General features: G+C 36.7%; 13 protein-coding genes and 1 long non-coding RNA gene across 32 annotated transcripts; 6 read left to right on the forward strand and 8 right to left on the reverse strand.

Moving 5' to 3' along the window:
- Window positions 1–1126: 1126 nt before the first annotated feature.
- On the reverse strand, window positions 1127–5229 carry LOC113724916 (dihydrofolate synthetase-like). Its single transcript, XM_027247810.2, has 10 exons — window positions 4800–5229; window positions 4274–4371; window positions 4006–4156; window positions 3749–3811; window positions 3347–3508; window positions 2464–2655; window positions 2200–2299; window positions 1838–1969; window positions 1616–1747; window positions 1127–1524 (listed from the first exon to the last, which is right to left on the reverse strand). Exons 1-10 carry the CDS (start codon window positions 5088–5090, stop codon window positions 1181–1183), a joined length of 1665 nt encoding a protein of 554 aa, XP_027103611.1. The 5' UTR covers window positions 5091–5229; the 3' UTR covers window positions 1127–1180.
- Window positions 5230–8294: 3065 nt separating this feature from the next.
- On the forward strand, window positions 8295–11744 carry LOC113724917 (uncharacterized). 2 transcript variants are annotated; one of them, XM_072073346.1, is made up of 3 exons: window positions 8295–8446; window positions 8627–10649; window positions 11340–11744. In XM_072073346.1, the coding sequence occupies exons 2-3, from the start codon at window positions 8923–8925 to the stop codon at window positions 11530–11532; spliced, it is 1920 nt and encodes a 639-aa protein (XP_071929447.1). In that variant the 5' UTR covers window positions 8295–8446; window positions 8627–8922; the 3' UTR covers window positions 11533–11744. The 2 variants fall into 2 exon arrangements, with proteins under 2 accessions (XP_071929447.1, XP_071929448.1); XM_072073347.1 differs by having other exon boundaries at window positions 8320–8424.
- Window positions 11745–14512: 2768 nt separating this feature from the next.
- On the forward strand, window positions 14513–15544 carry LOC113724918 (uncharacterized). The gene is made up of 2 exons (XR_003457236.2): window positions 14513–14871; window positions 14997–15544. It is a non-coding gene; the product is annotated as an uncharacterized lncRNA (long non-coding RNA).
- A 1360-nt stretch (window positions 15545–16904) lies between these two features.
- On the reverse strand, window positions 16905–22836 carry LOC113724919 (mitochondrial carrier protein MTM1). Of its 5 annotated transcripts, none has more exons than XM_027247816.2 (11): window positions 22603–22836; window positions 21716–22013; window positions 21136–21225; window positions 20488–20616; window positions 20215–20274; window positions 19928–20098; window positions 19592–19691; window positions 19057–19148; window positions 18798–18947; window positions 18009–18067; window positions 16905–17544 (listed from the first exon to the last, which is right to left on the reverse strand). In XM_027247816.2, exons 2-11 carry the CDS (start codon window positions 21932–21934, stop codon window positions 17409–17411), a joined length of 1206 nt encoding a protein of 401 aa, XP_027103617.1. In that variant the 5' UTR covers window positions 21935–22013; window positions 22603–22836; the 3' UTR covers window positions 16905–17408. The 5 variants fall into 5 exon arrangements, with proteins under 5 accessions (XP_027103617.1, XP_071929450.1, XP_027103616.1 ...); XM_072073349.1 differs by having other exon boundaries at window positions 21716–22029; XM_027247815.2 differs by having other exon boundaries at window positions 22599–22836.
- Window positions 22837–28226: 5390 nt separating this feature from the next.
- Window positions 28227–31431, forward strand: LOC113724920 (plastid division protein PDV1). Its single transcript, XM_027247817.2, has 2 exons — window positions 28227–28970; window positions 30573–31431. Exons 1-2 carry the CDS (start codon window positions 28590–28592, stop codon window positions 31086–31088), a joined length of 897 nt encoding a protein of 298 aa, XP_027103618.1. The 5' UTR covers window positions 28227–28589; the 3' UTR covers window positions 31089–31431.
- A 10227-nt stretch (window positions 31432–41658) lies between these two features.
- Window positions 41659–44103, reverse strand: LOC113724921 (ethylene-responsive transcription factor CRF4). The gene has a single exon (XM_027247818.2). The coding sequence runs from the start codon at window positions 43175–43177 to the stop codon at window positions 42005–42007; it is 1173 nt and encodes a 390-aa protein (XP_027103619.1). The 5' UTR covers window positions 43178–44103; the 3' UTR covers window positions 41659–42004.
- Window positions 44104–57172: 13069 nt separating this feature from the next.
- On the forward strand, window positions 57173–59942 carry LOC113728271 (potassium transporter 26). Its single transcript, XM_027252823.2, has 6 exons — window positions 57173–57316; window positions 57492–57960; window positions 58104–58154; window positions 58239–58552; window positions 58655–59024; window positions 59122–59942. The coding sequence occupies exons 1-6, from the start codon at window positions 57173–57175 to the stop codon at window positions 59940–59942; spliced, it is 2169 nt and encodes a 722-aa protein (XP_027108624.1).
- A 2248-nt stretch (window positions 59943–62190) lies between these two features.
- On the forward strand, window positions 62191–65814 carry LOC113728272 (potassium transporter 26-like). Its single transcript, XM_027252824.2, has 7 exons — window positions 62191–62466; window positions 62661–63129; window positions 63379–63429; window positions 63527–63787; window positions 63941–63993; window positions 64294–64663; window positions 64815–65814. Exons 1-7 carry the CDS (start codon window positions 62281–62283, stop codon window positions 65633–65635), a joined length of 2211 nt encoding a protein of 736 aa, XP_027108625.1. The 5' UTR covers window positions 62191–62280; the 3' UTR covers window positions 65636–65814.
- Window positions 65815–68913: 3099 nt separating this feature from the next.
- LOC113724922 (uncharacterized) lies at window positions 68914–71588 on the reverse strand. Of its 2 annotated transcripts, none has more exons than XM_027247820.2 (4): window positions 71247–71588; window positions 70085–70298; window positions 69469–69527; window positions 68914–69362 (listed from the first exon to the last, which is right to left on the reverse strand). In XM_027247820.2, exons 1-4 carry the CDS (start codon window positions 71440–71442, stop codon window positions 69331–69333), a joined length of 501 nt encoding a protein of 166 aa, XP_027103621.1. In that variant the 5' UTR covers window positions 71443–71588; the 3' UTR covers window positions 68914–69330. The 2 variants fall into 2 exon arrangements, with proteins under 2 accessions (XP_027103621.1, XP_027103620.1); XM_027247819.2 differs by having other exon boundaries at window positions 70085–70403; window positions 71247–71586.
- A 1400-nt stretch (window positions 71589–72988) lies between these two features.
- LOC113724924 (probable inactive receptor kinase At4g23740) lies at window positions 72989–76491 on the reverse strand. Of its 3 annotated transcripts, none has more exons than XM_027247821.2 (3): window positions 76257–76491; window positions 74548–75913; window positions 72989–73884 (listed from the first exon to the last, which is right to left on the reverse strand). In XM_027247821.2, exons 2-3 carry the CDS (start codon window positions 75767–75769, stop codon window positions 73214–73216), a joined length of 1893 nt encoding a protein of 630 aa, XP_027103622.1. In that variant the 5' UTR covers window positions 75770–75913; window positions 76257–76491; the 3' UTR covers window positions 72989–73213. The 3 variants fall into 3 exon arrangements, with proteins under 3 accessions (XP_027103622.1, XP_027103623.1, XP_027103624.1); XM_027247822.2 differs by having other exon boundaries at window positions 74548–75916; XM_027247823.2 differs by having other exon boundaries at window positions 74548–75842; window positions 76257–76479.
- A 4073-nt stretch (window positions 76492–80564) lies between these two features.
- LOC113724925 (uncharacterized) lies at window positions 80565–85574 on the forward strand. 9 transcript variants are annotated; one of them, XM_027247826.2, is made up of 4 exons: window positions 80565–80717; window positions 81649–81684; window positions 81824–83650; window positions 84996–85574. In XM_027247826.2, the coding sequence occupies exons 3-4, from the start codon at window positions 81955–81957 to the stop codon at window positions 85397–85399; spliced, it is 2100 nt and encodes a 699-aa protein (XP_027103627.1). In that variant the 5' UTR covers window positions 80565–80717; window positions 81649–81684; window positions 81824–81954; the 3' UTR covers window positions 85400–85574. The 9 variants fall into 9 exon arrangements, with proteins under 9 accessions (XP_027103627.1, XP_071929452.1, XP_027103629.1 ...); XM_072073351.1 differs by having other exon boundaries at window positions 81944–83650; XM_027247828.2 differs by having other exon boundaries at window positions 82019–83650.
- A 612-nt stretch (window positions 85575–86186) lies between these two features.
- LOC113724926 (uncharacterized) lies at window positions 86187–88389 on the reverse strand. Of its 2 annotated transcripts, XM_072073353.1 has the most exons (6): window positions 88137–88389; window positions 87861–88045; window positions 87703–87755; window positions 87171–87335; window positions 86807–86908; window positions 86187–86491 (listed from the first exon to the last, which is right to left on the reverse strand). In XM_072073353.1, the coding sequence occupies exons 2-6, from the start codon at window positions 88003–88005 to the stop codon at window positions 86357–86359; spliced, it is 600 nt and encodes a 199-aa protein (XP_071929454.1). In that variant the 5' UTR covers window positions 88006–88045; window positions 88137–88389; the 3' UTR covers window positions 86187–86356. The 2 variants fall into 2 exon arrangements, with proteins under 2 accessions (XP_071929454.1, XP_027103633.1); XM_027247832.2 differs by having other exon boundaries at window positions 87861–88389.
- Window positions 88390–89050: 661 nt separating this feature from the next.
- Window positions 89051–92593, reverse strand: LOC140036061 (uncharacterized). The gene has a single exon (XM_072077339.1). It carries the CDS (start codon window positions 92591–92593, stop codon window positions 89051–89053), a length of 3543 nt encoding a protein of 1180 aa, XP_071933440.1.
- A 6167-nt stretch (window positions 92594–98760) lies between these two features.
- On the reverse strand, window positions 98761–103513 carry LOC113724927 (hydroxyproline O-galactosyltransferase HPGT1). 2 transcript variants are annotated; one of them, XM_027247835.2, is made up of 12 exons: window positions 103262–103513; window positions 102859–102922; window positions 102583–102632; window positions 102316–102506; window positions 101225–101288; window positions 101044–101116; window positions 100674–100797; window positions 100192–100279; window positions 100011–100061; window positions 99223–99294; window positions 99039–99151; window positions 98761–98934 (listed from the first exon to the last, which is right to left on the reverse strand). In XM_027247835.2, exons 1-12 carry the CDS (start codon window positions 103375–103377, stop codon window positions 98912–98914), a joined length of 1029 nt encoding a protein of 342 aa, XP_027103636.1. In that variant the 5' UTR covers window positions 103378–103513; the 3' UTR covers window positions 98761–98911. The 2 variants fall into 2 exon arrangements, with proteins under 2 accessions (XP_027103636.1, XP_071929455.1); XM_072073354.1 differs by having other exon boundaries at window positions 98832–98934; window positions 99039–99074.
- Between the last annotated feature and the right edge of the window lie 6751 nt (window positions 103514–110264).

The raw sequence follows: 110264 nt of genomic DNA on the forward strand, positions 1-110264 counted from the left end.
AGTTGGGTTTTGTTTCAAATTATATTCTTGTATAGGATTTTCCTCTCAGAATAAAGAACAGGTTTCTCTTTGTGGACGTAGGTTCAATAGTGGAGTCAAGTCGAATCACGTTAAATATTGCGTGTCGTTTATCTTTCATGCTTGTGACTTGTTTGTCATTAAATCGTTAAATACTTGATATCTTAATAGTTGTTTATTCCGCGCTTGGATCCTAACACTGCCAACTCCTTTAGTTCCCTGAGCAGTAGAAATACATGGCAGATCAGTTAGCATTAACGAACAACCATTCCTTGCATATTTGCATCGTGGAATTTGTAGAAGTCACCGAGGACCCACCATCAATTGGTTTGATTGCCAAATCGATTTGATGTCCCATTTTTGGAGGTCAAGTCCCAATCCTGACGCATAACGGTTGGGAGGTGGCTGTGGATGTTGGCCCTTTTGGGTCCTGGTGCAGCGCCCCGGCCCTCCCTTTCGTTATTCCTCCGTTTTTCTTCATTATTCAAGGCACCAAATAAATTCAGATATTATTGGTTAGCACATCCGAAGCCCGACCATGCTGCTTCCGGCAGTTAAATTTTTGGCCCTCTTAAAACACTTTCGACAGAAAGGAAAGGTTTTCGGGAAAAGCTGTGAATGGGGGGATGGTCTTGAAAACTATGCATGACTCTGCTTGAACGTAGTTGCAGGCCTGCAATGCCATATTTTGTTACCATTTGCAATTGTTTTTTCTAAACGCAATCAATGGCGTCTTCTAATTTCACATGTACCTGTATTAATAAAAAAAAAGAAAAAAGAGAACGCGAATCTGGAAGGGTAGAGTGTTACCGTTCTTCTTGAAAAAAAAAAGAATCAAAAGTAAAATCAGTAGGATAATTTGCATTTTTTTAAAAAAAAATTTTTTTTTTTTTTTTTTTTGTTGATAGCGACTAAAGAGGAAGAGAGGTGGTTGGCAAATGTAAATTTAAGCCAACTGCATATGTTTCTTATTTTAGGAATTTCTGAAACTTTATGGTCCCCAAGGAAAGGAAAAGATTCTCTTTTTTTTTTTTTTTTTTTTTTTTGGTGTTCGCTCTATAATTTGTTTCGTTTTTTCTGTGAAAACAAAAACGTTTGGCAAGAAAGATACAGAAAACACAAAGTCAGTTAGTTATTCAAGATTCATGACAAATAAAAGTCTTTATCCCTGTCGAGAGCCCAACAGGGCTGCTACAACATGCAGAGATCCAGTAACTACGATGACTCCAGTTTGACATCCGGAACCAGGCCCAAGCATCTGACCTCCAGCTTTGATAGAGGCCATTAAGGATCCCTCAGCAAATAATATGGGCTGGCGTTCTGATCTCTCAGCGTGATTAAGATTTAGGTCCTTAACTTCAGGTTCATTAACGTAATCCCCAATATCAATTCCCAGCTCCCTTGATGCTTGGGTCCAAGAGCCTCGTAATGAGGATGCTGATGTTGCTCGAGATTTTTCTCCAGCAATGCTGGCTTCAGCAAAAAACACAGCCTCCAGATATCTAGCTGCGAAGTAGAAGACAGAAAAGGCATATATGAGGGGAAGCACATCCAGCTGTTGAGCGGTTAGTTTTCCCTATTCCAGATGTAGTCAAACCTGAAAGCAGTTCTTTTGCAAAACCCAAATGATCTTTGTCATTTGCCATGGCAACAACTAGAACTAATCTTGCTTTCGGAAATGCCATCTCGATGGTGTTGGCTAAAGCTCTAGCAGATTCCTTGGTGTGAGCTGAAAACGATACCATCATCATAATTTAAAAATCATAACAGCTTTACAAAGAAATATTTGCAAAATAAAGTGAAGACTTCGCAAACCAACCTCCATCGAGCAGTATGGTTGCTCCTGATAGTCCTAACCTCTCAGCTTCATTTTGTGTCAAAATTTGGCTTCTTCCAATCAAAAATGCATTTTCTAGACCAGCACGAATCGATTCATCTGATAATTCCCATCCTAGAATGATTGGAAAAATGAGCATATGCAATCATGAAAAGCCTGTAAGAAATGAGATAATACTGCCTAAAGAATCAGCTTGCGACATTGCTACACTTGAAATACTCAAATTTTAAATCTTAGAATGGGCATGATCCTATTATGTTTTCTATTAGAAGCTCTAAAGTCTCAATGATTATGTTACTTTTGAAACAAGTGGGATCATTTCAATTACATTCATTATTTCTCACCTTGACCACGAAGACATAGTGCGGCACAAGTGGCAGTTGCAGCATTTTTAAGTTGGTGATGACCAAGCATGGATAGCTTAACATTGAATAATTCAATAAACTGCACAATTGGAGCAATGAGCAGATAAAATGCACAATTACCACGAAGAAGTAGATCAGATGCTAGAGCACAATGATTGATGAGTCACATAAAGCAGCTAAGGAAAGGCAAGTGAGACTTAAAAACGAGTAATCAAATGAATGCAAAATTAGTAACTTATATACCAACTGAAGATCTTTCTCAATCTGAAGCACCAAGTCACAATATTGGAAAGGTCTGCCGCGCATTCTGTCAAGGCTTTTGAGAGTACTTCTATTTCCAGTATCAGATGCTGACACAACAGGAGAAGACTTGGAGCATGCTTTATCACGAAGAATACGCTCAATATGTGGAAGGAATGGCCCACCTAGAACCAACTGAGATTTCCCCATAATCAGAACTCAGGTGTCATAACTAATCGCGATGCAAAAGGTAACAGGAAAACATATTCAAGCAAGTACAACACTAACTTACGATTGGAAAACCATAACTGAGATTTCCCCATAATCAGAACTCAGGTGTCATAACTAACCGTGATGCAAAAGGTAACACGAAAACATATTCAAGCAAGCACAACACTAACTTATGATCGAAAACCAGAAGGCAAAAGTTTATAATGGACAGGAAAAAGTTTCCTCTATCATACTACAGTTACTATGAAAGTATAAACCACCTTAGAAAAACAATGTTCACCGAACAACTGATCTTGTATTGAAAATTTACAACCAAACAAGGAAAAAAGAACATCTCTTACAATATGTTAGGCAACTCAGGTTGCAGTTAGAAACTATTTAGGTGGTCTATCCACATAATGAGTCCCTGTTCTTAACTATCTGCTATAGATTTTACCTTACTCTTCTTAAACCAAAACACAAACTTTACAAGCTTCAAAACAGCAATGCAGTGCTTCCATTACAAGAAACCACTTACTCCACAACAAATGCTTAACCAAAGAATATTGTGAGAATGGTATAGTCACCTAATGCAACTCAAGTTCACGAGTGTAAATCTGGTAAAGTCCACTGCTAAACTAGCATACAGAAGGAATGTGTAGAAGAACCACCTAACTGGTCGCCCATCTTTAATAATTCCTGATTTTGCAACTGCAATACTTTCCAAGGAACCTCCAAGTGCATCCAGATGTTCCTCACCAATTGATGTTATGATTGAAGCAGCAAGAGCAGACCTTGGAATTACATTAGTTGCATCACGTGCTCCACCTAGTCCCGCCTATGTGATAGATGAAAGGGGGGAAAAAAGTTAATACCAGTTCAAACAAGAGCCAGAAGCATTTTATTTGAAGATCACTTTGAAGAAGAGACAGGTGGAAAGGGAAATTAACAACCTGTGAAATGGTTAAGATTTCCAATAAACAATTCCGAAATAGAGATAGTATTTGGGACAAAAAGAAAGAGGCATGGAAAAAAAGTAAAGACTCCAAAACATAGGAGTCAAAATAAAGTCAGATACCTCAATAACTGCAATATCAACACTCTCTCGAGCAAATAGGCTGTATGCCACAGCAGTGAGAACCTGACCAAAAGACAGAATAAACACACAGCCAACAGAAATTGGAGTACACGACACAGAAACTCATGGAAAGATCAAGACTGAAATATAAACTCAGGCACCAACTTCAAAATTGCCTAACTGCTCGAATGCCTAAAAAGACATAATCACTCTTCAAATGGTCAACTAAAAGAAAGGTGTTGTACACAAGCTCATACTTCAAAATGACTAAGACAACCATTTTCAAGTTCTATTGCTTTGTCAAGAACCATCCTCAAACTTTGGAAATGATGATTCAATGCCTTTGCAGATATAGGGTCTCCTGATGCACCCAGTGTTATGCGTTCCCTGATAGTTCGTATATGTGGACTGTTCAAAGAAACAATGACTCGTCAAACCCAGAATTCTGAGAGACAGAATGGATATCTGTTCATCTTAATCAGAATGCTAACGTTAGGAAGAAGGGGAAAAAGGGATGAACCGCACCTAGTATAGCAACCGACTGAATACCCTTGTGCCCGTAAAATGCTGGAGAGGAATGCAGCCGTTGACCCTTTTCCCTTTGTCCCAGCAACGTGAACAGCCTGTTTTACATATCAAGCCAATCAAAATTCTAGCATGGTACAAATGGGTGGACGTTCAAAAGGTGCTGTAAGGAAAAATTGCGAGTGCAAAGAAACAAGTATCCTCCGCAAAAGCTAAAAACTACTAACACAGAGTATCCGTAGTCCATCAAAGTATCCAATCAGCAGATGTAAAGCTTGCAAAGGCAGAATTTTTCGCATTCGCCAATAATTTCAAGAATTTCAAAAAGAAACAAATCAAAACGTCGTATATTTTGATAATGATAGAGCATTACGGAATATAATTTGGGGGGTTTTTTTTTGTATACCAAATTATATTGATACCTAAACAAAGCAAAAAGAGCGGATAACAGAAGCTAGCAGCTGTTCAGCAAGAAAAAGAGTTCAAGGAATTAAAAGAAGGATGGTAAAGGGAGGAGAAAACAGACCTTAAAATTGCACTGAGGATTACCCAGAAGTTGCATTAGCCGCCTCATCCTTCCAAGATCGAACCCATCATCAGAGTCAGTTCCTGCGCCTTTAGGGACACCAGCCTTTTCATAGTTCTTGAGGTTGTCAATAAAATCTATAAACTCCTTCAGTTCTGGTTCATCTGAGAAAATACACATGGGTTGCGTCTGATCTAAATTGTAGGAATGCTTGAGAAATTTAACGGCTGGAGAAGCTGGGATTTGTCTGTGAATTGTGCTTAATCTATGAAATAACCCAACAGATTTCATCTTCTTTGTTCAGCTTGCTTCGTGTTCTAGTGCTCTTTGCTCCAGGCTTTTCTCTTCTTCTTCTTCTTTTTTTTTTTTTAAAGAGTTATTTTTAGGGCTTTAAGGAGTAACGATCTGAACCCAAATACTACTACACAAGCTAAAAGGAAGCCCCGCAGCCCTCAGGTAATCTCCTTTCAAAAAACGTTTGGATTCTTGTTTTTGGGCTTGTTTTTTAAAACTGTTTTTCACAATCCAAATGCTACAGTAAATGTATATTTCAAAAACAACTCCAAAAACACATATCCAAACAATATATCAAAAACAACTCCAAATACATATTTAATATGTTTATTTCAATTTATATATTTCAATTATGTATAGGATATATATATATATTATATTAATTTAAATATATTTATTTATACATATTATAAATATTTTATTTTATATAAAATATATTTTTATATATTTATATAAATATTATATATTATATATATTATAAATGTGTTATTATACATTTATATAAATGTTATATAAATGTGTTATTATACATTTATATAAATGTTATATATTATATATATTTAATATATACATAATATATATTATATATATTGAACATTTATAAAAATGTACATTTAAACATAATATATATTTATGTATATTTATAATATACACTTATATTATGTATTATATATAATATAATACATTTATACATTTATATTAATATACATAATATTAATTATAAATTTATACATAATATTAATAAATTTATACATTTATATTAATTACATTAATACATTTATGCATAGAATTAATATATATTTATAATATATTAATTTATACATTTATATAATATTCATTTATAATTTATACACATTTATAATAATATACATTTATACATTTATAAATATATTTATATTATGTATTATATATAATACAATACACTTATAATACATTTATATTTTTATTTATAAATATAATATATAATAAATAAATATAATACACTTATTTATTTATATATAATATATAAATTTATTTATAAATATAATACACTTATTTATTTATACATAATATTTAAATATATTTATTTATAAATATTTATAATTGTATTATAAATGCATAAATGTATATAAATAATTGACTATAAAATTATAAATTATAAATTATAACACATTTATAAATATATTTATGTTATGTATTATATATAATATAATACACTTATAATACATTTATATATTTATTTATAAATATAATATATAATAAATAAATAAATATAATACACTTATTTATTTATATATATAATACACTTACTTATTTATAATAATATATAAATATATTTATTCATAAATATCTAAATATATTTATTTATAAATATTTATAATTGTATTATAAATGCATAAACGTATATAAATATAAAAACATAAAAATTATAAATTATAAATTATAATATACATTTATATAATATTCATTTATAATTTATATATTTATAGTAATATACATTTAAACATTTATATATAAATATATGAATATATTTATTTATAAAAGTATAAATATATTTATTTATAAATATTTAAATATATTTATTTATAAATATTTATAAATGTATTATAAATGCATAAATGTATATAAATATAAAAATATAAAATTTATAATTTATAATTTATACATTTATATAATATTTATTTATAATTTATACATTTATACATTTATAAATATATTTATATTATGTATTATATATAATATAATACATTTATATATTTTTATATAAATATATTTATTTATAAATATTTATAAATGTATAATTGTATATTGTTATAAAAATTTAAAAATTATACATTATAAAAATACTCGAAAATATGTTTTAAAAATACATCTAAAAATAATCCATAAAACATCTACTGTAAAAGTTTTTTATATAATTTTTGAAAAACAACCCCAAAAACAACTAATCCAAACGGACTTGTATTTGAAAAACGAAATGCTACAGTCCTGTTTTTGAAAAACAACCCAAAAAACAGCTAATCCAAACGGACCCAAGAACTTCTTAGTATCTAAGCTAGGAAAAAACACTTGCTTGCTATGATTATACGGAGGAAAATGTTATTCGCACTCACTCTCATTTTTATTAATTATAGTACTCTTATTATTATTTTAATTATATAATTTTTATTTATAGATTATATGATAAAATAAATAAAAATTATTAATTATACTCTCACTGTTGTTTTGATTATATAATTTTTATTTATAAATTATATGATAAAATAAATGATAGAATATAAATAATAAAAAATACAATGGAAATAACATTTTTCGTATACAAAACCAACAATTAATTAAAAAAAATTGTAATCGGTTAATCATGGTACTTGAGTTTTGCGCATAAAAGAAATGACATGTGTATAACTAGTTATCTCGTTTTTTCTATCTTAATTAAATAACCAACAAATTTCCAAAAGTTTGGAAATACTTTAAACCAACTAAGTGCACTTTTTTTGTGTGTGTTTTGGGTGTTTTTTTTGGGGGGGGGGGGGGGACTGTGCGTTTAAAAATCATAAAAATAAACTTGCACACCCTATTATGTATTTTGAAAAAAAAAACACTCAAAAGGTGTGAAAAGAAACTAAACAAGGTCATGATTTAAAAAAAAATTGTGAATAACCTACTAAATCGAGTGTGCTTTAATAGGAGTTAATTTGAGATATTATTTGCAAAAATTACTATTGCATTTTTTATAATATGATATATGTTACAAAATATATTTGTAATACAAATAAATAATTTTCTTTATATATAAATGCTATCCAAACACTTGCCAACTTTTGAATAAGACGAATCAAATCTATTCCAATTTTTGCCGTTTTTTCTCCTGTTGAGTCAAACTTTTCTACTTGTAAAATATGAGAAAATCGTACATGAATATTCTACCAGGTATTCAAGAAATATTTTGTATTTGTATAGTAAATTATTTGAGATAATTTTGTAAAAAAATATTGTAATATTTTTTTGATGTGATGCATGTGAGATAAAAAAATGATTGAAAAATATATTGATAATACAAACAAATTAGTATATTTAAATAAAATGAAAATAATATATAACACACTGACGCGTTCACTTTTAGATTACGTTCAAAATTTAATCAATACAAAGGGTTTTTTTTTTTTTCTTTTTTGATTGGGGTACTGAATTTCAACTGATAGCCAATATTTTTGTCGCCAACTGGTGTGGATTATTCTAGTAAAACATTTTACTCTTGGTGATAATTGAAATTCCCACTTTCACTTTTGCAATTTAGCCCTAGCAATTATTCCCCGCTGCTGCTCCTCCAGGCCTCCCCCTCCCTTACCCTGTAAGTAATTCAGTCTTCTAAGGTACGCCTTTTTTTTTTATGCTTTTTTTTTTTTTTGTTTTTCAAAGTTTATCTGTTTTCTTGCCAATAAATTCGTTCCTAATGCGCAAGTTGCTGCCTGGCTTTTAGTATGAAACTGTAATATGAGTTACAGAGATAGAAACAGAATTGACTGGGAAAACGATTTTAAACACTAATGCAGAAGCAAACTTCGGACTAGCTTGCCCTTCTCCGGCCGTCCGCCCCCTCCCCTGTATGTCTCCTTTTTTTTTTTTTTATCTGTCTTGGACGGGTTCTTGGTTTTAATATCTTATTCTACTTAGTAGGGCATGTTTGCTTGTGGGTTCCATGTGCTTGGATTTTCAGTCAAAGGGTTTTTAGTTTTGTGTACGAACTAGAGTAAGTAGTAGTTTTTTGGAAACCAGGGTCTGGTCCTGAAAGTAGTTACTAATAGACAACAACGTATCAAAAGGAGGTTGTGATCCAGACATAAAGAAGATGATGCATATAGGCGAAATACTACCCACGGCTGATGCTGGGGTTAAATTAGAAGTAATGGAAAACAAAGAAAACAATCATGGTACTTCGTCTGTAAAGAGAGAATTAGAGTGCTGCAGTAACTGTTGGGGATGGGAAAAGAAGTTCAAGCAGGCAGAAGAGAGGCTCGTGGCGTTGATGTCCCAGTTTGAGAAGAAGATAAGTGAGCTTGAATCTCTGGAGGGAAAGCACAGTGCACTACAACTCGAAAAGCTTGTGACAGAAGATGAGGTTCAATCTTTGAGGAAAAGAAACCTAGAGCTTGAGGAGAAAGTTGCTTGTTCCTCGAATGGTAAGAGGTCTATGGATGGAGTGGAAAAGGGGGTAGAAGGTTTTGTTGATTTAATGGAAGATGCAGGGGCTGACAAGGTTGTGGATTTGATGATTGAGAATCAGGTTTTGCTCTGTGAGAAGAAGAAGGCTGAAAGTGAGGTTGAAGTTTGGAAAGTAAAGTGCAGAGAATTGGAGTCCCAGGTATTGGAGTTGGAAGAGCGTTTGACCTCTGTAGAAGGGGAAGGTAACTTGAATGGAACAGCCAAAGTAGGCATGGCATCACCTGGAGCATGCATGGAAGAGATTACTGGAGCAAAAGGGTTTCCAGGTGGAGTCAATGGTGCTGCCACTCCTGGAGCTGATGCATTTTGTACAAATTTAACACATGTAGACGAAGGAAAGAGAGGCATTCCTTTTGAAAATCGCATGGGATCTGGTAGTCGAGCAAGGAAGCAGTTAGTTTTTGGAGACGAAGGGAGCCCCAGTAAGAAGATCGCTCCTACAACACCAGGTGGTGTTAGACCTTCTTCCCTTAGTATTATTGACATCAGTGACAGTGAGGCTGAAGAAAATGTCTCTTATTTGAGTACTCTTGATTTGCACACAAGTAAAAAGGCCTGCGAATCAACTGATTATGGAGGAGCGATTACTCTGGATAAAAAGCAGTTTCCTTGTACAAAGAATTTGGCTAGTGCTATTGACCAAACTAATGATGATGATGTGTCTTGCCAAGTTGGAATTGCCCCCTTTATGTCAACTTCTAAAAGGAAAAGAGCTGCCAAAATAGTTGCTAGTGACAGCGAAACTGATACGGATGATTGCTTGCCTATTAGTAGGCTAAGGACAAATTCTAGGATGGCTACCGCTTCCCCAGACAAAGAGGGAGAACCTGCAGTTAGGCGGCGCTTGGTGACGTTGAGAAATTTGAAAGAGAAAGGCACTTCAAAGAAAAGCTCGCCTAGAATTTCAAAGAGAATCCGGACTGAGCGACTTTGTGGAATACCAACAAATATGATTTCTTCAGATGATGAAGAAGAAGTGAATGAGTCAGACGGTGAAGAAGATGACTTTATTGTACATGACTCTGAGTCAGAAGGAGGCAGTGCTTCTAAAGATCCTAAAGATGATGACAACTGTGATGGTTTATTGTCTGGTGGTGATTTTTCTGGTGAATCAGATGATGCATCTGATGACAGTCTTGACTACAAAGCTATCATAGCCACCATTGGAAGGCACAAAGATCATAAAGTGAAGTGGGAATTCCAGGCAGATATGCAAGCTGCTTTTGGTAAGGACATTCAGCTCTGTATGAAGGCTGTCTGTGCTCTTTATCGCCAGCAAACCACTGAGGAAAAGTTTCATAAAGCAACAATAGTGCGTAATGAAAGAGGATTTAACCAGTGTGATGCACGCAGGTATGCAATATGTCAATCTCAAGATATGAATTGCTCATGCTTTAGAAATTTTTCACTCTCAATGTGCACAATTTTTGTTCCTAATGTACATTACAGACGTGCGAATGTAAATGTACATAATGTGTTTGCTGTTATATATACACACCCGGGCAGATACAGAGCTTGCATTCGGGTGTTAAATTGTACAAAGATAGTAAGTTGGGGAGCCACCTGATAGATAATATATATTGGTCATCTTTTCATCCTGGGAGGGTGCAGGTGTTGAGACATTTAGCTGTCTATGTATCTATCTAGGAAAGTTTGTTATGAATCTTAAAATGAATCTATTGCATGTATTTGGTTTCTGGTTCTTGAGTGTGCTTCTTTTGCATGCTGGCATGTATTTGCAAAGTAAATTTTTTGCAATAAAAGGTTCTTATATATTTTGTGCTTATTAGTAGTCACTGTGCTAAGGTCTACCAAAAGAAACAAGCTAGAGCCCCTGCCATAAGGAGTGCTTCTTACTGATTGAAAATGTAAATGCTGATGTGTTCTCGTCGTCTTTGCTAAAATTTCTAATTGCCTTGAATTTGATGCTACAGGATCCCTTGAGATCTACAGCACGTCAATATTGAGTTATATAGTTTATTTGATGAATGAAGAAGAATGATAGGTTGTATAGATTGCAATAAGCTGTTTATGACTTTGTAGGGGTACGTCATTGGGTGAATTTCTTACTGACGGGGATCCACAAGGTGACCTGGTGAAATCTGTAGAAGAATTGGAAGCACGTGATCCAAAATGGCTCGAACTATGTAGAACGCTGGCAACACATTATGCTAAACAATTGTATGAGATATATCAGAGCAACGAGGATCCTCTTTGGACGGCCTTAAACGGCTGAGATAAAGGCGTTTAAAGTTGTGCATAAGCATCAAATGTTTTAGACGATAGGGAATTGGAGGCAAAACTACTTTTTGAGGTATCCTGTGTCTGAGCCTTGTTGCTTGTCAGCTGTTTGTAAATGTTTTATCCTGTTCGTTTTGCATATGTTCTGCAGATTCTCATGGTTTGCTGCATGTGAATAGACTAGAAAGTGTTTTTTCTCTTCTCTGACGTATTATCTTGATGAGTCACAGAATACCCTGACTGTAGTACGTAGTACTAACTGCAGAAAATGTACTATCGGCCACTGGGGATCTAAAAACTTTTAGTTCTTTTTGGCAACTTTTTGCATCTCTGGCAGCTGATTCCTGAACTAATATACATGGGTGACGAATCTTATATCTGCAACATGGATAGGTGGAGGCATTCTAGGCATGACCTTTGTTACTTTACCATTACGCCTTTGTGTTCCCTTAGCTTCATTTGCACTTTTACTCGAGGAATAATTGCCCTTGTGCCAATAACCATCTCCCCAAGGATATAGATTTCCAGGAGAGGTTCGGTTGGTCACTTCTACATCTATGAGCGATGCTCCGGTTCGCATTCATATTTCACCCCTTGAGTGGACTGTCATGGACCTTGTAAGAAGGCATACCTATATTATCCAGAGTGTTTTTAATTCTATTTCTACTATCCTTCCTTGCACATTCACTGAAGGGTACAGACCTTTAGTACTTGCCGTATGAGCTCTAACGTATTGTGGTTTCTCTGTAGATCGGTTGGGTATCAAGATTTGGTGTGCCTTTAGGTAATTGAGCTTCAATGTTTAGCTATTTAATCTTTACTGCCTAGTTTAGGAGATGAGATTTGAGCAGAAAAGAAAAGAAGGGAAGAGAAAGGTAGCATCTCCCACGTTTGACAGTTTTAAGTGAAATAGAAAGGAAGAGAATCTAACAGATTTGGAAGGAAGAAGAGGCAGCTACAGTTTTAAAAAAATTTTCGGCCCAAATCGGGCAGAAATCAAAGGAAAGGCTGCAAAAAATTTTTAAATTACCCATTCTATCCTTAAAAAACTATTGAATAAATATTTATTGATCAATGTGTTCAAAATCACCTCCTTTCTTTCATAAACTCCCAAATAATATTAAAATCTCTTCTCTTCTTTTCTTATTCTTTCTTTTCTCTGGCAACTTAACCTTTCTCTTCTTTTCTTTTCTATCCCCAACTCACAAACTAGCTACACAGGTTTGCTTGCATCGACATCTAACTGTCTAAGAAATGCTTTGTTGATTTGCTAGTCAAAGACGTTAGGCTTCCTCTCTGGCCGCGCCACAATTATCGTTGGCGGCTGTATGACAGTGATAAACACCTATCACACCCAACCCCCACCCCTTCCCCCCCTGAAAAAAAAAAAAAGATAGTGATTGATTCCAAGCTGACAAGTAAGGGGTTCAAAATAGATGATTCGGATATATTTGAGCGGGACATAATTGGATAATCGATATAATAGGCTCAATCTATTTATGTCCATTTAAATAAATGGGGATAAATAGATCTCATTTATATCGATTTATGAGTTACTAAAAATTTCACTTTTTTTTTTGTATTTTATTGTTATTAGACAGGTAAGAAATTCAAATTTATTTGCTTAACATTCACTAAAAGTTTAGTTTAAATGCATAATTGGGTATAAATGGGTGAACCGAGTGAATCCACTATCCACCAATTAAATGGGTTTAATTGGCTACCTCTTTAGACCCATTAAAAATTAATGGATGAATTTTAACAAGTTATTAATTAGTGGGCGAATTTGGACGGATCAACATAGTTGAATTGTAATTGATACCTCCATTTTGACATGTCAATTCAACTTTGGGTGGGAAATAGAGGAGGTGGGGAGGGTTTAAAAATAAAAAAAAAAAATCAACAATGGCTGTAATTGATACCTTCATTTTGGTTTAGGATCATGAACTGCATGGCAGTTGTTGGAAGAAGGATCTAAATGTATATGGGTATATGACCCAATTTTTCACTTGTCTGCTAATAGAAGCGTTGTTTTTGGACGAGCAAGGACTTACTTAAGCCCAGGATTTTTTTTTTACGGCCATTGTTTCTATCTATTATTATCTAAAAATAATCTAAGTTATTAATGATTAGACGAAATTAAGAAATAACTTGTCACGTGCAAAATTATAATAGAAACGCACTCTCTTGCACAATTTTATTTGTTTGTATCGTAAGCACATTTTTCAACTACTTTTTTTTTATCTCACATAAATCAGATCAAACAAATGTTGTCATGTCTTTTTAAAATATTATCTCAAATAATCTCCTATCTAAACACACTCAATGCTTTGTGTGGACTGGTGATCTTTCAGTCTCCTCGGCACATTTGAGTAAATTTGGTTCCATGGTTTTGATAGTATTCAAATTCACCCCTCCAAAATATATGCATTCTTCTTCTGATTTTGGAATCCTTCACCTCGTTTTGCATTTTTGGGCCGGCGGCTAAACAAAAACAATATGATATGATACAAACCTCTAAAGAAAGAAGTGGTAGCGTTTTCAAATTTTGGTAAGAATAATAAATATTTTATAATTGGGACAGCAATAATATTCTTGAAAGCTTAAACCTAATTAATTACTCGGTTAAAAACAGAAGGTTCCAAAAAGTGGGAAAAAAAAAAAGGACAAAGAAAGGAAAACATGACAGAGTGGCACTCAATAACAACGCAGCATCAAGTGCTGTAATTCAAAGCTCCACCCAAATTTTGTAAAAAAAAAAAAAAAAAAAAAAGGAAAAAAATTCAAATAACGGTCACATGGGAAAGTGCGGTCCAGTGCACGCACTGCAATTGCGGGTGGGGGGCGTGGGTCCCACAACGGGAATGGAAGGGTGATGGACATCGTTATGCGTTATGCAGATTGGGGGGCTGGCCGCCTTCCTCTCTCAGCCTCTGCGCTGTCTTATATATACTTTGGGGAATCTCATTCGGCTGAAGTAATTGAAGCCGTAAATCCCTTGAAGGCAACATATAGCCATATACATTGTTCCTGTCACCGCTTTCTTGTCTCCCATACTCTGCGGCTGCGGCTCCTCCTCCTCCTCCCTCAACCAAAGGCGCAGCCGCTGTTCGCAGAGGAACGGGTGTAGGAAATCCAATATTCTTCTGTTCGCATCGCAGAGGAACGGAAACCAATATTCTTTCGGAGACAAAACTAACCTACCCAACAATGGAGGTGGTGTCAAGGGCTTCAATTGCATTGGTGGCTGTCATCTGCCTCGTCTTAGCCACTGCTTTCCCCACCGCCGCTGCCATGGCTAATGCCCCTGCTCCTGCTCCCACCAGCAGCGACGGTACAGATTCTTTAACCCCATCCAACATTTTACTCACCTTTAATCCCTCCTCAGCAACACTAGTAATATATTCAATAAATGTATTAATGGTTTTTTTTTAAAAAAAAAATTTTTAATTTTGGCAGGTACGGCGATAGATCAGGGGATAGCCTACGTCCTGATGCTGCTGGCATTAGCGTTGACATACATCATTCACTAAATGATCTTTGACGTGCTTCTTCATCAATTATCATCTTTATCACGGCCTTCATTCAAAATCACTTGTACAAAATCTGAAGGAAGGGGAAAGGCAAATGGAAGAAGCAAACATCCAATTTTCAACCAAATTCAACATTGATTTTTGATGGCACATTAGACAGAAGAGGCAACATTTATTCAAAAATATGGACTCGGTTGATAATTTTTATTTTATTTTGTTTATCCTTCATCATTTTCCAGAGTAGCCAGATTTTTTTTTATCGGGTTTTTGGTCTGTATAGTTTCTTCGTAGTTTTCTTTTCTTTTTCTTTTTTTATTTGATTTCTGGGATTGTTTTTTTTTTTTTTCCAATTTTTATCGGGTCTTTCAATTTTTTGTTTAATTAGAAGAGTATGTTTACTTTTTTTTTTTTCCTCTTTTGTTAGGGATCGGCAGTAGTACGGACCTTTTATTTATTCATTATTATTTTTCCATTTTTTTGGGTTTTGTGGCCAAGAAGAAGCGTTGGAGGAAATATGAACATTCCCATGTTGAGCTAAGAAGAGAAAAAGGATTCAGACTTTGTCAGACAAATTTGCAGATATCTTCAAGCCAAAGAGTACATATATTTTGATTCCAAAAAGAAGAAAATTTGTTGCACAGAAGCTATGTCGAATATTTCACTAAACGGTTGATGATTTAGCTAAATTCTTCTGCCTCTGCTTCTCAGCTGGCTTTAAAATTTTGGTCAAACAACAAAAGATAAATGAAGGGAACCGTACAAATTTTCTTCTTCCATCGCACGACAAATTCGGTCATGTACCAAGAGCACATTATTACAACAATGTCGCTAATAAATAGTTTGGCCAGTCACCGAAAAATTAATGGGGAAAAAAAAAAAAAAAAACCTAGCCCGCTACTTTCTTTACCCTTCTCTTACCACACATGAGAAACAAATAATTTTCATTACTCTTCCGCCTATTTGATGCGCTGGTTATTAGGTGATGGATTTTAGCAGTATTCTTTAATTCCATAGATGTTCATATTGCTCTCATGGTTGATGTATTGTGTTCGAAATTTAAGTTAGGTTGCCAACCATTCACCATTTTATTAAAGAGTAAATGTTATATGTATTGATAATATGTACACAATCGTTAGACGAATGTTATATCAGTAAAACTTACTGCTAGTTTAGATTACAATTTTCCAAAGAAAAATTACTACATTTTCTGTAGACATAACATATTTTTTAATTATCTTTTTATCTCATGTTATATCAAATCGTTACAGTATTTTTTTCTATAAAAAACCCCCAAAAAAATGCAATCCAAACAAAGTCTTAGATTTGAAATTCAAATTCAATATACGTAATATTCATTTAAACCTAATAATGCATGCAACGTTCATAGAATATTAATCATCTATTAAATGAATTAATCTTTCATAGAATATTAATCATCTATTAAATGAATTAATCTTTCCTACAATAATAGTATATATACACTGTTAATGTAGGATGAATGACAACTGTATAAAATTTGAATTTGAAATTTAATTTTTGCATATATATCATGGTTCCAATGATAATAGTATACGTACTGTTACTTAGTGCATATAAAATTTACTCTTATTAAATATTACTAGTCTATTTAAGTTGCAAGCATGCTATCCACAACTCAATGGGCTGGAAGGAGACCCAAAAAATCCTCTATCCCGAACCATATTCGTTTTGGCTCTTGCTTGCAATCCCCAACCAATCAGTAAGCATTTTCCTTTTGGCACACTGACTGGAAGCGTTCTTGATCCGCAGATGGACCTTTCACTTAGCAGAATTTTGTTGAATAGCCTCTCCCATATGAAGGGTCAATAGCATCCAACTGTATTGATAGATGCTTTTATGCTTTAGTTCAATTTCAAGTAGGGTCGAGGCGGGGAATTGGGAACTCCCCACGTCTCATAATGGAATCCAACTAATCCCTCCATTACATAGTAAACTTCCACAGCTCAATTAGTTGGAACAAATAAAAAAAAATTTCCCAAGCCCAGATCCCCATTGAAGACGCAAGACAGAAAAATATGTTTCCTGCTACTAACTGAGATGTTTATCCCAAGAGAAACCTGCTAACCGGCCAAAATTTTTTTTTTTACAAAATATCATATCAGTTCCTAAACCACCCAAGAAGGTAGAAACATAACCGAGGAGATAAATTATTTGTGGCATTCGCAGGTTGGACGATCCAACATATCACCAAAACTGCCTGTAACGTCTTAGGGAGTTAGCTTCAAATAAGTCAGCAACTACGCTCTTTCAACAGTGGAGAACCAACCTTCAAATGATAAATAGGATTGTTCTCCGCATGTTACACTTCAGTGGCATACTGTCGATGAAAAACATACTTAACGACTTCATAGAATGAAACCACAATTCCAACTGAAGGGCCAGCACGAGCAACACGAGGACCCACACCAGTAAACAGTCCTTTTATTCCCCAATCTCTGTGCGATCAAATTTGCAAATTCAGACTCCGAAACGTCAGAAGCGAAATATGAAACAGATTTTGGCAGGAAGATGGTCCAACAGATATTTCTACTGAGACAACCAATTCTGCTGATTCCCTAAATTTTCATAGTTCTACAGATGCAACATAATTGACTTTTACATAGTCCAGCAAATTCCCAAACCCAACTTCTTGCAGACAGCAATCAAGAAGATTAAATGGGTTAAAAAAAAATCCATATAAGAAGAAGATAACAAACAACAGACCGCAGAAAAGTTGAAATCTGTGAATCATGCTCTAGGGAAATCGAGCTTCTGGTTTCTTTAAACTGAAGCATCTATTCTATCTGTCTTAAAAAAATGCAACATGCCTAAATGGATTTGCATTTGATCTAAACAGGGATAATGTCATGAGCTACGTGTAGCAACGAAAAAAAAAAAATCAAAAGTCAGAAGACGCTACCTCCAAACCTCCAGCAGTGTTTGTCTAGTGGTCATCCTTAGTGCCCTGACAGGATCCTTCTGTGTACACAACAGGTGCAAGGACAAAATGAGTATTTATTATTGGCCTAAGAATTTAGAGAATAGAATTAGATAACAATGAACTTAAACTTCATTCTCAATGATTTTTCTCAAAGAGCATATATTCATTCAACAGGTATAGACAGGCACTACCATCAGAAAACAGCCTGAATCGTACCTAAAAAACCACACATATTCCTACAGCTTGATGATCAATCAACTAAGTGGGTCATGATACTGTGAGCATTCTAAAAACTTGTCCCTCTGAAGCTAAGAGTGAATTTTCTTTTAAACTAGTTTCAAAGGTGCCCTCCTGACACACGATAGAATCAGGTCCACAACTCAACTCTTCTTTCTTAGACATTTTATATCGGAAAGGATGCTTAGCCATCCACCCATTTTGATGCACTATAGATAGTAAAAGAGCGCATGCCAAGTTCATGTGACACCACATAAAAGTAATGCGGTCCAATTATATTTACTACAATGGATCATACAGTAAAACATGTTATACGCTTGTGATAAGTGAATAAAATTGCTGACGAAGAGCATATTTACCACTTCCTGTCAGTAAATTTTTATCATCATTTGGAATTTTCATTTATGTTCGGGATAGTCCAAACAAAAATAAATGTTAAAAGATGGATTCAAGTGGTACAATGATTTATCTGAAATAAGCCGTCAAAATTCCAATTATGTAGAATAATCATTCTTTTTTTCTTTTCCATACCTCAATTTGTCTTCGTGTTTTTGCAACATCAAGAGGACATGTAGCACCAGCAGCAAGGCTTCCGGCAACAAAACCAGCAGAAAAGTTTGCCCCAAGGACACTCACAACATTAGCATCATCTTGCATCAAACCAAGAAGCCTCCTCCTTACCTACCCAAGTGTCATTTTCAAATTTAGCACCTCGTATCATAGCAAATGAGTTGTTATAAGAACCAGTATCAGTAAAGAGTCAGAAGAAACCAAGAAAACAGAATCTCACCGGCTCAAGTGTTGACCAGCAGATTGCGGAAAAAGGAACATCACGTGCAATCTGAGCACCAAGGCCAGTCCACAACACACGGTAGCTTTGTACTGTAAGAGTTTATAATACATTGAGAAGAACAAGACTACAAAAGCTTGTAACTGATAGAATAAGCAGAAGGATTAGTTATCATTGAGAAAGAAATAGGATGAACTTGTATAAGTGCTAGTCCAAAGCTTTGAAAATAAATTTACAAATTCATAAAAACTTTCTAAGGGTGTTACAAAGTAATCCAACTCTCCAACATTTTTTTTTTGCTCAACAAAAATGAATATCGATTGCAGAAACAGAAGCAGCGCATTCTCTGAAGAAGTCAGACACATACAACAAATGAAGGATAATTAATTCTTAGGGAAAATTCAAAAAGCAAAATATGACTGACACAGCTTACATGGATGAAAGTTAACACCTTAAAAATAGACATGCAGCTCAAACATCATGAAATAGGCATGAATCCCTCCTGAACAATCTGAAGAAGCACAATTCTACTTACAGCTCTGGTTATTAGGAGTGCTCTTGACGTTGGAGGTAAGCTCAATTAAAGTCTTCCAAATTCCTGGAGGCTTCTTGGTAATGTGGGTATCCTTGAATGCCTGAACTGACAAAAGGAAAACATGGAGACACTTCTTGCAAAGTAGGGAAGTAACAACTAAGAAAACAGGAAACTTAAGAATATTGAGCCTGTATATAGCAGTCCAAAGCCCTACAATCCAATTCTAGGTATATCTCTTCGTTGTACACTCAATACCATTCAATCCTCCAATTACAGAAAACACTCTCCAGATTAAACAAAAGAAAACCAAATATTAGCTAATATGACTAATCATACCTGCATCCGCGTTTTAGCAAGTTCGATAGGATAACAACTTATGCAAGCCAATGACCGTGCTAATGAACCTGCTACTAACGGTGCATATAATGTAAGGCTTGGAGCATTCTGCAAAGTGAATTCCTCTAACTGATTGCGGAAAATATCATAGCAAGGAAGATAGATCCCAACCTGTTGAAAACATTGATGCAGTCACGTTTATTAGAAACAAAACTGCAAAGATGTTCATGCTGAACCCAAAAAAAAAAGGGTATACAAGCATCTAAACTGAGCTGCAAACCACTTACTGTTGGTACAGCCAACGCTAATCCTGCATTTGTTCCTCTCCATAGCCTGGCAATTCCTTCCTGCAAGAGAAATCTACATTAGATCTAAAGGATTATAGAACAGAAATGACAAACAAGAGGACGAGTACTTTTCTGGAACATGAAGCTATATCATGTCCTCATAGATGCTCTGCACCAACCCGAACCTCTCAGTTCTACCAATTAACCATTGTAGACAGATTCAATCATCACATACAGCCATCTCTCCAGACATCAAACAAAGGGAAAACTAACCTGTCGGATTATTTTATAAAACACATCCAAGGTCCCTTTATAGTGGAAGCAATCAGGTGGGCATATTGATACCGTACCATGTACACCAGCACGAGTGCATGAAGGAGAACATCTTAAATCTGCAAACATCTGAAGAAACAAATCTGAGCAAACTAAGACAAGCGAAAAGAACAGAATTGACAAGACAAAACCAAAAAGAAAGCTAGGAAAGCAAAGAAATTTCAATCAAACATGTTAAACCAGTTACTAGTATTAAGTCAGGAATCCATCAATTTAAATAAAGATTATGCCAAACAGCAAGATGACCTGTAATGACATACATGCTTATACTTTCTGTGGACTCGAGTACAAAAAGCAAAAGGAAAAATAAATTCCAGTTACATGGTGACTTGGAAAGGAGGAAACAACAAATTTGAGAAATAAGGAAAAAGAAAGCAGTTAATTCTTTTTTATTTTTATAATGATAAAGTTCCTTATAAGTACAATCTCCCCTCTCCAAAACACTCACATAAAAATTAAATAATAAAAAAAAAACTCTTGTGAACAAAAAGTTAATCCAGAAATCTACAATTATTTCTCTGAAGTTCAGATTACTAAGGAATAAAAGGCCAACACAAGGCATAACCAAGAGAGGGGTACAAAAGTCACCATGTTTGGTCCAAACACTGCCATGCGACTTGTAAGGTTACTTAGTGGATGTGAGTATGGAACCCCGGCCGCCTGTGCTTGCAATCTTGTCTGAAAATATGATTGAACAACAGTGAGTAAACAAAATGCATGAAAACATAAACAAACAAGCACTCAAAGATAAGGAAAAATTACTCAACTACTACACATTATACTTTCAACCACACATCCTAAATATATATAAAAAGGCAAAAAAGTTAGAATGCAACGGATTTACCAAAATCTATAACATAAAATGAAGACAAAATGTAAAATTACACTATTCAACATGACCGCCTCATCAAACAGAATTCATTTCCTGTAGCCTCAAAGCTACATTGACTTAAACACTAAGCAAAAAGTCAATTCTACTAAAGAACTGTAAAAAAATAATAATAATAAATAAATAAATAAATAAATCCCACAATCATAGATTACAGCGTTTGCTGATTATAGCACAAATTACAGAAATATAAATTAGATAACACCCCGTGACTGGGTTCTCCGTGACCAAATGACTTATGCAGCTATTAAAAGAGTATAACATGCAAAGAACTGGTACCTTGGCAACATCAAGAGGGTTGACAAGAATAGCCGAGAAAACAGCAGCTCCTGCAGCAGAGAATGCTCTCTCAAAGAAGTCCAATTTGCCATCAGAGATAGTCGTGGAATGTTGCAGTTGATGTTCCTGAGGCTGAAATGCTTCGATGTCAACTATGCTTGAGGACTGCGCTGCAGTATTCAACCATAGATTCTGGCTCTGCTTCAATTCGTCTACCATCTCCTATCTCTCCCTTCCCCTCTCCCTCCTATATCTCTAACCAAATAATCTTTAATCCTCAAGTCAAAGATTGATCAACCTGAAATAACAAAAATCTAAACTTTTTTATTTCTCAGCTGAACAAATTAGACTATAATATAAGGACAACAATGCCTAATTTTGAACAATCCCGCCTCCCAATCAAACCCTCTGTATAAAAGAGGCGATCTTCTGGTCCTAGAAATATTGCTTGATTTTGGCCAAAAAAAAAAAAAAACTAAAAATTTGGCGAGCCCTTCTGGAAAGACAATCGTGCAGCTGACTAATACAATATGCTCTACATCATCGAGTTTCGAGTTCTAAACCAAAAAATAAAACTAAAATGCAACAAAATGATTTAAAGCTTAACCCATTTATAATTCATTCAAAGAGTTGTTAATATGTCACGGGCTGTTTATAATTCATCATTTTGTAAACTGAATCATGAACAATCTTTTAAAAAGAAATTACACCTTTATTCTGAAGCAAAAAGATGCAGTAACATGCCCTAAAAAAAGGCAGGGATTTACCACCCAAAAAAAAAAAAAAGAATAGACATAAACGAAAAAAGAAAAAAAAAAGATGTGAAACCCTCCGACCCTGACTATGATGAAGTGCTAGTGTGAAGGTACGACGAACACCTTACGTACTAAAGCGAAGTGGAAGGACTTCCAACTTCCAAGTTGCTTGGAGAAGAGGATACAGCGAGAGACAAGTCTTTTTCCGCCCACGAGAGCGAGAGAAAACTGCTACAGCCTCTACAGAATCCAGAGAGAGACCGAGAGCGGGGCAAATACCTATCTCAACTTAGGGCTGCGTTTGGGCCACCTGTATTTTTCTAGCCTATAAATCGACTTTACATTTCTCCAGAGCCACGTTGTATGGTATGGTGTAGGCGAATTATAAACCACGCCTTCCTGGTCAAGCACTTCGGACTCCGGAGGCAGGAGTAGAGATACTTTTTTTTTTAATTAGATTTAATTAAGAGTATAAACGCTGTGTCAACTTGAAAAAAAAAAAAAAAAAATCTCTCATCTTGTGAGGAAAAGATAATTTAATATTAAAGAGAACTTTCAGGAACTTTTAAGAATTTTTATCAGTTAATCCATAATACAGTCTTATGTTACTTTGTATAAAATTTCTCACGTTTTCACTTGGCTTAGTTTTGGTCCTAAAATACATCTATTTTCCACTTTCCATATGAATGCAATGATGTCACACCATATCCATTAAGAGATTATACGAAATGCCAACAAGTTTTGCAAAATATCTTCTCATGATTTATATATAGAGTAAACTTTATATACATCAACTGTGCATATATTATCATCATTTGATTTATGACATGTGTACAAAAATTGAATTTCAAATTTAAATTTTACATAGTTGTCATTCATCAAACGCTGATAGTGTATACACTGTCAGTATAAAAAAATTAATCATATATATATATATATATATATATATATATATCAGCGTACCAAATCTTATTTGAAAAGAAAATTTGAAAATGCACAAAGAAATTAAATCACTTTATCTTGGAAACTTACATACAACAAGCTACACAAAGAGAATGATAGGTTAGTTATATCAAAACCATCGAAAAAGCTAATATTTAAAGTGTAGGGATTGAAAGTAATAAGGCTCCCAAAACATTGAAATAACTAATTTAACTTTCAAAAAATACTTGAAATTGCAATAGGCCGAATGGTCAGGCTTAACACCATCTATGACTTAAATCGTATGATCAGAAAGGTTTGGTACTTTTCTACAGTATTTTTTAAGCATTGAAATTTAGATTTTTAAGTCTGTCTAGAATTATGTCATCGTTTACCTTATTAGTTTGTCATTAGTTAATTTATAGGATCAACTTAAATGTTTAGATTAACTAGAGTTTTGGAGCAAAAGGGGTAGAAATTATTGGAGGGAAAATCAGTGGTAAAAGTGTTTTTGCCCTTTCTTTGTTCAGAGACTATAATACTTTTAATATTTGTTCGTGCGTTTCGCAAGATAATGCTTCCCGTCAAATTTAACTGCTAGATTTGACAGAAGAGTCACGAATATTTTATTTTATTAGATTGAGAGTCAAAACTTTATTGTTAATTGTTAGAGGTCTAAAACTTTACCTGATAAAGAGTTGGAGGGTCATTGAGACTATTTTCCCTTTAATTTTTTATTTGATGTAACAACATGAAAAACTAATTTTTAATAATAGAAAAATAACCATGAAAAAGATTAAGGATAACTATATATTAAACTTCGTAAGAATAGAAGATTGAGTAAAAACGGAATCCATAAATTTCATTCCCTAACGAGTACTCATATTTACATGAAAGTAAAGTAATAAGCTGTTGCATTTAACTTGTATTACACATGGTAGTTGTCTGTTGTAGCAGCAGCAGCAGCAGCAGTAGTAGTAGTAGTAGTAGTAGTAGTAGTAGCTTTCCTTGCATTGTCTTTGTTATCTTACAGATAGGTTGAGAACTGCAAAATTGCTAGATATGTTATTAGATTAAAATCTCAGTTTTAATTTGTTCAAATCATTATCTGCCTTCTCCCAGAACAAAACCTTCAATTTCGCAAAAAGATATTATGAATTAGACAATGAACAAAGAAACTTGACTATTGCAACTTCCTGCAGACTTTAAGCAAACATAAGAGAAATATCCCCAGCTTAAAAATGAGAAGCATAAGATTATCCAGATAGAAAAAAAATGTATTTTAACAGGAAGAAATAATACATAAAAGTGCTTGTGCTTAACAATATATGACATTGGATAGTACTATTTAATTCTTGTACACAATAAAATGATACTAAGAATAGAATCAAATCATACGGGTGAAAATCAAGACTCACAAGCTACTACTACCAACAAACAAATAATAGTACAATTTAAAAAGAAATAATCATCAAATACGACAAAGAAAGTTTGGAATTCATTGTTCAACACTAAAGAAGCTAGAATTTGAAACCTTATATAAAACGTGTTTAGCACCAACATAAAGCATGAGTCTTCATATTTTATCATTTTCAGGAAACTCTTTTCCTGGACAAATATTACATAAAAAATGCATTTATGAAGTCATAAAGGCAGAAGAATAAACTATATTGTTGTTTAAATGTCTATAGGAACTTTCATCTCCAAACAGAAAATTAAGAAAAATAACTGAACAGAAAGATAATTATGAGAAAATTGTGTGCATGACAATGATTTAACAATCTAAACAGACAATCTAAAGTAATAGGAGCTCCACCAAGTTTCCAAAAGTTAGGAGAATTTCAATTGTACTTAAAGGTCTACGGGACAACATGATCCCAACGTTTAGAATTTGATCATCAGTGCAAAAATTGCAACTAAGGGGGAGAGGACTTTAGCCAACTACTTGTTTGACTATTGGAGATAGATTTACTTGGAATTTCAATTCTTATTGGTAGTTATTTTTTATTGGTTTCAACCTTCCAATCATCCATATTCAAGTCAAGTACTTTGATGAATAGCTTAAGCAAACATACAAACGAATACATGAAAGAATAAACTTCGATGCAAACTCAAATAATTAGGACAAAGTATTAACTACCAATTCAAAATGACTCGGAATCTAACTATCACCAAAATCAATTGCATAAATGAATCACCTTATTACCAAAGCAAACAATTAGATAAGAAATCATACCATTCAAACAATTCAATTGCAGTAGAAAAATCAATTATAGTATAAACCACACCATAATGCATCAATTGCAGTAGTTTTTTTGGCTTACCTTGTTCAAATACTCCATGCAAAAACTTTTTTCTCATAGTTGTTCCAAACATATTCCAACAAAATCACACTGTTTAAATTGTACATAGCAACCAAATTTGTGGGAAGCAATAATATTAACATTAAATTACGCTAACAGAGTATCTAATTTCAAAATAGAAGCTTTAGCTCACAATAAAAACTATGATTTTACAAAGCAAATCATACAATAAAAAAAATAATAATAACTCACCTCAAACTAAACCACCAAAAATAATTTCAGCATAAAATCATATTGAAATCTAGAGTACAATGATAGTACAAATAAGTATTTATTGAAAGATGAAAGGAACATAATGGAAAAATGTGAAGGAGAGGACATTTGAAGAATTGAATATGAAACTGATGCTTGGTCATAAATTCCTTAATAAACGCTTTAATTGAAATGAAAATGGCATTTGAATGTCTTCAAGTTATAATAGTAAAGCAATGGTAATAATCGATACTACTTATAATTTAACTAACACAAGTCAATCAATGCCTCTATAAGGACATTTAAGTAATTACACCAATAAAGAAACTATTATGGATTATACCAATTGTAAAAAAAACAACCACATAATCACACATTCCCAAAATACCCAAACCTTTGAACAAATCACAATAACATTTCAGTAAATATAAAAATACACATGCTTTCTTAAGTAGTACCTAACCTTATAACTACACTCAAAATAACCTTACAATCCTAATATGCCCATACTCTTACGATTGAAATTCAAAGCCATTCTTTGATGTAAATTCATTCTTATACAGGATACGGATTTCTCATATGAATTCTTAAATTACCGTTTAGCACTTTGTATTAATTTTCTAAAATAAATGGTCTGACTTTATTACAATAAAAGTAAAAAATGAAAATAATTGAGGGGAGGCTTCCAAAATCTAATAAACTATCCCTCGTGCATTTATTCCATTGTCAGTAGTAGTTTGTGGTGTGGACAATGCCATTGTCTAGAGCTTTCCCTGCCGTATCAGGCGTGACCAAAAGCGTCTATGAGGCCGCCCCGTGGCTGACTCCGAACGAGAAGCATAAACTGATTTATCCTTTTTGCATGGCCGAAATTTCGGTCCCTTGTTTGCGGATTATTAGGTTCAAATTTTTAATGGGTCTTAATCTTTAGGATCCTAGAAATAATTTGATGTAATTTAATTGTAACTTTGTCTGGGTCTCCTCGTGGAGAAAATAGAGCAGAAAATTTGGAGTTTTGAATTTCTCATTTGATCCTTTGATTTATGTTTATGTGATGACTTTTTTTTTTGGTTTGACTTGAAGCTTATAACACGTTTGAAATAATTTGAGAGCTTGATTGATATCGAAAATCAAGTTTTAAATTTTGTCGAAATAACTTTTCAATGAGTTAGATCCAAAAAATCTGCAAAACCCAATGGAAAGGTGAAGGGATCCAGAATTCGGCCAAAATTCAGTCAGAAAAAAAGTTGATTAAGAACCAAAAGCGAGCGTTTTATGTTTATTAATGATTATAATAACTCATTTTAATTTTGAGAGATTAAAATTTTGCATATGTAATGCACGAGGGACAATTGGTGTAATTTTCCCTCCTTGTTTTACTGTACATTTGCTTTTGCTGCAGTTATCGCTCCGTGCTTTTCCAGTTACCGTCCGACAACAGTGCACCATGAAAATTTAGGGACCGACCTGGCCAACTTGTGAAATTCCAAAGTGCTCTGTAACAGATTCCCGCCAATTTGGCGGGCGTCACCGTACGCCAAGCATGCATCGCATGTTGCGCAACCGCCAACTTTTAGGAAAATTTAAAGTATTAATTGCAAGATGACCCCTTAGACTATGGGCATTTGAAGATTATGCCCCCTATCTATGAATTACCCCGTTTGTTGAATATTTTTCATTCTCCGATACAAAATAAAATGCTATTGGCAAAAGATCGTCAAAGGGTGTGATTGTCTTAGTATATTGGGTAAATTGTGATTTCACCCATCAACTATATGTGTGCTAAGCACCTTACACCCAAAATATTGATCTCTTCATATCGTTATCTTGAATTTTCAATTTTTCACACTTTAGTCTGATTACCCGAGCTTAATCAGTTTAAGGCATTGGGTAAGAAATTTTTCCTTCTCAATGCTTTGGCCTACTACCTAAAATACACTCAAGAGGCATGGTTTCTCAAAACCTCCTTCGTCATCCGAATTGAAAAAAGAACGATTGATCGGACTGAGCAATTTACGATAGGAGCTCAGGTCATTGAACTAGAGCACAAAAACTTGGACGTTCAAGCAGCTAAGTGCTGAAATTGATGACTTGGGCTACAAAGTGCTAAGTGCACACAGTTGAGTGGTGCAAAATACAGTGATCGTAAGTTTTGGGCACTTGGCTTTGGCATTTGGAAACTGAAGGTGGCTAAGTTGTAATTGTTCAAACTGATTACACAGGTTAGACTAGCGGATTAAGTGATAAATGAAGGACATGCCTAGCCACCCAACCCAAAATTTAAATGATTAATTTATTGTGGGTGATTTGGGAGTTGTGAGTCTTGAGTTGAGAGAGAGAGAGAGAGAGTGGAAAGAAAGAAGGGAAAAACGTAAGAGGCCCCCCACCGTCATTGCTCATCATCATAGACTGCGACTGCACCCCAGAAAAAAGAGGAAGAAAAAAAAAGAAAAGAAAAAGAGAAGGCCAGAACCCTAAAGACACTGGATTTTCTTTCCTCCCTTCCCCAACCCAGAAGCTAGGAATCGAACGAGGTTTACTGCTAGTAGTGATAGTATCTAGGGACAATTACAGACACGACTACTAGATAAGTTCTAGGACCGTAAACTGCTGGTTGTATTTTTTTTTTGGGGTCTTTTTTCAATGAAATGGGAGATGGAAGTGGAAGAGATCGAAGCGGTGCTAGAGAAAATCTGGGACTTGCACGACAAGCTCAGCGATGCCATTCACTCTATTTCCCGAGCCCACTTCCTCAGTTCCATCAGGTCCCACAACCGCAAATCCAACGACGACGCCGCCTCCTTCCAATTCCACCACAGAAAGAAAACCACTCCTGATGCTTCTTCTGCTAACGGAGAGCATAACTCTGACAATAATCGAACCACTGGATTCGTTTACATTAAGGATTATAATCTTGGGATGGGGGTCGATGCTGATGACGCCGCGGCGCTTCAGGAAGCCAAAAGCCTAAATGCTATCCGCACCGCCCTTGAGAACCTTGAGGACCAGCTCGAGTTTTTCCACGTAGGTCCTAGATTTTTCAATCTCCATTTCTTTTATTTTTAACTACCATACGATGATTTTGTTTTTTTTTTTTTCAAAACAACTCCTCTTAATTTGGCCTTTGAGATAAGAATCGAAAAGCAAGCTTCTTGCTGTTGTCATTGCTTACGGTGAATAGGTTGATTTATTCGGAAAGAGCTAGATTACAAATATTCTACATAACAGGAAATTTCGTTACTATCGTGCTATTGTAAATTTCCCCTTGATGAAGCTATTTTAGGTTATAATTACGTATTAATCTCTTTGGAAATCTGGAATGTATCGCTGTTTTGTGCTGTGGATGTTAGCTAAATCTCAGACTTGGTTGCTCCTTTGAGATAAGAAGAGGAGTGGGGTTTGGTTTATTTTCGAACTTGGGCGTTTAGGATATTATTACTTACCTGGCCCTTACTGGGGAGTGAGCAGCTGAGGAGGCGAATACGCACAAAAAAGAATACGTGGACTTAATAATTGCTACATTTTGCAGCAATATGCTTCCTTGTTTTGCTGCTAGCTTCATTCGATCGGTGAGTCAATTGACTTGTACAGATATAGTTGCTGTGTGTGCTAGAGCATTTTAGTTTCTGCCCAATGATGTTTAGAAGAGTGAATCATTTGAACTCTTCGCATGGAACCAGCCTTTCGAAAAGGCCTGTTATAAATTTTACCAATTATACCATCTTTTATGTATCACATTGTGAAAAATCACCTGGGGATGACCATCTGATTCAGTTGGCGTAGTTTAGCTCTCAAGAGTCTGGGTAGATAACCTAGAAGCTGTATGCATTATTGGTTAAGTGAGGAAAAGCTTTGGTGTTTTGATTCTTGAGGTTGGAGTCCTATCTTCATATGCTACACCAATGATAATTAAATTCTACCTTGGTGCTGCGACGTTGATTGAAAAACAGAAACTGTGCTTTTGGTGCTGTCTGATTGTAGAATTCTGTGCTTACCATGGTTGTGCTTTTATAGAAAACAAATTGTTCCTCTGTTTTGGTGATGGGGTGATGGGTTGTTTCAAGATTTTTTATAATGCAAAGTAACAGGCTTGCTTTGGAGAGAGACGAGGCTATTGTTTGTAACAAGATGTTTTGGTTCTCAGATTTGTGAATGCAAATTGGGTCTCAAATTCTGGAACTTCGTTGTTATAGCTGAGAGCTCCATTATGCGGAGAAATCAAGAATATGCTTTTAGAAATTCTTTGGACAGATGGATCTTGTGATACCGGGCCTTCTTAAGAATCTCTCTGTTCTTCTATTCCCTAAAACTGTTTGTCGTTTTCTCATTATAACGTCTTACATCCTGGTTGATTTCCTTGTAGCTTTTATTCTCACGGTGCTGGATATAATTGTGCCATTGTTTGTAAGTAATCATTACTATTGGGTATTAAAAAGAATTTAGAATTCCAGTTGGCGAGGGGCAATTCTTTTCGGTAGACATGGAAGCAGTTTTATTTAGTTAAAAAACATATTGTCTTGAGAGAGTATCATCCTTGCTTCTGAGGAACTTTTGGCTGACCTTCATGGATCGTTGCATGAAAAACTTGTCATTTTAGAATGGTTGTGTTGTTGTTCTGTTTTGCAGACCGTACAAGCACACCAACGGGCAGAGAGAGATGCTGCCCTTGCTCGCTTAGAGCAAAGCCGCGTTGTTCTTGCAATGAGATTGGCTGAACACCAGGGCAAGAAGTATAAAGTCATTGAGGAGGCACGAGCTCTGGTGGGAGATGTCTGCAATGCTAGCTGCTTTGTTTCACCTGAAAATACACCGGTGGCATCTCCCACTGGTGAGAAATTTGCATCACCGAAAGGGGATAGGTCAAACGCATTCGTCAAGGTCTTTCTGTCTGGTTTTAGGTTTGTTAAAAAATCTCTAAAGCTGGATCAGGTGGGTGGGATTCTAGGAAATGCAGCTCTGGTGGCAATGAGCATGCTTGCATTAATGCATCTGCATCAAGTAGGCCTCAAGGACAAATACATTGTGGAGTTCCCACAAAGGCAGGAAGATCTGTACAACAGAAACATGACCAGAGTTTCTCGACAAGAGGGTTCCCGTAGTGGTCGTTCAACCCAATTGGATGTATTGTTGGCGAGGGGCTAAATGAATGGCGGGGGGTTGGACTTAGTTGATAATTGTGAATCTTTTAGGCGTGCAACACGGAAATATAGATGTTACGGGAGAGTCAGTAGGATATATCTTGCGCTTGGTTTGCTTAGCAGTCCAAAATGTCGCGGCTCCAGCCTTTTTTATTTTTTATTTTTGCCTGCTGAATTTTGGTCGTTGCGTTCCTTCTAAATTGTCCATTGATTGTATACGGTATAGCTTTGCGTTCCTAAATATGTCTGTGATATAAATACTATCCCTGAAGGTTGTAATGGTTGGACGCTATATGTATTTATGTTGGCGACTGAGAGTACGCTCCTGGAGACTGTCTTTGTGATGATATTTGCCTCGACTAACCAATTACTTCTATTCGGTTCTCGTGGGGCGAGAGGTTAGGGGTTTAAAATTTTTTTTCCATCAAAAAGTTGTCATTTATGACTTCCCTTATATTCATACGAATGTCTCTTGCATTTGAATGATTTGACGGCAGTTTAGTTTCTGTCGGATCTTGATAGCTCTGTTGGATCACTCTCTTAGTATAGGTTAGAGTTCCTGATGGATCACCTTTTTAGTATAGATTAGAGTAGGAGTAAGTGTAGATGATAATAACAAACAAAAAAAAAAATTATATATATATATATATATATATTTGCTTCGATTTTGTACAATCCAGAAACGTGTATATGTATACGGTTGTTGGGGGGCTCATGCGTGCATAAGCTGTATAGTCAGAGATATATAGAAAAGAGGACTAGCTGACGTCACCAGCCTAAGTGAATGTGAACCCGGATGCGTGCGGCCAGACTTGTCGCAGTGTCCTAAATCTGTCCCTGGAAAAGGTCCAAGGCCCATTGACAGCGCTTTGTGCGGCGAGGCTAGTAGCAGTGTACTAAATCTGTCCCTGGAAAAGGTCCAAGGCCCATTAACAGCTCTTTGGGGCAGCTGGGCCGTTGTCTTTTTCTTTGATAAATAAAGATGCTTTAAAATAAAGTCAAGTCAACAGAGTGCAAATTAAGGTACAGTCATTCGTGGTGGGGTGGTAACCCCCTTTACAGTCATCTGGGCCGTTGTCTTTAAATGTCACGTGTTAAGCTATGAATTGTGAAGCAGCAGTAATGGGTAAATTTGCGATGAAACTTTTCTGAAGCGGAGATTTTTCTTTTTCTTAATTGAATCTCGGCCATTGAATCTCAGCTACTGATTTGTTAAAGCTAATCTGGCCATTGAATATTGAAATAGAAATTTCCAAATTTGGGTTGCTCTGTTAGTGTTGATTACTGTATTATCTAATAGCAGCTGCTAATTGCAGATGGCCAATGCAGAAAGAAAAGTGTCGTTGGAAAATTCCGAGCAGAAGTCTCCTTTTGACTCGCAGAAGGAATGTTGAAATAATCATAATAAAAAGCAGGCTTTGTTCATGGAAAGGGGGCGGGTTACGTTTTCCATTTTTCCCCGTTGCTGGTTGGGGCATCATCTCATCTGTGATGTGGACACAGACCGAGACGACGCTCGATCGACGGCCACACCACACATTCGCCTTAGAAATATAAAAAAAGAAACGAGAATTTGGGGTGGGGACCAGAAAAAGGCCAGCTGGCTGTCCCTTTCTGATTTCGCTCCTGCTTTTCTTTTTCCCCGTCTTCTTCGACGAATTCTAGTCTAAAGTCGAACGATGCGATGCGAGATGTTGGTGCGTTTTCTTCTTCTCCGAGCGCAGTAATTATTAATACTTGTATTCTAATACAGTCAAATCAATAAGAAGCAAATTTGCCATGAACTTTCTCTTTCTTTTTTAATAATACTTCAGTCAAATCAATAAGAAGCTTATTCTTTGCTGGAAAGAACTTACAGCACGGTGGCAAGTTTCTGCGTCAAAATATTACGAAATGCTTTGCACGACGACACACGGCCAAGTTGTGATGCCGTCTTAAATCAAGCTTTCCAGTGGAAACACGACGGTCCATCTTCCCACTTCTTTTTTTTTTTTTTAGGAGAATCATCATGCTACAACAGAGTGGTGTGTGTGATGTTGCAAAATGTTCTAGTCAAGAAGTCAACAGGTATGCAGCGCCACACCAAGTAAAAATTAAAATAAAACCAGTAAAAATAGTTGCGGATATTTTCAATGTGAAATGCCAGTTGTTAGTTACCCCTGGAGGCACCCTTTCCTTCATCTTTTTTTTTTCTTCTCTTTGGGTATAAATCTCAAGTATTCACATCAGCTTCATGACCTGTTCGAATCGAATCGATCTGATCTCCTGCAACAAAAATTCTCCCAACGTTATCCTTCTTATTTTCACGAGCTTCCACTCGAATTCGAAACCTCGCGGTGATGAAGGGGACGCAAGCCCTTTCCCTTGTTGATCTTTCCGTCATGTTTCAAACCGATGGATGAGGCGAAGCACGATAGGAGATGGATGGGTCCAGTCCACTACCATGACTAGGTGGCGCCTCGCACCTGATGGGCCATACATACTAAGAAGGCTTTCGACGTTTTAACCACTCAGCCGAAGATGACAGCAAAATCTCACCGGTGGTGGTCATCCTCCACGTATGAATTGTAGACAGGCATCTGCATTTGTCGACCCGTGAATCTCAAAACCACTAAAATCATCATTCATACCTCTCTCTTCACACGTAGTAAATACCAAGACAAGACAAACACAGCAGATTTAAGCACTGGGACAATAACCTGTAAGAACACAACACGATAAAGTTCCTTAATAAATTTAAAGTAATTGTATTTTTAAGCGAAAAATAAAATTAATTTATTTTAATTATTTCTAAATTGCACACGCGCCTTTAAACGCTAATTTCTATCAATCATCATTTAGGCGTCAAATGTTGTTGCAAGGGCAAAAATTTCAGGTGGAATAATCTATAATTTGCACTGACCGTGCCTTCGGCGGGAGAGAAAGAGGCGACAGCCGGCTGGAAAAAGGCCAAAAACCGCAAACAATAAATATCGGTCAAATTTGGAATAGTGACGATCGAGGCAGCGAGGAACGCTAATAGTAGTAATGGAGGGGCGGAAACTGGAAAGTGTGGTTGGCGTCGGTCGTTTACGTCTGAAATGGTCGGCCATTAATGCAATGATGGTCGGTCGTTTACGTCTGATTTTGCCGAAAGAAACATCATTGCCGTTAGTTTAGCATGATTTGATGGCGTTGTAGGTTAAAACTAATTCTTGAGTCAAAAATGATATATGTACTACTCTTCGCCAAGGACCTTTTTCGTCTCATCTTGGATTTTCTTTCTTTTTTTTTTTTGGCGGTGTAAATCCAAGAAATATTAAATTAAACTTAATTCAAAGATACAACAGTTCTGGGGAAACCGTATATTCCTGTATTCTTTTTTTTTTTTTTAACGGCAACAATTATATTTCTGTAAGCTATTGTATCTTAATATAAGGGGAGCCGGGAGGGGAGTCTAGAGAGACTGTGTATAAGGAAGGGTTTAGTAGGTATAAGAACCTATTAGACTAAAGAGATATTATGACATCTCTTTTAAATTTTTTTCATTACAAGTAAGATTCGAACTCCTAACCTAGGATCCAAAGAGGGACCTTAGTCCTTTTTTTGTGTTCATTACAAGTAAGACTCGAACTCCTAACCTACGATCCAAAGAGGGACCTTAGTCCTTTTTTGGTGGCCACAGAATCAAAGCTCATTGGCTTGCATCCCTGCAGTCTTGTTCCCAAATTGGGCGAGGACAATTAGCAAAAGTACAAATGCGAGCTACACGGCAGGAGACTGAGGCTCCATGTTTTGGTAGCGAATCAGCACACTCACTTGCTTCCCGAAAGGCACGTTTGACAGAAATTCCTTGGAACCTAGAGAGAAGGATCCTGAAATCGGATGGAAAAGCATCGAAGGAACTTTCAGATTGAATAACGTGTTAGAGTTCTTATCTTGGATGATGTACTGATATTTCCATTTTGCTCTTATATTTAGAACAAAAAAAAAAAAAAAAGGAAGCAACAGGCATGTTTATGTTGGGACTATATCAAGTGGAACGGATGAGTGTGATAAGATAAAGAGTAAGACATTGTGTAGCAAAAAGGTCTAAAAAAAAATTAGGTTAGAATCCGAAATGGTTGTGTTGAAATGCTTTTTTTTTTGTTAATTATACTTGTGTATTAATTAAATATTTGTGATCTTGATGTCAGTAAACATTTATTATGCTAAGAAATTCTCGCTCTAGCGACTAATATTGAGGTTTCAAGAATTAAAGGTTCTGAATTCGAATTCCCTTACTCTTATGTGTAAAATTTTTTGCATATGATAGGAAAGATTTACCCTTTTTCTTTAAACAGTTGATTAAGTTTTTGATATATGAGCCCCCCCCCCCCCCTTTTTTTTTTGTCAGATTTAGAAACTTAAACGGGTCTTCGAGTTGATACCTGTATCACGATAAATGCTTCGAGCAAGATAGGGGGACTCGATCCTCTCCAAGGAAAAAGAAGAAGAAGAAGAATCAATAAATAAGAGGATGGAATAAATTGAAATAAATGAGCAGCATATGTGTGTGTACTTGCATGTTAACTACCAAGAAGAAGCAGAATCTATGAGAAATGGACGTAAGATTGTGGCATGGGGACCTCTAGGCCTTTGGCGGTTGGGGGAGGATGATGTGTTGAAGTGCAAGTGGGGACCGAAACCAAATAGATGACTGGGATTGAATTGTCATTGTTGTTCATTTAATTGCATTACGATCGAACACACTTCATGAGGGGGTGCTCCTGTTTCCTTTAATTTTTTTTTTTTTTTTTAGCAGACTTTGTAAAGTCGGCTCTGAGCATCACAATTCATATCAAGTGTTCATGTTCAACGGTGGTTCAGATCTCTCTTTTCTACGTCCTATTTCTTTCAACACCAAGACCAATATATCAATCTACACGGCCAACTCCTGTGGCCTTCCTTTCATCCACATGATTTCACTCCCAGGGGGATGGAGGATCTGCCAAGAAGTGTGTTCATCTTCTTGCTGCATAAATGCTCTCTACAATACCTTAATTATCCCTACGCTGCAAAGTTTTGCACCTGCTTATCTTTTCCATTGAGCTGTAAAATAGGGAGTAAAAATTCTGTCAAGGATTTTCTTCTGCTGCCAATGCACCGAGTCGTTCAAGCAGTACAAGGCCTGCAGAGCATAAAAAACTGTTTTAAAGAAATTTGAGTTAAACATATGAAAAATTAAAAACGAGTTACAATGGCGCAGAAAATCCACTTCCCAATTCATTGATATGCAACCAACTTCCTTTAGAGGAGTTGACCACCACCTTTAGCGTGGGATGGGAGGAGGTCAATGGTTCAAACTTTGCCTCCCATCAAAAAGTTATCACTTAATGTGACTTTACTTAGATCTACGTGGGTGCTTTGTATACTCTTATGGTCCGATGGTGGTTTAGTTTCCATACAGCCTGCGTAGGCAGGGCATGTTACCATCAGTTATTCACATGATTAAGGAAGAGATACCGAGTTTAGATGGGACCAAAAAGTTGCTCTAATTACTACTTGTAACTAGCAAGCGTCCTAGGAAAAGTGTTGTTGTTGTCCTCCTCTTGAGCTCTCGTAATTCAAGATTTCTTCTCTGCCAAATTAAAGTAGTGCGCTGCTGTGATTATTATAGCCAGCTTGCATAACCTATACCGGGCAAATTAATTAAGGGTAAAACATAGTACTACTAGTATACAGATACTCTTGGAGACCTTGCCTGTATCGTTCATACTTGTAATTTTACCGGGCAATGGGTAAAAATTATGAAAGCCAGCTCACGTGAAAGAAGATCAGAAGGACATGATGACGACAATTAACCATATACGGCAGGGCAAACAGGCTTTAGAAACTAGCTAATAGTATAATCAGAAAATCAGCACAATCATACCGTGATGATTTTGCACAGTGGCGGTGTCTTGGTAGCAGCCCAACAGCTGGGGCACTTCCCTGTGTGAGGATTGGTCCTCTTGTTACGTCCATGATTTCCCCTTTGCCTAATCAGTTTTAATTGTGAGATGATGGCCCAGGCCAGGCCATGGCCTGCTCCGACACTGTAATCTTTAACCTTTTCCGGCTCTATGACCCGTAAGATGCCGACGTCTGTTAACTTGCCCACCATTCGCAAGGACGCATATAGACAGATAATGGTCAGAATTTTTTTGGAAAAAAAATTACTACAAAGATGACACTAGGATTTCAGTTTACGGCTACTATCTACTGAGAAGTTTGCAAAGCTGCTGCACAAATGGTTTTCGTGTCAGGGGGTGCCTGCAAAGCATGTCCCCTGACCGATACGGTGGAGGATATTGACGTTTAAGAGAAATCTTCGGGCAAGATGGATATTTGATTTTCGAGGATTTGTCTTTTGTTGTAATAAAATAATAAGGGTGCGGTGGTGCATCAACAGGTTTTCTGAGATGGGGATTGGGATGTTCTCGTCTTCTTCCACGGTGGGATTTCCGTCTTGTTACCAAACTATCTAGCCACGATCGATGATCCGTCAAGTGACTTGAATCTTGTCCCTCTCAATCTTTTCTTTTTTTCTCCTCAAAAATCAATACAAACATCAAAAATCTTAAGCCTCCATTTCATTTCCCTCCCATTCCCTCGAAGCAAACAGTGACTTAATGTCAGAGTCATACTACTAATTTGACCAACTGCCTATTTCCAGCCAATTTCAAAGGCAGATCTAACCAAAAAGCTAGAGGACCTCAAATCATAATTATTTTTTCCAGACAAGATCTTAATTAAGATTATTCTACACCAAATACATTTACCCAAAAATATATCAAATAAATTTTTTTTTTTTTGAATCCTACCCTTCTTGCTTACTCTACTTATCACACACCACCCCTACCTCACTCCTCATCTCCCTTCCTTTCCCACCATCGCTCCTCTTCTTTTCTCTTCTATCTTTTTCCTATCCCTACCTTTTTCTCTTGTCCCTTTCCCCTCCCTCCTCATTCTCTCTCCATTGATCAAATCAAAACTTGATACCCACCATCACCACCTTATCCTTCCTCTTCCATCTCCTTTTTTTCCCCTTCATCCCTCATTTCTCTTTCTTTCTTCTTTCCCCTCCCTCCTTTCCCTTTCCCCTCCCTACTAGAAACCCCGTCTCCCTCCTTTTTCCCTTTTTTGGTCATGACCAAAAGGAACAAGTGATGAATTTTGCAACCCAAAATGTCATCGTATAAAGGGGAAAAAATGGAAGTACAATCACTCAATCTTGCAACAGGTGAAATAATCGAATAAAATTAAACCAAAAAAAAGGTAAACGAATCTCTCAACCAATTGTCCAACCTTCAAAAAATTAATCTTTGACTCTTTGTTTCCAGTGCAACCTTTAGTAGAAGCGGTACTTGTGGTCCTTTTGAGGCCTCAGGAATAATGCGAATATCTAGCGTAACAAAAACCGGAGGAGGAGCACCAACATGGAACGAAGAAAAATATCAGATGTCAGTCCGAGGGGCTCTCCGCATAATAATAATAATAATAATAATAATAGGAAAATGTGATTACGGAAAACGACATAATTTTTCGACGAAAAACAGCAATCCAAACAAGACTGAGCGTGGCAAAAACTACGAATCCCTGCAAAATCTTGCCAGATCCCTACACTCAACGTTCTATCCAGCAGTGAAAAGGAGATGAAGGGCACAAGGAGATGATGAGGCGATTTAGCTTATCACTATTTCCAATTCTGAATAAATTGGCAGAGATATACCAAAGAGGACTGAAATTGCAGGTTTTATAATTCGATCGAACTACAGACAGAAAATTATTCTACCCCAACGGGTATCAACTTTTTCCAAGGCTTTTGTGGCGTTTACATACTGCTCGGTACTCGCGCGCACATAAAAGAAGTAGATCAAAATTCACAATTTATCAGATGAATCGTCTCCAACCAGCTGTAATGAAAATCCCTCTTGGTCCCATTAACTAGGAAGACGACGGGAGTTAGAGATTCGCTGAATAAGTTGAGGAGTTTGAAAGGGCACAAAAAAGCAGATCGTCATACAAAAGAATTGCAAGAATTCTGAAGATTTGTCTCAACTTATATTTGAGCAACTACGACGTATGTATGACTTGTGTATTTTTCTGAATCGTTATGCTCATTTGGTCCCAAATCTAGACCGATAATAGCACGCCCCCGGTACTCTTTCTTCAGAGATCCTGAGAAGGAAGCCACTTCCGGAAGTTGAGACAGCGCTAGAAAGAACGCAAGAAGTATCCTACCGCTAGGCTGTCCAGTTGCTTGCCAACCAATTGATTTGCACCGCCATAAAATTTTTCCACTCCCAACATAATGATGATGATATAGCAAAAGGTGGCTGTCCGCTCTGATTTGACATGGACGTGCATGTTCAACGATTTAGCCTCTGCAATCTTTGCTGCCTAAGGTTACTGAATCAGCCGTCCGATCCTACCCAGAGTGGTACAGTAGAGGACAATCGAATGTTGGATGTCCAAAAATCATCTGAAAATTCCAGGGTCAAATATTTACATTTACTTGTAGCTTAATTGCCTAATTGACACAATACCTATAGGCAGTCGCGGATTTAAGGTGAGAGCACCACCACTGCCCCCTTAAATTTCTATACTATTCATAGGATTTTAATGTAATTTTAAGTGTGCTTCCGGAATTTTGTTATGAAAAAAATGAAAGAATTGCTTGATCCTCTAAGTTGGTTCGTAAACTAACATTCTAAAAGAATATGTGGGTCACGAAATTTCATTTAAAATAAGTTAAAATATTTTTTTTTTCATTTCAACTTATTAGTGAATATTTTTTTTGCTTAAAAAACTAGAAAATGAATAGATTAAAATTTTTAGTGTTGCTTTTACCCTGACTGAAAATTTTTTCTGACTCCGCTGCTTCCTACAGGCAACAAACGGGAGAGAGACAAAGCCTAGTTCTGTCTGACTGTCAGCTACTTCCTCCTTGCTTGTTATGGTATATTATGTATGCTTCAGAGCATTTGCAGCAAGGAACCAGAATGCATAAATTCCAAAGTTTCCAATCCATTGTAGACTGTTGAGGCTGTTGATCTCCTGCAACAATTTCTATTCAAACGGGTGCATTGTTACAGAAATGATCTGGACGCATCACATTAGATCATACCCGTAAAACACATACAGAAAGAACAAATGAACAGAAGAAACACGCTACTTTTGGAAACTTTGCTTAGTTTAGACATCAAATCTATCAGTGGTGTCTGACTTCTACCAGAAAATGGAAAAGTTAATAGCGGCTGACAATGACAAATAAGAGTTGCTTTCCAATTCTAGCGCAAGGTGATGCTGATAGGGGTGACAACTAATTAAAGGATTTATTTCATTCCTTAGGAGTGTCACTGGCCGAACACTTTGTTACTAAATCCCACATGAGTGACTTCATAACTTCCTTAATTTTTTTTCCTCGGAGAAAATTTGATTTAGCGAACTAACCACTTATGAACCTGAAAACAAAACAGAAAAGCTAAGGGATTAAGGTTGGGAGGGAGTTATATATAATTTGTAGCACCTTTTTCTGAACTACTTCCTTCGTCCTATTTTGACAGTTCTGATTTTTTTTTTATACATTTAAGAAAAAATAGTTAACTTTGTTGGAAAAATAAATTTACTTTGTTATTTTTCTAAAATACCCTTAAATTAAATAAAGTACAACTTTATATTAATTATTCATGAAATTTTGAATTAATGATTTATGGGAAATTGAATTGATGATACAGAAAAAATCAATCCTCATTCATATATCAATATGTTTTGAAAAATGTAAATGTTTTAAATGAGATAGGTTATATCCAATAACAATCTATATTAAATAAGTTAGTTTATGCTAATAACAACCTATACTGAATAAGGGTATTTCAAAAAAAATTAAAATATAAGTACATTCTTTAATTAGACAGTGGACTATAATTTGAAATAGATAAAAAAAAAAATAGGACTATAAAAGTAGGAAGGAGTAATTATATATATTTTTTCTTGTAAAAGGTGACTAACTAGTAGAGATTTAAGTTCAAACCAGGGACGAATGGTGAGTGCCTGACTAAATGCAAACAGTTAATGCCGGCTGTAAAAATGATAAAAGCACTAGCTAGCAATAGCAGCATCCCTCTTTCATATCTTCTCCCTTTTTCACTGCTAACTCAAACGTCCATCAAACTTTATTGCTTTGAATAATTGCCGCAATCCGCACAAGCCCTTTTCAGCACAAGTGGGGGACGGCCGTAGTCCTTACACGACGCCATACTTCTTTCTCCTGCTAAATCCTGATTTAGCGTTGCCAAATCTCTCTCTAGTTTTTACACAACTCAAAATGGATTTCACAACTTTGACTTTCACACGGCCAAGGCCAAAATCCAACGCCAACCCCTCCCCCCAGGGGGGGGTGGGTGGTTGGTGCTCGGTCAAATGGACAACCGCGATTTGCGCCTGCCCGTGTGGGCAAAAAGAATGCCACAATAATGTCTCAAACCATACCAAATAAGATCAGATCTCAATTGAATTAACACGTTAATTAGTAATTAGAGATTCCGTCCATGAAATTAAACAACGAAAAATGAGAAATAATTCACTATCAGATTGATTTTATTTAGCCGCAATATATAGTTTTTTACACTCCTGGAAAGACCTATTATTACTCATAAATAATACTACAAAATCTCAACCAACTTCCTAGATAGTAAAAAATCTCCACTCTGTTTCTAATGAAGATCCCCCCCCCCCCCAAAAAAAACAACCACTATACTTTGAAATTATTTTGGAAACTAATAAATAGAATTAAGATTTTTTTTTTGTTAAAAAAAAACACGGTCCGATGATCGCCTATGACAAAATTTGCCACGAAAGATGGCATGCCGGCGAAAAAAAGCTTGATACTGGTGGGTGTGGGCAAGCATCTGGTGATCATACTGCCAGGAGAGCATCTGCGCTAGCAAAATCGTTCATGTCTTGGAAATAATCATCCACATTCAGCTCCACTGAACCAAAATCCTGAAACGAATCATTAAACTCTCCGAATCCAGCGCCCGCTGTTGCCGTGTCATCAAGGAAACCCGGCAGCAGGTCATCATCGAATGACACGTCCAATCCCAGGTCAAACGTATCATTCGAAAAACTTGGGGGAACGGTGTCGTCAAAGGTTATCTGCTCCGGAGATTGGAAATTGAAGAAATTGTCTAGGAAAGGAACGTCCATGGGCATATATTCGTTCGAGTAATCCGGTATCATATCCCTCGTTTCACCCTGGCACTCCTCAGCTACTTCCGGGACCGGTTCTTGCCACGGCTCACCGTCCGTCTCCTCCTGAACCGTTTGCTCGTCCGTACAATCAGCAGGAACCGGGCCTTCCACACCTTCGGACCGGCATTCCGGTTCAGCTTCCTCGCTAGACTGACTGCTTCTGAACCTGAGAACAGAAGTAGGAGAAGACAGATTGTGGGACTCCTCGCCGGACTCGTAGCAGGAGGTGGACGCCACGTTGACTTGGGGCTTTTCCTTGGCCGGAGGAGTGACGAAGTTGGTTAAAGCGTCCGGACCACGGAGCTTAATGGCGGCGTTGTCGTAAACCATGGCAGCCTCCTCGGCAGTGTCGAAAGTGCCCAGCCAGAGCCTGGCACGTGTGGAGGGGTCTCTGATTTCCGCAGCCCATTTACCCCAAGGCCTCTGCCTTACGCCGCGGAACTTCCGTACAGCACCTCCCGCAGCGGGGACTGGCGGCTCCTTGGCCTTCATCGGCCTCTGCTTAGCCTGGAGTGCCTCTGCAGTCTTCTTCTTGGGATGATGACGAGGAGCGAGGGCGTTGCTGCTGGCGCTGATAACATTATTGCTGTTTTGTTGGCAAACTGCAGCAGTTTCGATTTTGATTTCACTAATGTACCGCTTCACACGTAGCCTTCCGAAAAGCTCGTCTTCATCGCTGGAGGAGTCTGTAGCGTCCGGGTCGGTAACGGATATCCGAACCGTCCTGGGAACAATGGAGCTACGCTCAGAGGATTTTTTGGGCTTAAGGGCGAGTTTTTTGGTGAGGCTTCGGTGCTCGGTGTATTTTACCGGACATAAAAAACCGCGAACCACCATTTTCTTTCTTTTTCCTTTTCTTTTCTCCCCTACCCCCCAGACTTTCGAGTGTTGGATTCTTACCAGAGTAGTTGCAGTCGCTCTACTATTCGAATTGAAGACGACATAAAAGAGTAAGGGAAAGTCTATTGGGAGTGTAAAAAAGAAAAAGCCAGAGGAATAGAGAGCGTGAAGATAAAGGAAGATTGCTTTGAAGTGGCCAACACACACATATATATCACTCTACAACTACAAAGGAAGGATAAAGAGGGGAGGAACCGTCAAAGAGGAGAACCAAAAACAGATGAGAGAATCGAAGACATGTTGCTGATGCCACGCCACCAAAAAAAAAAATCTGACAAAAAGAATGCCTACGTTAAAAGATGGGTTTTGAACACACCCAGAAAGCAGCAGCACACGAGAGCTAGCGAGATACTCCAGAGCTTTTGAGAAAGCGAATGAACCTAAGAAAGAAGGCTAAAAAGCCAAAGAGAGAAAGAAGAAGAGCAATTTCTGAGGCTTAAAAACTTGAACAGGGGACTTGAATATTTTTAGGCACCCAAACGAGGAAACTGCAGTGCTATTCTTTCCATCTATTTCTGTCGTTGAGGGAAAAAGCAAACGTATACTCTCTCTCTCTCTCAATCTTTAGATTCTCCCGTCCTAAGAATCTCAGTTACTTTCTTCCTTGAAACTCTTTCCAAGAAAACAAACTCAGAAACTTTCAGTTGAGCAAAGCAAAGCAAAACAGCCAAACTCAAGTGGAAGGACGAGAAGCAGACGAAGAAGAAGAAGAAGAAGAACAGTCCGGAGCGTTCACAAGAGATATAGGACAGAGAAATATGGAAGAGAGGCAGAGGTATGTTTCGGTTGGCTGCAATGGAGACCAGAACACTGAAATCGCTGTTTTATAGGATCCCTCCAGCCGAAATTGGAAACCCCGAAATACGCATCTTTTTCAATTACTACTACTCCTATAGTAGTAGTCTTCTCTTCCTTTCTGCCTTTTACCACATTATTTTATGTGTTCTCATTAGGCAATAAAAAAGTGACGCAATCTTTTTTCTTTTTTTTTTATCTTTTCTCTCTCTCTCTCTAAATAAAAATTTCTGGCTGTCAATTTAGGAAACTCTATATTAATCTTTAATGATTTAATCGGGCTAGTCGCCGGCGTCGGCGATTGGTGGCCCAAAGATTCCGGCCACTGGCCACGGCTCCCAGCGTCATTTGGCGGTCTGCGATTTGGACACGTAATTCAAGTGGCCCCCGTTGATAGACGTTGGCCCAATGAGTGAACATCAAGTGGTGCTGAATCAGCACACGATTTCTTTTTCCCCTTCTCGAATTACGTGTGGCCGGTCACGTGAGGCCCAGGATGCTCGGCCCACTTAAAATATGTCGGTCAAATTATAAAGCCAATTACAGCAACTCACTGCTTTGACCAATTGTACAGAGACTCACTCAGCGCTACTACGACTACTGCCACACTAGTACTAGTAGTGCTGCCTTACTTCTTGACGATTTTTTTTTTTTTTTTAACTTTTGTGGTAACTTCTTGATGATCAATCGGCTAATAATTTCGGTCCCTCCCTTTGATGCCCTAATTACCGCGATTCGACGCCTAATGGGCGTTCGGACAAAAGAGGTTGGTCAGGGTATTGTGGTAATTGCACATCTTCGTTTTGGAAATCTCTTCTGTTTTCTTTCTATATATATATATATATATTTTTTTTTTTTTTACCTTCTAAATTTTGCTGTACCAGAATATTATTTATTAGCAGTACAGTAGTATTTGTTTATGAGATTTTAAAATTTACTTTTTTTACAGCTGCAAATAACGTGGCGGGCAACCTAGGATGTGCCGCCATTTATAATTCGGTAATGTACGGCTCTCTGGGGTTAACCTTTCTCTCGAATTCCTACTCTCGAGACAGGCAACACCACGCGACCTTATGTAATGTGTCTGGGACTCTCTCCCGGGCACTGACATGGTGAAATACACGCGAGAGGGACGGGAGTAATTAAAATTATCTTGCGGTGTACGGCCAGACCCAGCTATCATTTATCACAACTTGGCCACCCCTGCTCTGGTGAAATTGTTGCCCAACAACGATGATCTTTTTACCGCACGTATCGCACATGATTACTGTCGAGACACTTTGTGGTTGGTCCGATTCAGTGCGGTGATCCTCCTCTGGTGTACTGGTGGACACTCATTTGTGAAGCGGAATTATTCAAGCTTCGTAACTAGCAGCAGTAATTGCCTAAGTTGGGGGATTCATTCACCAAGTCACCCAGCTATGTTCGGAATTCTTCAAATTGGATGGAAGATTATTTGGATAAAATTTTTTTTACACCCTTTCTTTCTAAAGTAATGTGATATATGTAACACAGAAAAAAGAAGTTTGATGTAATATACGTAAAATAAAAATATAATTAAATAATTTAAAAAACATGTTTATATATTGTTTTAAAAAATCTCAGGCACTCATTCCCTGCTTTTGCATTAAATGAAATTTAAAGAGTGACTGAGATTTTTGGATAAAAAGAGTTGACCGGTAATAATTGTTGAAAATATGAAAACAAAGTTTGGATCTGAGTTCGAGTGTTTGGAATCCTCAACTGCTACTTGCATAATTGCGGAAAAACAGTTGAAAAGGGCGAATATTTGAAATCCTAAAGTTTGTTTTGGCGACCTTGATGAAATAGAGTTTTCTTTCTGAGCTTTTTGCTTCCGGTCTTTTTGTCTCTGCTCTGCGTGCATGCTCTCTCATTTTTCAAGAAAGAAAAAAAAAAAAAAAAAACGTTATGCTCCTTGCATCTATCTCACTTTTAGGTTACGTTGAAACTTCGGATGATATTTTTTGTTCGCATCATTACGCAGTCAATAACTTGTTCTTCAGCCATCTTTGGCTTTGTCAAATTCCCCAAAAGGATTAATTAAACTGTTTAGAACTTACTTTGCATTATGTTCAGTTATTGAATTACTAATGGTTTAAAATGCGCGCATGTTGAAAATTTATTGACGCGGGACTAAATCTCAGGGAAGATAGGAACATCTAGTCCATTTGTCATTGATGATTCGGTATCCGAGTACTGAAATGCTCGCACAAAGAATGATGACATGGCGATTTTGTAGGTAGATATATATAATACTACTAGTTCCTTTGGAAACTTGAACGTTAAGTTTCTTAAAAACATCAGAAATGATGGGTGTTTGTTTAACTCAGAATTCGTTCAAGTACGTGCAGTATTTGATAAACCAAAAAAATTGTCCAGCCAGTTTGTAATCAGCTGTTTTGACCTTAATCAGAAGTGGCCCTTTTTCCCGGAAGTGTATGTGTGCTTCATGTTGCTTTTCAGTTTTTTCACAGAACGATGCTAAGAGAAAAGGTTCAGCATCCACAAATATGAAGCGGAGCAAAGGAAAGAATTGTGGCTGGCCAGTCATGCGTACGTACTTAGCACGTAATATCATTCTGATATATGAAAGCCCTCACATCACATGCAAAAGAAAGAAAGAAAGAAAGAAAGAAAAGTTTCACAATTTTCGGAGTAAGGAATGCTCGGTGGTCGATATTTGTGTTATTGCAAGAGAAGGAAAAACAGACACGAATATGTTCACGTACCATTCGAGAAATGGCAGGCCTTAATTATGCAGGATCTATCTTCTTCGGATAAACGTAAAATGCTAATTAATTAATTACTGAACATCGATCGATCGATCGATCGATGGAATGGGAGGCTTAGGAAGTCAATGTGCGGATCCCATATATGTGTTTAGAGAGAATTGTGTGTAATTTGGATTTGCAAAGACAATCAATCAAAAAGGGGAGGAGGTCTCTTGAAGTTTGGCCCCCAAAGGAGCTAGCCAGGCGAACCACATCACATGACAATCGACAAACAAGGAAACGATACATCGAGTTCGACAATATGCGCGCGCGCCTTGGGTCTAAGTTGGAGTGACATGCGCAAGCAGCAGTAAATTAAAACAATTTTTATTTTTTTTTTATCTTTCTACTGACGATCGATCGACGTCCTCCTTGGCTTCTTTCTCAAACTTGGATTGGATGTTGTCTTTTGGTTGTAAGCATCCGCAAAAACTAGTTTTATGGAGCGCGCGGGAGGTCAATGATCCAAATGCGCGCAGCATCAAGCCCAAGAAAATATTGCTAACGATATTAATTCTTTAATCTCCATCGTCATTCTCCCCCTTAATCACCATTTAGCTTAATACTAGACCTTCTTGATTCAAGTGATAACCAGCGTAAATGTCTCAATGGACTGTGCAGTACAGCACTGCCTCCATGCATGCACGTACTTACAGACAGCAGACATTAGGCATGCACCTTCATTAATTTGTATGTATATATATATATGTTCTTCCTCTCCTGCAGTACTGCAGGTTAATTTACTCAATCTCTGCTGTTGTTGGTCGACTACGGGTTTGATTAGATCGATAGATGTCCGACTCGTACAGGTTAATCAAGAAAGTAATACATGTGGATGTATACAATATTGATAGGGTAATCAATGAATTTGAGCGTAAATATACAGCTACAGCAACGAGTATCTATAGAAGGGGCCAATGGATCAGGGAAGGCGTCAGTTAAAAAATGATCGGCGGGAAGAAGTCAGTCGGTGCATGGGACTGTGAACTCAACCATGCTAAAATAACGGAATGGCTCACCAATGAAGGAAGCCTCGATTCCTCCTGGTCATGGATCAGTTGATCCCGACACACATAAATTCTCGAGAGAGAAATGCAGCGTAAAGAATTTTAAAAAGGAGGGCTTCCAGTAGTCACCAACCAAACCATACCGGTCTGATGCTTTACCACTACCGTGGACGGTGGTGGCTTTGATTTCAGCAAAGGGACGACGACACAACAACAGACACGATACTTTATTTAGCACGGATTTCCATGTTAAGTAAGTGATCCTTCGATGAGGATGGTAATGAAACAATTAGTAGTAACGGTGTCAAAGAAAAAATTCTTAAAAAAAAAAACGATAATATCCAATCAATTGAAAAAATATTTTGCTATCTCAAACAAACAAATGGTGCACATTTCACAAGCGTCTTTCAGAAGCAACAGATGTTGGTTTGATTGTATTAAATTTATCTCCTCGCTCTATATATATATATATATATATATATATATATATATATATATATGAAAGAAGCTAGTTTATTCAAACTGCACAAATAAATCTGCAAGTGAAGATGAATAAATCTGCAGAAGAAGCAAATAGAAACCCAATAATTACTAGTACAAGATACTGCACATTAGTTAATTAAGGTACCAAAAATATATTCCACATTATCAAATCAAACACGGGCTATGAATTCCCTGCTGGCGCAAGTGTTTCTAAACCTTCATCTAAGTAAAAGGATATTTAGACACTAATTATATACGGTTATTCTGTTCTTTAAATCAAACTGGGATTCACACTTATGTGAGGACTTTAATGGCATCGCTCACACGGGCTATGATTTTGAGAGTGACACACAAGTAGAAAATTTTGAAATGTTAACATTCAAACTATTGACATTTTAGTAAACCGTGTGCATATCTATAAAATAGGGAAGCGTCGGATTGGATGGTAAAGTCGAAGGTATTATAGGTAGGAGATCCTGAATTCAACATTTTCCCCTAAAAAAAAAAAAAAGAAGAAGAAAACAAAATCAAACTAGGGTTCACACTTATGTAAGGACTTTAGTGGCATCCCACAGGTTATAATCTTGAGAGTCACGCAGAGGTAGAAAATTAAGTTTGAATTTTTAACATTGATATTTTAGTAAACCGTGTGATCAATATCTATGAAATAGGGGAGAACTGCCTAAAATTTAGAAAGAAAAATAAAGATATCAAGCAAGTATTCTTTTTCTTTTTCTTTTTTTTTTCTGAAGGAGCTATTGTGTGAGTAATTTTATCACATACAATTCTCAGTGCATGTGAGTTTGCTAGTTTCCTTTACGCAACAAACCAAAACGTTAACTCGAAGCAGGCATGCTTAGTGCGAACATTCTCCAACTCGAACGAAATTTGATTAACAAATAGTTCCTTTTTTGGTTCTGTAACGTTTGCCAAGACATGTTTCTTTGGGACTACGGTCAACTGCTATATATATATATATATATGACTGTAATTAATTCCATATAGTTTTTAATCGTTCGGAAAATCTGAAGAATATTTACCACACAAAGAAAATTCATTGCAGAAGAGGAATAACCAGCTTCATTTTTTTTTCTACACTCTCCAAGTTACAAATAACCAGCTCATCGTCTAATTAACAACAAACAAGCATAATTTGTTGGATGTGAAACATTATAATGGGCGACTAAACAATAAAATTAACCAGAGACTAATTTAAAAAATCACTAAAAAAAAAAAAAAAAAACTTGTCTCAAATAATTAACATATTATTGTTGAACTTTGAATTGGAAACACTTTATTTTAATGGAGCTTGGAGGTTGATTTGATATGTGTAAGCAAGGGAAAAATGTCAGTAATTCAAAAAGCTTAATTCTCATTTCGATATATTGTAACAAAAAGTTCCTTCGTTAAAGAAATTAATCTAAAACTGCTTAACGAATCTACTATAAACTTAAAGCAAATAAAAGAGGGAGTAGGATTAAAGCTGAGGAGCATATCATCATCGTCCCTGAACGTGAAGTGCTTTTTTTGTCTGGGCGCTTGACGACAGACCGGGCCGGCTTGATAGTTGAGGGCCCCAACTGACAAATTACTTTTCCGAGTTACGCCTCACCGGCGTCGTTCACGCCTTCCGGCTATTTTCTGCAATGCACGTGTTCCTTACGACGTGGAGGTGACGTGTTTCCTGGTGGCTTTATATACAAAAAAAAAAAGATTCTTTTGGTTTCCTTTTCTTTTTGCTGCTTCTTTTTATTTTTTTCCCCCTTTTGGAAAAGAAATGCATAAAATATTATTTTATTTTTTGGCAAATGGATTACATTAGTTGCCCATTAGCTCTGCCAAGATAGTGCAACTTTTCTCAAGTATTCTACATTATAATTTTTTTTATTTCAAAACATATATTGTAAGTCCGAAAAAAAGAAAATAAAATAAAAGAGACAATATATACCTTCCACATACGTTTGAATTTGCAAAACGTTTCTTCCCTTCCCGGCTGGCCGGCTATCGGCCAGAAAAAACGCAAAGTGGATTCGTAAAAGAAGATGCATGACTTTTGAGGGTTAGGCGGTGAGACGGAGGTTTTGATTTTCTTTGTATTGCTATTTCTTTTTCTTTTTTTTTTTCTCTCTGGAAAGCCAAGATTAACATTCTGAGGTGGCATGATTTCTGGGCAACTAATCACCCTTTTTCCTGTCTTTAGCTACAAAATGCACGTGGTGGTTCAGGTTCACGCTTCGTAGCAGACAACAACGTTTAATGTCGAAGCAACTGAAAATGTTCGGTAACTATAAATAAAATAAAATAAAATAATTGTTTTTGGTTGGATGATTGGAAGGCAGGTAGCTAGCTAATCTAATTTGTTCACCATTATCATTTCCCAACAATTTATTTTATTATCATTTGTCTGTGGAGCACGTCATCCCACCTCTGACCCCACCGCGACCATCCCTTTTTAATTTCTTTATAGTAAAACCTCAGGGAGGGCTTTTCCCTATTTTGAGACCAAGGGCCTGTTTGGAACTTAAGTTTTTTGAGAGTTTGTCTAAAACTTTACTGTAGTGCACTGTAGAAGTTTTTGAAAAAATTTTGAAGAAATTTTTGTAAGGTGAAAAACTTTTTTTTCTCTTTTCCTTTCTTTTTCTTTTTCTTTCCTCTCTTCTTCTTCTTCTTCTTCTTCTTCTTCCCCGTTACCTCCACCACCCCCAGCAGCAACTCCACCTCCCGCCGCCCCCCTCTGCCCCGCCTTCCCCTTTTGCCCCTTCCGCCGCCCCCCTCGCCACCCCCTCTGTCCCTTCCCCCTCTGCCCCGCCGCCCCCCTCTGCGCCACCCCCCTTTGCGCCGGACGTAGAGACAAAAAAAAAAAAAGACAAGAGAGGATGATGGCAGGGGAGGAAGAGGGGGAGAGGGAAAAAAAAGGAGAAAAAAAAAGACCGGCACCGGCACCAGCACCGGAAATTGGTGACGGAGCAGGCAATGAAGGTGGTGGTGGGAGAGGAAGAAGAAGAAAAGGGGAAGGGAATTTTTTTTTTTTTTTTTGTGTTTTGGATATTTTAAGTATGTAGGTTTAAAACTTTGATAAGTTTTTTGGGGTTTCTGTAGCAAAAGTTGTTAAAAAACTAGTTTTATACAAACTTGGTAAAAAACCAAGCTTCCAAACAGGGCACAAGTTCGCCACGTAATTTTGGATTGTGATTTTTCTTGATAGAATGAATTCAACACTTTGTCTCCCACAAAATTTGTCACAACATGTGACGGTCTTCATTGATCAGTTTCGACGACGGAGTTTCTACTCACATAGACTCCTTTCTCCCTTTCCCTTATAATAGGTTAGTTTAAATTATAGGAATTCTATCGTATCGACAAAAAAAAAAAAAGAATTCACCGTTTTTTTTAAAAAAAAATATTTCCAAATACTTGGAAAGCTTCACGAAAGAAAGTACAACTAGGTAGAAAAAAAAAAAAAAAGAAGGTACAAGAGCTACACTTGCAAAAAAATATTTGTAATGATTAATGAACCTGAATTTCAGGGCCCCTGCAGGAGTTAGTTGCATGCTCAAATCTCAGTAGTTTTTCTTTTTTGCATGTCCGCCCACTCATGGCCACGACCCTTCCCTGGGATTTTTCACAATATCTTTTCCTATGCCTTTTTAATATCTTAATTAATTAACTTGGCGAAGCATTGTGTGGGTCAAATAAAATTTTTTAAAAAATATTATTTTTTAAAATTGCGGGTCGGTCACTTGGTCCCGCCCATGCCCTATCGACAGTCACTGCAGATAAGTGTGCGACATCGATGGTCTACCCACTTCAATTAATTTAACAAATTGACTCCTTTCTTCTTCTTCTTCCTTTTTTTAAAAAAAAAAAAAAGAAAAACATTGGGAACAAGAAGACCAGTGATCAATTTGTTTCGGGATTCCTAGGCGTTGTTCTTCTCTTCTTAATTTCTGAGCTTCTCCATAGATAGTTGCAATCATAAAGATACTAATAATTACGGGGAATTTCGAACCCAGGGCCCAGGATTTAGCAAAATTAAGGGCTCGAGGGACGTCTACATTTTTGAAACCAGCATCACTAATCCAACTCAAATACGACACGCAGATTCTGTAGAGAACTAACTATTCCCACTCTTTTTTTTTTTTTTTTTTTTGGGTTTGGTTTTTCCTGGAATGGTGGAAAGAAATGTTTCTATGTACTTAAATTGATGAGATGTACTGAATTTTAGTGGAATTCGGAAAGAATAGTATTGATACTAATAATTACGCTGGGGACAACCTAAGAAAAGAACAAAAAGGAGAAAGGGATCCATAGTTGCATCCAATGGAAGATATACTCCCTCCGTCCCACTTTGATAGTCCTGTTTTTTTTCACACAGTTTAAAAAAAAGTAGTTAATTTTGTTGAAAAAGTAAATTTAGATTATTAATTTTCTAAAATACCCTCACATTAAATGTGGTACAACTTTATGGGAACTTGAATTGATGGTAAAAAAACGAATCAATTCTCATTAAATGGGGTAGGTTTATAGTAACAACTACTTACATTGAATAAGGGTATTTTAGAAAAATTAAAATACAACTACATTCTTCAATTGGAAAGTGGACTACAATTTGAGACAGATGAAAAGGGAATACAAGACTATCAAAGTGGGACAGAGAGAGTACTACTTATGTATGCATGAGCCTTCCATCTAAAAAAATAAAAATCCGAGATTTAGTTGCGGCGATGAGTCTTCGTTACTTTTTTTTTTTTTTGGATCAATCGTCACTTTTTTTATCTATATCCTACTTTATTCTAATCTAACTAAGGGAAATGCCAACTGGACATACGGGAGGTTGATATAGATAGTGACGGAACCAGGATTTTTTCCTTGGGGATGGCCAAAATTTTTTCGGACATAATTACCTTAACATGTTATGTTCAAAATAATTTTCATTTATTTAAATATATGACATCCTAAAATATCAAATTTTAATTTTAATTATAAAGGTATGTCTATTTCATAAATATATAACATAGTCATAACTAAAATTAAGGCAAGCAGTAACCTTTGATTAAATATCATATAACATCACAAACCACCTAAGTTGCACATTATGAGAAGATGTCCCAATATGTCACTTGTGCAAAAACAAAAATATAACTATGCAATATAAATATAAACTATTTTCAATTAAAAAAAGATAAAAGTTATGTTAGCATACCTTGAAATTTTATCCTCTTTTATTAAAAGTAAATTGACATTTACATTCTTTTATAGAACTAAATTAATGTATAATTGAATCAATGCTAAATTTTCGAATAACTTTCTTTTTTTATGTACATTATTAGGCAATCATTCAAGAAATTATCTTTTATCTTGTTTTGGAGCTTTGTTTTGATTATTCTCATAATTAAAAATATCCATTCTATAGACTATAGAACGGAGCCAAGCTTTTTTCCTTGGGAGGGGGGTCAAAATTTTTCTGAACAAAATTATCTTAATATGTTATATTCAAAATATTTTTCATCTGTTTAAATATATGACATCTTAAAATATCAAATATTAATTTTAATTATAAAGATATGTCTATTTCATAAATATGCAGCATAGTCATAACAAAAATTAGGATAAAAATAACTTTTGATTAAATATCTTATAACATCACAAACTATCCAAATTGTACATTATGAGAAAATGCTCCAATATGTCACTTGTGCAAAAAACAAAAATTAACTATGCAACATAAATATAACTATTTTCAATTAATAAAAGATAAAAATTATGTTAGCGTACCTTGAATTTCAACCTCTTTTCTTAAAAATAAACTGAGTTTTATGTTCTTTTATAGAACTAAATTCATATGTTATTGAATTAGTACTGAATTTTTGAACAAAATTTTTTTTATGTACATTGTTAGACAATCATTCAAGAAATTGTCTTTTATCTTGTTTTGGATCTTTGTTTTGATTATATTCATAATTGAAAATGTCCATTCTATAGTTGCAGTTGACATATGAAGAGTGAAAACAAATATAATCAATCTGTCAATAACATGATAGATTACTCAATTTCGCGTCTTCACCAAATCTTCAAGTAATTATTTGTATATTTGTATATGGGTCAACAAGAGTATAGATCACTAATTTTAAGTTTTTTTATCAATCAGGCTATGTTGCATATTTGTATATGGACCAATGAAGTAATTTTTTTTGTTTTAGCCCATTGATAATTATGAATTGAGTCTTTTATTATAATATATCAAATTGGGTCAATTTACTATGGATCATCAAAATATATGTTTAATTTTTTGAATGTTAAATAATTAGCACAATACAAAATAAATAACTTTTTTTGGAGAAAAAATTAAATCAAAGGTGGCTAATTTATACACACCCACACACAGATATATATATATATATATAAGCTCTCATAATATAAACTAAAATTATAAAAAATCAGGGGGGCCAACTTTGTCTTATACATATATTTACATATTATGAATTAAAATTTTCAAAACTTAGGGAGGGCCATGGCCCCCCTTGACTCCGTCATTGGATGGGGACATAACCACCATCGAACTAGACGGGTATACTATGCACCCATCTGAATTTTTTAAAGAATCACATAATGTGACAATTAGTGGGAGACAAGTTTTGACCGTTGCCGCTTGGTGGTGGCCACCAGCCTTTAGTCTTCGTTAATTAGTAAATATTCATTATTATTCCTTTGATCATGTTTGCATGGGCTAAGTTGGTCAAGGAAACGAGCGAAAAGGCGCAGCGTCATGGGTCAACACAGGAATCTCAACTTCTGACGGAATTACCATGCAAGATGAATCAATCCTTTCTTTCTTTCTTTTTTTTTTTTTTCAAATAATAGATGCAAATCGCTAATTAAGTTAACTGAAAATTTGCATCAGAGGTAGCTTATTTCAATAACCCCACGGGTTTAATGCACCGAATTGCGATGTTGTTGATCCTATGCAGGTACCTGGATAAAATGATTCTTTTTTTTTTTTGTGGTAATTTTTGGGTCCAGTGAATTGGGCCAGTTCAAAATCCATCCTCTAGCTGGAGCTCTTGATTTCTTGACCCTCTTGCCTCTTGGAATGGTGGTGGCGTAGGCTGATGGATTTTCGTAAGTTCATGGAACGGGCTTTCCTGAAAGTCTGGGGAAACAAGGTTCAAGTTGGTCCTTGTTCTATGGTTCGAACAGATCTGCTCAAGAGGACTCTGCCCTCTGGGGAATGCGGTTTGGACTAGAAGGACATCAGGCTCATAGGCCCACTTCTTTTACATATATAGCCCGTTAACATTATGGCAATGTCAAAAATTTGTTAAATTACAGCAATGCGCAAATGTCGAGTAATTATTCAACCAGAAAAAAAAAAGTCGAGTACTTAACTAAATTAGTAATCATTGACATTGTTGCCTATACACCATAAAAGGACCTCTACATATATTTGTAGTGCACTTAGCGATATGGCATCAAATCAAATTTGTGACTGAATTGGTTAGCACGAGTTATTTTCTCATAAAAGATTGCATGCTGTAAAGAAATTTTTATAATCAATCTATGATTTTGAAAACATATACCCTGATCCATTGTAGTAATTGAAGCCGAGAACTCATTTATGCTTGATAGTTACCCAAAAAAAAAATATCAAATTTGGACTATCTCATTGTTCACAAAAAGGTACAAATATTTTTCTGGTGTCAATTTTATTTGAGAAGTCGGATTTACAAAAAAAAAAAAAAAACTCGTTTCTATGCATCAGCAACAACGCTCTAATCAAAGAAGAATGAAGAAGATAGCAGAAATAAGTGATTCACAAATAAAGAAGGAACAACAAACAATACTGTAGAATTGATAATTCTAGAGCCAAGTGTTAGTTAACCTCGTGCATGTTTTTTGGGAACCTTACACACATAGTTTTGTGGAAAATCTCGTATCAATAGTCTAATTTACGGCAAGTGAAACAGCTTGAATATACTGTTGGGCAGAGGTAGGGTTGCAAACGAAACGAGCCGAGTCTCGACTAAATTTTACCAAGCTCGAGCTCGAGCTCGATGAGCCGGCAAATTTCGAGCTCGAACTCGAAAAAAAAATAAAAAATAATTATTTTATTTTAAAAAAAATAAATAAAATAATATTTTTTTTCTTAATAAATAATAAAATATTAAGGATATATACGTAATTTTACTATGAAAATAAAAAAAATATATATAATATACGTAATTTTATTATTAAATAAAAAAATATATATATATATATTTACCCAACCTCGTGAGCCGACTCGCGAACTAACGAGTTTAATATTCTGAGCTCGAGCTCGAACTCGAGTTGGACTCGAACAGGCTCGAGCTCGACTCGAGCGGCTCGCGAGCGGTTCGATTCGTTTGCAGACCTAGGCAGAGGGGAAGCCACAATTGTAGAGGGATTCTTTACATTTGGACATATCATCAACAGTCTAACTCGAGCTCTTTCCATTCTTTTTTTTTTTTTTTTTTTTTGTGAAGGATTAAAATTAGAAAACAAAAAATGCAAACTTCTCGCTGGTTCTTCCTGTCAAAGTTTCAAACGGATGTTATTTTGGGAATGTATTTCAAGACCATCCTATTTTTCGCTACCCTTAATTCCATTACTGGTGGAGCATTGCTATAGTGCCTCCTCTGCTGGCAAAACGATTCATGACCCAAGAATTGAACAGCCTGATTCTAAAGACAGTCGAGTTTTAATTGTTAGATTATTACTACTAGCTCATAGGCGCTCGTTTCGAAAGAATTCTTGCTGGCGCTGGCAATGAGCCACACGAGGAGGAATTCTTTCGTTTAATATTCTTTCATTTGACCTTCGCAACAAATATTCAAGTCATGGCGGAAGATCTCGAAATGCAGGGTAGCGATGCCGGCAACAACAGGGACTCTGAAGGGCCAAATGAAACGAGTACCAAGGGTTCCTTCCATGGGGACCTGATTCTCGCAAAGAAATATCAGCCTTCGCTGCGTCGGCGAAAAGTAATTAATTTGTTTCAATTGTTGATCATCATAAAATCTGTTGGACTAGTGACAGCCATCTTGTATTTTATGATCACAGAACGCAACGATGGGAGAGTCCTTCTAATTTCCATCGATCCCACAGATGAATTTATGGTTACTAATTCAGACAAAATGCTGGTGTTTGACGTCTCAGGAATACACGTTGGTGCAAACATTGTTGTTGGCGTATCAGTCTCTTGGAGTCGTGTACGGAGACATTGGCACTTCACCTCTCTACGTGTTGTCATCTGTTCGGCTCGACAAACCTACGGAAGAAGACATGATCGGAATCCTCAGTCTCGTCTTTTGGACCTTGACCATAATCCCGTTGATCAAATACGTCTTCATTGTCCTTCGGGCTGATGATCATGGCGAAGGTGGAACTTTTGCTCTGTATTCTTATCTGTGCAGGCATATAAACTTCCGAAGCAAACTGACCATCCAAAGCACAAGATTAGAATCTGATGCAACCATGAGTTTTTACACCCAAGGGAGTGCAATACAGTCTAAGACCAAACAATTCATTGAAAACAGTCGCGCAGCACAGAATCTCCTCACGTTCGTTGTACTTTTGGGTACCTCGATGGTGATCGGTGATGGCGCCTTGACACCGGCCACCAGTGGTAAGCAATCGATCATAAACCCAACATTCGTAGTAATGAATGATAATACTCGAATCATTAACGGTTGAAATTCTCTTTCATTAACGGTATGTTTCTATGGCACTTAAAACATTCCTTCCACGACTAATAATCTTTCCGTACAGTTCTTTCGGCTCTTGCGGGAATTCAAACACTTTCCTCAAAGATAACAACAGGTACATTTTTGTTCATCTGCATATCATGGTATTTGATTAATAATGAAACTACCAAAATTATACAAATGAGTGATGTTTGGTCAGGGTATGTTGTGTTCATGGCGGTTGTGATACTGTTGGCTCTATTCCTTTTCCAGTCATGTGGGACGAGCAAGGTCGGGTTCTCATTCTCCCCGATCATGTTTTTGTGGTTTGCTGCGAATGTTTTCATTGGCATTTACAATATTGTCGCCTATAATCCTGCTGTCCTCCGTGGTTTATCACCTCACTACATTTTCAAGTTCTTTGGAAAACAAGGCAAATCTGGCTGGGAGGTTTTAGGCGCCGTTTTCTTGTGCACAACAGGAGGAGAAGCCATGTTTGCTGATTTGGGCCACTTTAATAAGAGAGCCATTCAGGTGTTTGCCATTACAAAGTTTAAATGCTCAATACTCTGCATCGAGCAGCCCATAACAAATGTTTGCAAGTTTAGTTAACCAATCACAATACTGCTTTTGCAGCTGGCTTTCTCCTTCTTTGTCTATCCATCTCTGGTGCTGTGTTATGCTGGTGAGGTAGCTTTCTTGTCTAAGCATCCCGATGCCCTGACCAACGCTTTCTACAGCTCCATTCCTAAGACAGTTTACTGGCCGATGTTCGTGTTAGCAACCTTGGCCGCAACAATTGCCAGCCAATCTATGATATCGGCCTCATTTTCTATTGTTAAGCAATCTTTGGCTTTAGGTTGCTTCCCCCGGGTTAACATAAAGCAGACATCCCCCAAACATGCGGGGCAAATTTACTCCCCAGAAATCAACTACATCCTGATGATCATTTGTATTGCTCTCGTATTGAGATTCAAACAAGGGGTTGAGATAGGAAACGCATATGGTAATTAAACCGCCTTTTTCAGCTATATGAAGTTCGACTCGAGTGAATATTGGTATATATGTTGGATATTAATCAATCTTGGCCTAATCAACTGCAGGTGTGGCTGTCATATGGGTGATGATAATAACTACATGTTTGGTGACGCTGGTGATGTTGGTCATTTGGGATACAAAGTTTCCTCTGATCCTTGCATTTTTCATTCCATTCATATTCATCGAGGGCGCATTCATGACTTCCTTGCTCAACAAAATCCCTCAAGGTGGATGGGTGCCATTTGCAATCTCCGGTTTCTTCCTGGTGATCATGCTGTCGTGGACTAGCGGGAGGAGCAAAAAGACCTCATTTGATGCAGAAAGGAAGCTGAGTCTAACGGAATTCACGAGCGTGCTGTCGAGTAATGATCTCTATCGTCCCCCTGGTATTTGTCTCTTCTGTACCGACCTTGTCAATGGGATTCCGCCCATCGTTCGCCATTATATTCAGAGCACAAACTCTCTTCGTGAAATTACCGTGATCATCACAATAAGGACCCTACCAATCAAAACAGTCCTTGCAGAGGAGCGTCTTGACGTGGGAAGATTGGGAATAGATGGGGTATACAGGTGTTTGATTCAGTTCGGTTACAAGGATTTGCAGAGCTTGGAAGAAGATGACATTGTTGCTTCCATTGTGGCAAAACTCCGCGACACAGCTGAAACGGAGGAAGAGGCAGAAAAGCTTGGAAAAGCTATGAAGAAAGGCGTGGTGTTCGTGGCTGGTCGGACTATTCTCAAATCGAAGGAGAGCAATGGATGGCTTTCTCATTTGGTGATAGATTACTTGTACAGATTCCTGCAGAAGAACTGCAGATCAGCACTCACTTCACTTAAAATCCCTCCTGGAAAGTTTTTACAAGTTGGGATGCACTATGAAATTTAAGACCACCTGCGCGATCCGTCAGCTTCACTCTATGATTCTATCTAATTAATTTTGTTCGATGTCCTTCATGGCAGCACTAATAATGTAAGTTTCGAACTTTGTCTGCTGTAAAATTAAGCACAGTCCTACGGTCCCAAGTCTTTGAACAATGAGTGAGAACGAGGAAAGATGGTAAAGCGTATTGAACGAGTATTAGATGGATACTCTCCTAATGCATCACAATTAGCATAGTGGTTCTTTGTTTTTAAAAAATTCATGGAGTGCAATAATATAGGTTAATGTAGTAGTAGTAGGGTAGATTTTTGTTGTTGCCAAAAAAAAGTAAAAAAAAAAAGAGCATTAGATTAATACCTTTGGTGACGTAGTATTTTATAGGCAATTTCCCTTTAATATTACCACTTCCATCATCAAGCTTAACTTATGCGAGCTTGGAACTTTTTTCCTAAAAAAAAAAAAAATTATTTTTAATTCTGTTCCAAAAGAGTGAGGGTGCATTTGATAAAACTGAAATCTAAAATCTGAAACACGAGCTCATCGAAAACAAACAGGCATGCGTACGTAGAAGTTAAAATTTTGAAACTAAAGGCTATTCGAATTTTCACGGCTTCAATAGGATTTTACATCTTAGATACATACCACTGCATGAAAATTCTCGCCTGCTGCATCAATTAATGGCTGCCAATCACTTCGAGAGTTTAAATAATTATTCTTGTTTCTGACCGTAGGTGGACGTGGAGCCATGAAGCTTAGCGTTAAAAAATGACCCAATTAATGTACTAATCACTCGGACAGTTTAATTATCTTTCTTGTCTCAGTCCGTAGGTGGAACCATGAATCTTAGCGTTAAAAATGACCCAAATAAATTACTCCCTCCGTCCCACTTTGATAGTCTTGTTTCTTTTTTCACACAGTTTAAGAAAAAGTAGTTAACTTTGTTGGAAAAGTAAATTTAGATTGCTATTTTTCTAAAATACCCTCACATTAAATATGGTACAACTTTATGGGAACTTGAATTGATGGTAAAAAAAGAATCAATTCTCATTAAATGGGGTAGGTTTATAGTAACAACTACTTACATTGAATAAGGGTATTTTAGGAAAATTAAAATACAACTACATTCTTAAATTGGAAAGTGGACTACAATTTGGGACAGATGAAAAAGGAATACAGGACTATCAAAGTGGGACGGAGGGAGTATTAGCTTTTTAGAACAAAGTAGTAGTACTTGCCGACAAAAGAGCGACCCTTAGTGGGCATGGTGGAGCATGCATTTCCATCCGTACCCGTTTAAACATCCACACCCACCTCACTTAATTGGTTTTGGATTACTAAAAAAATTTAGATGGACGTTAATGGACATCCAAGTAAAATCAATTGGTTTGACGTTTTTAAGTGGATGATCATCCACATAATCCATCTAAATCCATTTTAAAAAGTAATGAGCAAGCCCAGCACGTTTTGGCAGTACTAATGATAATGTTTCTTATATGCTAACACTTTTTATGATGTGATGTATGTGAGATAAAACGGTGATTGAGAATATAAAAAGGTGAATTGAAAAATGTGTTTATAATGCAAGCGAAAAATTTGCTATCCAAACATAGCCACAGTTGCACTCCCAGTCCAAGACGTTGTTCAGCTCTTCCCACTCACGCGATCAAAGTTTTTTTTTTTTTTTTTTTCTCTCAATCCAATTTAGTTATCATCAGAACTCATCCTATTAACTTAGGAGTGTCATTTTAATCTACCTATTAGTTAAAGAAATTAACTTTGTGTTAGTCAAATAGATCTTGACTTTGTGTTAGTTAAATAGATTTTAAATAAAAAATTGAGTATACATCATTCATTTGGATCCAATCCACATATAACCCACTTATTATATGGATTTAAATCGATTTGATTATTTAATCTATGATCCATTTATATAAAACAAATTATGATCCAAATATCCATTTTTACACCTCTACCTAATATTACTTGAATTCGAGGCTTATAATCAACAAGCTCTCGACTCTTTTTTTTTTGGGTATTTTTTTTCCTTCTTTTTTTGGTTTTTTGGGGGGGGGGGGGGAGTTCATAACAATCATGTACGTAATTTGATTTCGCTATTCTTGATACGTATAAGCCTCTTAAACAGCAATCATTCGTTGAATTTTTATTTTTTAATGTGGGCTCTGTTGTGGAGGCAATGCTTTTAAATTGATTCCTGCACATTCTGTATTTCATTCACATGGTACCAAAGCCAACTTCGAAGTTCGATTGCAAATTCCAAAGCACTCACTATAGCCAATTGTCACGTTGGATCAGATTCAGGCCGCTCTACAAAATAATAACAAGCATGGAAGGCAAAGTTGCTAACAGCTCCGTGCTAGAAGACGATCTTGAAAATGGTGGCACTGGAGAGGACACGGTCGGTTTTCGCCCAGCTGGTGCTGGAAACATTATTGAACTATCATCTGCCGTGGACAGAACCCTGAGCTTTAGTCGAGTTTTCAAGTCTTCCCCAACGCCAAACGAGCCCAAGGTCTATATATACCATATATGCTTGGTCGATTGCCATTTCTCATCTTAGGTTATTCAGTCACATATATATGTTGCCTTGCTTCAGTCCATAGATTAAACACACGACCGGCATGTACACTCAACTCTAAACTAAGTATCAGGCAACTTTTTTAACACCTAAACACAATTTTTTTAACAATCATATGATGTGATCAGGAATATCCAGCGGCGCAGACATTGTTGTTGGCTTACCAATCACTTGGAGTTGTGTATGGAGACCTTGCTACCTCTCCTGTCAACGTGTTTTCCGCTACAAACTTGACAAACGTTACTGCAGAAGATCTACTGGGGACCTTCAGCCTTATGTTTTGGAGTTTGACTATCATAGTTTGGATCAAATATGTTTTCATCGTCATTCATGCCGATGATCATGGTGAAGGAGGTACTTTCGCTTTATATTCCTATCTCCGTCGACATATAAATTTCCGGACCAAGTTTACAATTCAAAATACAAGGTTGAGCACTGATGAAAGCATGAGGTTTTCTAACCGCCCCAGCCCCCTACGTTCCAAGACCAAGGAATTCATAGAGAGAAGTATCAGAGCTCAGAATTTTATTATTGTAATTGTTTTGCTTGGAACTTGCATGGTCATTGGGGATGGAGCACTGACTCCAGCCACTAGCGGTAATTTCTGCCTCCGAACCATTCGAAGGAACAAACACATATCTTGACAGTCGGGGTTTCATAACAATCTCTTGCAAAACAAAATGTATTGTTGCTCCGTAAGAAATTCATAGCAGTATTTGAAATGCTCCTCGTGCGACTTTTAAACTAACAATAAACAGCATCTCGGGTCCAAAAGCTCTTTAAAATCAGGGTTTATTATTTCTTTTATTTTTTTTTCAAGCTCTTTTTTCCCCTTTTTATGGGCAGTACTATCAGCGGTTCAAGGTGTCCAATCCCTCTCTCCAAAGATTACCCAAGGTACGTACTTCTTGATTGAAGTTTATCTTCTTGAGAGTAAAGCAGTCCCAGGATACTCACAGCAACTACAGAATTTTCCCTTTTTTGACTGCCGCAGACCATGTTGTGTTCACGTCCGTTGCTGTTCTGATACCACTCTTCCTCTTCCAACGCTGCGGAACAAGCAAAGTCAGCTTCACCTTCTCTCCAATCATGCTACTCTGGCTGGCTACCAATGCTTCCATCGGAATTTACAACATTTTCAAATATTATCCGTCCATTCTCAAGGCTGTGTCCCCTCACTACATAGTGCTGTTCAGTTCAAGAAATGCCAAAACTTTATGGAATCTTCTTGGTGCTGTATTCTTGGGCATAACAGGTACTGTCCTAGAATTTTCTGGAAAAGTTTTAAGGATTTTCTACTTCCGAATTTAATGAATTTGAAAGCAAAAAACTCTGAAATGGATCTGCCAGTAAAGCTTCACTTGAACTACAAAAGGTTCACTTGAATTTCATATATTGATTGGGACAGGAGCCGAGGCCATGTTTGCTGATCTGGGTCACTTCAACAAGCAAGCAATTCAGGTGAGGAATCACAAAACCATCTATGATTGCATTTACGTTGGAAAGGGAAAATACAAAATAGACGTGTTTACTCGTGAACCCAAAGAATACATATATGCATATTGCGTCACAGGCATATTTAGATTTAATAAAAAATTAGAACGCTGTACAAATTAATGCACGATCATACTACTATTTTTATTGTATATTTTTGTGATGAGTGAATATTTTGGTAAGTATTTATTCGTCTAATTTCTGGCTATCATGGTTATTTGGCTACTTGATGGCAAGGCAACTTAGCTCATTCGTTGTTTTGTGCAGTGGGCTTTCTCATTCGTTGTTTATCCAGCATTAATCATCACCTACGCTGGTGAAACGGCTTACCTAATCAAGTATCCAGAGAAAATCAATAACGCCTACTACAGTTGCCTTCCGCGTCCAGTATACTGGCCTATGTTTGTCATCTCCACACTGGCCGCCGTTGTTGCTAGCCAGTCCATGATATCTGCAAGCTTTTCTATCGTGAAGCAGTCACTGACCCTCGGCTGTTTTCCTCCAGTCAAAATGGTTCACACTTCTTCCAAGCATGAAGGGCAAGTTTACTCCCCAGAAGTTAACTACGCCCTAATGATTCTCTGTGTTGGTCTTGTCATTGGATTTAAAGGCGGCGTTGCACTAGCAAATGCTTACGGTAAGCTTCCCTTCCCTTCCCTTCCCTCAATTACTGTCGATGATGACCGTACTTACATATATATATATATATATATATGTATATATATATATACTAGGGTAATTAAAAAAAAAAATGAAGTTCTGTTGGCTTCTATCTGTACACATTGCAGGTGTGGTTGTCATCTGGGTCATGCTCATAACAACTCTTTTGACCTCGTTAGTTATGCTCGTCATCTGGAACTCCAATATACTTCTAGTCCTAGGTTTTCTCGTACCATACGTATTAATTGAGGGCATCTTCATGACGTCCATGCTTAACAAAATTCCACAAGGAGGATGGGTGCCATTTGCCATCTCAGCTATCCTCGGGACTGTGATGCTGTCTTGGACGTATGGAAGGAGTAAGAAGAGCATGTATGAAGGAGGAGGAAAGATGAGCATTGGTGAGTTAAACCAGAAGCTATCAAGCACTTGTATCTTTAGAACGCCAGGAATTTGCTTCTTTTTTACGGACCTTGTCGATGGTATTCCACCAATTATCCGGCATTATATTCAGCACACTAATTCAGTTCGTGAGATAATGGTGGTAGTTACCATTAGAACTCTTCCCATCAAAACTGTCCTACCAGAGGAACGTTTCGTTGTGGGCAGGTTGGGAGTTGAAGGAGTTTATAGGTGTTTGGTTCAGCTGGGATACAAGGACTCGCTAAATATGGAAGGTGGTGATTACGCTCGAGAAATTGTGGCTAAGCTACGAGGAAATGCGGACACTACAGCCGAACAACGAAAACTTCATTCTGCCTCAGAAAATGAAACTGTTTTTGTCATGGGCAGGACAATTCTTGCTGCAAATGAGAACGATGGATGGCTTGCCCGTTTCACCATAGAGTATTTGTACAGATTTCTTCAAAAGAACTGCAGGTCATCAGTTTCGGCACTTCATTTGCCACCGGAAAAGACAATGCAGGTTGGAATGCTATATAGACTGTAAAGCAAATCTAGGAAGTCGCCTAGTTTCTTAGTATATGGATGCTAGTACAAAATGAAGCCCTTCAAGCTAATATGTACATGAGCAGAAGAATATCCAATCCTCGTTCCGGTACCTATATGTTCAGGTCAATAAGGCTACATGCAAAATCGATTTCACGCTTAACTCGAAAGTGAGAACAAGTTAGCCTACTTTCAAGGAAAGGAATCTAGCACACCACTTTTCTTGCAGCCTCTAAATTGAATATCGATTACACTTGCAAACTAGAGATTCTCAACTGCTATGTGACCATCTACTAACTTTTGCCATCGTCTAATTTCAAGCTTGCACCCCCACTGATTGAAGTAGATTGTAACACAAAATTTTCATAAATACTAGTCCAGAGGCCCTGCGCATAGCGTGACCCGTGTTAATAGTGTGTTTGTGTGGTGACGTTTTAAATTTTTTTTTTTTGTAATGTGGTGAATGAATTGATGCAGAAAAATATTTTGCAATATGTAAAATAATTGCGAGGTAGTTTGTTTTGATTGAATGAGGGTAATTGGAAAGAATTATTGGTAGGTTATTATATAGAATGTGATTTAATGTTGAAGTAAAACGATAGCGTGTATATATTGTATAGTTATGAAATTGGACAATATGGGAATAGTATTAAATGTTGAAAGGCATAACTTTATAGTTATTTCATATTGCAGCAACTTTTGCAAGTTCATTATCGAATATGTGCATTCGATACTCGTTCATGCCTAAGTGGGTAATTATGAGAGCATAGCATAGTCAAATAATATGGTATCATAGCATTTTTTTTGCATTCATAGGTTAAAAATTTATCTTCAACTTTGATGTCCCAACATTTGTGTTGGTAATAGAAGATGATTATATTGTTTTTGTTTGGCAATATATTTGCTGTATCTCCTGGATGGAATTTGTGCAGAATAACATAAATGGCTAAAATAAATTTATGTGCAATTTTTTTGTATGTCTTTGGGTTAATACCTGTTTAAAAAATTTGGCTTCCTAAAATTTCCATGTCCATGGGCTTGATGACTACATAAAATGCAAAATTTATGAGGAAACTTTATCTTGCAGAAAATGCTTGCAATTGTTAAATAAATAAATAAATAGGAAGTTGTATTGTTAAATTCTGTGGATATATTTTATTATTAATTATGTTACCATGTTGCTTTTGCATATGTGCTTTCAATAGGGATGATATTCCATTCATAGAAGCTAGTGTAGTGATTTGGGTTGAAAATTTGAACTCTAAATGTCATCACTCCAATGTGGAAAAAATGAATTAGTGAGTTTGGCTGCAGATTGCGATCATCAATGAATTTTTTCCATCTAGAGTTTTGGGGATTTTCATCTAGTTTTAGAAACCATATTTTGTTTCCAACTTTGAAAATTGCTTTTCTTCTTATGTGTGGTTCCAAGTAATGTATAATTTTTGGTGGTATGACCTGCAATTAAGATCTAAATATGTGTTAAATGTGTTTCGGAGAAAAATTGATGTAAATTAAGGAAATTTTATAAAATGGATACCAATGTATCATCGTCTAGCTCATTATACTGCATCAAGAATGCATTGATTGGAAAAATTGTAATGGACATGTTGGTGCGATGAAATCCAAACCCAACACGACAAATAAAATAATAGTTAGTTATATAAAGTAAGATTGGATGTATTAGCTTTTTATTTGTTTTAAATAGTAATTGTACTTGAATGAAGATGAACTGGTAGATATAATTGTATAAAAAAGGCAAAAAGATAATATTTTTACAATATAATTAAAATACTCATGATCATAATTGTGTAATAAAATATAAAGTTAAAAGCTCAAGGCATACCCAGAACAAATGCTAAGAAGAGATCTAAATTTGGTAGACACAATATTTTCTTTGCTTTAGTTTAGCCAGCACAACTTCTTCGGATTTTTTTTATGGATATATTTTTTTTATTTTCTTTATGAATACATATAAATGTCTATATAAGTCGAAACTCATTGTTCCATGTAGAATTTACATTGCATGGTATATTTTGTAACCATCATTGGAATTACTTTTACAGCAATCAATTAAAGTAATTATTTGTTTATCCATGCAAAGCATTCACCCTTTTATATACTTTTATATATGCACATGTGGTTCATAAACCAAACATTCGAAGAACCAATTACGAAATTAATTGAAAAAAATTAAAATATCGAGAATAAGAAAGAGTTTTTTTTTTTGAAAATGAAAAAAATGAATTCTAAGAATATAAAAGAAGCCAGTAAATTATAGAAAATATAAAAGAAAAAGTCATGGGAAACAAAAAAAGAACAGAGTAAAAAGGGGAATTTTCCAATAAACAAGAGCAGAGGTTGTCAAAAGCACGGTACAAAAAACCAGCCCATTCGTCTGGTCCACATATGATAACAGTAAGTAAACAAAAATGAGGGTCAAAAGCCAATAAAATTACAAAGGAACCAAGCAACTAAAGCATACATGCTGAACTAAGGAAACAATGAATGGCATAACAGAAAAATAAGAGATATCCAAGCCTAAAGTAATACTCATAAATATGTATGTGGGCCATGTCTATGGATGAGAAGAGGCAAGAAAGACACACATAAAAATTACAAAGAAACCACTTTACTATACCGTCGATCTTCCCATGTGCTGAGTAAAAGAGGAATAAGAAATGGCAAAACCGAAAAATGAATGACCATTAAGGCTAATCCTAATCACTCTAACAACCGGAAATGCAAGAGACCGACGCAAATGGATCGAAATACCCTCAACATTTCAAGCAATGCCGAAATACACCCTCTCTCACTGTTCATTCAAGCAACCCTCACTTTTATATAGTTAGATAGATAGATAAATAAAATAAAAAATTAAGTTGGCATACCATGTAAAAAGAAGGGCAATTGCTTGGTTACTTTCGAACATCAAGTTACAAGCATCTATAAGTATATACAAATGAGGTTACGAAAAAGAAGATTATAGGTGTGCTTGGATAGTAAATTATTTTTTGAAAAAATTATTATAGCAATTTTTGATATGATATATACGAGATTAGAAGGTGATTAAAACGTGTTTATATTATATTTTACACGCTCCATGAGGCGATGAGCCATCAAGTGATACCATTCTTGTTTTTAAAACCTTCTTGTGTTTCTTTTACAATAATCCGTCTCACCCCATGCGACCTTCCATGCAAGTGATACCATTCTCTAGGACAAAGTTGGAAAGAAAACAAAATCTATCCGAGCAAATACGAATGGACAACTGGAGGATGAAGCCGAGAAAAATTTCTTGCCAATGACATCGTAAGAACATTCTTGACTAAGAAACCCTTGAGCAACATAGGAAGCATAAACTACGAAAGTTTCGTGTGATGTTTTCCCACTAATCTGGAATTCTTTCAAATTACTAATAAGCTCACACCCTAAACTCAAAGCACAAAACGCACTAAGCAATCACATATTAACACCATCCGAGATACTTGTATCAGCATTCACAAATTAATATTACATCCATGTAAAAAATTAACTTCACAATGTCTCGTCTGGGAATGAACTGCCAAGGTCAGCTCGGCATGGTAAAAGAATCAGTCACCTTTACACTGAACAAACTGGTATAATTGCAAAGCAGATGCGCAGCAACCAAATCAACTAATTTGCACATATCTCGATGGAAAACAAAACTGCCATTCATTTCCTCCCAATTCTTGTTTTAACGCCACCTGAAATTTGGAACCAAGAAAACAAGGTTCTAGGATCACATCAATCTTATAAAAAAAAAAAACTACAGCTACAAACTACTGAAGTAACTCTGAATATTTAACCAACCTTCCACTTCTTCAAACTGAACTACCTTCACCAGGTCCGCAGCCGCATTGTACTCAAACCTGCCAGATCAAACACCAGTTATCCAATGATATCAACAAAAAAGAGACTTTTACCATGCTGTCATTTAGCTCAAACAAAGTAATGATAAATTATAACCAAGATAAAGAGAGGTTAAATTATTGTGCTAATGATTTATAGTATGTTATGCAGCATGCTTAAACGTTAAAAGAAACACTTTTGACAGAATAAATCAAGAATCCCAGCTTACAAATAAAAAATATAAAATTTAAACATATGAAGAAAATACTAGATCTTGTACCCCTTACTCGAAGCAGTTATTTCGACCACATATAAAACAGAGTATATACCATCTCAGCAGTTCAAAAACATTACGAGGAGTTGTCGAAAGTGGAAGTTATTTCTCTAAGAGACAAGAAGCAGGATTGCAGCTTTACAGCATATGAAGATATGAAAGTTAGTAAGGATGTATAATTGTTCGCTAAAGGAGCTGAGTAAACCATTGCTGCAACCTTAAATGAATAGTAGTTGTGTGATCAACAACCACAAAGCAGAAAGAACATGAGAAACTGCGGCCAGAACATAGGCTGTCCATTACCTGTTAGAGTGAAGCACATCCAGTTCATAGTCAGATGCACTTTTGGTAGCTTCTACCAGGGCATTTACAATCTCTGCCTTTCGAGTACTAGCCATAAGTATATCATACTCTGTTGGGATAATTATAGCAAAAAAGTTATCACCCAGTTCACTCAAACTCAGCTTCTCAACAGCTGCTAGTGCAATCCGCCTTTTAAGTGCATCGCAGTCTGGGTCTACTACATATATTGCAAAATCAGTAATCAAAAGTATACGATGCTTCATCTTCCCAGAACCAGTAAATTTCAAAACTTTATCTGCAAAGAGAACTTTACTGTCACCTGTGACATCAAAAGTCCGAGAAAACTTAGCGTTCAAGGAAGAACATTTCAGCTAACTGGTTAACACAAAACTGAGTACAAATAACTCCTGACGAGCAACAACAACTTTCAGCCTAACACACTACAAACCAGAGGTCCAAAGGAAACACTCAAAGAGCACATCAAGCAGGACCATCATATGTAGAGTACCAAAATTGAAAAAAAAGATAGCTCAACACAGCTGTTGGAAAAACTCTAGAACACCATTTTCGAAGTAGGTTTGTTATAGTACTTGACAATTCTAACACAAATATCAAAAGAAGAAAGGCAAACAGTCACCACAATCAGAAAATCATACAAAAGACCACGAACATCTTGAATCAGAGCAACAAAATAGAATGGATTAAAAAGAAAAAAAAACGCACTTGCACACTTGAGCGCACGAAAAAATAAATGCGCAAAACTCATACGCCTGGTAAGAGTCACAAAACGGAGTTCTTAATTCCTCCTTTTCAAAATTATATATTTCGCTTAGATCCATCTTAATATTACACAAATACACTCAACTAAATGATCAACGATGACATGTCGATATTTGCTACTATAAAGAAAAAAGACAAGCAAAAAAACTGAGTACATTAAAAAAAAATCCAACTGAATTTGATTAGAGGGAGCAGAACCAGTCCCTGGTTAATTGAAGAACAAATAGATACACAATAACACCATGATTAACTAATGATAATAACATCAAGATATCCAAGGCTTCAAATTTCAAGTTTTTCCGATACAATTTCCCTAAAGCACTATAAAACGACAACCGTCAAATTAGAATCGCGTCGAGATTAAAAGACTGCAAATTATTACCTTGTTTGCTGAGAATCTTCATGAGATATGATCGAGAACGCACGTTGACATAATCTTTACTGAAAAGGGTGTTATTTTGGATTCCTCCGTTTGAGTGGCCGTTGTCTCGGGTTTCAGGGGATGCGGTGTCTTCGTTGTCGTCATCGTAAATTGGCTGGTCTTTTTCCAGCCGCCGATTGGATTGGAACCGTGACATCCCGGGAAAGGTGGCAAGCCGGCGGCTTCGGACGGTGCGGGATGCCGCGCCGGTGGTTGTGGCTGCTGGATTTGTTTAGGCGTGGAAACGGGAGAGATTAGACATTTCGGAGCACGGGGCGGCCCCACTTCAGTTGGTGGGGTTCCAGCTGTTGTGATTGGGAAAATGTCTAAGTTTAATTACATAATGACTCCTTGAAATTTAATGATGATACCTTTCGACCCCTATTATTTGGACAAGTTCACTTGGCGGAGTGTTTTTCTTAGATTCATTGAAAGTGCATCCTTTGCAAATGTTTCCCTCCAAACGTGAAGAAGGAAAACCCAACAATTCACCCAATTCACCCACTAATTTGAGATGTTGGATTGGGTAAGTTGAATATTGAGTCAATTTTGAGTTAGATAATAAAAACCCACATATATTTTGGATTGTTTGGATATTTGTGTTGGGTACCCATTACCCAACTTAAGTTAAAAAAAAAATAAACTAATTACAAGAGATGGGATAGGGGATACATAAACATTTCATTGTTCATGAAACAACATGAGACATGAGCCAAAGCAGGGCCTCCATGTATAGATACTTAACAAAATTATATGAGCGGCTTAGCTATAATACTTACTTGCATGCGTTGACGTTTTATTATTTTCCTATATTTAGAGCATTCCACTCCTTTTACTTTCATAATATTTTTTGCCACTTCTTCTTTTGTCATGTAATCAAATATAAGCCCATCTGGATTGTTATTTTTTGAAAATTATATTAAAAAAAACATACTGTAACAATTTAATATATATATAATAACAAAATAATTAAAAAATGCATTCAATAAAACATTATAAAATTTTTGGGATAAAATAACAATCCAAGAAAGTTTGCAAATACCATATCATATGTGTGTCTTTCCCACTTCTTGTTATACTAGTACACCAATATGCCCCACTTCTTAAGTGTGCATTTGTATTTGTAAGTGTTTTAGTGTGTGAAAATATGTCTATTTATGTGTTTATGTGTGTGAAAAAGTTGTTTTTATGTGAAAATATATTTAAGAGAGTTTATGTATCAAAATCTATTAATTAATATATTTGATCATATTTGGGTCATAGGTTTGAGATGACCCAATATGATCCAACTCAAAATTAACCCAATCTAAAGTTGAACGGATTGGTGTAACCCATTTAAATAAAAATCCAATCCAACCCTCCCAATTGCCAGATATAGTCGGGAGCATAGATATGCTAAAAATCCAATCCAACCCTCCCAATTGCCAGGTATAGTCGGGAGCATTGATATGCCTTGACATTTTGAAGGAGCAGTGAACCATAGATGTGGTTTTTGGCTGCTTATAGATGGTTGTAAATTGATGTTCGAAAGTAACCAAGTAATTGCCTTCTTTTTTACATGGTATCTCAACTTATGATCTTCCTTTTCATATTCTATGTTTTGCTTGGGAGAGCTAGGACAAATTAACCTCATTTGTACAATATTTGAGAGAGAGAGAGAGAGAGAGAGAGAGAGAGAGAGAGAGAGAGAGAGAGAGAGAGAGTGATCCAGCATCTTCATGCAAATAGCAGTTAAGAACAACGAAATGCAAAGTAGTTGACCAACCTCATTTTACATGGCAGGTATTCTTGGACGAGCAAAAGAAGATACAAGGACGTACTACCAAACAATGCGACTAATTAAAGCTCACTAGTTGAGCAATTAGACATAATGGGAGAAAAATTAATACCAGCATATTTACTCCTTTAATTGAAGTAAGAATGGTACACTATTGTTGACCAGAAGTCGAAGCTATATCCGCAGCAATCGGTGTAAGGGCGGCGGGAGTTGATTCTTCCGTCCTCGTTTCAGTAGATGGCGGATTTCCTGTATTGACTCTTCTCATATCCTCTACCATCTTCAGTACATCACTCATTTTTGGTCTCTGCTCCGGCATTCTTGCCACACATGTCATCCCTATTCGTAACATCTCCACCATCTCCTCCTCTATATTAGGAAACCTCAAAAGCTCTACATCAAACACTTCAGCAGTCCACTCCTCGCGAACAACAGAATTAACCCATCTGACCAGGTGGATAACTTCATCGCCACCAGTAGCATGTATAGGGGATTTTCCTGTGAGAAGTTCAAGCAGCAACACCCCAAAGCTGTAGACGTCGGATGCTTGAGAGACTTTCCGGGAGTCCGTCACTTCCGGAGCACGGTACCCTGCAGTCCGCATGACTGGTGGGGCTATTGGAGTGATTAGTGTTGCCAAGCCAAGATCAGACACACAACCATATTGTTGGGAGTTGAGGAAAATGTTCGAAGCTTTCATGTTTCCGTGAACAAGTTTCCCACCGCATTCCGAGTGTATATGAGTAATACCTCTCGCTGCCCCAGTTGCAATCCTAACACGGGATTCCCAATCCAAAGGAATCCGTTTCTCACCCATTTTTGCTGAAAAAATACCAAAAACAACACAAATGTTATCAGACAAACAAGTAGTCTCCAGCATACCAATACGTCCTCCCATTGTTTCTGCAGAGAAACACAACTCCAGAAAAAATAGATCTCAACTTTTTAGCATGAATCAGCAATAATTTATATATGAACCGGTGAGTAACTGATATAAATCTATTCAGTCCTGACGGCAAAAGCAAATTTATATGAGATCATCATATACAGAAGCGTTCTTTACATTCTTAAAAGAACAAGTAGCAGTTACTTATCTACTTCATTTCTGACAGAACGTAACCAATTTTCTAACCTTCAGTTATAATCGAAACTAGGTTAGATTTGGATTCCTAAATCTGTAGCACATACAGGAGCATATTGACATCAACTACTATTAATGTCTGTGAGATAAACTCTTCAACTCTGGAACCGGTAAAGTAGTCAGCTCTATTATATCATACCCAATTCCAATACTCGTGATTAATTTCAACAGGCATTCCTTTAAGATCAACTCAGCGTCAAGGAAAAGCTGCTAAGAGTAAAATGCCTGACATGAAGTAATGTAGAGACCAACACAATTGTAATATTTAGGGGGAAAAGCATCTTAAAACAATTCGTTCTAATCAATATATACAAGCAGAAACACGAGAGTAGTGTTTGACATACCGTGCAGCAACGCAGACACGCTCCCTTGAGCGTAATAATCATACACCATGAGCTTCTCATCCTTGGAATAGTAATATGCCCTCAATTGAGCAACATTTTCATGTCTTACGTTTCCAACAGCCTCCATCTGGAGCTCAAACTCTCGTTTCCCAACACTGACTTCCTTCAATCTCTTCACAGCAACTGTTGTTCCATCCTCCAATGCAGCTTTATAGGTGGTACCAAATGATCCCTTCCCAAGCACCTCAGCTGAAGCCCTCAACAAATCTTCAAGGTCAAAGGCAAGATTACAATTCTCGAAGAATACTAGCCTGCCATCTCCATCCTGACTTGCTGAGATGGTTTTCTTTTCTCTCTTAAGTGACACTTCTTTCTTTGGCTTCTTTGGTGCCTTAGGCTGCGCTTCCTTGTTAGAATAGCAAATAATCAGCAGAACAGCAATTAGCACAAACCCCAGAGAAGAACCTCCAATTATAATTCCGAGAACAGCAGGTTCGCTAATTCTAGAGGACTTCTTCTCTGGCTTCTCGTTGGGAGGAACAACTGGCGGTGATGAAACTTCAGGCGCAAGTTGATTACCAGAAAAAGCAGAATTAGGGAATCTAGTAAGGGATTGAGGCACATTTCCAGTGAGATTATTGTTGGAAAGATCCAGAAGCTGGAGACTCGGAACATTGAGATCAGGGATTTCACCCGAGAATGAATTGTTAGAAAGATTTAAAGCGGTCAGATGAGTCAAATTGGAAATGGAGGCCGGGATGCTACCGTTAAAAGCATTATCCGAGAGATTAATAACGGAAAGATTTTCCCAAACCGAAAAATTCTGGGGGAGTGGACCTTGAAACTTGTTGAGCTGAAGATATAACGAGGTCAAGTTGCCAAGCTTGGAAAGATCGGAAGGAAAAGGCCCACTAAAACCATTTGATCTTAGACTCAAGATCTGAAGCGCCGATAAGCGGGCAAGAGTATTGGAAGGAACAGAGCCCCGAAAACCGAATCCGGGCAATCTAACGGCTATAATTCTCGACTTATCATGATTACATGTGACCCCAGTCCACAAATTGCAAGCAGAAGTCCTCACATCCCAATTCAAAGGCCGTGAATGGTACATGTTATTCGCGAAATCAAGGAGAGCTTGCTTATCTTCACTGGGCTCGCTTCTGGCTAGCAAAACCAGAGCCCCACTCAAGAAAATCGCCAAGAAAATGAACTTGATGCCCATCTTTCTTCCTTCCTCCCTCCTAAGCTCAAAATTGAAGGGCTCAAGCAAAGAATGTTTTACTCGTTCTCCATCACTGCATACAGGAATTCGAAAAGCAAAAGCTAGCAAAATCAGGGAATATGGCCCCGATTTTAAGTGTAGCACCTACTTTTTACAGACAATAAAGAAAATCAGTTCTGCGAAAATAATTATCATAGCCGTTGCTTAATACCACTAATAACACATGAAGAAAACACACTACTTATTAACATTAATGTATGGACACAGGGGAGCGTTTTGGTCAACTACTCAAAAATAACAGATAGTCGTACAATTACGTCTGATCAAGAAAAAAATTACAAAGCATATGTGAAACAGTCGGGTATAAAGAGGTTGTTGATTCTTCCGTCCTTTTCTGACTTAACACGCAATCAACAAATTGACACTAATCAAACAAGACAAAAATGATAATCTCTTCTCTTCTGTAAGAAGAAAGGGATGAACTGACCAGAATTTTTGAGATTGCAGAGAGCAGAAATGAGGGAGAACCCCAGCTGCCCAGCAGCCCAGCGATGGGGACTGAAGAGAGAGGAAAAGATGGAACGTGAAGAGTAAATGCTCGCGGAAGCGAAAATGATTGGGCGAGTGCGGAAACACACGCAAAAATGAGCAATGAATGGCCCTGAAAGTGTGGTGACTTAGCTCAGTTGCTTGCGAGTTGCGGGTGCGATAGGAAAGAAAGATGGGGGAAATTTTAAAAGTTAATTATTCGTGGGTTTTCAGTGGGAGGGAGCGAGAAGGGTGGAACTTGCATGTGCTGACAAAACCAAACAACGTGCGTTTCGAGACGAAAGGAGCGCCCAAGTTACCGCTGCAACTGAGATCACGTACGCATACAGCATCAAATTTAGATAGGTTTCTTTCTTTTTTCTTTTTTTTTTTTTTGAAAAAATCAAATTTAGATTTATCAAGTATTCCAAAGTAGCAGGAGTAATAAATACTGTACACGGACAATTTCAATTTTGGTATTAAATGTTTAGAGCATGAGCACGTTTAATTCTTAAAATTTGAACGAAAGTAAATATAATTTTAAATGTTTTGGTAATTTTTTAAAATATATAGTCTCATTGATTAATTTTTACCAATTATTGCTGTCATTTGGTCATGTGCTAGTAATTCCTTTTTTTTTTTTTTTTACAAAATATACTATAATTTTTAGTTAAAAAAAAAGACTAATTACTCACATGATGATCACATTAGTGTATCCTCTTTAGCTCAGATTACAAAAATTCGCTTCACCAAAAAAAAAAAAAAAGAATTATAAACTGATTGCTCACGTGATCAGAATGTGAATAATTAGTTTTCTTTTATTACAGATTCTGGCTATTAATACTTTATCAATTTTTTTAAAAAAAAAAATAGTTGACGGCCCGCGCCTTGATTTCATATATAATTAGTAAAAATCAGTTATTAGGACTAAACATGCTTTAAAAAATTAAAACATTTAGAACTTGCTTTCGTTTAAACTTTAAAGATTAGAAGCAATTATACCCCCAAATATTTAGATTCGAAATTGCAATTCTCTTTAGTGCATATGAGGAGAAGTTTACCGGCGTTGAAAATTGTGATAATATGGGATTGCGGCTGGCTGGTGGTGGCTGGGTGCTAGGCGGTGGGGACGAAAGCTCGACCTTGTCAGCTGCGTTCTAAAAAGTAATCACATCACTAATTGATTGGGGGTTGGACTTTGGAGTGGTCAATGGAAGACAAACATGGGGAAGTAAACTTTATTAGGTAAACTATACGTCTATGGTGGTTTTATAATGATCTTCTGCCTAGTGCTGCTTCTCTGTAACTGATAAGGGTAAGGCAGAAAATGAAGAAGGATTTAGAGAGACGCAAGCGACGAGGGTCATTCGTCACACGCCAATTTCTGCGCGTGATGAAATGTCCTCTTTCTTTCTCCTCTTCACCTAATTCCATAAAAGGGGTTTTGTTTTAGAATTAATCTTTTTTATGTTAACATTATTGTGTATTGAATGAAGAACAATTATCTAAAATTTAGGTTTAAAATTTAATTTTTACACATGCGTCATGAACGATCAAATTATAATAGAGTACACACTATTAGTAAATAAGATTTACTTTTTTTTATTAAAGAGTATTGTATATAGTAATCAATTAGGCCATAAAATATATTATTTCAACTTTTATAGAGTATGATAATGGATGTAATTTTTTGAGCTCCTATTTTCCCTTACTTGTCCCAGCGTCGACTCCCTGTGCGGAGCAAAGGATACAGTGTTACGTGCATGCAAAACATCATATGCAATTGAAGAAAGATTAAATTTTATATACATTATTAATGTATATATTATTATAGTTGGATGGATGACACATGAGCAAATTTTAAATTTTAATTTAAATTTTACACATGTATCATGTATATAAAATTAATCCTTGAAGAAATGCGTCTCTTTATTTTATTTTATTTTATTTTATTTTTATTATCATTATTTTTTCGGTGGCGGAAGAATGGGGACAAAAATGCTGATAAAGGAAACTCGGGAAGCGAAGCATCGCTTGCACTAATCATCATAGAAGATCTTGGTACGACTGAGCCATGGTTAAAACTTAAGATTGTGTTTGGATTGCATTTTTCATGATTTTTCATGGAAAAATTACTGTAGCGATGTGATGTATGTGAGGGAAAAAGGTAATAGGGAAATGTGATCACGGAAAACAACGTAATTTTTCGATGAAAAACTGCAATCCAAACAAGGCCTAAAAGTAGCTAACCTTAGCCTTGATGTGGAACACTGTCTTTTTTGGCCACACTCCATTATATGGACAATGCCAAACTGTAAAGTTCGACTTGAGACTCATTCTGCTGGCGTTGACAGTCACCATCCGGCGTCCGGTGCATTAAATTAGAGACTACCAAGGCGGAGCTGATCGGTACCAGACATAACTTCCCTTCTCTCTCTCTAAATTTAACGCAAGGACAATTATTGCTAGTTGCTGCCTAAAGTTTTAACACGCTGAATGATAGTGGATACTTCTTGTTCAGGTTTGCTTTGTTTACTGTATAAACTGGTCCAAATATTATTGTTCGAAGTCAACTCAATAACTTATGTGAATATTTGAGTTTAAATTCGAGATCGACTCGTTAAAATAAATTAGCCGAATCCCAGTTCAAACTTTAGCCCGAACGTGAGTTTGAAAATGATTTAATAATATCTTTAAAAAAAATACATGATCTAGAATAAGCTTATTGTATTTTTTGCTTTAAAAAATAAATAATACTATTTTTATTTATAATTACTTTTTGAGAAATTTATAATATATATTTAATAAAATTAAATGCATTTGTCTATTCTTTATAATTATATATGCGTGAACTATTCAAATAATTCATAATCAAATTCGTGTTCGGTTCGATTATTAATCAAATATAATATTGATATTCGTGTTCAATTCGTTCATTATTTAATCAAATTTTCTTCAAACTCGAGCAACTTGGCACGAATATATTTGCAAACAATTCGATTTACCATTAAAAACTCTTGATGCTGCCTGTATATCATTCCCGGGAGAAGTTCGAATCCTCCCATTGCCTCTTCCCCAAAGTCCAGTTGCCGTTTTAAGTTTTCCTTGTTCTCCAACTTCCTCTTGTCAACTCTATTGTATTGTACCGTGAAACTTACAACTTTAGTGCTGTACCATGAAACTTATATGACGCGTGGAAATCAAAATATTTTCGAACGATAATTATAGAGTAAATTTTATGTATACCGACAATGTATATGCTATTACGGTTGGATACACGACATATGTATAAAATTTGAATTTTAAATTCAAATTTACATTATATGTCATCAATCCAATAATAAAAATGTATACGCTGTTGTTATTAGTGTATAGAAGATTAATTCATAATTATAAATTGGGTGGCATTGGTTCTTGTTTGCTTGAAGCGGGTTAGAAGTGGGGATTTGGGGGGGAAAATATCTGTCTTTAATTTATTGACAAGCAAAAGCAAAGCTGCTTTAAAATCAAGCTTAACTTTAAAATTAACACATTTTAAGTCAAAATAAACTAAATGCTACGGCTGTCAAATTTCATAACAGTCAAGATACAAATTAAATAATAAGCAGACCTGAAATCAATTTAATCTATTGCAAGATCCGCAGCCATTTGGGCGGCTACTCCTAAAGTCTCTGTCCTTTAGTTTGAAATCTATTGCAAGACCTGTCAAATTAGTTTGTATATTATCAATTCTTTGGATCATTACAATAGCAGTTTCCTTTGATTTTCTTTTGTTCCAAATTTTACAACTGGAGATTAAGAGCATTATTGTCAATCACAAAATTTATACCGTCGAAAGAAAATGCTTTTCACAGAAAGGGTAGCAACGTCCAAGTAACTGGTTTAATTCTCGTTTTGTTTTTCGAACGTCTCAATCACCGACAAATAGATAATTAATTTGTTAATATGATTCAGAAGTCAGATTGCACTGCTCAAAGCAGCCGGGAGGCTCGCTATCGCCCTTTTCCATGTCTTCAATTATTAAAAATCAGGATAATTCGATCAATAATCAGAGTGGCGCAGCGGAAGCGTGGTGGGCCCATAACCCACAGGTCCCAGGATCGAAACCTGGCTCTGATATTGAAAGAGAGAAGCTTCCCTTGTCACCTTTTTTTTATTCCATTCCGTATTACTGCGCCTTTTTCCCCATACTTTATTACTGCGTCTGGGGCGAATAAAATAAGACCACCGCGAGATATCGTCTGCTATTTAAACCCATTCATAAAAGGAGAAGTTAAAATATCCAAAATACAAGAAGAAAAGCCCTAGTTACAGATTTCAAAATATCGCGATATACCAAAAAAGATCTCTAAACTCTGCAAAATCCGCTTTTCTCTCCACCGATAAGAGATTAGGACTCGATGAAATCCTCTCTCTCCACGTAAGTTCCATTTCCATATCTGCGTCTATCTCGCTATTTTCTCTTTCTTTATGTTTTCTTTTTCTTCTGGATCTTTGTCTGAATAAAGCTCTGCTTGGTTTAGAGAGAAAACGCAGAAAGCTTCCCATATTCCAGAGAAATCTCGTGCTTTTATTATTCGAAGCGAAAAAGCGAACATGAGATGAGCATATTACTGGAAATTTTTGGCATTTTTACGTCCTGTTAATGCGGAGGAGAAAGATGTGAAATAGAAAGCTGCTATTTTTTGCGTTGCATCTTGATGATAAGGAATCTTAATATGTAATAAAATAACTTGTTAGCTGAAATATTATGTGCTCAATTTGATTGGACGAAATTGCCGCAGATGAACAAGACGAATATCATTGTTCTAATCCGATACATTGCTGTCTTAAAATACTAATGATGTCTGTTCATGGACCAAAGCTGAGACTGCTGATGAAAAGTAAAATTCGTGTTACAACTGAAATTCGTAATACTATATGATGACGTGTGCAAAATCTAGCTCGATGTTGATAACCATGGCACTTTTTCGTAATACTAATGTAGTCTGTCAAAGTAGTAGATGATGATCCATGACTGGCGTCTCTTGGCATTAGCTTATCCATGTCCAATGAGCTTCTCTACAAAGTTGAACTCATCTAATTTTTTTGATGATAACTTATGATTTGTGTCAATGTGACTTCGTATGCACACGCTACTCTGCTTTGCTTCAGTTAATACTGCATTTCTGTGCTGTTTGTGGCAATATTTTTGTCTCATGGTCGGAGATGCTTTGAATGCATTGTTGTCTCTCATAATACCTTCTTCAGCTGGATATGGTGGTTGTTATATGAATTTGTTTACCAACTTTGTCTGTATTTGTTTTTCCCGCTTGTCATATATATCATTCAATTCATTGTTGCTTCTTTAGGTAAGGAGAGGTCAGAGTAAAGCATCTTCTGTATCAGTAAGCTGTCTCTTTTCCTAATTTAAAATTCTATCACATTTTGCATGAATATGATCTTCAAAGTTCATGCCTGCGTGTTAAGCATTTGATTGCCGAATCTTGATGGTGTCAGAATTTTTTTTTCTTTTTTCGCCAATAGGGGATCGAAGATTGCAGCTTTACTTGCTAATTTTGTTGCCTGTCCACTCTGTAAGCTTTAATGGAGTTGTCACGCTCCATAATGGCCTAATATCTAAAATTCCTGATGATTTGTGTGTAGTACCGTGATTAATGCGCGTGTGCACCTGCTTAGTAACGTACATGGACCAAATTATCAAAGTTTCTTCTGTGGCAGTGGTTCGAGAAAAAGATGTATGCTGGGAGTATGCCGAAAAGTTAGACGGAAACAAAGTGAGATGCAAGTTCTGCCTTAGAGTGTTGAATGGTGGCATTAGTAGATTAAAGCATCATCTGTCTAGACTTCCCAGTAAAGGTGTAAATCCATGCAGCAAAGTGAGGGATGATGTTACTGACAGGGTCAGAGCTATTATAGCGGTAAAGGAAGAGGGAAAGGAAATTCCCCTTCCCAAGAAACAGAAGCTAGCAGAAGCGAAACCTCCTATCAGCGCTTCCATGGGTAAAGGTTCAATCACTTTGGAAGCACCTCCTCCAGTGGTGAAAGTTTTTCCATCTGTGATGCCCATAGGTTCCTCCCCAGCTAGTGACCAAGAAAATGCAGAGAGAAGTATCGCCGTATTCTTTTTTGAAAATAAACTGGATTTTGGCGTGGCTCGTTCTTCATCTTATCAACAAATGATTGATGCAATAGGAAAGTGTGGCAGTGGGTTCATAGGGCCATCCTCTGATTCTCTCAAGACTATCTGGTTAGAGAGGATCAAGTCTGAATTAAGCTTAGAATCTAAAGATATTGAGAAAGAATGGGCCATGACAGGTTGTACAGTAATCGCTGAAACATGGACAGATAACAAATCTAGAGCTTTGATTAATTTTTTAGTCTCTTCGCCTTCTAAAACTTTTTTCCACAAATCAGTAGATGCATCGTCATATTACAAGAATATCAAGTGCCTTACCGATTTATTTGACTCTGTAATTCAAGATTTTGGCCAAGACAATGTTGTGCAGATTATTGTGGATGATACTCTTAATTGCACTGGTTTGGTAAACCATATTCTTCAGAACTATGGTAGTATATTTGTTTCTCCTTGTGCTTGGCAATGTCTAAATTCAATCCTGGAGGAGTTCTCCAAAGTAGATTGGGTTAACAGATGTATCTTGCAGGCACAGGCTATCTCAAAGTTTATATATAACACTTCGACTGTTCTGAATCTTATGAAAAAGTACACCGGAGGACAGGAGATCATTAAGTCTGGCATCACAAAGCCTGTTTCTGACTTTCTCTCCTTGCAATCTATCCTGAAACAGAGGTCAAAACTGAAACATATGTTCAATAGCCCTGAATTTTCTGCAAATTCAGCTTATGCAAATAAGTCTCAAAGCATAACCTGTGTTGGCATTCTTGATGATAATGATTTCTGGAGGGCAGTTGAGGAATGTGTTGCTGTTTCTGAACCCTTCTTGAAAGTCATGAGGGAAGTTTTTGGAGGGAAGCCTGCAGTGGGGTACATTTACGAATTGATGACTAAAGCAAAAGAGTCAATCAGAACTTACTACATTATGGATGAGATTAAATGCAGTACTTTTCTAGATATAGTTGACAAGAAGTGGCAGAACAACCTCCATTCACCTTTACATTCTGCTGCTGCTTTTTTGAATCCTAGCATCCAGTATAATCCAGAGGTCAAGTTTCTTGGCTCTATAAAAGAAGATTTTTTCAGAGTCTTGGAGAAATTACTCCCCACGCCAGAATTAAGACGAGATATTACCAATCAAATTCTTTTATTTACCAGGGCATCTGGGATGTTTGGTTGTAATCTCGCAAGGGAAGCAATTGATACTGTTACACCAGGTATCGTTGCTTTTATTTTCTTTGCAATTTTTTTCTCTTGCTTTTTTGGACACTCGTATATCACAGCAGTTGAGTGGTTGTTTATCTCTCAGGGCATTCCATTGTTTTTATTGACAAAAACCTCTCAGCAGTGAAGCAAATGAATCTTTATTTATTAACATCCATAACATTGCAGATAATACAAAGTTAGAGATCTAATCTTTGAGTTCAACAGGGTAGATCATATCAGACATTTGAGATTCCCAAAACTACTTTGTGAAGAACTTATCTTGTTGGCATGTAGTACAAGTATAGGGTTTTATACTTGCAATCTCTATCAAAATAGGAGCAACTTGTGCTTAGGAATTTGGAGAGAGAGTTTCTAAGACTGGCCAAAGAAAAAAGTTGAAAAAATTAGAAAATAGTTGGCTTCTTACGGAATGATTTTACTGGTCAGGAGAAGTTCATAAACATGTGCTAATTTCATAGGGCCGTTTGCATCCCAAGCATGTTGGTCACTTCAATTGATCATGAGAGCTCTTCAGGAGCTACTGAAAGCTCCTGTCTTGCTCAAAAGTAATGATGCGAAAAACACCATTTTTTCTTGAATGTTTTCACTTTACTGGCCAAATAGATACTTCTTGTACATTCCTGAACTGATATTTGTTGTTTTTATACTGACTTTGCCAAATAATAGAACTGTCTTGCAGGATGGAATATCTTTGCTCTTAAGGATCTCTTCCCCAAAAACTTTTTTCACTACACCCCTTAACTATTGAACTACTTGAACAAGGCAGGCAGAGGAGTGGGGGGGGGGGTGTTGTTGTTGGAGCCCATTTTGTAGGAGCCTTCATCATATCTTTCTCCTCTTAAATGATTAGTTCCAGCATTTACATATATTCAAATTGAGCTTCGGTTATATGATGTAGAACCTGTCTTATCTTGAATCAATTATAAAACCAAAGTGGTAGCCCTGAAGCCAAATTTGAAACACAGAAGGCATTATACTAGTTCCAATTTCTGTTTCTATGCCACTTGTCAGTGCACTTCCAATTGGTGTATACTAAACTCATCTTTTCCCTTTCAGCAAATTACTGCACCTTTGTTTTTTTAACTGAAAGGTATTTTCAAACTTTAGACCTCTTCTGCAGACCATAACTATCTCTGAGTCTTAAAGAAACTGCAGGAAAAAGCTGAGGTCTAAATACTGAACCTGGGGAATAATGACGTGTTTGTGTGTACCACCATGTCACAAGTTTCTTCCAATTCAGCCATTGGAAGAAGCTTAGCTACTTTCCTCTTTTCACTTAAAAAGTGATCGCCTTGATATATATCTGATTAGAAATGTATGGCCAATGCACTGCAGGGATTTGGTGGGAACAGTATGGTGATGCTGCTCCCGTGTTGCAACGGGTTGCCATACGAATACTTAGCCAGGTCTGTAGCATTTTTACTTTTGAGCGGAACTGGAGTACATTCAAGCAACTTCATTCGGAGAAGCGCAATAAAATTGACAAGGAAACATTGAATGACCTTGTATATATACATTACAATCTCAAGCTAGCTAGATCTCTTGCATCAAGGCCTTTGGAAGTAGATCCCATTCAACTTGATGACATAGATATGACTTCTGAGTGGGTGGAGGAGCCTGAGAACCCTAGCCCCACTCAGTGGCTGGATAGGTTTGGTTCTGCATTGGATGGGAATGACTTGAACACGAGACAGTTTAGTGCTGCTATATTTGGTGGTGACCACATCTTTGGTTTGTGATCCTGCTTCTCAGGTGACTCTTGGTTAACAAAATCGTGTTGTTAAACCGGCAGTTGTTATTGTAGACTGATGTAGATGATCTATGCAATGTAGCTTCCCTATGCGCCATCTGGCGTCCTTGCATAGTGCACCGTTTTATTGGATATATTCTTAATTTTTATTGTCTTTTCGTGTTTGTTACTATGACTTATGATTCAATATTTGTACTATTGGCTTAACATAAATCAATTTAGTAAATATGCTATCAAAAAATAGAGATACGTAGTGAATACACGAGAATCTTCAATATTCCTCCCATTTAGTTTCATCTTTGCTCGTGCAATGAAGCTGTCACACATCTCGGATAATCAGATGCATACCATCCTATCCTACCCTGTTGGAGTATGCATTCAACGCTTTGTCCTTTATTAGGTAACCATCGTTTGTTCAAGGTACTCTCCCACTCTTAAGAGAGAACGTACCCTTCTGTATTAAATTAAGGAGTTTAAAACCTTTCCCTCTAATCTTGAATCTTCTCTGATCATTTTGTTCAAAAGATTATGAGATATCTTCTTACGTATTTGACTTATCCAACGGCTTTGGCCTCCTTTAGATACTCTAATTTGAGCAAGTTTCGTACTTAAGCTGGGGAGTTGCTGCTAAGAATGCTGTGCTATATTTGTTCTTGATGACATGTGATGGCATGCAATATCCAGGCAACATCTGGATGGAGAACCTTTAGACATCCAGGGACTGGAGAATAGTGGAATTTGGCAATGAAGGGGCCTATTACAAAATTTGTCTTCCGTGAGTGCAATTCAGAAACTTATAAATTATAATGCGAATTATACAGAGGCAAGTAATTCATTTTTTTGTTACTTTACAGTGAATTTTATAGTATGTTCCAAACATCTCTCTTTTCACTTTCCTCAACAACCTAAATGTTTGACAACCCAACAAAGTATGGCACAACCACAACTAGGATGAACTGTTAAGAAAGTGTGCCAATGCCTTGTCTGTGTCATTGTCATACATGAGCAGAGCTTCTGCAACATTATTTGATGAGAATCCCATTTCTCGCAAGAGGGCATAGCCGTTGGCAAATTCCCTGACCTGAAACAAGTTGAATAACGTTCTGTAAACTGCTCTGCAGATCACAAAAGCTGTTTCTTTATATTGAAGAAACTACAGAATCTTATTCAGCCATAGCTAATGTCGATGGGGTCATAGTTTATCAAAAAAAAATCATGCTAGCAGCAGATAAGGGAAATTAAACCTCAGGATCCGCCAGAAAATGTCCCCTCTCCAAAACACTAATTGTGACTCATTTCTCTAGAAAGTGAAGACTTAAGCGCTGGAAGGTAAAATTAGCATACATCCATCTATATGCAAGAAACCAAAGAATTAAAATGGTCGAGGAAAAGATACCTTGTTTGGATTGTCTCCATAATTTGCAACTGCTACATGCACAGCCTCCCTGCTTAGACCTGATGCAATATATTTGCTCACTACCGAGTCTGGTGTGGAGCCCTGCAATTGAAATTTTCCAAAAGAGCCTCATTCACCCAACAAAGAAGCAAAGGCCTTTGCATGGAAACATGGGAAGATAACCCACTGAGGGTTCAAGCGCATGTATAAACAGCTAGCAAATGCTAATATATACACTCAAGACGGGGAGGGAGTAAGGGAGGAGGGAGGGTGTAATAGTAAGGGGCCATGCCATGACTGCCATAAAGAATGAAAGGTACAAGTACCAGCTCATCAAACAGTATTAACTCAAAAGAGAACATACCAGAGAAGATGTTGCCTCTGGCGTTTTAGATGGAAGATTTTCTAGCCCCAGCCTGCTCCAGTTTTGGCTTTCTTTCTCTGCTTCAGCCAAAACCTTCCTCTCAAATTCAAAATCAAAGAGGAAATTGCTTCGAGGAATATCTCCAATTTGAGGGGATAAATGAGGCTAACAAAATACAAAATGATCAACAATACTACATATACACAGGGCAATTGAAGACGAAATGCAATAAGTGTCCTGAAAAGCCCAAAATAAATATGGGGTTCTAAAAATTAAAAGGATAAGGAAGATCATAAATTCCGAACCCATTATTATTATTATTATCAAAGGCACCATTAGAGGAAGCGAAGTCTATATCTTCTCTAAACAATAATTTCATGGATCACCCAGCAAGACCAATATCATTTTTCTTAACTTCGAAAATTATGCAGCAAAAGGAAGCTATCACGATCTAAGTCATTCCCACAATAAACACAAAGAAATTTTTAAAAAAAATAAGGAACCCTACAATATCAGCATATGAACATCATACCGGTGGTGAAATCCGATACTCAGGCTTCAAAGCAACCCTAATCCCAATTCCAGCTGCGGATTAACCAAATTCACAAGACAAAAGAAGGCAACAAATCAGAAATTCGGGAAACAAAAATCACGAAATGAGTCCGGAATGGGGTTGAGCGGCGAACTTACGAGCGGCAGATGGCGGAGACGGGGTGGGATGATGAAAAGAGGGGTTCCGACCAGGGACACCAGGAAGTTGGCCTACCTTAGGGTAGAGGGAGGGATTACCGTACGTCGGATGGGTGGAGGAGGGCCCGGTGGCGGGGCGGTGCATCGGAATTTGAGAATCGTAAGGCGGGGGGTTCTTTCTGTTCCTAAAATCGTAATCCATAACAATAATATTTTCCTATTTCTTCCACCAAACTTAACTACCGGCTAATTAGTACTCCAGTATTCAGTATTTACCTCGTGCGATATTAGTACCTAGCAGTAGCAGTATCCTAGAACTAGAACGTTGTTGTTTAAGAATCCGCCTGGAAAATTACAACATTTTTACGGGAGAAGTTCCTCTCTGTGCTGAGATGACGCGCTGTCGGGTACTACGATGCGAATCCCGGTTCCTCTGCCTTTCCATTTAACATTTAAGAAAGAAGAGAGTGGCAATTTGGTAAATCTACTCCCTCTGTGAACGAGTAGCGCATCGCTTAAATGGGTCGAAAGTCAAAGAACTTCGACAGCTATTTATTAAGAATAGAGAGGCTTTTAAGTAACTAGTCAGACGGCCTGCGCGTTGCGCAGGAGGAGGACTAATATTTCCCCTATTAATTATTTTTTGCTGTATGAGTTTATTAGTATATATCTCTGTTATTATTTAATTTATACGAATCATTAGGAAATTATAATTTTTGTTAAAAGTTAACTATTATGAAATATATAAAATGCATGAGAACAATAATACATAGAATGCATAAGGATAAATTAGAAAATTATATAAGGTTATTTTGCATTTGGATCAGGATAATTAGAAAATTGTAAAGTGAATCATTCCCAAAGAGTATTAATCATTATTGACACAAAAAATAGGGGATCCTGAAAATCAATTAAACACTTGAACCATAGAACTTTTTTTTTTTTTTTTGGTCTAAACGGCAATGTTTTATTCATAGAGCAAACATATTACAAGCAACCTGGGCAACTGCCCCTACAATCATACTGCACAAGTTCATGCAGCCATGCTGGGAAGTTTACCTTCCATTCAGCAGAAACTTCCAAGCTAATTGTCAATTTGGCTAGCGTATGACTAACACAGTTGTTTACTCTCCGAGTGAAAGTAAAGCAACATTCATCAAAATTTTTCCTCAATCTCCTTATATCCTCTATCACCACTGATCCAATCCTGTCCTTTCCTCTTTATGCAGCTCGTCCACTATCTGTAAGCAGTCTACCTCAAACACCACCTTTTTCCAACCTTGTAACTCTGCCATCCTCAGAGCCATTCTGAGTGCCATTGATTCTTCTTGCTTAGGATTCGAACAACTTGAAGATGGCACAGCCCACGCCCCTAGCACCAACCCCTGCCAATCCCTCGCAACCATTCCCCACCCTGCTCTACTTCCCTTGCTATCCAGAGCTGCATCTGAGTTCAACTTTATCCATCCTTCCTGTGGCCTTTGCCAACCCTGACCTTCCCTTTCCTCCTTCATTCCACTATCCCCAAATTCCACTTCCGCTTCCTGTGCCTCCTGATATTCCTGCCACTCCATTACAGCCTTGTGAACTGCAACCAGAGGATCCCTCCCATATTCATGGAACTGTTTTTCATTCCTAGATTTCCAAATTTGCCAAAGCAAATTTACTGTTAAACTGATGCGCTCATCTCCCTTCTCCTTTGTTGCCACCTCCTTCAAAGCATCCCACCAATGCCAAAACTTATTCCTAAAAACTTGCAAGCCCTCCCAACTCAAAGGTGCAACTTTCCATATCAGTTTGGCATTGCAGCAGAAAAAGAGCATATGTTCAATAGTTTCTGGACCTTCCCCACATCCTTTGCACACATGATCCCCCTTTGAGCATCTTTCCTTTAGTACTGCATTTACAGGCAAGATCCCATGTAAGCATTTCCAAATAAAATGCTTCAGTTTATGCTTCACCTTCAACCCCCAAAGGAAGTTCCAGTTCTGAGTTGCTCCTATCCTCCTTAGGCTAGTGCCTTCCTCTGACCCTTCAACATCATACATCCTTTTCTTTCTCTTTACAATCCTGTAGCCTGACTTGACCGTATACATCCCAGTATTCGAAAAAGCCCAGAAAAGCCTATCCTTCCTAGGTTCCTCACTAAGTGGGATGTTTAGGATCTTCCTCCCTTCTTCCCTATCAAACACCTGTGCAATCACCTCCTTGTCCCATACGCCCCCTTTAATAAGATCACTTACATTCTGTAGCTCACACCCCTCCCCCCTCCTTGTTTGAACTTTTCCACTCTCAGAACCTGGGATCCACCTATCCCCCCATATCTTAATAGATTTACCATCCCCTACCTGCTTCCTCAATCCTTCCTCTAATAAATCCTTTGCCTGCAACAAACTCTTCCAACACCATGAATCTGCATCCTGACACCTTGTCCTCCAAATTGATTTCCCCTTAAAGTACTTGACCTTTAGAATTTTACTCATCAGTAGATTGGGATTTGTCAAAATTCTCCATAGCTGCTTTGCAAGTAAAGCCAAATTGAAATCATGAAGCTCCCTGAACCCCAACCCCCCTACTGCCTTAACTTCAGACATCTTACTCCAGCTCAACCAGTGCACCTTATTTTCCTTTTCCTTTTGCCCCCACCAGTACTTTGCCATTTCAGAACAAATCTCTTTACACAGCACTTTAGGAAGGAGACAAGAGGACATGACATAAGTAGGCAGGGCCATAATGACAGCTTTCAATAAGACCTCCTTCCCAGCAGGACTCAACATTTTCTCCTTCCATCCTTTTAGTCTGTTAATTGTTTTCTGCCTTATAAAATCAAACACTTGCCTCTTTGATCTACCAATAACCAAAGGTAATCCCAAATACCTGCTCTGTGAAACCTGCTGCATTCCTCTCAATTCACTCAGCACCTCCCCCTGCTGTCTTTGACCCACATTTCTGCTGAAAAACAAAGAGGACTTCTCCATGTTGATCAATTGTCCAGAAGCCTTCCTGTACACTTCCAATATCCTCCTTAGCTGGCCTGCCTCCCTCCTATTGGATTTACAGAAAATCAGAGAGTCATCTGCAAAAAATAAATGAGATAGACCAGGAGCCCCTCTAGCTATTCTCAAGCCTGTTAAATTGCCATGACTATTAGCTTGTTTGATCAGGGATGAAAAACCTTCAGCACAAATCAGAAAAGGATAAGGGGACAAGGGATCCCCCTGTCGAAGGCCCCTTGAGGGTCTAATAAACCCAATTTTTTCCCCATTAATGTTTACAGAATAGGTCACACTTGTAACACATTCCATAATCCATTTGATCCATCTAAAATAGAACCCCATCTTTTCCATCAGTTTTGCCAAAAAGCCCCACTCCACCCTATCATAAGTCTTGGACATATCTAACTTGACAGCCATATAACCATCCTTTCCAACCCTTTTATTTTTTAAGAAATGAACACTTTCATGAGCAATTAAGACATTGTCCAGAATCTGTCTGCCTGGAACAAAAGCAGACTGAGACTCACTAATACAATGATTCAGGACACTTTTAAACCTGTTAATGAGCACTTTAGCAATGATTTTGTAAGAGACATTACACAGACTAATAGATCTATAATCTGTGACTGAAATAGGAGAAGCAAGCTTAGGAATCAAACTGATCAGAGTCTCATTAACAGATTTTAAGAGAAAACCAGACTGAAAGAAACTTTGAACAGCCTGAACTACATCAAATTTAACAATATGCCAAAACTTTTGGAAAAAGCAAGGAGTCATACCGTCCGGTCCAGGAGACTTGTTTGGGTGCATTGAAAATACCGCCTGATAAATTTCCTGTTCTGAAACTGCCCCAGTGAGCTTCCTGTTCATCTCAGCTGAGATAGTCTGTGGGATTCCTTGCAACACTTCTGCAAATTCCTCAGGATTATCAGTAGTAAAAATTTGCTCAAAGTAGTTCAGAATCTCCTCACTAGTTTCCTCCTCATTTCTGCACCAGTCGCCACTCCTTTTCTTCAGTACATTAATCCTATTTGCTTTTCTCCTACCAGCCACAGTAGCATGAAAATACCCAGTGTTTTTGTCCCCTTCTTTTAACCATTTTAACCTTGCCTTTTGACTCCAAAATAACTCCTCCTTTTTATAGGCAGAAACCAATTTCCTTTTTAACCCCAAAAGTTTAATCCTAAAACCACTGAGCCTGTTCTGCTTCACCTCCTTGATTTCCATTTTCACCTGCTCTATCAGTTTCTTAGCATTACTGAACCTTCTTCTGCTCCAGCTCAGAAGATTCATCCTTACTTTTTTAATTTTACACTGCACCTTATAAAGTCTGGATCCTTCTTGGCGCTCCCCCCAAGCTTTCCCCACCACCTCCTCTATATCTTTATTCAGTAACCATCTTCTATCAAACACAAACCTTTTCCTCCTCCTCTTCCCCCCTGGATTAGTATCCACCACCAACATACAGTGATCTGAGGCCTCAGTTTCCACATGCAAGCACTTTACCTTATCCAACTTCCTGACCCATTCCTTGGTTCCCAATAATCTATCTAACCTCTCTTTCACCTCTCCTTCATTCCCCCAATTATTACACCATGTCCAAGGAACCCCCTCAAAATCAATATCCACCAGCTCATTCCTATTAATGAAAGAGTTAAAATCCTGAAAACTAACCTCAGCTCTCAACTTCCCTCCCCATTTCTCCCCATTAGAAGTAATATCGTTCAGATCCCCCATGATTGCCCAGTGCTCCCCCCAGATAACACTTCTTCTGTGAATTACATTCCACTGCTCTCTCCTGATCCCTTTATCTGAGCTAGCATATACACACACACACACCACCAATCAAAACCAAACTCTGTATCCTTTATCAGTAACTCAATAGTAAAGCTGGTAAACAAAACCTTTTTCACCCTCAAATCTTGCTTCCAGATTACTGCCAGACCCCCTGCCCTGCCAACTGGATCCACCACAAAAACTCTGTCAAACCTGATCCATTGCATCACACTGTTCAAGTAACTTTTTTTCTTTTTTGTTTCTGATAAAAAAACTAAAGAAGGAGAGTGGAGTCTCACGACCTCCCTCAACTGGGGAACTGTCAAGGGGCTCTCCACACCTCGACAGTTCCACACTACAGCCTTCATTGAAGACTTGGAGTCCTATTAAGGGAGGACTCCAAACTCTCAGCAACTTCCATCCAGTCACCAGCTCCACTCTCACTCCTAGCTCGTTTCCTTTTTTCCTTCTCTGCTTGATCCACTTCCTCCCTTCCCCTCAGCACCTCTACCTTCCTTTTCCCTTTCTCATTATCCTTAACCTCACTGTTTGTCTCAGTCAGAAGCTTCCTTCTACTCACCTCCAACACCAACCTTTTCCAACTCTTTCCAACTGTATGGCTTCCTTTTGGTCTTCCCCTCAGTTTACTCTCCTTTCCCCTCACCTCCACACCCTTTACTGCCATTTCTCCTTCCTTTTCATTTATTCCCTTTATCCCCTTACTATCCTCATCTTCCTTCCCCCTTAAACCATCAATCCACATCAAATCAACCACATCCCCTACCCTTCCCTCCAACTCAACCTTCCCCTGCTATACCCCTTGCCCCCCAAGCCTCCCATCATCCTCCCTTTCCACCACATTCCGTGTCCCCCCCTCAGCTATACCATTCATCCCCTGTGTCCCTTCCCCTCTCACCTCCCCAGTCACAACAGGTCCCCTTCCCTTCCTCACACCACCCTCCTTCATCATCCCCCTACTACTCATAACCTCCACCTGACCAGCCTGTTGAGAAACCTCCTTCTTATGGAACTCATCTGTGTATGTTAGCAATAACCGTTCCCCCTCCTTCCCTCCATCCCTACCATCCGGATTCACACTTTCCTCCTCTCCCCTATCCTCATTCCCGTTTCCAGACCTAGGCCTCCTGGTTGGACTTCTAGGATAGCTGGCTCTCATCCAATTCCCATATTGAGATGCCTTATCAGTATTCAGTCCTCTTTTGCCGCAATTTTTTTCGCCATGACCAATTAAACCACATCCAAAACAAAAATCTGGACACTTCTCATATCTGAATTCGATCCATCTCTTAACTCCAAAACTATTTACCATAACTCCCCTAGGTAAAGGAATAGACAAATCAATTTCAGCAAGAACCTTCAAATGTTTTCCTTCCTTACCTCCACTCTGTGGAATAATCACCTCCCTTACTTGTTGAAATATACTCCCAATCTTCCTACCAGCCTCCTTCGTAGCCCAATGAACTGGAATATTCCAGATCTGTACCCATATCAATGTCTTACGTAGCATTTTCTCATTTTCCTCCAAACCAGGTTCCCATCGTAGTAACACTAACGGTTGTCCATCAAAAATCCATGACCTCTTACTCAAAATCATCTCAATGTCCTGCTCCTTATTGAACATAAACTGAAACAAATTACGCCCAATCTCCACAATTTGTAGGACCTTTACCTGAGACCACATATTATTCACAAAGCTTCGAATCCCCCCAATGTGAGCCTGCTTATCTCCCCAAACTTTCCCTATTAAACTTAACTTGCATTCCAAGACTCCTGCAGCCACTTCCTCTTCCTCCAGCTGAACACCCACTCTTTCCTCCTCTGATAGTCTGAACCTGCGCAATACCTCCTCAATCCCCTCCATTAATCTCCCCACAGACCTCTTACTGAGATTACCGGAAGTTCCCAGAGCAGATCCAGCCAGAATTATCCAGCGATTTTGAGTACCCCCAAACAGATCCAAGATCAAAACAGTCCTGAAAACACACAAACAGAACACACAGAATTGGAATCAAAACCACAAACCGAACTCAACAAATAAACTGAAAAAAGAAAAGAAACAACATCTTATTCAAGGAAAGATAAAAAGGATGATTGGTTTAGCTGCCATCCTAGATCGTCCAACGCTTATCCCAGGAAAAACTAAAATCCAGTACATTGCCATAAATGGATACAGCTAAAACGTTAAGTTTCCATTAAAGGAAGGTCGTTACTCATGGCGCCAGAAACCAATAGGACAGAATTTGAAATTTGTTGGGAAAAGTGCAGGAAAGCGTAAAAGGTATGAACACCCACAACAGGGGGATTTCCTCTCTCTAAAATAGAGAGAAATTTTCTCTCACTAGGGAGAGACTTGTCTTTCTCTTGAACCATAGAACTTGACATTGCTAAAAATTAATCACCACATGTCACAATAATAAAACCCATTTTTTAAAGTTACTAAAGCCAACAATAGTTTATTAATTGTTTCCTCAATAATTGTGCATTTATAGAACACTTAACAATTTTATTCTATGTCAACCCAACAATAATTTATTAATTGTTTCCTCAATAATTGTGCATTTACAGAACATTTATCAATTTTATTTCATGTCACAGTAATAAAGGCCATTTTTAAAGTCACTAAAGCCAACAACAATTTATCAATTATTTCCTTGGTAATTTTGCATTTCCAGAACACTTCAAAAGCAAATAATTAACCATAAAAAATCAACTTTCATAGGATTCACTTTTTATACCGCCAATTATGAATTCAATCAACATGTCCAATAAATACACCAAAACTATAGCAGCTGTTAAAAAAAAATAATAATTGATGAAAATAGCCCTAACATCCAATAACAATTGCAGGATAACTGCTTGACAAAAAAAATCACTGTGCATAGGGAAACTTTTCCTTTATATTGTTAGACATGTATATCTCTATTACTCACTAAGTTCAATAAATATACGCCTATTTCTTTTTCCATTAATATTAGATCATTAATCCACAGTAAAAGACATGTATTATTACATTATTTTTCAAATTTAGAGTACTTTAATTTTCAAATGTAAGAAATAGTCTAATTAATGTTACATGTTTAAATAAATAATGTAAAAATATTAGCACACAATATCGCTTTTCAATTTACAGCAATGTAGAGCCATTAGAGAAAACAAATATGTTAAAAAATTTTATAATAATTATATATACACTAAACATGGATATATTAGTAAAATAACAAACTAATTATTCTTTTAAAAAGGAAATAGACTCATTATGTAGCACACATAGAAGACAAAAGTAAGCTCATGTTTATAGAATATATATATAGAATGAAAAGTATAATAATAAAAATAAGGGAATTAAAATTTTTCCAATAATTATATAGACTAATATATATCCTTCTAATTGTACGTTTGAAAAAGCTATAGAATTAGAAACCATTTTTAGTTGAAACCTATGGCATCTTAACCGATTTTGCTTACTTATATGATGACAATGTTGGACTTGTTATTTTTTCTCTCTGGCTCAAGAATTACAGCATAATCGCTTGACCAAAATGGAGCTATTCATTATCCAATTCTCCCTTTTATATATTTAGATTATATATATATATATATATATATATATATATATATATATATATATATATATATTGGAGAGGCTGACAGAGATTTTCTTCTTTTTTTTTCTTTTTTTTTGGTTTTCTTGGTGAGGCGGCCCGGGTGGGTTGTATTGGAGAAGATAAAAGGGCATATGGCAGAGCTCTAAAACAAGGCCCGCGGCATTACTTACAATAGAGAGCGTAGAGGTACAGCTCTCTTTTGTGAGTCCTAGCCCCTGTAGCACCACATAGCACAATAATACAGCTAACAAGCCTCAGCCAGAGCCAGACCTTTTTATTGAAATGTAATGCCAAGAGCCATCTTAATAATTGTTGTCTTTTTCCAGCAAAAGAGAATCAATGAAATAGCATCGGCAATTCTAATTTCTGACGCTTAACCGATTCTTCCTAAAGCCAGAGCCAGCCACATGGCAAAAGACCAAAATGCCGCTTGAGAATTGCCCTCAACGTTGCCCAAAATTACGTGATAACCGCTCGACCAAAATTGCACTGTTCATTCTCCAACTCCCGCTTTTATATAGTTAGATTATGATTCTGAATATTTCACTCGCAAGATGCAAATTTAAAAGTTATTAACCTTCTTTCTTTGAAAATACTTGAACAACTGCACAAATTGTCAATTGATTTAAATAATGTAACAGAAAAAGCCCTTTGTTTTTATTTATTTATTTATTTTTTTTTGGGGTAAGAGGTAACTGAGACAGTGGCTGGTTTTGCTATGATGTCTTTGTGCTCAATCAGCAGCATTCCGGTTTTCCAAATGCTGGTACATAAGTGATAATTATGAAAAATGAATAAATAAACAATGTCATACTTATAATTTTACATAACTCTCAAACCAATTATATCCAGAGGGGGAAAAAAAACTTTGAGACTCCCAAAGATTATGTCAACGTGAACCCCTAATTACGGGTGTGCATTCGGTGCAAAAGCGGTAATTCTGTGTAATGAATTCGGTTATTCAGACCTATAGAAATCTAAACCGTTTTCAATTTCGAATTGGTCATAATCGAATTCACTCCGCAATCGATTTGAAATTCGAAAACGGTAATAGACCGAATTCATCTATTAAAAAAAACTAATTTTTTAAAAATTATTACTGATTTGATCCCCAAATTTATTCATAATTTAACACATTACTTATGTTCTAATCATTTTGTGGTTTAATTTAATTGGCATTTATTTGATCACTTATACCTAGAATCCTTAGTCTATGATTTAAGGAACACATAAAAAGTGATTAATTTAAACTAGAATAAACCTTAGACTGTACAATAATTAGTGATAATTTATGAATTTATAATTTACAATGATTAATAATAAATAATATTAGTTACAAACTTACAAATTACAATGATTAGTGATAAGTTATATTAGTTACAAACTTATAATTTATTTCAAATTAAAATAAAACTTATTTACTTACATATGTTATTGTAAAAGTCAATACACTAATACATTGATTTGCAATTCACACGCTTTCACTTACATTGCTTAGTTGTCTTGTCTATATATTTAAAACCTTAAGATTAGTGAATAGATAATATGAATTTTTATGTTAAATATGTAATATAAATTTAGAGCACACTAATACTTGCAAGTTATAGATTACGCATTCAAATATTCAGTAATTCAAACATGAATGATCAATGATGTATCAAATTACCAATATCTAAATTCTAATTACTAATTATGTTTATTATTTAATATTTAGTATTATACATATATGTATTAATTAGATATGTATTAATTATTATCTAATTCTAGTCATGTTACTCATGTATAAAATAATAAGTAGTTATCTTATATTGTTATGTATTACCATATATTTGTATTATTATAGTCATATAACAATTAACAAATACTAAAATAATATATTGTACATTATTATATATTTTTATTATTATAAGTACATGATATGATGATAATACCATATACTAATTATAGCATTTACCTATATAATATAATAATATATTAGTAGTATATACTAATACTAAATAGCATTTATCTATATATTATATAATTTTATATACCAATTTGGTATTCAAATGCGGTAATGCGGTATCCTATTTCAATTACCGAATTTGAATACGAAATCAGTTATTACCAATTTCATAATCTCATTAACTATTTCATACCATATTAGAATTCGGTGAATTTGGTATGCATCGAATTTGTACCAAATTACCAAATACCTGATTTCAAATTACCAAATTAAAAATATTCGATTTCAAATTACCGAATTGAATTTGAATTCGGTACGAACCGTATTTGCTCACCCCCTACCCCTAATGCACGATGATCGGAAAAAAGGCATCATACTTCCCACCTTCATCTCACTGCTTAATCATTTTCCAATTAACCTTTTCTTTATCTGCATTCAGCTACTGGCACTGCCCAGCAGAATACCAACACTCTTCAACTTGCACGATCCTAATATTCTATGCCTAGCTACGGTAATGTTGCATGAAGACGTCGGTATCGAAGACAGTTTCCTTTCTTCTACAAGACCCTCTACCATGATGAACCACAAGAACTATATTCCAGTTCCGACCTTCTATGCAGGTAGCTAACTGGCTGCTTCAAAATCCATCAAGTATGTCAGACCATTTCATTATTATTCTTTTCTTTTTGTTTTTCCTTAACATCCACATCATACTCCCGAGCATATGGCTCCTGCAAGAATCAAGCAGCATTCAAGTCTGGTCCCAGTAGCAAGAAAGATTAAAAATCACACTGTAGTAATCGATTTCAATATATTAGGGTACACAGGCGCAGACCTGTTGACCAAGATGAGCAGCAAAACTTCCTCTCATCTACATATTTGACATCAGCACCAATAAACCAAGAACCAACAGTAACATCATCGTGAGCATAGGCTCTAAGAATGGATCTACCAGCCAAAGAACTAGTATTCAGTATTTGGATTGTTCTGGATATAGACAACTTAGCGTAAGAGCTTACCTATTTACTGAGATAAACTTAGCCAAAGCCTTGGATACAACAAACATTTCACCTGATGCATGGCGAAAGTACCTGGTGGAAACAGAAGTAAAATGTTGTTTATATAGGAAATTAGCAAAAGCACAAAAACTATTTCCACACCCATTACATGACTAGTAAGGCCACTTGTGCACATGTGCATAAACCAATCACACTAACAACTCTAGAGTTTCACTGCTTGGTATAGAAAGTTGAAGAGGATTTGATTCTTCATATAAGCATTCCGTTTCAGCGAATATGAAGTCGGAGTTAACTAACAATCCTATTTGTCTGTGCATCGCTAACTCCCACAGTCCCACACACCCAACTATTTTCTTCTGTATCCACATTCAAAACATTTCTGACCCAGAAAGGATGCATCATTCATGAAATTGAGCTCAAAGTTCAGCGAAAAACTTAAACAAATTTTATCGCTTCCTCAATAAGAACAGACCACTGAAGCTTTCATCTCCGTTACAGAGAGAAAAGGATATTAGCATCATAAATTTGCAAAAGATCTCAAACTTCTATTTAATGTGCATATTCATTATGTCACTATCAAAATTTGTGAAGCAGAGAATTTCCCAAAATGAAAATGGAATTTCATCTCAGTAGAGACAGGAAGTAGACAAGCAAGCAGAATATAATCACATTATAAAGGATGTTTAGTAAACTCTCTTACCTAGCAAGTTCTGGAGAAGTGAAATAATATTATCAGCAGTAATTTAATTTTTTTAGCAATATTGAAGGTAATAAATGATACAACTTACGTTTTTCCATCCCCAAATTTCCACCAATCTGGTTCATACCACCTGTGGCTCCTGCCAAAGTTCCAATCAAGACAACTCCATGAATACAGACTCATAACAGAGTTTTAAAAAAAAAAAAAAAATCTGTAGCCACTCAGTTCTGAAACCATTTTTCACTAATCAAAATTTGTGGCCCACTCACTGTTCAGAAAACACTTCGCCTGACTTCATACAGCCAACATATACACGAGGCTTGTCCACATATCCAGCGAGTGTATTTCCTAATGCATCTGCAGCACAAATGTAGGAAAAGCCTTTTATATTTGACAGCGACAATCCTGATCTGAAATTATTTCAGCCCCATTATAGAATTCAAAAGGTGAGGCGTTCATGAGTACAAACATAGCCTAATGGTTAGAATCACAGTATCTTGTCTCACAATGAGGGTGTGATCCACACTGTCCCATCCCCTTTTCAACTTCTGCCTTCCCACCACTACCTTTCTAAAAAAGTTGAGAAAATGAAGAACAGGGTGGAGAAAAAGATGAATAAATAAAATTCAAAGGCCACATCAATGTTTAAGTAATGCAAGTTTAGCATCCCAACAAAATATGTATGCCGACATTTAAAGTAAGATCTACTGAACGCTAGAAAGTTTTGCCTGCAGTTTTGTCTAATAATTACCTATATTCAAATAGACATCATCATTGATTTTTGCAAAGAAGTCAGCATCCCAATTTTCTGCAGCATAAGCAAAAAATGACTTTGTCTTGTTTGGCAGTTCCTCAGGTGCCTCAACATGGTTTTCCTGCCAAAAATAAAAGTAAAGATGTCATTATGCATTCACAATCTAACCAATAGCTAACATTTCCTCTCTCCTCCCCCCCCCCCTCGAACACCAAAAAAAAAAAAAAATTTTTCATAAGTGATGCATGCGCAAGAAGCATCAACCAAATAGTATACTGACTGTTATGAAAAACCCAAAAAAAAGGGACAACAAGATGTAAGAATACAAGTAATTTCTGAAAAGAATCAATGAGTTGATGTAACATACAAGAATGAGAAAATCATTGGTCTCTTTATTTTCATTGTCAATGCTTCTGTCCAAGCTGTCTCCACGGTTAGAACTGCAAGATAATTCAAATCGCAGACTCACAGCCACCACTAGAATGACTTCCAAGAGAGAACAGTTGAAGAAAAAGAAATGAAAAATGGCAAAACAAAAGAAATGATACCTCCTCCCAATAACAAAACGTGCAATTATTCCCTTCTCATCCTCTATCTTTTTCAACACTTTACCTGCAAAGAGGTATAACATGTAGGATTACGCAAACAATTACAACTGAAAATCCACATAACAGAAAACTTATAAATGTGAACATTTAAGCTAATTATTATAAAAGCCTTACATGATAAAACGTCACATAAACTATATCAAAAGGAAAAAAAATGGTAATACTTTGTTTGGTTTAAATAATTACTGAAATTTTAGAACATTTATATTTTTCCCTTTTCTATTTTATTACATTATCTCAGACATGAGATTACAAAAGCATGCATGAAAATCCTTTTAGAAGGAATCCAGGATCAAGAGTATAAACACTGACATCTGAACATCAATAAAGTCAGCCCTTTGAGCCCATGAAGTTGACCTAAGAAATTATACAAAACTGACCACCAAAAAAATTCCATGTTGGCAATATGATTTGTTAGTGGATTTTTCCAATAATGGATCCTGCAACGGAGTGACATGAAGATTAAGTGGATCCAGGAACACACATATATAATTAAGCTTTAGGTAATAAATCATGGCACTGATATCTTCCTTCTTGGACAGGTTGGAACATCTTGACAAGACGACAGTCTTTTTCCTCTCCCAGAATGTGTGAGAGAAGGGGGAAAGGGGGAGGGGGGGCTGAATTCAGAGAGTGCATACTTAGCAGGTGCAAAATGAAGATGCTATACACCGATAATCACGTCTATGCTTCTAATTTTCTGTATTCCAATCCTTTAACAGGGAGGCAACCTTCAGAGAATACAAAAGTAGAACCTCTTATCAGGGCTATAGTATTTTAGAGTCTGCCAAATAAATCATCTAGATCTTTTGTTCTTCCAATCTTTTAACAGGTCCATCTGATACGTGAATTCATTTGGTCTACCCTAGAAATAGATGATTGACAAGACAAGACCATGAAGCCGCCGCACTGTTAATACTGACAGAACTAAGCCCTACTTCTATCCACAAAAACCAAATGGGTACAAGAGCCTCAGAAACTAGAGCTACTAAAAGTGCATAGATAAACGAAGATGGATCTGTAACAAATACCAGTTCCCATCCAAGCCTTGCGTATAGCATCTCTCTTGCTCTTGTGACTAAATCCTGTAAGTATTCCTATCACTACTAGAGGCCTTTTATTAGAAATACTATTTTTCTCTGGCAAGTGACTGGAAACGAATCCCTCCTGTCTAGCTGCCACCAGTTCCATCTCCAGTGCAGACAATTTCTTCTTTTGTTCCCTGAGAACAGGATATTTTCATTAGAATTGTAAGTAATAGTAGACATAGATGATGTCACAACAATCATCTTATTCACCTGCAAGCAATAATTTTTAGAGTATCGTCCACTGATATTGCTGAATGTCCCTAGACAGCAAAAGCAACTGTCAGTAGCAATTCACATTTGATCTCCACTTGCACATTTGAACCAACAAAAAATATTCTTATTCTGATTTTTACACCAGCGGATCGGCATTGTCGTGACAGCTTACCGAAAAGGGTAATTCCGACAATAAATGACAGGCCATACCATCCATTAAACAATTCCAGCAATTCATGGAGCAAATTTCATCATCAACAAAAGATTAAGTACCTGCCCAGTAATTCTATCAAGCTCCTTTGTCAAGAGAACCCTCTCTTCCGCATCCTGCCATAATCTGTATCCACGATTTAATGACAACAAATGAATAAAAAGAAAACATGTACACTCTTTAAAGAAGGTGTTTTTGTGAACAAATATTTATACAACGTAACATCGAAATTAAGTTGCTCCGCGATCATCTCAGCTAAACAACAATTTCCTAGGATCCGCTACGATCCACTCATACTTGGTAATTTTTTGTTGCTCACAACTGAGGCTAATATCCAAATTTGCCTCAGATTATTAACGAGAAACACTAAAATACAGGGAAAAAAGACAAAAATTATATAATTTAGCCGAAGAAAAATCACATTAATTCAGTGAAGAATTTGACTCGTGGTAAAATGAAACTCACCTGCCGGCAACGTAAAAGGAAGCTAAGGTGGCGAACATGGATAACATCATCGTTGAAGTCCGAGATCGAATCACTATTCCGGAATGCCGATTAGCATTTGAGACCTTAGTCTGCATTTTCTTCTTTTTTTTTTTTACTTGTTTAACTATTATTATTTTTTTCTGAGCGATTAATCAATCGAAGAGCGATCGGACTACAGCGAACTCAGCTCAATCCGAGTGAGTAGAATTACAGTTGACTCGTTGCTGATTTGCGGGAATCATCCAAGAGGAAAGTAGACAGCTCGGTTTCGACGCTCCCAAGTAAAGATTTCCGTCGTGAGTGGGGATGGGAAAAATTTAAAATAGCAGGGACACCGATGGTGCAACATCTCAAGCATATGGTACCGCACTCTCAGTCCAATGCGTTTTCACTCACATGGGGATAGTTGGGCTCACCTGGAGTCCCCCGGCCACTTAGCCCGATCCATGACTACCAGTGTCGGTGGATCCTCCTCTTATATGGACTCGAAAATTGTGGGCTGTCTCGTTTTCTCTGACCATGTCCCTTCAAAAGCTGCCATTCATATATAGAAGAGAGATGCGAAAGTTCACTTCCTTTTTTTTTTTTTTATAATAGTATTTTGTTTTGTTTTTTCCGATTGTTTTCATTCAAATTTTGCTCCTCCTCCAACTAAAAATTTACAATTTGCCCAACTGAACTGATGCAGTTTGTTGGCAGAACAGAAGGTGCTTGCTTGGCAGTTCACCACCTAAAGACTCAATAGGCTGTCTGTCCATATGGTGATGATATAATATAATAAACGCTAGTCACGTGATTCATCATCCAAGTATTGATCCCAAATGCTTACGGTCGTTCGTCGATCCATGGGCCACGTGTACGGTGTTTCCTGATTGATTCTTGAGCAAATTATCCGGCGGCCACTAAACTTTTGCAATCATCATCATCATCATCAGCATCATTGAAAGTAAAGTAAGGAATATATACGGATTTGCAATATGTGCCATCATCAAAGAGCAGGATTCCTTTGGCTGTCTAATTGAGTAATTTGGTGGGAGGCCACATAAAGTTTTTGGAGCAAGAGCACACCCGGAAAATGACAGAAACGATGAATGGACTGACAAGACATAAATAAACCACATATTCTCGTCGTTTTTCCTGTCCAAGGCGTTAACAAGGAGTATATATATATATATATATTTTTTTTTTATCTTCAAAAAAAAAAAAGCAGAATTAACTTTCTATATACTAATAATATAATATTTACTTTGTTTGGATAGAGTATTATTTGAAATAATTACTGTAGCATTTGAAAGGTGGATTGGAGTCACTATCCAAACAAACTAATTTTTTTTACACTGATAATTATGGATGCATGTCATCCTCGTATAATTTGAATTCATACTTTATAGCACCATCTAAATTTATTAGTAGTACAAACAAAATAAATTACACACTAATAATAATAATGTATGAAGAATTTACTCAACTAGAACATTTCTTTAATATCATCACCTTGTCATTCCGTGACTGCGGTAGCATGTGTTTGAGGCCAAAAATAAAGGTGTATGTATATATGGTGGCTGGTTTTTGTGGCTGAGATTTAGAGTCAATTGCCATTTTGCTTCTTCTGCTTTGCTGAACCCCTCCAATCATTAGGATCTGTATCGTCTTTCTCATCAGCCCATGCGTCATCTGCCGATGTTGATTATGATATCACATGTGTCTTCGTTTGACTTGTCTTATTCGATGACGGGATACCAACCAAACACAATCTGGCAACGCAACTGCACCCCTTGGCGATGAGAAAACTCACGTTTTAGAATTTAATATTATTGCATTTTAAATTTTTTATTTTCTTTCCTGCTTCTTAACTCTCACTTTTCTTCTATTTAAAAAAGAGGAAAAAAAGAATATGTAGGACTCCCCACATTTGTATCACTCTCTGTCAACGGACGCAGAAAACACCCTTGGCCTAAACCTTTTCAATTTCAATGCCATACGACCCCCCCAAAAAAATAGAGCAGCCTGTGTTTCCCTAATAGAAATTTAATCGGATTGTGCTATAATTTTGAACCTAATGTGCACTCGAAATTGTAGCAAGGCACAAACTCGGTTACATTCTTTAACATGGTGTATTTTAATTTTTTTTGTTGCAAAATACATTATTTAAAATAAAAATTCTTAGAGAACTCTCTTTTTTTTTTAAGCCTAAAATAACTCCATTCACTGCATCTTGTCGTGTGTATTACATCTTTTTTTTTTTGTCGTGAATAAGTACTCTTCCAAAGAAAAAAAAAAAAAGTACTCTCCAAGAGTATATGTGGACATCAAGATTTTCTTTTTCTTTTAATTTTTTGGGAATATTACATCTAATCCACAAATAGTGAACAGAATATTGCAATTGACAATTCAACAATAGCATAATTGTGGTGGTAGCATAATTGTGGTACCACCACAATTAAGCCTTTGGTAACACTATTGTGATGGGTTGTTGGGACCACCAAAACATTTTAAGTCTTGACGAGGGTGGGAAGTCAAGTGTTATACAAATGTTATTGTTGCGACAAAAAAAAAAAAAAAACCGACTTGCCAATTGTGGGAGGTAGTAACAATAGTCCTTAAGTAGTAACAACAGATAACTCTGCGAGTCCTTAAATTTCAAACTTGACCCTACTAGATTTGGCTGGTCGGGAGTGATATTTCTTGTACCTTTGAAAATATGAAAGTAGCTTTCACTTTTTAACGCACAAAGTAGTACAAATGATTTTTTTTTTTTCCGAAACACGATAAACTTACACTTTCTTTATATTAATGAAAGGGGGACCTGAAAAGACTCAAAAAGAACCCGAAAGCGATTGAACCATCACCGTCTCTAACAGTATTTTCAGAAAAATCTAAATTTTATAACGCAAGTAAGAATATTTGATCCTTTAACTTGCATCCAAATAAAACTTTAAAACTTTTTTTTTTGTGTGGTGGTCGTAATGTTTACTTTTCTTTTGGCTTTTAGAATCAAATTGATTTTATTGGCCACCAGTCAACAACGTTTGAGTCATAAGTAAAAAAAAAAAAAAAAAAAAAGAGCGAGAGATCTTGGGCCTCCGCAGCTCCATAATTCATATAAAAAAAATTAAATCACTGTTCTAGGGTCAGATTCGTATAAGGATTTAAAAGATCGTTACTTTAATTTAACCGTCTCTATCCCAAAAAATACCCTTAATAGAAGATAAAACCTCTCTTAGCTTTTTAAATTTTAATCGCACAAGCCACCAAATCTTTTTCAACGCTCTTCCTTTTGTCCGTGGGACAGTGGTTGGGGTCACTGACACCTGTAACTTTTCATACGACTTTTCCTCAATATTCACTCTAATCACAGAACGCGCCAATACAACAAAACAAACCACGTTACGCGAACCTTGCATGGTCTCCCCATTTTTAATTCAACCTCTGCCTCTGCGTTCATCTCATATATTAGCCACTGATGGAATTAAACTAAACTGGACTACCCACTTTTCTTTTCATGTTTCTTTATTGGCTGCAAAATTTCCTGTTGTCTCCATCGAAGAAAGGAGAAAGAATGCCAAAAAGAAAACGCCAAACGTGAATAAGCTAGTCGTCGTCTCCACGGCAGGGATCCCTTGGGATTTGGGCAGACTATGGCGGAGATCAGATGATTTGTGTCCGCGACTTAAGGAATCAAAATTGCATTTTTCAATATTTTAAGAATTACTAGGAGAATTAACAGGACAAGCTGGTCTAGAATTGTCCGTAACTCCAAACTGAGTTATGGACTGTGATAATAATAGTTGTATTTTCTTTTTTCATAATTTGTATCATTACCGAACATAATTTTAAAAGAACAAATTTTATATATATTATTACTATCGATGCATATACTATCATGATTGAATAGATGATAAATAAATAAATTTTAAATTATATATGTGTTATATACCTAATAATAATGATAATATATTTACTAACGGTGTCCGCGTGCTGTTCTCAGGAGGCAGTGACACTCACTCTGGCAAGTCCGTATGTGCGCCACCATCTCTGACTCATGACTGATCCAAGTCCAATTGCTCCTCGCGTCCCTATCGTTTGTGTGGCTGCTGGTTGGTGCGCCACGATGTGACTACTCAGATTGGCAAAAAAATTGGGTTGATCCGGTCTACGATCCCATTTGTGAACCGAGTGGCTCGGCAATTGCCACATCAGCTGACCGGTAAAATTCCTAACAAACAACCAATTTCATTGCAACGGATCTTCTATTTCACCTTTGTATCACTTTTTGCTTCGCCTTTTATTATATCACTGCTTTTCCTTCGTCAATATTATATTATATATATAACTTTTTATTGTCTTAAAATTAAATAATTATTAATTGAGCAATATACAAAATTTAATAAATTTAATAAATTTAAAAAATAAAAATGCATAAAAAAGAGATTTTTTAATGATTTTTTTGCAGTATTTTTAATTTTTTTATTATATATTACTTTTTTTGAGATTATTGTATTTAATTTTTAATCAATTAATAGTTATTAAATTTTTTTTAAAAAAATAAAAATAATATTTATAAATAAAAAATAATAATATAATAAAGAGCGAAACAGATAACGGTATAAAAAGTGCAACGGAAGATTGTGAATTTCATCAGTCCCAATCGTGCGAAACACTTGGAGAAATCCTTTCCAGGCAGAAAAACTCCCACCTTCAATCAAGAAACTCCCACTTAACTAAGCAGTGCAATTCTGATAGTGATATCATACATCAAAAGTGATGGATACCCGGACATGGGCTCATGACTTGCTAATGGGGGGATAAGGGAAGAAAAAGAATTGGTGAATTTTTTGGGGAGAATGTCAGGAAAGGGTGTTTGAGGAGAAAGCGGTGAGGATGAAAAACGTTGACGTGACAAGTTTTGTACCTTTCGGTCTACAGGTGAGCCAGTAGACCGAGTCTACACAAGTTTTTGCCATGTTGCTGTTGTCAAGGGCTAAAAAGGAGTACTCCGGATCCACTAGTTGCTAAACCGGAAGTCTGGAGCACGGGTCATCTGTTCCCAGTTCCAACCAATGTCGGCCATCAAGAACCCACGACGCCAGACTCGAGTTTGCAGTTTCCGTCGCCTTTTCTGGCGTGCGTTTGTTCATTTCAAACAGACGAACATATTGATCTTACGTTTTGTTCCCTCAGTTTTTCAAACGTCCTACAACCCTTTTAAACGAAGGAGAATGTGCCCTGCTGCCTGATGTTCTTCTTGCCAGACCACTGGAGTACATGACGTAACATTGATGAGAGTTTGTTTGGAGGGGTTTTAAATCCAAGATAGCCGACAATTATACCGTGTCAACCACGTCACGGGCGTCTAGATTTGTGGGCTTCCTACTTATGATCGAGTTAAACAACTAATGGCCGGAGCATGTTATTCAGGGTCAAATTGATAAGTATATATATATTTTTTTATATAAATCTCAAAAAATAGTAATTTAAATGTAAACAACTTTTTATTTCACGTATATGAAATTGCAACAATATATTTTTATATAAAAATTTCAAAAAATAACAATTCAAATGCAACCTAACAAGACATTCTCAATGGATCACTTATGAATTATCATTCATCAAAATAGTCGCAAAATTTTTTACAAAACTTTAAAAAATAGTAATCCAAACGTAACCTAATAATACGTTCTCAATTGATCACTTATGAGTTATCAATATGAGCATGTTAAAGTCAAATAAATAAGGTCCGCTGGCATAGCAAGAAGGTCCGTGTAATATTAAGGTGGAGGGGAAGAAACAAGAAAGTATACGTACTGAGCGGAGGGAGAGGTGTACAGTCTACGCAACTGATTATTCCATGAAATTACAGTTCTTTGATTTTACTTTTTATGTTTTGGTTACGGTCTCATAGTATTTGAAAAAGTGGAGGTTTTAAAAAAGTGAAATCATGAAAATCTTTTTTTTTTTTTGGAAAAAAAAATCATGAAAATCTTTAAATGCAGGAAGACAATAGATGTCAAGTATGTACATTTCCGGGTATTGATCGAATTGCAGTTCTAGGACCAGTTAGTCAGTGCAAAAACCAGACGGGATCCTCGGTCCAATTTTCTGTGTCCAATTTCCTATCCAACACAAAACTACGTAGTTCCACTTATTCTTGTGACTGACGTGGCACATAAAAATAAATGCCTGTTTGGCTCAAGCACCAAGCAACAGCCCTGTCAAATTGTAACCATTCAAGGTGAATTTCTCCAAAGCAAACCACTAGCCTAACGGAAAGACATAGCAAAATTTGAGACATACAAAGAGACAATCAAATCAGTACAAAGCAAAATTTGCAGCTAATCAAATCCTTGGAAGTACAAAGCAAAATTTGCAGCTGGGCCTAACGGAAAGAATGATCTAAAAAATTGGTGAAGGAAAACAAATTGTCCTTCTCGCTTTCTTTGAAGGAAAACAAATTGTGTTTTAACATTTTCAGATAGAAAAAGACGGCATAAAGACAACAGACCTATTATACCTTCATGGGTCCCTACTACATAGACGAAAGACGGTATAAAAAACTTATAAATTGATGCCAAGCAAAGGAACATCCACAACTGATACATTGTAAGTCAGCCAGAAACAATTGTGCAGATGAATATTATTTTTTTCTTACCATCGGCAAAGAAGTCCCAAATCTTCTTGACGCTCACGGCAACAGGTCTTGAGAATTGTTATGGTAGTAATAGGATTTTGGGAATTGTAATAAAGATATGTAAATAAAGAAAATTCAAAAAAGAAGAGAGATCCAAAAGTATAATGGAGCCAAACAGGCATTTATTTTTATGTGTCATGTCAGCCACAAGAATAAGTGGAACTACATAGTTTTGTGTTGGACAGGAAATTGGACACAAAAAATTGGACAGAGGATCCCGTCTGTGCAGAAACTAGTGCCATGCGGTTGACACAGTTGAATCTATATTATTGGGATAAGGTCAATATATTTTTT

Source organism: Coffea arabica, chromosome 2c, assembly GCF_036785885.1.
Source record: "Coffea arabica cultivar ET-39 chromosome 2c, Coffea Arabica ET-39 HiFi, whole genome shotgun sequence".
Lineage (NCBI taxonomy): Eukaryota > Viridiplantae > Streptophyta > Magnoliopsida > Gentianales > Rubiaceae > Coffea > Coffea arabica.

Bases quoted from the DNA above. Each gene is read 5' to 3' on its own strand.
- LOC113724916 (XM_027247810.2), bottom strand. From the start codon at position 5,090: ATGAAATCTGTTGGGTTATTTCATAGATTAAGCACAATTCACAGACAA. The intron at 1,970-2,199 runs GTGAGAAATAAT...CAATCATTCTAG, and splicing joins ACTATGTCTTCGTGGTCAAG to GATGGGAATTATCAGATGAA. The intron at 1,525-1,615 runs GTTTGACTACAT...TCTACTTCGCAG, and splicing joins TGCAAAAGAACTGCTTTCAG to CTAGATATCTGGAGGCTGTG.
- LOC113724917 (XM_072073346.1), top strand. From the start codon at position 8,923: ATGATGCATATAGGCGAAATACTACCCACGGCTGATGCTGGGGTTAAA. The intron at 10,650-11,339 runs GTATGCAATATG...ATGACTTTGTAG, and splicing joins AACCAGTGTGATGCACGCAG to GGGTACGTCATTGGGTGAAT.
- LOC113724919 (XM_027247816.2), bottom strand. From the start codon at position 21,934: ATGGTAGACGAATTGAAGCAGAGCCAGAATCTATGGTTGAATACTGCA. The intron at 19,692-19,927 runs GTATGATTAGTC...TTGTCAGTTCAG, and splicing joins TTGCTAAAACGCGGATGCAG to GCATTCAAGGATACCCACAT. The intron at 19,149-19,591 runs GTAAGTAGAATT...AAACTCTTACAG, and splicing joins CACTCCTAATAACCAGAGCT to TACAAAGCTACCGTGTGTTG.
- LOC113724920 (XM_027247817.2), top strand. From the start codon at position 28,590: ATGAAATGGGAGATGGAAGTGGAAGAGATCGAAGCGGTGCTAGAGAAA. The intron at 28,971-30,572 runs GTAGGTCCTAGA...TCTGTTTTGCAG, and splicing joins ACCAGCTCGAGTTTTTCCAC to ACCGTACAAGCACACCAACG.
- LOC113724921 (XM_027247818.2), bottom strand. From the start codon at position 43,177: ATGGTGGTTCGCGGTTTTTTATGTCCGGTAAAATACACCGAGCACCGA.
- LOC113728271 (XM_027252823.2), top strand. From the start codon at position 57,173: ATGGCGGAAGATCTCGAAATGCAGGGTAGCGATGCCGGCAACAACAGG. The intron at 58,155-58,238 runs GTACATTTTTGT...ATGTTTGGTCAG, and splicing joins TTCCTCAAAGATAACAACAG to GGTATGTTGTGTTCATGGCG. The intron at 59,025-59,121 runs GTAATTAAACCG...AATCAACTGCAG, and splicing joins TGAGATAGGAAACGCATATG to GTGTGGCTGTCATATGGGTG.
- LOC113728272 (XM_027252824.2), top strand. From the start codon at position 62,281: ATGGAAGGCAAAGTTGCTAACAGCTCCGTGCTAGAAGACGATCTTGAA. The intron at 63,130-63,378 runs GTAATTTCTGCC...TTTTATGGGCAG, and splicing joins ACTGACTCCAGCCACTAGCG to TACTATCAGCGGTTCAAGGT. The intron at 63,788-63,940 runs GTACTGTCCTAG...TGATTGGGACAG, and splicing joins TGTATTCTTGGGCATAACAG to GAGCCGAGGCCATGTTTGCT.
- LOC113724922 (XM_027247819.2), bottom strand. From the start codon at position 71,442: ATGTCACGGTTCCAATCCAATCGGCGGCTGGAAAAAGACCAGCCAATT. The intron at 70,404-71,246 runs GTAATAATTTGC...TTGATGTCACAG, and splicing joins GAAGATTCTCAGCAAACAAG to GTGACAGTAAAGTTCTCTTT. The intron at 69,363-69,468 runs GTTGGTTAAATA...TCCAAATTTCAG, and splicing joins TCAGTTTGAAGAAGTGGAAG to GTGGCGTTAAAACAAGAATT.
- LOC113724924 (XM_027247821.2), bottom strand. From the start codon at position 75,769: ATGGGCATCAAGTTCATTTTCTTGGCGATTTTCTTGAGTGGGGCTCTG. The intron at 73,885-74,547 runs GTATGTCAAACA...GTATTTTTTCAG, and splicing joins CGTGTCTGCGTTGCTGCACG to CAAAAATGGGTGAGAAACGG.
- LOC113724925 (XM_072073350.1), top strand. From the start codon at position 81,955: ATGCGCGTGTGCACCTGCTTAGTAACGTACATGGACCAAATTATCAAA. The intron at 83,651-84,995 runs GTATCGTTGCTT...AATGCACTGCAG, and splicing joins AATTGATACTGTTACACCAG to GGATTTGGTGGGAACAGTAT.
- LOC113724926 (XM_027247832.2), bottom strand. From the start codon at position 88,062: ATGGATTACGATTTTAGGAACAGAAAGAACCCCCCGCCTTACGATTCT. The intron at 87,756-87,860 runs GTAAGTTCGCCG...GTTAATCCGCAG, and splicing joins GTCTCCGCCATCTGCCGCTC to CTGGAATTGGGATTAGGGTT. The intron at 86,492-86,806 runs GTATCTTTTCCT...AACTTGTTTCAG, and splicing joins ATGGAGACAATCCAAACAAG to GTCAGGGAATTTGCCAACGG.
- LOC140036061 (XM_072077339.1), bottom strand. From the start codon at position 92,593: ATGGGGGATCTGAACGATATTACTTCTAATGGGGAGAAATGGGGAGGG.
- LOC113724927 (XM_027247835.2), bottom strand. From the start codon at position 103,377: ATGCAGACTAAGGTCTCAAATGCTAATCGGCATTCCGGAATAGTGATT. The intron at 102,507-102,582 runs GTGAATAAGATG...TCCTGTTCTCAG, and splicing joins CTAAAAATTATTGCTTGCAG to GGAACAAAAGAAGAAATTGT. The intron at 98,935-99,038 runs GTCTGCGCCTGT...TGATTCTTGCAG, and splicing joins CTGCTCATCTTGGTCAACAG to GAGCCATATGCTCGGGAGTA.